Source organism: Ictidomys tridecemlineatus, chromosome 9 (genome assembly GCF_052094955.1).
Source record: "Ictidomys tridecemlineatus isolate mIctTri1 chromosome 9, mIctTri1.hap1, whole genome shotgun sequence".
NCBI lineage: Eukaryota > Metazoa > Chordata > Mammalia > Rodentia > Sciuridae > Ictidomys > Ictidomys tridecemlineatus.
Window position 1 is genome coordinate 93,710,485 of NC_135485.1, and position 139,351 is coordinate 93,849,835.

General features: G+C 37.5%; 2 pseudogenes; one reads left to right on the forward strand and one right to left on the reverse strand.

Moving 5' to 3' along the window:
- Positions 1-3,695: 3,695 nt before the first annotated feature.
- On the forward strand, positions 3,696-77,705 carry LOC101973736 (actin-related protein 2/3 complex subunit 2-like; annotated as a pseudogene).
- Positions 77,706-77,814: 109 nt separating this feature from the next.
- LOC101973448 (large ribosomal subunit protein eL31 pseudogene) lies at positions 77,815-82,173 on the reverse strand (annotated as a pseudogene).
- Between the last annotated feature and the right edge of the window lie 57,178 nt (positions 82,174-139,351).

Genomic DNA, 139,351 nt, shown 5'->3' on the forward strand with positions numbered 1-139,351 from the left:
AGAACTGAGGAGAAGAAAAAAAAAATATGGAACTCACAAGGCACTCACAGAAACTAATTCATGACTCCTAAACCCTAAGCACCAAATTTCATTATGCTACAGGGTAGTTATTTTTCAACACAAGGACCTATGTTGAATTGACTATTGTTGTTCAAAATAGATTTACCCTGCCTGCAGCCATTTGGCTTTCCTCAACAGGATTCTAATCTTGGCACGAAAAGATGTTTCCTATTGAGAAATACTAACATCAAAAGGGAAAAAGCAAGTTCCAATGCCGTTCCTTTATAAGAACAAAATTACCTTGGGCTCAACCTTCCCTGTTACTTCTCCGTATCGTGTCTGGGACTCAAAAGGAAACATTGAACCACAAGGTATTGACTCATAAGCCTCCTTGAAATCTCACGTCCCTTGAGATGCATTTCAACAAGGACTATATGGATGACTTTTTCTTTATTGTTTTTTAAAGACAAATTTGAGAAAGGAATTAGAGACCATCAGGAAAGGACAGCAGCTTAGTAATATGCAGTTTGGGGAGGAACTCTCCAACAGGAACATACTTCAGTGACCCTCACAGCACAGCGCTTGACCTATATACAGGGGCAGTCCCTAGTCACATAAATAATTATAATAACCACTGTGTTTTCTTTCTGCTCCATGATGGAACAAAATTGAACCATGGATAAATCCAGCTAGGATCTGAGAGAACCACAATGGCCTTCTTATTGAGAGTCTGTTCTATCCTCAAAAGTATTCTTGGATGGACGCCAAATGGACAGGTCTTGGGGCCAGAAGAAGAGGAACTGGCAGTGGACCTGGGGGAAGTAGCCACAAAGGAGGCTGGCGCTTAGAATGGTGTCTCTTTCACGAGGTTAAGATGGAAAAATGGAGGATAAAACTAATATGAAACAGGGAAACTGTGACCCAGAAGCCAATGGATGCGTGCATTTTGAGGAAGAAGCTATCAACAGTATAGAATATGCGAAGAAGTCAAATTCAGTGAGACCTAAATAGTCCCGTAGAATTAGAGAAATGGGAAGAAGGAAAACACATGTAGCAAAAATTTGTTTGTTATCTTCCAATAGCCAGCCATTCCCTTCTTTTTTGGTAAAATGATTTTTAGCTGGGCAAATGACACCCAGAATAAATACTCCCTTTCCAAGCCTCCCTTGCAGCTGGGAGTAACCATTGTTCTGATTTAAGGTCACTAAGATGAAAGCTTAAGTGTCCAGTGCCAGCTTCCAAGAACATTCCTTAAGAGCAGCCAGTACACGTTTTGAGCCACCTCTACCCTCTTCCTACATCCTGCTGCCTGAAACGTGGACATAATTATAGGAATTCATGCTTAGCTAATGAGGGCCATACTCCAGAGATGGCAGACCAGAAGACTGGAAATAGCCTAAATCTCTAGTGACTTCATGGGGCAGAGCTTCTTCTCCAGCCTTAGATTGTCAACCTCTGACTTTTGTGATGAATAAAAATAAAATCCCATTTTATTTAAGCTTCTGTACTAGCCACATCTAATCTGAGCTGAAGCCGATATTCAATAGGCGTCTCCTACATGTCATGGCCAAAACATGACTCCTGACTTTCCTCACCTAAAATTCACTCCTTACATACTTGCTGAGAGCCACAGCCGAGTTGGAATGGCCCCTGGCATTTTGCCAGAAGTAATGGTTGAGAGGCGAGCCATTAAGATGATGCTGGATTGATTCAATTGTATATTAGACCTTTACTGTCCGCCTGGGGCACCCTCTACTTTGGAGTTCTCACGATGATTGCCTGGGGAGTTCGTGTTGGTTGGGGAAGTTCTGGGAGAGGGAGTTCCGGTTGGTTGGTGTGTGGTGTGTTCCTGGAGGAGCGGAGTGGGTGGCGTTTGGGAGAGTTCCCGGGGAGTGTGCGTGGAGTGCTGTGGGAGTTAGGAAATAAAATTTGTTCCTGCCTGAGTGGCTCGTGATTTGTGCCCAGCCAGACTGCGGCACATACTTACCCCTTCTCATCTCCTGAAAATCTAGCGGCATCCAATAATAAAGCATCTCCTTGGATTTCCCACTTCCTCTCAGTCCATCAAGAAGTTCTATAATCTCCACCCTCAGTGACTATCCCAAATGCAGCTTCTTCTCCCTCCCAACTTCCCCTTGTATAGAATGGCTGCCACAGCGTGCTCTCCAGTTTTTAGACTTCTGTCTTTCTTCTATAATCATTCTCTATAGAAGTATTGATGTTATTTTTTTTACAATGTAAATCAGGTCATAAAAAGCATTCTACTCAAAGCCTTCCAATGGCTTTCCTTCCTACTACAAATAAAAATTAAAGTCCTTGCCGTGATCCCCATAGATCCATATAACATGCCTCCTGGCTACCTCTCCAAGTTCATCTACCCCTCTTCTCCTTGCTTATACCATTCCCACTGGCCCTTGAATATTTTATAACAATGCATACTTACAGGGCTGGGAATGTGGCTCAAGCGGTAGCGTGCTCGCCTGGCATGCGTGCGGCCCAGGTGTTTGGGTGTTTGAAGAGCTGTCTCTATACATCAGTCATTGTCATTGTTTGTGTCCTTACCTGTCAGCAGAAGTCTCCCACACACCTAGGGCTTCTGTCTCTGTTCACGTTGCCAACAAGCTCCTAGAACTGAGTGTGGAATAATAATTGCAAGACATAATTGAAGGGCTATTACATGCTGCTTATTTTGTGTCAGAGGTCTTTATATGTGTTATCTCCTTTCTTAAGTAGAGAATGAAATTATTTCCAATCATCACAGCAAAAAATTACAACAATTTAAAGGTCATAATTGACTTTATGTTCAGTTCTAGAATCAGCAATATGTTATTTCATACAATAGAATAAAAGAGTTCAAATTTAGAGAGGAGGAAACAGAGGCCTTATTTTCTGGAGCAATTAATGTTTTATTTCCTGGAGAGCACAGTGAAAGAGGCAAGACTGCAGAGAAGGCTTTGGCGAAAACCAAGAAAAGTTAATTCTCTCTCCAAGTCTGAGTTTTTACCAGCTCAAACTGCTTGTTTAATCTACGTTATTTATTAAGCTCTAAGAGGACTAACCCACTCCAATTTGGCAATATGATCAGATAAAGTGCCTTTTAAATGCATTAAAATACTCTGGGCACTAAACTATTTGACTAAGACTTAAATTCAAACCAAACATTGATATAGGAAAATTATGTTCTGAAAAACTAAATAGCTGTTTCAACATTATACAACCAAGTTAAAAAATACTGGTAAGAATTTTATCTATTAAAGAAATTAGTTTCAAGTAATTCTTCTCATCAGAGAGTATTTTTGAAGACTTGTTTTGAATACATGTATTATAGTTCTGCCTATTCTTAGGAGCACTTTCAAAACATATACATGCCAATTATTCAGGTATTTGTCAACTCCAAACCCACCCTTCTATTCTTGCTTTCTCATTGGTTTCTTACTGCTGTTTTTTTCCCCACACCTGGGGACCAAACCTAGGACCTCAAGCATGTCATAGACCATTGTATGATCCTTCAGGAAATTGGGGAAGGGGGTTTCACTCAGGTGAAATTCACCCGCCATCTGCACCCAAAGACAGAGTTTGCGGTGAAAGTCTGGGCAAAAGTAGCCTCAAACTATCCATTCCTCTCTGATGGCAGCCTTGGACCACAGAATGTGATCTAGCTCTTCACTGAGACCACCGAATACATCTATGTCATCATGGAGCATGCAGGTGGGGGACAGCGATGGGATCTCATCCCAGAAACTGATGGCATGCAGGAGGAGGAGGCCCGCAGACTGTTCAGGAAGATCATGTGGGCTGTCCAGTCCTACCAGCAGAAGGGCATCGTGCACCTGGACCTGAAGTCGGAAAAGGTCATAGTGGATGTCAGCAGCAACGTGAAACTCATTGGCTTTGGCACTCTCCTCTACAGTGCCAAATACTCTGTAGAGGAGAGTATTTGGCACTGAAATCATCCGTGGGAAGGAATACGAGGGCCCCCTGGCAGACGTCTGGAGCCTGGGTATGGTTCTCTATTCTGTGCTCACAGGGAGAGGCCCATTTGTGGCAAGCACCAGTAGGCTTCTGAAGAAGCTGATTGAGCAGGGAACGTACAACATCCCCACATGTCTCCAAGGGAGCCTGGAGCCTCATCCATGAGATGCTCCCGGTAGACCCCTCACAGAGGCCCACCATAGATCAAGTAATGGAGCCCCATGGCTCAGCCAAGGTGAGGAAGTTTCACTGAGTCCTCCTAGTGAGATGCTCCCCAAACTCCCAGATCCCACAATTATCAAAACCATAACCAATATGGGTTACCACCCCTATAATACCCGGTGTCTGTGGCAAGTAGAAAATTCAACAATGCAACGGCCTCATGTCTCATCCTCAAACACCAGAGAATACAGGGTGCGGGCTGCACAGTCCAGGTGAATCCTGAGCATCGCCCGAGGAAGAGTTGGAGTGAGCCTGCCCTTCCCTTGCCCTGTGAGCAGCAGCAGCCTGAGGGGGCCAAGCAGCCCCAGCAGAAGGGTGCTGGAAGTGTCAATGTGCCTGCTATCGGCTCCAATTCCTCCAGGTGGACACACCCCCTCCATGCTTAGCCTGCCAGCATGACCCTGTGCCTAGCCACTCACCCTCCCAAGGTACCTCCACTGGGCAACCCTGAATCAGCAGCTGGGGTTGGAAGAGGCTGAGGAGAAGGATCACCAAATGCATCCAGCAACTCTGCTGCATACCATGCTTCCATCAGTCAGCCCCCAGAAAATAGTGGCTGCAATGGAAAGACCCTGAGCACTGGAGATGCTGATATCATGGTATGGGAGTGAAGTGTGCCGACTGGCTCTGGCTTCTCCATGCAGATTCCAGGCAGGAGCACATCTGCATCCACCAGGGGTCTCCTTTGCCCCCATCTGCAAGGACACATCACAGAGACTTTTCCCGGGACACTGTCCCCTGCCCTGCTCTTTGTCCTTTCTCCCATGCTTTGGGAGAAATTTGTTTTGTTCTGTATAATAAAATTGATGTCTCAAAGATATAAGAAAGGCAATTGTTACTTGTTGTTGTTGTTGTTTAGAGAGAGGCAGTAAAGGAGCTAAGAGGCTGCCTCAAGTCCCTAAGTGTGACTCCCAAGGATACTCAGTTGATTCTTAATGATGGGAGCAAAGTCAACTGTGCAGCTTGATGTTAAACACCTCGCAAAACAAGTTTTCACCAAAGTATAGTCATACCTGGACATTTAAAAGGAGAATAATTCTTTCAATGTAACTTTAGCTGTGCACTTGTGTTAGCCCCACCAAGACTAAATAAGACTGGACACTACAAAAGAAGGATTCTTAAACAGGAGTGCCTAATAACTACCAAAAGAGACTATCAGAGTCAGAAGTCTATTTAGTCAACAGGCAATTTAAGACCTACAAATCTTCCTAAAGTTGTAGGCTTGATCTGTGTTTGCTAGTTTCTCTGCTAAACACAGTGGTTATGCCAATAAAAAGGTATTTTTTAATATTAAAATCAGATAACATTAGATAGCTTCACTACATGGTTGGGAGGGCAAAGGAGAGACTTTGTGTCTGGAAGCTCCCATGACCAGCTGCAGCAATCAGGGAATCAGGGTGGGCAGGAGAGAATGCACTCAGGAAACTTCCTGGGAAGGCCGACCTCCTGGGCAAATATGAGTACAGGTTACACCCTCCTGCCCCAGGATGGGATTTGGGGGGAGGCACCTAGAACCAAACCCATGGAAGTGATTGGCTAAAGTCTAGCCCTCGGAGCAGGTCAACCTCGTCTCTCCAAAGAAGGCACTTTTCAACCCAGCCTTATTAGACCTGGGGCTCAAGTAGACCTCAGGACTACCTGTTTTGGATCACCCCTCACAGAACGTGCTGCAGAGGTCGTACCCTGGGAGTGCATGGACCTGGTACAGATGGTTAAACTGTAAACTAACCATACATTTTTATCCATTCCACCTCATACTGGTGAAAGGGAAACTGAGTTTTATATCAAAGAGCTTCACTCTTAGGCCACTCTGGTTGGTAACTCAAAGAGTAAGACAATAGGAAGGGGTTAACATCACCTAGCCCTTGTTTTCTCTGTTAGTACTTGACACAAGAAAAAATTGACAAGAAAGACTATTGAACACAGACATTGAACACCCATTCCTGCCAAATATTTTGACCATTTCAAGCTACATCAAGGTATTGGATTTTTTCTTTTCTCGTTTTTTTAAATGCATATATTTTTAAATTTTTTTTCTTATTTCTTCTGTGTTCTGTTGCGGGGAGGAAGTGCATGTGAATTCTTATTGTCCTGATTGTTTCAGGGACATATAGACATATATTTATTTGTCTTGTTTTCTCTCTAGAAGGTCTTTGTTTAACATCTGGATGGCCATCTTAAGTGACAGCTGCCATTTTAAGAAAACAGTTTTGCTTTCCCACCTAAGGGCGTTTCTAAGAAAGGCTCACCACTCCCTCACACCAACCCAACCCTTAACCACTGCTTTGGGACCCGCCCAGCTCTGATTCTGAGCCTCCCCCATAAAAGTCCTAGAACTCAAGCCCGATTTGTCTCTCTCTCCTATAGAGAGATGGCCCTTATTTGTCAGCTCTGACAAATAAACTGTGTGTCTCTGCCTGGTCTGTGTCTTTTATTTCTCACTTACCTGTCTCTTGTTCCTAGGTTTCCCTTCACTCTCATGTTCAGAATTTTTTAGAAATCTTTTTTTTAGCTTTGTCTTCTGAAGGTTCTGGTTCATTGGATTGTATATGTTAGTTGAATTTTTAATTATTTTATGTGTTTATTTCTTATTTCTCTTTCAATCATATCTTTTCCTGTGATTGGCCAAATTCTCTTGTTTTTTTTCCTCCCTCTCTCCCGATACTGTGCTTCTTCTATTTTTCCCCTTCCCTTTGTGCTACTGTTCTTCTGCATTCTCTCTGTTCACTTTCTGAAATTGTAAAGTTTATTCTAATGTCATAACACATTTCTTTTTCCCCTAATTAAGTGTATTTTTACCATCATCAGAACTAAATGATTATATAAATCTCGCCCCTACCATTAATGCTAAGACAATCATTATTACTGCGTGTGATAAAGTTGACAACTGCTATTTGCTTTAAAGCCAGAGCTAGTTCATGGTTATTGTTTTCAGTGCTGACAATTGCTGAACCCATCGTTCCTGTTTATTGGTGGCAATTAATGTAAAAAATGTCATAGTAGGATCTGGGGTATTTACTTTAACACTGTTTATTGTTTGTTGGTTGCAATATCAATTATTATTATTCATTTTGCTCCCATTCTGTAAAGTATGGGTAATTAACCTTCAGGGACACTAAAAGTTCACAGGTTAGAGATTCTGCAGCATCTGATCATTCTGCTCTGATGCTGAGGTCTCGGTCCCTGAGCTAGCACAGCGGCCATGATTCCTGCAGAGACTCCAAAGCAAATAAGAGAAAATACCAAAGGCCCCAAACCGTCAAAAAGGGCCCAAGAAGGAACAACTAGAGAGGAACAACTTAGGTTCCATCCCTTTGGGAGGGACCTTTCTCTCAAAAACAGACAGAAGTCCCAGAATAAGACAACTACACACAAAAGGAGACACACACACATACACACACACACACACACACACACACACGAGGTAGAGGAATCCACTTCAATTGATGTACAAGCTCAAAACATCTGAAAACATGAGAAAACAGGCAAACAAATTCCCCCCTAAAATCCACAATCTGCCAACAAAGGAACCCACTAATAGTGAGGTAGACAAAAACCCAAATGAGGTAATAAAAGTCTGATTTTCCAAATGTTCAATCAACCAAAAGAAGATCTAAGGAAGAAATTAAAAGAGTAATTACAGGAAATGAATGACCATTTTAATAAAGGAATAGAAATAATAAAGGGTAGCCAAGAAGATATCCTAGAAAAACAAGATGAACAAATTATAAACTCATTTGAGGGTATCAATAGTAGACTACATGTTGTAGAAAATAAAACCTCGGCCCTTGAAGACAGAACTTTAGGCATTAAATATAGGCTAGATGATCTTGAATACACAGAAGGTAATAATGGGGAAAAATAATAGAACATGACTAGAATATAGAAGAACTCCAAGACAACTTTAAAGAATCAAGTTTGTCTGGGAATCATTGAGATAGAAGAGAATATGAAGATGCAAACAAAAGGCATAAATAATATTTTCAAGGAAATAGTTATAGAAAATATCTCTCATATCAGAAATGAGGTAGACATCCAAATACATGAGGCTTACAGGACCCCAACTAGACCCAGCCAAATGAGAAGCCCACTGAGACAGTTCATGACCAAAATGCCTAACATAGAAAAAAAGGTACAAGAGAGAAATATTAGGTCACACTTAGAGGCAAAACAATAAGGCTTACTTCATATTCCTCTGCTCAGACCCCAAAGTCAAGGGGGGCTGGATTGAGCTATTCCAAGCCCTAAAATAAAGCAGCTGTCATCCAAGGTTACTATATCCAGCAAAACTTAGTTTCAAATTCAAGGGGGAAATAAAAACAATTCATGACAAGAATAAACAAATAATTCATGAGCACTACAAATACTCAAAGATAAACTTCACAGAGAGGAATGAAAACAATTCTCAAAACCCCAAAGTAGAGGAAGTTCAATAGGAGAATAATTCACTAAATGAAAATCAAGACAGGATAAAATATAGCAAAAAACCCAAATGGCAATCCAAGATGGCAGGCAATAGGGAGCAGCATTCCATGTGTTACTCTCTGATATGGGACTCAAGTAGTGGGAATACTGCTTCTCTGTGAGAGAGAGGAGTCCCTCACCATAGCTGTTCCTCTGCAGGGATCATGGCCGCTGTGTTAGCTCAGGGACCAAGACCTCAGCATCAGAGCAGGACTCCTGACTACTCACCCATGCAGAACTACCAGGTTTCCCAAGTGGGACCACAAACATCAGCACCTGGGCAAGGCTCCTGGCCACCCACCCATGTAGAAATCCCAGAATGTCTCTACACCCAGCCACTACCCATGTGCAGGAACACCAACCCCCACTCCCATGTGGACCTCCAACTACCAAGGTGGGGCTCCTCAAGTTGCTTCCATCTTGGGACTCTGAAGCCATTACAATAGTCTCCTACATGCAGTAGCCTACCTGCACCTCATGGCATTGCACAGGCTCTGAAGACAGCCAACAGCCACAAGACTGCAAGCCACAGAGCTCATCTCTGAACCCATCACCTAAAGTGATTGCCTGGCTCCCCCACCTGGCCTGACACCTCATCACTGACAGCAGCCACCTGCATCTTGGGTCACCTTTGTTGCCATCTTTAGTTGGGGCAACTCCCAATTTGGAACACCAGCTGGACAGGTACCATAATTCCCAACTTTTCCTCCGGCCCGGCAAAGTGACTGCCCAATACAAAACAGCTCTCCAAGACAGGTGCACAATCCTCAAAGCACAACCCTCAAGCCATCCAGAGAGAACGTTCTCCAATTAGGAAATAGAAAGGAGAGAGTGAGATACAGTTTAGAGACTAATTTAGGGACCATGAACTGTGAGATCTACAGATGACATAAGGAGATAACAATAGGTGCCCACATCACACTAGTGGGCCTCAAAGGAGATCCCTGTGGTACAATCTCCCTCTTCGAGGTGCCCTGAATACAAGACCAACCCTCTGATCCTGGTAAACTTCACCATCCTGAGGGTGGAGATACCAGCTAACAACAGACAACCCCACCTATTGGATGAGAATAGAAACAGGAAAGATACTGATCTCCAACCAAAATAATCTTTATTGCCTCCTTTGAGATTTTTTTTCTTGTCCCACTCTATTCTCTCGCCCTCACAACCCCAACATATGTATACTTTGCATGAATTAGGATATCAAGGATTGAGATGTCTGAACAGTATATTACTGTTGTGTTGTATATTCTTTTTTCTCCCATTTTTGCATTTTTTCTTAATATTTATGTGTTATTGTTTATGTACTCTACTATCTTCCCACTTACTTGTCTCCCCAAAATTACTTCTTTTTTCTCCTGCTATTAACCTTCTTCTTTAGATTTCTCTTTCACACTTCCTAAGGCTAATAACTCTATATACTCACCTCCTACCCCATCAACATCTCATCCTACACCTCACCCCTGGTTCTTTGTCCACCATCAGAGAAAATAAACCCTTTTACAAATCTACTATTTATATTGTAGTTAATAATTGCACTCACTATTTCTGTATTGTGACCAAACTGTAATACATCTTAATACTGTAAAACATCTTAATACTGTAAAACATCTTAATAGCAACTAATTGGTTTAAGATTATTGTATGTATTGGGATCTGTGAACATTGTTCTTCCCCTCGAAGGAGAGGTATAATAACCCTGCAGGGGCACTATAAGCCTATAGGGTAAAAATGATAATGCCTCAGATCTACAGTACTAGAAGGGAAAACACACAAGCAACATTAAAAGACAAGGGAAAAAGTGGGCCCAAACAAATCAAGATACCACATTATTAGAATCCATGGCATCCACAGCAGAAGAAATTACAAAGAAGAAGTTCAGGATGAACATAATTAAAATATTATGTGAAATAAAGGATGATAGAAGAGAGCAAATATAGGCACCAAAGATCATTTTAAAAAAGAGCTACATAAGCAAATACAGGAAGCAAAATATTACTTCAATAGGGAGATAGAGATTCTAAAACAAACAAACAAACAATCAGAAATCCTTGAAATCAAAGAAACAATAAACCAAATTAAAAGTTCAATTAAAAGCATCACCAAGAGATTAGAACACTTGGAAGACAGGATCTCAGACAATGAGGACAAAACATATAATCTTGAAAAGAATGTAGACCACACAGTGAAGATGGTAAGAAACTATGAGCAGGCCATTTGAAAGCTGAACAAAGAAACTATAGAACTCAATAATACAATCAATAGCTTTGACTTAACTGACATATATAGAATATTTTATCTGCCAACGAGAGAATACACTTTCTTCTCAGCAGCACATGAATCCTTTTCTAAAATAGACCATATATTATACCACAAAGCAACTTTTAGCAAATACAAAAAAGTAGAGATACCACCCTGCATTCTATCAGATCATAATGGAATAAAATTAGAAATCAATGATAAAATAAGAAATAAAAGCTACTCCAACACCTGGAGACTAAACAATATGCTACTGAATAAACAGACATCAAGAAGAGATTTAAAACGTCTTAGAGGTAAATGAGAACACTTATACAACATATCAATATTTCTGAGATAGTATGAAGGCAGTACTAAGAGGAAAGTTCATTGTATGAAGTTCATTCCTTAAAAGAAGAAAAAGTCAACAAGTAAATGACCTAACATTACACATCAAAGCCCTAGAAAAAGAACAAATCAATACCAAAAGCAGTAGAAGAAAGGAAATAATTAAAATTAGAGATTAAATTCAAACAAAAGAAACAACTGAAAAAATTGACAGAACAAAAAGTTGGTTCTTTGAAAAAATAAATAAAATTGACAGACCCTTAGCCATGCTAACGAAGAGAAGGAGAGAGAAAACTCAAATCACTAACACATATGATAAAAAAAGACATATCACAACACCACACTGCATAAATATAGAAGATAATTAGAAATTATTTGGAAAATTTGTACTCCAATAACATATAGAATATCAAAGCATTGACAAATTTTCAGAGTCATATGATTTGTCCAAATTGAATCAGGATGATATAATTTACACAGACAATTTCAAGCAATGATATAGAAGATGCCATCAGAAGCCTACCATCTAAGAAAAGCCCAGGACTAGATGGATACACAACTGAGTTCTACAAGACCTTTAAAGAAGAACTAAATCAAATACTCAGATTATTTCAGGAAATAGAAAAAGAGGCAGCATTTCCAAACTCATTCTGTGAGGCCAATATTACCCTGATTCCAAAACCAGGCAAAGACACACCAAAGGAAAAAAAAAACTTCAGACCAATATCTCTAATCAACATAGATTAAAAAATTCTCAATAAAATTCTGACAATTTGAATACAAAAACTTACCAAGAAGATAGTGCACCTCGATCAAATGGGGTTCATCCCAGGGATACAAGGTTGTTTCAACATAAGGAAACAATAAATGTAATTCATCAAACCAATAGACTTAAAGATAAGAACCATATGATCATCCAAATAGTTACATAAAAGCATTCAACAAACTACAGCACCCCTTCATGTTCAAAACACTAGAAAAACTAAGGATAACAGGAACATACCTCAACATCGTAATAGCTGTCTATGCTAAGCCCCATATCAACATTATTTTAAATGGAGAAAATTGAAGGCATTTCTAAAAACTGGAACAAGACAGGGATGCCCTCTTTCACCACTTCTATTTAACATAGTTCTTGAAACACTAGCCAGAGCAACTAGACAGATAATACAAAAGAAAGGGATACGAATAGGAAAAGAATTCAAATTAGCACTATTTGCCAATGATATGACTATATACATAGAATACCCAAAGAATTCTACCAGATAACTTCTAATACTAATAAATAAATTCAGCAAAGGAGGAGGATATAAATAAAATCAACAACCATAAATCAAAGGCATTTCTGTATATCAGTGACAAACCCTCTGAAAGGCAAATGAGGAAAAATAGCCCATTTGTAATAGTCTCAAAAAATAAAATACTTGGAAATCAACTTAATGCAAATCAAAACTACTTTAAGATTTCATCTCACTCCAGTCAGAATGGCAGCTATTAAGAATGCAAACAACAGGGGCTGAGGTTGTGGTTCAGTAGTAGAGCACTCACTTAGCATGTGTGAGACACCTCGTCTGATCCTCAGCACCATATAAAAATAAACAAATAAAAATAAAGGTATTGTGTCCAATTATAACTAAAAAAATATTTTAAAGAATGCAAATAATAATAATTGTTGGCAAGGATGTGGGGGAAAAGGTACACTCTTACATTGTTGGTGGGACTGCAAATTGGTGCATCCAGTACGGAAAGCAGTATGGAGATTCCTTGGATAACTGGGAATAGAACCACCATTTGACCCAGCTATCCCACTCCTTGGTCTATACCCAAAGGACTTAAAAACAGCATACTACAGGGACACAGCCACATCAATGTTTATAGCAGCACAATTCACAATAGTTAAACTGTGGAACCAACCTAGATGCCCTTCAGTAGATGAATGGATAATGAAAATGTAGTATATATACACAACGTGATACTATTCAGCATTAAAAGAGAATTAAATCATGGCATTTACAGGTAAATGGATAGAGTTGTAGAATATAATGCTAAGTGAAGTGAGCCCATCCCAAAAAACAAATGCCAAATGTTTTCTCTGATATAAGGATGGTGATTCATAATGGGGTTGTGGGAAAGCATGGGAGGAATAGACAAACTCTAGATAAGGTAAAGGGGAGGGAAAGGAAAGGAGGGGGTATGGGTGTAGGAAAGACAGTGGAATGAGATGAACATCATTACCCTAAGTACATGTATGAAGACATGAATGGTGTGAATATACTTTATATACAACCAAAGATATGAAAAATTGTGCTCTGTATGTGTAATATGAGTTGCAATGCATTCTGCTGTCATATATAACCAATTAGAATAAAAAATAAGGTCCCAGACATAATAAAGACCAGAATATGATACAAAAAAGTGGCAGAAAATCACAAAAACATATCCGTTCTAATGCTGAATATTAATGGTCTCAACTTTCCAATGAAAAGACAGATTAGCAGAATGGATCAAACAACAAAATTCAACTACATGCTGTTTGCAAGAGACCCATCCTATAAGCAAAGACATACATAGGCTGAATGTAAAAGATGACAAAAAAATATTCTGGACATATGGTCCAAGGAAACAAGCAGGAGTAGCTATTCTCATACCTGATAAAGTGTATTTCAAGCAAAAATTAATCCAAAGAGACAAAGAAGGCCCTTACAATCTAGTAAAGAGAATATTTCAACAAGATGATATAACCATAGTAAACACTTATGCCCCAAATGTCAATGTACCAAATTACATGAGAAAAATACTCAGTGACATTAAATTCTACATAGATCCCAACACAATAATATTAGGGGATTTCTAAACCTAGATAGATCATCAAAACAAAACAAAAAAATCAACAAAGATATATCTGACCTAAACAGCACTTTAAATCAAATGGACCTAATGGATAGCTATATTCCAACCCAAAACAGTGAATTTACCCTCTCCTCAGTTGCACATGGAACTTTTTCTAAAATGAATCATGTTGTACGTCACAAAGCAAATCTTAGTAAATTTTTTAAAAAATGAATATAACCCCATGTATTCTATGAAATCATAAAGAATAAAGCCAGAAACCAATAGCAAGAAAAATAACAGAGACAACATAAACACATGGAGATTAAACATCACTCTTGTAAGTGAAAAATGAATCAAAGAAGAAATGAGAACAAAAATCAAGAAATTTTTAGAAAAATGAAAACAAAGACACAACATAACAAAATCTCTGGACAGTATGAAAGTAGTTCTAAGAGGCAAATTTATAGCACAGAGAGCCTACATAAAAAAAAAAAAAGAAAAATTCCAAACAAATAAATTTATGCTCCATCTCAAGGCCTTAAAAAATTAACAAACTAGGGCTGAGGTTGTAGCTCAGTGGTAGAGCACTTGCCTCGCACACATGAGACCCTGGGTTTGATCCCCAGCACCACATAAAAATAAATAAATAAAAATAAAGATATTGTGTTTATAACTAAAAAAAATTTTTTTAAAAATTTAACAAACTAGCCTCCAAACCAGTAGAAGGCAGAAAATAATTAAGATCAGAGCCAAAAATCAATGAAATTGAGAATAAGAAAACAATACACAGGAATATTGGTCTGTAGCTTTCTTTCTTTGATGCAACTTTTTCTGATTTTGGTGTCAGGATTATACTAGCTTCATAAAAAGTGTTCGGGAATATTCCTTCAATGTAATAAAAAGTTGATTCTTTGAAAAGATAAATAAAATTGGCAAACCCTTAGCCAAAATAACCAAAAGAAAGTGAGAAGAAGCAAATCAATAAAATCAGAGGTGAAAAGGACATATCACCTCTGAAGTCCAAAGGATTATCAGATCCCGTTTTGAAAATTTATACACCAATAAACTGGAAAACCTTGAAGACATAGACAAATTTCTAGACATATATGACCTGCCCAAATTGAACCAGGAAGATATAAAAATACTAAGCAGACCAATATCTAGTAAAAAAATAAAATGGCAATTAAAATCCTTTCAAAAAAGACAAGCCCCAAACCTGATGGATTCTCAGCTGAATTCTGCCAGTCCTTTACAGGAGAACTAATGCCAGTTTTTCCCAAATTGTTTTATGAGATTGAAAGATAGGGAATACTCCTGAACATGCTTTACGAAGCTTGTATAACCCTGACACCAAAACCAGAAAAAGATGCTTTAAAGAAAGAAAGCCACAGATCAATATCCCTGATAAAACAGATGCAAAAATCCTAAATAAAATATTATCAAACTGTATTCAAAAACACTTCAAGAAGATAATACACAAAGAACAAATGGGTTTCATTCCAGGGATGCAAGTTTGGTTCAACACATTCAAATCAAGAAATGTGATTCATCACTTCAACAGAATTGAAAACAAAAAATCACAATGATCATCTCAACAGATACATAAAAGGCCTTTGCTAAAATCAAACACCATTCATGTCAAAAACACTGGAGAAGCTAGGGATTAAAGGAACTTACTTCAGATGATAAATGCCATTTATGATAAATCCAAAGCAAACATTGTACTAAATGGAGAAAAACTAAAAGTATTTACACTGAATTCAGGAACAAGACATTTTCACCACTCTGTTCAATATAGTGCTTGAAACATTAGCCAGAGCAATCAGATAAGAAAATGAAATCAAACAAATAGGAAAAGAAATCAAACTATTTCTGTTTGTCAAAAACACTGGAGAAGCTAGGGATTAAAGGAACTTACTTCAAATGATAAATGCCATTTATGATAAATCCAAAGCCAACATTGTACTAAATGGAGAAAAACTAAAAAGCATTTACACTGAATTCAGGAACAAGACATTCTCACCACTCTATTCAATACAGTGCTTGAAACATTAGCCAGAGCAATCAGATAAGAAAATGAAATCAAACAAATAGAAAAAGAAGTCAAACTATTTCTATTTGCCAATGATATGATCCTATAGCTAGAAGATCCAAAAAAACCCCACTAGAAGACTTCTAGAGCTTATAAATAAATTTAGCAAAGTAGTAGGATATAAGATCAACATTTAAATCAATAGCTTTCCTATACTCATATAGTAATTCAGTCAAGGAAGAAATCAGGAAAACCATCCCATTCACAATAACCTTTAATAAATGTTGGAAATTAACCTAACCAAGGAGGTAAAAGAGCCCTGCAATGAAAATTATAGAACACTGAAGAAAGAAATCAAAGAGCTGAGAAGATGGAAAGACATCCCATGTTCTTGGATAGGCATACTTAATACGGTTAAAATGACCATACTATCAAAAACACTATACAGATTCAATGTAATTCCCATCAAAATACCAATGACATTCTTCAAAGAATTAGAAAAACACAATTCTTAAATTCATTTGGAAGAATAAGAGACCCAGAATAGCCAAAGCAATACTAAGTAAGAAAAGTGAAGCAGGAGGCATTACAGTACCTGATCTGGAATTATACTACAGAGCTGTGGTAATCAAAATAGACATGTCTATTTCTTCATGTCTATTTTGTGGCATCAAAATAGACATGAAGACCAACTGAACAGAATTGAAGACACAGAGACAAACCCACAAACCTATATCTGTCTGATGTTTGACAAAGGTGCCAAAAATATATCTTGGAGAAAAAAAAAACATCCCTTTTAACAAATGGTGCTGGGAAAACTGGATAGCTATGTGTATAAAAATAAAATTAGACCCCTATCTCTCACCCTGTACAAAACTCAAATTGAAATGGATCAAAAGCTTAGGAATTAGACCAGAAAACTTACAACTGCTAGAATACAGGGTCAACACTTCATCATATAAATGCAGGCACAGACTTCTTTAACAATATCCCCAAAGCACAAGAGATAAAATCAATAATCAATAAGTGGGATGCTATTAAACTAAAACTTTTCTGCACAGCTAAAGAAATTATTAAAAGCCTTTGTGCTTTTAGAGAGCCTATAGAATGGGAAATAGTCTTGGCCAGCACTACTCCTCCAATAATGGATTAATATCCACAATATACAAAGAACTCAAGAAACTTAACACCAAAAAGCCAAATAACCCAATCAATAAATGGACAAAAGAACTATACAAAAGCTTTTCAATAGAAGAAACACAAAAGGCCAATAAATACATGAAAAAATGTTCAACATTTCTAGCAATGGGGAATTGCAAATCAAACATTAAGATTTCATCTCACTCCAGTCAGAATGATAATGATCAACAATACAAATGCTGGCAAGGTTGTGGGAAGAAAGAGTCACTTGTACATTGTTGGTGGAACTTCAGACTAGTAACCACTCTGGAAACTAGTTTGAATATTCCTCAAAAAACTAAGAATGGAACTGCCATATGATTCAGCTATTCCACTCCTGGGTATTTTTCCAAATGATCTAAAATCAGCATCCTACAGTAACACAGCCATATCAATGTTTATCGTAGAACAATTCACAAAAGTTAAATTATGAAATCAACCCAGATACCCATTAATAGATGAATGGATTAAAAAATTGTGTGGGGCTGGGACTGTGGCTCAGCGGTAGAGTGCTCACCTCACACGTGTGAGACCCTGGGTTTGATCCTCAGCACCACATAAAAATAAATAAACAAAATAAAGATATTGTGCCCATGTATAACTAAACAAATATTTTTTAAAAATAAATTGTAAGATATATATGTATATATACACACACACATATATATATATATATATATATACATACACACACACACACACACACACACACACACACACACACACTAGAATTCTACTCAGCAATTTAAAAGAATAAAATTATGGCAATTGCCAATAAATGGATGGAAATGGAGAGTATACATCCATTTATGGGCAAATGCCATAAATGGAGAATATCATGCTAAATGAAATTAGCCAAATGTAGAAACACAAAAGTTGAATGTTTTCTCTCATATGCAGAAGCTTGAGTAAAATAAAGGAAAGAAGGAGGAGAGAGTAAGATTATATAAAGAACCAATCAAGGGGCTGGGTTGTGGCTCAGTGGTAGAGCGCTCGCCTATCATGCACAAGACACTGGGTTCGATCCTCAGCACCGCATAAATGTAAAATAAAGATATTGTGTCCACCTAAAACTTAAGAATAAATATTTTTTAAAAAAGAACCAATCAAATACAAATTAATAAATGAGCAAAAAAGAAGTTGTGTAGAGGAAGGAGAAGGGGAGAGGGGATGGAGGACAGGAGGGAAGAGGGAAGGGAAAAGTAGAGATCATGAATTGAAATCAGTTTTCATGCATGTGTGAGTTTGTTGGGATGAACCTAACTACTATGTATAACCATAAAGCTCTAATAAAAAATAAAATAAAATAAAACACACACAACACAATTCAAAGAAAGAATGTAATTTTCCTTTGTGAAAGTAGTTTTGGGAACTGTGGTGAATATGTGAGAGGAGGCCAGATTGATGTTTCTTTCATATGTTAAGTTCACTGACAAGAAATATTTAATAAGTAGAACTACCAGCATGTTCTCTGAGCAGAGAAGGGTGGTAGGCAGGAAATCCCTTTGCTTGGATGGAGAAATCCTAGAAGTAAAAACTAAAGATAGATTCTATGCATTTTTTTTTCTTAACCAGGCAATATAGGCAATATGATCATGAACATAACTGACTGGTCCTGTCACCCCCTCACTATGTGACCATGGGCAAGTTATCAATCTCTCTGAACGTCCATGTATTAATCATCTCTGTACTTCTCTCTGTGTGAGTGACTATCATGCTAATAAATGCTATATGGTGTCTGCCATCATTTTATATAAAATATGATACCTGTGAAGGTGAATTTTGTCAGTTTGGCTGACACACAGTGCCCAGATACTTGATCAAACATTATTCTGCATGCTTCTATGAGAGTGTTTTTTGGGAGAGAGGGGGGTGAAATTTACTTTCAAATTGGTAGACTTTGAGAAAAGCAGTTTGTCCTCCATAATGTGGACGAATCTTATCCAATCAGGAGAATGCCTGAACAGTGATTGTTCCCAGGTCAGAGGGAACTCTGCCAGCAGACAACCTCTGGACTTGAACTACAGCATCAGGTCTTCCCTGGATCCCCAGACCATTCTGCAGACTTGGACTCGCCATCTTCATTACTGTGTGAGCCAATTCCTTATTTATATATACATGCAATATTTTGTATTAACTTTATTTTATTTTTTTTTTTAAAGAAAGAGTGAGTGAGTGAGAGAGAGAGAGAGAGAGAGAGAGAATTTTTAATATTTATTTTTTAGTTCTTGGTGGACACAACATCTTTGTTTGTATGTGGTGCTGAGGATCGAACCCGGGCCGCAGGCATGCCAGGCGAGTGCGCTACCGCTTGAGCCACATCCCCAGCCCTTAACTTTCTTTTATATGCTTTTCAGAACTTCAATGTCTGCTTAGCTCATCCCCTACATTGAATCATATATATATATATATATATATATATATAAAATTTGTAGACAGATAGATCCTATTGGTTCTATTTCTTGGGAGAACCCTGACTAATACGGTGCCTTAGCCAGCATTGGAAACAATCTAATTGGAGCTCGGTGAGGTCCATGTTGCTCTAGATCATCTCCAGTCAAAATCAGCTTCATTTAAACTTAAATTTTTCCACGTTAGGATTGTATAGAAAATCACTTGCTTCTAAAAGAAATGATTTGCTTTCAATTGGTAAAAAAAAAAAAAAAAAATTCACACAGGGAGCTGGGGATGTGGCTCAAGCGGTAGTGCGCTCACCTGGCATGCATGTGGCCCAGGTTCCATCCTCAGCAGCACCTACAAACAAAGATGTTGTGTCTGCCAAAAACTAAAAAATAAATATTAAAATTCTCTCTCTCTCTCTCTCTCTCTCTCTCTCTCTCTCTCTTTCTCTCAAAAAAACAAATTCACACAGACAACCTCTGTATGACATGCAATAAATATTTTTTTAAATATTTATTAGACAACATAATTTCATGCATCCATTGTTATCTATGGACAGCACATCATAACTGCTAAGAAAAAGAAATGACTCCCTAAGAGCTTAACTTGAAAAAATCTAAAGTTAAAGTCAAGGCCAAAATGCTATGTGGTAGAGAGAAGTAGTGGAATCATGGAAATTGGAGATCCAGATTATAGCCATAGTTTTTTTTCTTCCTGGAAAATAGTTTTCATCTGGAAAATTTATGTTTTCCAAATGTAATGCAATGCAATGCAAAGAGATTTATTTAGAGCAACACTAATCTTTATGGCATATCTAATTATAGTTTATATGTAGCCATGATATATTTGCTGCCATAAACTAATAAACACTAGTGCAAGGATACAGAACTGCTGAACCCATGCAGACTGGTTGATTTAAAGGTTAAGCATTCTCTAATGAGAATCATCTAGGTCATTATCTCTAGAAGGGGTAGAGATGAATGGGCAGGAATTAATTGTAGAATCCAAATAAATTATAGGATAAAAGTTATTGAAGCAGAGACTAATGCCTTTGTAGAGACCAAAGTCTCACATTAAAAAAAAAATGAAAGAAAGGAAGAGAAAGTCCTCTCAAAGAAAAAGAAAATACTAGGGACAGGACACTTGATACCTACTTCTAAGTCAAAGGCAAATAAACACTCTGCTGCCATTGCCAAGCTGTATGGTTTCCCAGTTAGAAGCCATGCATGATAAAACTAACTTTCATATATTTAAAATGTTTTCACAGTATCCCTCTTTCCAAAAACGACTCTCAGAATGTCACAAAACTAACCCATCAGGAGAGCTACTATCCTAAATGAAGTTACTGGATTAGGAAACTTGAAAATATACACTGGTAGCTTTTCATTCAACCATAATGAACAGTTATTGGATTTAACCTTCTCTAATTGAAAAAAAAATTAATTTGGGGAAAATATATAAAATGACGGTTTTTAGACAGCGGTAACATAAAACCAGGCTTCCTAGTAGAATGTGAGCTTAATAATAAATTCTCAGCAAACTGTCTGGAGGGAATTTCCAAACTGAGGCACAAGGAGATGCCCGAGCAGAGTGGTTGTCCAGGGCATCCAGACCCAAGGAGCAGGAGGCGGACCTCTCCCACCACCCCACTACATTTCAAATCCTACCACCCAAGGCTCTCACCTCTTCTAACCTGTTGTTGTTGCTCTTTCCTCTCAGCTGGTCTTCTTTCTTTTAGTTTAACTTTTAAAATCCATCCTTGAAATTTTATGCCTGGTTGATTTTTCTGAAATGTAAATCTGGTTGCAATTCTTTCAGTTACAATTATTCAGTGGCTTTCTCTGCCTTTAGGCTAGATTGAAAGAAATTAGCACAGAACATAAAATCTTACTAGTCTGGTTTCTATTCATTATTACCCCCACCCATCCACTCAGTCTCTCTTTCTACCTCCACAACATCGGACACTCCTGCTTTACATGTAGTTGCACGAACAGGGCTTTCTTTCACATGTTCACTGTCCATTTCATGAGCAACCTGTGCCGTCCAAGAGGACGCTAAGCTTACAAGGTCCTGTATTGGTTCAAGGTTCTGCTGTCACCATCTTGAAATTCTATTCATCTATCTATTTATTTATTTATTTTGCATTACAATTCTTAATACACCATTATATCACAATTTATCATATCTCTGATTGTATATAAGGTATGTTGACACCAAATTCACATCTTCATACATGTATTTTGTATAATGATGAGGGTCTCCTTTCACCATCCATGCTATTCCCCTTCTCCCTCCCTTTCCCTCTCACCCCTATTCCCTATCTAGAGTTAGTCTTCCTCCCTTGCTCTCCCTCCCAACCCCATTTTGAGTCACCCCCTTATATCAGAGAAGACATTCGGCATTTGGTTTTTTGGGGCTTTGGCTAACTTCATTTAGCATAATCTTCTCTAATGTCATCCATTTCCCTGCAAATGTCATGATCTTATTCTTTTTTAGTGCTGAGTAATATTATGTTGTGTATAAATGTCACATTTTTTTATCCACTCATCCACTGAAGGACATCTAGTTTGGCTCCACAGTTTAGCTATTGTGAATTGTGCTGCTAGAAACATTGATGTGGCTGTGTCCCTGTAGTATGCTGTTTTTAGGTTGAAATTCATAACAATATTTTTTTCTGCAGTTCTGAGGATTTCCTCGTGAATGTAGAAAACAGTTCTTTCACTGACTTACATCCCCAGCCTGAAATTCTTAATAATTTTTTTTAACAAGATGCCCCACAGTTTCACTTGGCTCTGGACCCCACAAATGATGTAGATAGTCTCCTCTAGTTTGGGATATACTATTCTCTTTTATTGACATTAACACACAGAGAGAGACACAAACTCACGCGCTGGAGAGGACATGGGGATTGGAGGGATGTTGTGGAAGACACGGTATTAATGAGACAGTGGAGTTTGGGTGAAATATGAAGAGCCAGCACCAGGTCACTTGAACTTGAGCTTCAGGTCTGTTGGATTTCAGCTCTTAACCTCTCTTAATCTGTTTCCTTTCCTATAATGGAGAGTATAATATTTTTCATCTTACAGCAGCCCAACTGTTGAAAGAATTGACTGATTATAATAAAGTTTGTAAACAGTAAAATACAGTTAATAGTTCTAATCACATCTTCATCATTTTAATCGGTTTACTTCTTTTAGCTAATAACAACTAATCCTCATTTCCAGAAGGAAGTATTAAGCCTGTCAAAGCCTCATAATTCAGGATCTTTTATACTCTAAAAAAAATCTAGGAGTACTTCAATTATGGGCTAATAAGGTTCTTATTCAAGAATTCCATGGACTTAGAAAAAAAATGTTTATGATACAGTTCCCATATGTGGGTGAGAATATCTTGATTATTGCATAAGAGTAAAATCATAGGTCATCTAAAAGAGAAATTATGAAAGCATTTCACAATTAAATCATCTACTAGTTTAGCCTGAAGAGTATCCCAGTTTCTGGGACATGAACACACTCATGGATAAACAAAATGTTGATTCCTGTGATAGAATACTATTCAGCATAGATAAGATGCAACTCCCGGCACATGCTATCACACTGAACACGAACCACAGGGCAAGGAAAGAAGCTAGATAGGAAAGGTGACATGCTTTATGATACCAGTTGTATGAAATATATTTTTTAAAAAACAAATATATATGGTGCTGGAGTTGTGGCTCAGTGGTAGAGTGCTTGCCTAGCACGCATGAGGCGCTGGCTTTGATCCTCAGCAACACATTAAAATAAAGATATTGTGTCCATCTACAACTAAAAAATTTTTAAAAAGCAAATATATACTGATAAAAAGCTGCTCTGTGGCAGTCTGCATGTGAATGCAGAATGACAAGAATGACCTAGAACCAGATTGCAATGATAGTTGAACAGCTATATGAGTTGGCTAAAAATCATCTAACTGTACAGTGAGTGACTTTATGAGAGCGTTAATTGTACCTCAGTGAAGAAACTGAAAAGCAAAAAGGAAAGAAAAGAAAAAAAAAAGAACAAGAGTAAAACCTCACTGGTGTGTAACTCTCACACCCAGCCTTAGCTTCACACTTAGCTCCAGCTCTAACACATACCAGTTTTGTAATCCATGCCAATCACATAATAAATGAAAGCTCAGAATCCCTTCTATCCATCTCCAAGGAAAGTGAAACAGATTTTAAACCATTAACAACTGTTGAGGTGACCTTCCCTCTTTTTCATGAGAACTTCTTAGCTTCTTATCATTTCTATTCAGAAGAAAAAAATCATTCCAAAGTAAACAGCTCAGCTTGCAACCTAAAACCACCTTTGCATATTCTCCTCCTCCTTGTTGAGAAAGTTTCTTTTTCTGTACTCTTGATTCTATAATCTTTTCTAGCATCATCATCATTCTCCTCTCTGAAGGTCCTCTCTCTTTTTACTCAAACATCTTAAATTTAAAAAAAAAAAATCTGTAATCTCAGCTACTTAGGAAGATGAGGCAGGAGGACCACAAGTTTAATGCCAGCCTTAGCAACTTAGCAAGACACGGCCTCAAAAGGGTTGGGAATGTAGCACAGTGGTAGAACATCCTGGTTCAATCCCTTGAACTGTCAAAAAAAAATCCAAATTAAATATATATATATATATATATATATATATATATATATATATATATATATATATATATCTTAAGCATGCAACCCACTTCTATTTACAATCCACTGGCCAAATTCCTTAGGGAAAACCAAGCTTATAATCACTAACTCATATCTTAAATCTTTCTCCCTTAAGAATCAATAATAATCTTGTAAATGCTAGATTCAATGGTTGTTTCTAAAACCTTCTCATCAGCCTTGCTATTGTTCACATCTCTTTAATGCAATACATTCTGAAACCCCTAAATCTGCTGATGATTGCAATTCTTCTTCTGTTTCTACCTCTTCAAGGGCTAGATTTCATACTTCCCATCCTCTAGCTATCCTGATTTGGAACTTTTCTTTTAGTGTCTTGCATGGATTTTCTGTTCTTCTTGGATGTTCTATACCCTATTGCCACCAAAATCTCTGCCTTTCAAATTTTCAATCCTAACTTCTTCAAGTTTTTTGATTTGTTCTAATTAGTTATACATGACAGTAGGATGCATTTTGACACATTAGACATAAATAGAGCATAACTTCTCATTCTTCTGGTTATACATGATGTAGAATCACACTGGTCATGTAGTCACAAACGCACATAGGGTAATAATGTCTGATTCATTCTACTATCCTTCCTACCCCCATACCCTCTCACTTCTCTTCACTCCCTTCTGCCTAATCCAAAGTACCTCTATTTTTTCTCTAGCTACCCCACTTATCGTGAATTAGCATCCACATATCAGAGAAAACATTCAGTCTTTGGTTTGGGGGATTGGCTTATTTCACTCAGCATGATATTCTCTGACAAATGTCACAATTTCATTCTTCTTTAAGGCTCAGTAATATTCCATTGTGTATATATTTTCTTTATCCATTCATCTGTTGAAGGACACCTAAGTTTATTCCATAGTTCAGATATTGTGAGCTGAGCTGCTATAACCATTGATGTGGCTGCATCACTGTGATATGCTGTTCAATCCTAACTGCACCTCTCATTCCATCTTTTTAACTTTTTTCTGTATAACTTCATCTATATGTTCAACTTCCAACATAAATTTAACATATCAAACCAAACCAAATGCTTATCCAATCTCACTCTACCATAATAACACTTCTAAAAATATATAAAATTAGCCGGTGTAGTGGCACATGCCTATAATCCCAGTGACTCTGGAGGCTGAGGCAGGAGGATTGAGAGTTCCACGTCAGCCTCAGAAACTCAGCAAGAACCTATCATAGCAGTAATACTATTACAGTATCTAATCAAGTTTAAAATGTATTATAATCAATAATAATATAAGTATTTAGTGTCTAGTCCATATATAAAGTGATCTAATGTCCCCCAAATACATTTTACATTTGATTTGTTCAAATAAGTATTCAAAGTCCATCTATTAATTTAGTTTTTTACCTCTTCTATTTTAATTCATACTCATACTCTTCAATGTATACATTTTTCTACCTGAAGAAAGCAATTTTTATTACCATGTCTATAATTTCTTATAAGATCATTGGATGTCAAGCCCTTTTCTTATGGAAATCATAATAACACTGAATTATTGTCTAAAAAATGACAATAGGACCCACTCATCTATAAATAAATTTATGTCACACACCACAGTATATGAAATCTAATGTGATATTGAGAGTACAGTAAAATAAAGGATCAGAAGCAATTATGTGAAGAATTTTCCTTAATCACAGGGTATCAGAGACGTTTAAAATAAGCGGTAATGTAGAAAAAAAATTTAAAAAATTGATTAAGGAAAGTTAAGGCTTTGGAGAAAGTTTTTTTCATTCAAAATAAATAGGTTTTTGGAATTTGTCTTAAAGCGTCTTAGAGAGATTAGTGTTAAAGAGCCAGTTAGAATTTCAAAAGTGAGCAATGTACATAAAGTATTTACAATTCTCACTAGCAGCAGATATGTTTATTTACCTGAAAATTTGCTTTCTTCTCAAAATTAAGCCAGGAAATGTCAGAGAGAAAAAAAGAGGGACAAAGAGAGGGTCTAAGAGACAAGCAGAAGTAACCTCATAATACAAATGAACACTATAAAATTATTTGTTTGTTTGTTTATGTGGTAATGGGGACTGAACCCAAGAGTATTTTACCACTGAGCTATATCCCCAGCCCTTATTATTATTTTTGTTTTGTTTTGTTTTGTTTTGAGACAGGGTCTTGCTGAGTTGCCCAAGCTCACCTTGACGTGGATTTCTATCAATAGCATTTTGGTGAGAGAAGGAAAAAGGGAGAAGACAATGCTTTTGGAATGTCTCGTGTGTGCCAGGATGGGAGCTTTCAAGTGTATTTTCACTAATCTCATAAGGTCTTAAAATCTGAGATGGAAACCATAAAGGAAGTAAATTTGGAAAACAGGATGTGAAGAATAGTGTTGTTCTATTTTACTGGAGAAAGAAGAATATATTCTCAACAAAAATACTAGCAATTTAACCCAGTAACATGTTATGAGTATTATACATCATGACCAAATAGGGTTTATCGCAGAAATGCAGTATCATGGCCCCAAATAATCAAATGGATAGAAATAACATGTATCATTTCAGTTCAAACAGAAAAAGAATTTGATACAATCCAATACCATATCATGACTCTAAGAAACAGTGAAGTAGAATCATAGGAAAGTTTCTTAACGCTAGAAAGGGCATTGGTGAAAAACTCATATGTAATATTATATGCATTAGTTAAAGACTGAAAATATGCTCCCTAAAATCAAGAATGAAACAACAATGCTACTGTTGCTACTTTTATTCAATATTACTGAGAAAGACAACATGTAGAATGAGAGGGAAAATTTCCCAAGCATATGTCTGATAAGGGTCTAATATCCAGAACATATAAAGAACATGGCTCAACAACAACAAAAAAACCAACTTTTTAAAAAGCAGTAAAACTGAATAGACATTTATCTAAGAAATAGCCAAAAAGCATATGTAAAGATAGTCAATATCATTAGTTATTAAGGTTGCAAAGGAAAGAATATATTTTACTCTCTCTCTCTCTCTCTCTCTCTCTCTCTCTCTCTCTCTCTCTCTCTCTCTCTCTCTGTTTTCTTTTGTCCCCTGAGGTAACTATGTTTAATAAGACAGATATTCAGCTTCACTCACAAAAACTTAAGATGCTTTACTGTTCTATTTTACATATTAATTATAGAATTTTGACTCCCATCAATGCTTTAGGAGATGACTGTAATTTGTTGGAAAAAGGAAAGTAACAAGTGTTATCAAAGATATGTAGAAATTGGAACCTTTGTGCATTGATGGTGCAAACGTAAAAATTCTTTGGGGAAAAGTTTGACAGTTCTTCATAAAGTTCAATATAGTATCAGCATATTATCCAACAATTCTACTCCTTAGTCTACATGCACAAGAACTGAAAATGTGAATGTGAATTTTCATTATAGCACCATTCATAATAGACAAAAATAAGTCTATTGTCCATCAACATATGCATAGATAACAAAGTACAGTAGAATATACTTATGCAATGAGATACTTTTCAGCCATGAGGGGAATGAAGAACTGATATGTGCTACAATATAAGTCTCAAAATCATCTGCTAAGTGGAAGAAGCCTCACGTAAAATATTATATGAGTCTTTCTTATGAAATATACAGAATATATGAAAGACTCATATATATATATATATATATATATATATATATATATATATATATATATATATATATAGAGAGAGAGAGAGAGAGAGAGAGAGAGAAAATTATGGTGTTTGCCCCAACCCAGGGTGAATGAGAATTGGAGTGATTGCTTTATAAGTTTTCTTTTGGGGAAATGAAAACATTTTGGAACTAGATAGGGTTAATAACCATTATTGTACAACATTATGAATGTACTAAATTACACACTTTAAATTAGTTAATATAGTTTGTGAATTTTACTTCAATTAAAAACACAAAGAGGGAATGAGATTCTACAATGGTAAGACAGTGGAGAATAACTTAAACATTTTTGAGATGGGAAGTGATAATACTTGACACTTAAGAAGACATTTCCGCCAGAGGATAAAAAGTTCATTGGCAGAAAGAACAATAAAGGGAAGGGAACAGGGGGTGAGGGGAGAGTAGGGGAAGAAAAGGTACTAGGGAAAGTAGAACAAGATATATGCTATGTTTTTATAATTATGTCAAAATGTATTCTACTGTCATGTATAACTGAAAAGAACAAATTTTTTAAAAGTTCATTAGGGAGAGAAAATATTTCATCCACAGGCAGTGACCAGACTTTCATGATTTAGTTTAGGATAATGAAAGTGGTGTTTAGTGTATGGAATTGGAAGAATAGAATTAAAAGTAGGAGTGAAACTTCCCAATGTGTATAAATTTGGCCTTTAAAAATCATTCATTTAAAGAAATATTTGGGTTTAAACTTGTCCATAAGCCAGATACTGTGTGGATATGCTTATATTCTTGATGGAGAATCAGGGTAGCACATAAAGAACAGGTAATAATAAAGAGGTAGCCTAGCACAGCTACACATACCAGTAATCCCAGCGACTCAGGAGGCCGAAGCAGGAGGATCACAAGTTCAAAGCCAGCCTCAGCAACTTAAGGAGGCCCTAAGCAACTTAATGAGACCATGTTTCAAAATTTTTTAAATTTTTTTAAAGGACTGGGGATGTGGTTCAGTGGTTAAGTGCCTCTGGGCTTAATCCCTGATAACAAAATAATAATAAGGTAAAGACAATGACCAAAGGGAAAATGAGAGTCAAGTGACAGTGAATCAATGCTTTGCTTATTACAAACATAAAATAAAATTAGAGTCCATAAATTTAGTTTTATGAAAATATCTAATATTTTATGAAAATATTTTAAAATAATTGCCCTTCCTTTTCAATTGTGCTTCTTGGAAACTTTTTCCCTAGATTAATTTTAAACTCCTATTCTCTCATCTCATCTCTTAATACATCCTTCCATCTTTTATTTAGATTGATTCTAATTTCTTGCTATTACAATATGTACTTGAATTATTTCACAGATGCACAAATCACAGTTATACAACAAATTTCCCAAGGACAACTTGCATAACTTTGAAAGCTATTACCCTTTTGGCTTTTTTATCCAAACACAGTGTTTGACTTCTCAAAGGTTCAAATCTTTCATTTCCTTCAGGAATATTTGGAAGTTTTCCTTTCATGTTTTTCTCATTTCTAATTAAATTTTTTCTATGTATTTCATCTCTCTTTTTTTGTAGCTACTATAAATGAAGGCTTCTCCATCTCTTATGGTCTAATGTTGCTGATGAATATAAGAAAATTACTGATAACCAAATTATGCTGTTACATGCAGTAATTCTTTACCCCTGGCCCCCATTTAGGTGGGGGCTTTATTAAAGCTCAGACTTGTTTTGAGTAGGAATTAAACTCCCCTCAATTTATCTTTTTGGCACTGTGGACGACTCCTCCACCTTCAAGCCTCTCTGGTTCACCTACTTTTTCTGACCATGCCACATGCTTTTTATGTTAATGTGGCTTTAGTCTTTTGCATTTATCTAGAGATAATAGCTACTTTCTTTCTGCTTTGCTACAGCATGTTACAGAGATCTGGTCCTTATAGACTAGTCTGCTAATAATAGATTATGATCTTCCTGGATTTTAAGTTCCTTAAAGCCTTCAAATGGAATTTTTTCTAATTCCTATATTCCTTTGGTGTTGTGGATGAGTGCCTAGAACATGGTATATATTGACTGAAGTACACATATTGATGTAGGTAGACAAGTAGGCAGGCAAATTGGTGTTTTAGTCAGCTTTTGTATCATCATAATCAAAATACCTTACTTATAGGGAAAAAATTTATTTTGGCTCACAGTTGGCTGACTGCATTGCTCAGGGCCCAAGTGATAACACATCATGGGGAAGGGCCCAGTGGTGGACAGCTGGTCAGCTCGTGGCCACACCCCACCTGCCTACAGTTACCACACAGTCAGTTCACTTGAACTAGAGGTTATAGTTCTCATAATCTAATAATTTCACCTCTGATTATTTCTGCATTAAAACAGGAGCTTTGGCAGGGGGGTTGGAGGAGCACCTTACATCCATACCAGAGCAGTAGGTATAGAGATAGAAAATTAAATACTAGATAGACAAATAGATAGCAGCTTCTGGACTTTAATGTTTTAGACATTGGAAACATTTCAAAAAAAATTTAGGGACAACCACAAAATTCTTAGGTTTAATTTTTCCAATTCAGAGCATTAAAAAACATTATAAAACTTTGGTCTCCCTATCTACTTTCATTTTATATGAGAAAGAATGTATTAATCCCAAATTAATAAGAAGGACATGAATCTTAGACTAAAGCCTAGAACTTTAATTTAGATAAACTGGGTAAGAATGTGACAACAGCCTAGTTTTGATCTTCTCATTTCTTTTTCTGGAAATCTTACAGAGAAATCAGGATAACAACAATACCAACCACAACAGAAAGTACATCCTCAGCAAAAGGACACTGCAAACATGCCTGTTATATTGAGGTGTGATCAAAGGGCTACATTTGAGAAGTGGACCTAAGAAGCCACGTTGGTACAGTCATGGTCTTGGGAGGAGTGGGAAACCGAGAGAGCTGGTTGTGCCAATCTCAGACTGACAGCTGACACTCACTCCTAAAATGTATGGTCCGGCCTTAGTGGGGAAGGCTATGAGCAATACTGAAATGGAAGAGAGCAATAGCAGGAGAAGAGAAGGTGTGGATGGTGGGGGGGGCAGCATAGGAAGGGCTCAGGGGGGATCTGAGGTGACTAGATTAAAAACGATGTTTCTGAAAAGGGAAAGGAAAGAAGGCCACACCTGGGCTCCTCCTTAGTCATAGCTGGGGAAGCTCAAAGCTGTCTGGAATCTCACTCTTGTGAGAGCCAGGGGAGGTGAGAGTCCAGCAAGGCCCTATTATAAAGAAATAACTCATTTCTCATCACCAGAAGAGGTGTCCAGAGAACTATCCTATGTCCTTCCTCACACCACAGAAATCTTTAACGAATGAGTAGTGTGGAGAAAACAATATGTTCTTATACTCATAAACAGAGCATCCGAACCAAGAAACCCTAAGAAAGAGTAAAAATAAAGTTATCATAAAACAAATGAAAATTATAACTTGAAATTCCTACATGCATTGGAAAAAAAAAATGAACACAACTCTTTTGACTTCTATGATGAAGCTGGATGAGAATGAGAACAAGGGGAAGAGACCTGTCGAAAGTAATTCAGTCATAGCTTTTATTTGTGATTCATTAATGGGACAGCCTCCCTTCTATAAAACAGAATGATACTCCCATCTGGCCATAGTAGACAAGGGATTTGTAAGGCAACAAGGAAACAGAAAGACAATAGAAGAAACAACAGATTGGTTAACATCAGGTTACCTCAGGTTACTTCAGTATAAGGGTTAAAGAAGAGGGGACTTCCTTACCATGTAGACCAGATTTAGGTAGACTGGAACCTCCCATTTCAGGAAAAAAAAAATTTTGTCTGTTTTGAGATCTGCTCCTTTAAAATTTTGGTTGGATCATGTGGCTTTTAGCATTTTGGTCTGATCTGGTCGCTTGGGATCAAGTGCCGGCGCTCCATCCAGAACAATGGCCTCCCATAATTTCTGTTTAACATACTTGGTATGATATTGTGTGGTACAGTCAGGAAAAAGAAATGAATTTGTGAGGCTTAACTATATGTTGGGAGAAAAAAAAACTCATGCATGATTCTAGAAACTCTCCTGACAGATGAATTGTGAAGAGTTTATTTGCTATATTTCCTATTCTAAATAAGTCTGGGCTTCACACACACAAAAAAATGAAGGATCATTTAAGGATTTGAAAGAGAGTGAGCTAATTCAATCCATGTTTTTTGAAGATAGCTTTAGTTTCTTAGTTTCTTGAGTGAAAGATAAACTGTACAGGTAAGCAAGTGGTCACACACAACAAAGTCAGTTAAGAAACTATTGTGAAATTTCTGTTGACTTTTTCATCTATCACCTACTTATTGAGTACCTACAATATGCCAGGCCCCATCTAGGGCCTCTGAAAATAGCACTGAACCACAAAGGGTCCCTGGGCAAAGGTAGTTTACATCCTAGCGAGTTGAGACCTCTATCACAACAAATAGACACACACAGTGTCAGGTGACTGTATGTGCTATGAAGACAAGTAAAGCTAGGCAGTAGCACAAAGAATGAATGATGCTGGGGTGAAAAGGTCAGAGAAGACCCCCCCCCCACAGAAGAGGAACCCCCCCTACTCCCGCCATTTGGGCTGAGACTTGAACAAAATGAACATGTAAGCCACGATTTGATCTCAGTGAGAAGATAGTATGTTGACAGAAGTCGGGAGCTAGGGGTAAGTGTTAAACCAAAGTAGTTGGAGACTCTCCATTCATTGAGATAGTATTAAAACAAATCCTGGTGCAAATAGAAGAATCAAAATGACAGAGATGCTGGGTATGGATAGGTTAACTGGGAAAAGAGAGGCTGAGAAAAGAGAGACTAGAACACTGAAAGATTTGGAGGCTTCCAGTTACCTCCAGGCAGATTTAACCAGGGAAATGTCTTTTTTCTTAAGACGATAAATTCACTTTTGTCTGATGAACACAAAGTTAAGAATGTGGCTCGTGGTAGTAATTAGTCAATCTTTTTTCCCACCATTCATTAGGAATAATCCTATTGCACTCGGAGGGAAAAAAGAAAAACAGGAAGGGGGATGATTTGGCCACCAAATGCCTTCGAGAAAAAGGACCCAGTAAGTTGTTCCAGGAATGTAGTGTTACAGCCCCTCCCAGCTTAAAAGGGAATCTTGAGTTGACCCTCTTCAAAATTATTGTTCCTTGTAAAATGGTACAGCTACTCTGAAAAATCATTTGGCAGTTTCTTTAAAAAACTAAACATGCACTTCCCATATGACCTGGCAATTGCACTCTAGGGCATTTATTCTAGATAAATAAAAAACATGCCCACATGAAAACCTGTGTGTGATTGTTCACAGCAGCTTTATTTATAACTCTTAAAAATTAAACACAACCAAGATGTCCCTCAGTAGAGGAATGGTTGAACAATTATGGAACATTCCTACCATGGACTACTACTCAACAAGAAAAATATACAAGCTACTTTTTTTAAAAAAAAAAAGAACTTAACCTTTATTTGTTTTTATGTGGTCCTGAAGATCAAACCCAGTGCCTCACCCCTGCAAGGCAAGTGCTCTACCACTGAGCCACAATCCCAGCCCAAGATAAAAGTGATTAATTGATACATGCAACAACTTGGATAGATCACAAGGGCATTGGGCTGAGTTGAAAACTCCAAGCTTGAAAGATCATACACTGTCTCTACACTCTCAACAAGAACGACGTAGAGGAAAAGTTTATTTTGGTTCATGGTTTCAGAGGTTTAGTCCATTGTTGGCTGAGCCATTGCTCTGGGCCCAAAGTAAGGCAAAACATCATGGTGGAAGGGTATAGTGAAGGAGCACTGCTCCATTCATGGAAGCCAGGAAGCAGAGAGAGGGAAGGAGAAAGGGGTAGCAAGGAAGATGAACCCTTGCACTGCCATGCTCCGGATGACCCACAGCCTCCGGCCATGCCCCACTATTCCATTTGGCCATTCAAACCAGGATGAACTGATTAGGATAGCTCTGTCATAATCTAATCATTTCTCCTCTGACTATTCCTGCATTAATTCAGGAGACTCTTAGGAGATACCTCATATCTAAACCAGAACAGTACCTATGGTTTTGATATTTTACTGATTGCCTAAGATCTAACCATGGGGGAAATTGAAGGAGGAGTATACTAGACCCAGCTATACTGCTTTGATAATTTTTGTGAATCTGTAATTTTTTAATAAAAAAAAAGCTTTGAGATTTTTACTGAGGGTCTCTAGACCTAAAAGGAAAAATTATCGACCACTTATTTCTGATTTAGGAAACTTATACAAATTTAGAGTTAATTTTAATAAAGCATATTTGCATTTCACAGAATGTTATGGACTCTTCAGGGTCGTCTAGAATAGCACACATTTTAATCAGAAATAATCTCTAAAATATCACTTATGGCTTCTGAAAAAAAAATTGGAGTCTGATCTTTATGACAGATTCAGGATAATTCAGAAGTAAATTCAGCTTTTGTTTTTGTTATTATTTGGATCTGGCATGTGTCCCCACTCCCATCCCAAAGTCTTTTTTTTTAAATTTTTTATTTTTTTTATTGGTTGTTCACAACATTACAAAGCTCTTGACATATCATATTTCATACATTAGATTGAAGTGGGTTATGAACTCCCAATTTTACCCCAAATGCAGATTGCAGAATCACGTCGGTTATACATCCACAATTTTACATAATGCCCAATTAGTAATTGTTGTATTCTGCTACCTCCATCCCAAAGTCTTATGGGTTTGTCCCAGTGCAGCAATCCATTGAAGGATTCATGGTTTGAATGAACTTTTGGGAGGTGGTGAAATGTGTGGGAGATGGGACCTAGTAAAAGGCTGTATAGGTCATGGGGACATGCCTTTCAGGACTGTATTAATCCCTGGCTCCTTTCTCTCTCCCTCTCTCTCACTGGCTTCCATGATCTGAATAGCTTTCTTCTTCCCCATACTTCTGCCATGATGCTCTGCCTTATCTCAGGCCAAAGCAATGGAATTGGCCAACCATGAAATGGTAAGCCAAAGTAAACCTTTCCTCCTCTAAGTTGCTCTTGTCAGGTGATTGGTCATGCAATGAAAAGCTAACTAAGGCTGTGTGGTAGTTTAAAAAAATTACCTCTTCTTTTCATTCTTCCAGGTCAAAAAGATTAGTGAGGTATCCACTTGTAATTTAAGTTCAGGCCAGTCCACGCAGGGTGGCAAGAGCAATGTAGCTGTCTATAATGTAGCTTCAGGTTGCTTTTTCTGAATTATTATATTTGTAGAATGCTCCATAGTGGTAATTTCCCAATTTAAGAAAATCCACCTTCTGTCATATATATAACCCTTGCTTTTTGACCATCCGATATTTGGGTGAATTATAAAGGTTTTGTTGTTGTTTTAAGATGGAGTCTCACTATGTTGCCCAGGCCAGCCTTGAATGCCTCAGCTCAGGTGATCCTCCTACATCAATCTCCCTCCTAAGTAGGAGGGATGAGAGGCATGTGCCATGTGCCAAGTTTAAGAGGTATTTAATTGCACTAGTTCTCCCCTTGTGGAGGCCTTGTCATATCAGGATGCCAAGCTCAAGTGCCATTGACTCTTAAGTTTTCCCTGATCTCCCTCCCTCCACCCATTAGGATACAGAAGCCCCTTGATCAACCATAGGGTTATTAGCAATAAATCCATCATAAGTTGCAAAAATCATCACCATAAAATTCACTTAATACACCTAATCTACCAATGAGTATCACAGCTTACCTTTAATGTGCTTAGAACACTTACATTAGCCTGCAGTTGGGCCAAAGCACAGGACATAACACCTATTTTAAAAGAGTATTAAGTATCTTATGTAATTTATTGAAATCCCATATTCAAAAATGCTGGCAGAGGGGGTGTGGGGGTTGAGCAGACCAGTCGGTGAGGTCGGGGGCCAACCACCACCATGATCCTGTGAACAACTGCCTCATCAAGGAGATGCTCATGCTCAAGTTCACGAATGCAGCTTCCAGAAACAAACCAGAAGCAGAAGAAGTAACATTTGCAGATACTCCTATCGTATTTCAAATCCTAATAGAGACAAAATGAAAGTGATGATCTGTATTTCTTTGAATTCTACAAAGAACTTCAAGCACATGGTGCTGATGAGTTATTTAAGAGGGATAATGGGGGTTTCTGGGTAAATCTAGAATCAGGATATAATGTCTCTTTGCTATTGTTATGGTCTGAGTGCATCAATACAAGTTATAGTTTATAGATTAGAAATAAAGATTAATAAAATAGTAAGTATAGTCATAGTGACTCCATCTTTATAGTTCCCATGTGAAAATGTTATATAAGCTGTTTTGAAGAAGCATTTTTTTAAAAAAATGTTTTCCTGTGCTTCATACACCTGCAAATGTACTTGAACTCGGGATGTACAACACAACTGTGCTCGAACCCACGATGTGGTTGTCTAATTCTGCTCTGCTAACTGCTTTTCTCAGCCCTTGTATCCTGCTTGTTTGCAATTTGTAGATTCCATAAGATGAGGTTTTCTTCCCTAAATGTTAGAACCAATGTTAGAATCTAATATTTTCTTCCTTAAATATTAGACCACTTGGGCTCTGGCAGAAGCATCCCTGGCCAGGAAGGGATAGATAAAATAAGATTCTTTAATTTGTTTCAAATCCGGTCTTTGTGTGCCTTCTGAGCAGTCATGCCATAACACTACATGACCTCGAAAATCTGTCTATGTCCAAGGATTTCACTGTGCATCAGGCTGGCATGTTGAAGAAAAGTGTTTTGCCTCCATCTTTGAGAAATACTTCCAACTCAAGAAGAGGGCAAGGAAGTTATAGGGCAGTTATCCATTATAGGGATGATGTGACCTTGTACTTTGAATCTAAAAAGGACAGTCACAGTAGTCTTCCACTCAGCATTTAAGGATGACAATGATGTGGTTATTGGAAAGGTGTTCATGCAGGAATTCAAGGAAGGACCCAGAGCCAGTCACACAGCCCCCACCCCCCCACACACCATCCCACCTCACCCCCCTTTCTCTCTTTGGTTAATGTATTTTTTAAATTGTTTATTTATTTTTATTCTAATTTGTTATATATGACAGCGGAATGCATTGCAATTCATATTACACATGTAGAGCACAAATTTTCATATCTCTGGTTGTATATAAAGTATATTCACACCATTCCTGTCTTCATACATGCACTTAGGGTAAGGATGTCCATCTCATTTCACTATCTTTTTTACACTCCTGCCCCCTCCTTTCTTCTCTCACCCCTTTACCCTATCTAGAGTTTGTCTAAACCTCCCAAGCTCCCCCTCCCTACTCCACTATGAATCAGCCTCCTTATATCAGAGAAAGCATTCAGCATTTGTTTTGGGGGGATTGGCTAACTTCACTTAGCATTATCTTCTTCAGTGCCATTCATTTACCTGCAAATGCCATTATTTTATTCTCTTTTAATTCGAGGTAATATTCCATTGTATATGGAATATTACCACATTTTCTTTATCCATTCATCTACTGAGGAGCATCTAGGTTGGTTCCACAGTTTAGCTATTGTGAATTGTGCTGCTATAAACATTGATGTGGCTGTGTCCCTGTAGTATGCTGTCATTAAGTCTTTGGGGTATAAACTGAGGAGTGGGATAGCTGGGTCAAATGGTGGCTCCATTCCCAGTTTTCCAAGAAATCTCCATACTGCTTTCCAGATTGGTTGCACCAATTTGCAGTCCCACCAGCAATGTATGAATGTGTGTTTTCCCCCACATCCCTGCCAACACTTATTGTTGTTTGTATTCTTAATAGCTGCTATTTGTAATTATTATTTTTAATAGCTGCTAATTGCTAGAGATGTTGAACATTTTTTTCATATCAACTTAACAAAAGAAGATGATTGTATATCATCTTCTGGGAAGTGTCTTTTCAGTTCCTTGGACCATTCATTGATTGAATTATTTTTGTTGTTGTTGTTGTTCGTGGTGGTGGTGGTGGTGTGTGTGTGTGTGTGTGTGTGTGTGTGTGTGTGTGTGTGTGTTGTGAAGAGTTTTGAGTTCTTTATATATCCTAGAGATTAGTGCTCTATTTGATGTGTGTGTGTTGTAAAAATTTGCTTCCATTCTGAAGGCTCTCTATTCACTTTGTTGATTGTTTCTTTTGCTGAGAAGAAATGTTTTAGTTTGAATCCATCCCAATTCTTGATTCTTTATTTTAATTTTTGTCTACAGGAATCTTATTAAGGAAGTTGGAGCTTATCCAACATCATGGAGCTTTGTGCCTACTTTTTCTTCTATTAGGTGCAGGGTCTCTGGTTGAATTTCTAAGTTCTTGATCCACTTTGATTTGAGTTTTTTTTTTTATATCAGTGACAAATCTTCTAAAGGAGAAATGAGAAAAACAACCCCATTTATAATAGCCTCAAAAAACCATAAAATACTTGGGAATCAACTTAATAAAAGAAGTGAAAGTACTATACAGTAAAAACTACAGAACTCTAAAGAAAGAAATTAAAGAAGATCTTAGAAGATGGAAAGATCTCCCTTGTTCTTGGATAGGCAGAATTAATATTGTCAAAATGATCAAAGCATTATACAGATTTGATGCAATTTCAATCAAAATCCCAATGACATTCCTCATAGAATTAGAAAAAGCAGTCATGAAATTCATCTGGAAAAATAAGAGACTCAGAATAGTTAAAGTAATCCTTAGCAGGAAGAGTGAGGCAGGTGGCATCACTATACCAGAACTTAAACTATACTACAGAGCTATAGTAACAAAAATAGCATGGTATTGGCACCAAAACAAACTGATAGACCAATGATACAGAATAGAGGACACAGAGACTAACCCACAAAACTACAATTATCTTATATTAGACAAAGGTGTCAAGAACATGCATTGGAGAAAAGATGGCCTCTTCAGAAAATGGTTCTGCGAAAACTGGAAATCCATATGCAACAAAATGAAATTAAACCCCTATCTCTCATCATGCACCATACTTACATCAATTTTTTATCTTCATTATCAAGTGATTGGGAGCTATGGCTGCCTGCTGCTGCCCAGTATCCAGAGTTATCTACTGCATGTTGCTAGCTAGCTAGGGAAAAGACTAAACTTCAAGTTTCTAAGTAGTATTTCTACTGAATTAATATTGCTTTTTGTAAAATTGTACTTTGAACTGTCATTTTGGGGGCTGTATGTTAATTACTTTTCTTCTACATGCCCACAACATGAAACTTACCTTCAGCCCAAAAGTCATTCGGCCATCTTTTACATATTCTAATAACATACCTGTGATTCCACTGAATTTTAAGATTTTGCTGGCAAAAGCTCAATCTTAAAGTATTTACTATAGTTCTTCTAAAATAAGCAGGAAAGAAATGGTTGAATTGAATTTATACAATCATATAATAAACTTCCCCATATGAAAATTCAGTCCCCAGGATTTAGAGAGTTCTGAATATTAAAGCTAGGAAGAAAACAATCCTTGGATTTCTAAACTACAAGCAGGCAAACTGAACTTAAGTAGGAAATTTAGTTGCAAACTGTAAAGTAAGCATCTCCGTAGGGAAAAGTGTGATTTGGACAAAACCTAATTTGAATGCAGATGTTCTAGACTAAGATTAGTGCATGGTGAGCATTTAGCATAGTGCCTGGCAAAGAGCTAGGACTCGGTAAATGCTACCTACTACACATTTCATCAATTGGGTTTTTTTTTAATTTTTTTATTGATTTTATTATTTTTTTTAAATACACGACAACAGTGGAATGCATTACAATTCTTATTACACATATGGAGCACAGTTTTTCGTATCTCTGTATATAAAGTGTGTTCACACCGATTTATGCCTTTATACATGTTCTTTGGTGGTTGTTTTTTGCATTACAATTCTTAATATACATATATACCACAATTTTTTATATCTCTGTTTGTATATAAAGTATGTTGACACCCAATTCAAGTCTTTATACATGTACTTTGTATGATAATGTCCATCACATTCCACCATCCTTGCTAATCCTCTGCCCCCTCCCTTTCCCTCTTGCCCCTCTTCCCTATCTAGAATTAATCTAATCCTCCCATGCTCTCCCTCCCAACCCCACTAGGAGTCAGTCACCTTATATCAGAGAAAACACTTGTTTTTTGGGGATTGGCTAACTTCACTTAGCATTATCTTCTCCAACGCCATCCATTTCCTGGTAAATGCCATGATTTTGTCTTTTTTAATGCTGAGTAAAATTCCATTGTGTATATATGCCACATTTTTTTTTTATCCATTCATCCACTGAAGGACATCTAGGTTGGTTCCACAGTTTAGCTATTGTGAATTGTGCTGCTATAAACATTGATGTGGCTGTGTCCCTGTAGTATGTTTTAAATTCTTTGGGTCTAGACCTAGGAGAGGGATAGCTGGGTCAAATAGTGATTCCATTCCCAGTTTTCCAAGGAATCTCCATACTGCTTTCCATATTGGCTGCACCAATTTGCAGTTCCACCAGCAATGTATGAGTGTGCCTTTTTCCCCACATCCTTGCCCTTGTTGTTGTCTGTCTTCATAATAGCTGCCATTCTGACTGGAGTGAGATGATATCTTAGAGTAGTTTTGATTTGCATTTCTCTGATTGCTAGAGATGATGAGCATTTTTTTCATATATTTGTTTATTGATTGTATATCCTCTTCTGAGAAGTGTCGTTTAGGTCATATGGGATAGCATAAAAAGACCAAATTTAAGAGTTATTGGGATAGAGGAAGGCATAGAGGCCCAAACCAAAGAAGTTAGCAATCTGTTCAATGAAAAAATATCAGAAAACTTTCCAGACATGAAGAATGAAATGGAAATCCAAATCCAAGAAGCCAACAGAATGCCAAACACGCAAAATCACAACAGATCCACACCAAGAACATTATAATGAAAATGCCCAACAAACAGAATAAAAAGAGAATTTTAAAAGCCACAAGAGAAAGGAATCAGATTACATATAGGGGTAAGCCAATTAGGATAACAGCAGATTTTTCAACACAGACCCTGAAAGCTAGAAGATCCTGGAATAACATATTTCAAACTCTGAAAGATAATGGGTGCCAACCAAGAATCTTGTATCCAGCAAAATTAAGCTTCAGATTTGAAGATGAAATAAAATCCTTTCATCAATTGTTAAGATGTACCATTTTGCACCTTTTATCCTGAAGATTTAGTATGCACTCTGCAACCCATGGCATCTTACAATCTCTGTCAGCCAGATGTAATCTTGATGGGGTTGTTTTAAAACCTTCCCATGACACCATTTAGTAAGATAAAGTAAGTACCAACAATTAAGTATTTGAGGTGCAGCAAAAATATGCGAATTATAATTGTGCCTGGTTACACCCTGATCTAGTGCCTGTCACAGAATTGGTGCAAATATGTGCTGAATAACAACTAATATGATAACCTTTGGTTATAATTTGAATTTTAAAATACCTCATAAATTGGAAATGCGTCTAAAAAACAAGAGCTCCTTTCCATTGGTAATGCCTATAAATGTCAGTAGAATGTCACCCTCATTCTGTCTCCTATTCAGACATTGGCACCAATTACTGCAGGAAAGTTGCACATTAGAAAGGCAGATGGTATTTTACAAATATATGCATTGAAGGGACAAAAGCATAAGTGCCAATGGGGCCTGGGGCCTGTCACCATCCCTTTTCTACACAATTGATCTGGAAATGCTTCCTGTTTTGTTTTGTTTTGTTTTAATTGAAAATGCCTTCCCTGTGTTACTCACTTCCAAAAACTACATGCTAACTTCATTTTTTAAAGTAATATGAATTTCTTGGTTACAATTATAAAATAAATATGATTCAAGTGAGTTTTCAAAAATTCACAATGCTGTACAGACATTATGGAACACATTATGGAGGATGATCAGAAAATTAAATGGAAGTATCATATGACCCATCAATCCCACTACTGGGTTTATATCCAAAGGGAATGAAATCAATATGCCAAAGACATATCTACAGTCTCAAGTTTATTGCAGCATTCTTCCCAATGAACAAGATATGATAATCCTCATGTCCAATAGAGGATAAGTAAAGAAAGTGGGACACACACACACACACACACACACACACACACACACACTCAAACAGAACATAATTCAGCCTTTAAAAGGAAAGAAATGCTGTCATTTGCAAAAACATTGATGGATCTGGAGGACATTATATTAAGTGAAATGAGCCAGGCTTAGAAAGGTAAGTACCACATGATATCACTTACATGCAAAAACTAAAAATGTCAAACTCATAGAAGCAGATCATAGAAAATGGTCACCAGGGGATGGGACAGCGGTTGGGGAGCTGTTGATTAAAGGATGCAAAATTTAAATTGGATAAGAGCAAGTAAGTTCAAGAGATCTGTTGTATAGCATGACAACTATACTAAAAATGAGAATGTATTGTGTTCCTGAAAATGGCTGAATAGATTTGATTAAGTAGGTGAGAATGCATATGCTCAATTTAGCCATTCCACAATGTACACATATTTCAAAATGTTATGTCTACATAATTTTTATTTGCCAACCAAAAATTAATTATTAATTATTTTTTTAAAAGAATCACCATAGAATGGGGAAAGAGAGAGTATCATAGGTCTTCTCTTAAACCTGATGGGTTGTATTTTCCAGTTTTCTCCCTTGATCTTGAAACTTTATAGAAATACTATAAAGAGAATTTTGTTTCATTTTTCCAGAATGAAAGAGTTGAGGAACAAATATACCAATGTATACAAAGATGTGGAAAAAACTCTTCCTCTGCAATTCATCTCTTCTCTTTTACCACTGTCCCTAACCACACTCCCAAGACTCAGACATTTTTATCTTTCTTATCCTACAAATCTAACCAGTCACTAAGCCCTAGACAATTTGCCTCTAAGATAGCACTGTCCTATCCCCATTTCCATATCGACCGTCAATTCAAGTTCAGGCTCTTTTTATGTGGCTCAGGCTATGCTAATTTTCTAGATCACTTCCTTAATCCCAGTCTTTCCTGTCCTGAGAATATTTCACACTGGTGCAAATGGATTATCAATTTTGTATTCAACTATCAGAAGCTCCTTCTTGCCACCTTAGTGGCTAAAAGACACCCCACATCCAGTAGGTCCAAAACTGTGGCCCTGCTCTTCCTTTCAAGCCCTCATTTCTCAAAACCTTTTCCTCTCAATAAATGTTGGACATCTCAAAATGAACATGTTCAATTTACAACTCCCAATTTATGCTTTAAAACTCATTCTTCTGGTAGTCTTTTCCCATCGTTCCAGATAACTAGGACAAAAAGCTTAAGTCTTTTTTGATGCCTCTCTTATCCCCACATTTAACATTAACTGCATCAGGAAAAAAAAATCTACTGGCTCTAATATCAAGATAAACATTCCCAACCCAGCTACTTCTCAACACCTCCTTTGTGACTTCCATTGCTAGCTGGACTAAGCCATGGTCACCTTTTGTCTGGATTGCTGTCACACACACCCTCATGGGTCTCCCACATTATATCTTTGGCACTATAAAATTTACCATTCTCATTATGTATCTATATGACCTTTTAAAAACATAAATAAGATTTACACCACTGTTTGAAGCATGACAAGGCATTCAATTTCCTATAATGCTGATTCCCTTCCATCCTTTACATTTTTGTTGAAATGTCAACTTCACAATTAATAAAATGGCTTAATAAAATCAAACCTGCTCCACCACCCAGCATTCCTGAGCCCCTTTCCCATGTTCTATCTTAATTTTTCATAATATTTCTTATCATCTCCTTATACACTGAACGATTTTCTAATTTATTAGCTTTATTTTCTTTCTCCCCCTCCTATAACAGAAGCTTCACAAGTTCAGAAGTCTTTGTCTATTTTATTCATAGATATCCAATAATACCTATAAATGTGCTGGGCACACTATAAACACTAAATATTTTTTAGTGACCTGAATTAATTAAATGCCAACCAATTTGACATGGACTTTTTTAGGCATGGGAGAAAAACACCCTAACAAGCTCTAACCTCCTTTCCCATCCTCATCACTGACTTCAGTCATGAGTAGAGTGCTCGGGTTTAGTTTTTGTGCAAATAAAGTACTAGGAAAAAGGAATGCTTCCATAAAAAGAATCTTTAACTCTAGGTCACTTTTCCAAATTATGGTGCTAAAAAGGAGACAGTCATTTGCAGTCATTTCCAAGGTGCCTGCTTCACAGTTTCTAAGTCAAGATGGAATAGCACCATCTGCTGCCTGCTGATGTCCGTGAAAGGCCTTACATGGGACTTCTGTAAGCAGTTGGTTCTCTAATGCATTTTAATAGTTAGCTTTTTGAACTTTGCTGTGTCTCTCATGTTATCATACAAAACCTTCATCTGTCAGTATGAATTTTCTCCTCCCCTTCTCCCCAAAGAGGCCAAGCACAAATGGCTTCTTCTTCTTCTTCTTTTTTTTTTTTTCCTGGAAATGTCCTTTTGAATACAGAAAAGACCTTGTCTGTAGAGTATATTATCCTTCAAATGAACTAAGATACTTTACCTGAATTTATTCTAGTTTTTTAAAGTTTATTTTGCAATTAGCATCAAAAAGAGTCTGTTTACCTGTTATTCTATAGCTTACATAAATATAGTATATGCACAGAAATGATTCATCCATGGAAATGTAGAAAATTTTATTTAATTTTTTTTGGGGGGGCAGGCAGGTACTGGGGATTGAACTCAGGGGTTCTCGACAACCAAGGCACATCCCCAGCCCTATTTTTTTGTATTTTATTTAGAGACAGAGTCTCACTGAATTTTTTAGCACCTTGCTTTTTATTGAGGCTGGCTCTAAACTCATGATCCTCCTGTCTCAGCCTCTGAAGCTGATGGGATTAAAGGTATAGGGTCTTGATTTAACATTTGAGCAGTCATCTTAAATGTTAACAGCCATCTTATGAGATAAATTTTGCTTTCCAGCACTTCCTCTTACTGGAACTCTCCCCACCCTCATTAGTGACCTACCCCATGGTACCATAAGCCTAAACTAATCCCAGAAGGACACCACCCCTTTGCTCTGGAAAGCCCCATGGTACCATCAACCTAAGCCAATCCCATGCTATTCCCCCCCCCCAGCTCTGACACAAGCACCCAAGCCTATCCCACAGCACCACAGCTACAACTCCAAACCCCTACCCCACAAAAGCCCAACACCCAAACATCTCGGGGCCTCTCTCCTCTCTATAGAGAGGTGGGCTTTATTTGTCAGCTTAGAAAAATACATTTTTGTGTGAATCTCTGCCTGGTCTCTGTCTTTCATTTCTCGCTTGTCTGTCTCTTGCTTTCTCACTTTCCTTTCAAAAAGAGTCCTTTCAACAGGAATGTACCATTTCTAGTGTTCTGGCATATTAGCCATTGAACATTATAATTAACAGTCATAAATAAAGACAGTAAGATATTTCTTTCCAGTAAAAATACACTTCTTAGACTTGATTTTCAGAAATGCTAATGTCCCTCTTTTTCTCCATAAAGGATTACTGCATTCATTGTTTATCATAGGATCTATTAAACAGAACCAAGTTTGTTCCATCTTAGAACCACTGGTGTTGTAGGGACAGATGAGACAAAGCACCAAAGATAGCAGGAAACAGTTTTATTTGGCTGTAGCCAGTTTTAGAGGACACAGCTTTTGCTGTAATCAATCAATCCCCTGAATCCCACCCAAGTTCAGGGAGTTTCAGAACTTTATACCCAGCATGTAAGGGGAGGGGCTCAGAAGTTCACAGTCTGCAGAAGTTCACATAAAAGCAGCTTTTTCTTTCACTGTTTTGGGCAAGTTAACTCTTCAAGAACAACATCTGAGAAGGGGAGAGCTTATTCTCCCCTTTCTTTCCTCCCCCTGCCAGCTGTTACCATGGAGCCCAAATGGTAACTTCTCTTATTTTAGAAATGTAGACATCTCTGTGAAGCCCAAGCTCAAGGCCAGAGGACTTGTCTACACATTTCTACAAACTACTATACTGGATACATTTGTGAAAAAATGAGTAAGGGGCTGTGCAGCACCTAAAGTGCTGGTATCTTCCGGGCCAGTGGCCTCGTAAAACAGGGCAACACAAAAACAGGAAGTTTCTCTACATTGAACTCTTTTGCAGAGACTCTTTTGCTGACCGTCCTAAAATCAGCCATGATGAAGATTTCTGGAGAAGCCCAGTTAAAACTTTTCTGTGGAGAAAGGGGGTACCACTACACTGGTTCATCCTACAAATATTTATTGAATGCCTACTGTGTGTACTATTATAGGTGATTGTGATTCAATAGAATCCCAAACTGACAGATTCCTTGTCTTCAAAGTTTTATTCCAGTTGTTGGATATTGTTTATGTAGTGTTAGAAGATAGACAGTCTCTGTCCTCCTGGCAACTGGTATAGGGAGAAACAATCAATAAGCAATATGAATAAAATATGTAATGTATCGAGTGGTGTCAGATTGGATTGTTCGCCCACCCCGATTCTTTTGTTGAAGTCCTAGCCCCCAGTACCTAAAAAAGTGACCAATTAGGGTCATTATACATACAATTAAATAGGGCAAAGCAAGGTCATAGTTGGGTACAGTAGGCTTCTAATCCAATATGTTTGGTGTCCTTTTTGAAAAGGAGACACACACATGCACATACATCATCTAAACATGAAGACGGAGTTCTGTGTGTTAGATGCACAAGCCAAGGGATTCCAAAAATTACCAACAAACTGCCAGAACTGGGAGAGAGGTATGGAAGAGATCATCTCTTAACAAACCTCAGACCAACCTGCTGCCACCTTGATGTCAGACTTCCTGCGTCTGCAACTGAGATACTACATTTCTGTTGTTCTAATTCACCTACTTTGAGGTACTTAGATGTGGCACATGTAGGAAACTAATAAAATGGTGGCAAATTCTACAGAAAAATAAATTAAAGCAGGGGAATAGGAGAAGATACATGGATGCTGCCATTTAAGTTAGAGTTACTGTCTGAGTGTCTGCCTAATGGGGATAGTGGGTTTCCTTTTGGGATGATAAAAATGTTTTAAAATCAGCTAAAGGTCATAGTTGCATAATATTTCGAGTACCCTGCATGTACACTGAAAGAGAGATAATGTATGTTATGTGAATTTCATTTCAATTTTAGAAAACAGAGTGGCCAAAGAATTCCTCTCTGGCAAGGTGAAATTTTAGTGAAGACTTGAAGATATAAACTCCACAAAGACAAGGAATAAGGATTGGTTCATTTTCTCCCTACAGCAGGTATTCAGTATATATGTATCGTACTGTTAAATCAGCAAACATGAGGAGGGACTGCACCTTTTAGTCTGAAGAGTCTGAGCTGGAGAGTGACTTACATTTGAAAAAAAAAAACTTTTTACTGTGGACATGTTTTGTACCAAGTAAAGAAAAATGAACTAATAAGCCTCCATCCACATATCACCTGGCTTCAATAATTATCAAAATTTTTCCCATGTTATTTCATCTCCCTTTAAGGAAACTGAGAATCCAAGACAGCCAATTTATATGAAATATCTAGTGTGCATAGCTGTACTCTATACATATTTGTTGTTCTCCTAAGTTTTAGCTTTCTATGCTAGCCTACACATAAAATTTCTCCTCAATATAGACTTTACAGGAAAAAAACATTAGTAACAGGTGGTTGTTTCTAATAGGTCAGAAATCAGCTCTTCCCAAATCCTCCCCTTTGTTTACCACCTTCTAGCCTAGGAAGGAAGAAGATCCCACATATATAATGCCAGAAGATAATAACCAATGTAAAGACTAATACAACTAGGGTGAAGACTAATAATAATATCACAGAGCAAATTAATAATAATAATAGCTACCATTTACTAAACATGTCCTAAGTCCCAAATTCTAAGAGTTTACTAGAATTATCTCATTTAATCCTTTATACAATTGTATAAAGCATTATTAACACCCTTTATTTTTCATATGAGGAAACTCCAGTTTCAAGAAATTGACTGACTTTCCCAAATGTGCACAATTGGTGAATTGCCGATCGACAAAAGTATTTCCATTCTATGGATCCACAGTGTTTTAGTCAGCTTTTTCGCTGCTGTGACCAGAACAACTGTAAGGAGTAAAAGTTTATTTGGGGGCTCACGGTTTCAGAGATCTTAATCTATAGAAGGCCAGTTCCATTCCTTGGGGATCAAAGGCTGAACATCCTGGCAGGAGAGTGTGGCAAAGGAAAGCAGCTCACATCAGGAAGCAGAGAGAGAGACTGCACTGGCCAGATACAAATATATTCCCATAGCCACGCCTCTAATTAGTCACTTCCTCCAGCCACACCTCACCTGCCTCTAGCTATCACTCAGCTAATCCCATCAGGGATTAATCAACTGATTGGGTTAAGACTCTCACAATCTGATCATTTCTCCTCTGAACCTTCTTGCATTGTCTCACAGGTGAGTTTTGGGGGGGACACCACCTCTAAACCATAACACACAGTGAAGACACAAGCTAATTTACCATGCTCTGGATGCCCTCTACCCGTTGCCAAAGGCATTCCATGTGCAAGCCTTGACCATGTGCAAGCATCTCACAAACACTCAGCCCAAGACAGCACACATTACCGTTCTCCTGCCAAAGTTCTAATTGGACTAATTTCAGTGTAAATGTTGGGCCCATCTTATCCCTTCATTTTGGCTAACTGCACAAAGAAAGTTACAAAGAGGGAAAAGAAACGATTGAAATAATTCAGTTCAGTGTTGACAGCCTATTTCAATCTGCCAGTTGTTCAAATGTTCACCCACATAAACCAGTTTAATAATGTTCACCCACATAAAGCCTGTTAATACTGACCAAAATCGTGCCTCCACTGCTAGAAATTTGAATAGAAATACACAGAAGAGGGCTTTTTCCCCCTTTCTCTTTTAAAAGCTATACCTTCAGTGGAAGAAAATAATACCACTCCCTACTGTGTAAGATAGACTCACATTAAATATAATTTTAAATTTTAAGTAATTCTCATTTCACTGCATGTTTTCCTTTATTTCTTTTCTTTTTTTTGAGAGAGAGAGAGAGAATTTTTTAATATTTATTTTTTAGTTTTCAGTGGACACAACATCTTTATTTTATTTTTATGTGGTGCTGAGGATGGAACCCAGCACCCCGTGCATGCCTGGCAAGCGCACTACAGCTTGAGGCACATCCCCAGCCCCATGTTTCCCTTTTCTTTTTTCTGTTTTTCTTGTACTTTTTGCTGTTTTAATTTTGTTTTGTTTTAAAACAAGCTCTTTATTAGAAAGAAGAGATAAATAATTACACAGATTTCATCACAAGTAAACCTTCACATACTTAATTTAGAAAATGATTCAAAGAAAGGAAAGAATATGTGTAAATTTATTATCCAGTAATTAGGTTAAACATGAAAATATAGTTAAAACTAATTGACAAAGGAAATACCCATTAGTTTACAAATGCTCAACATGTGCCCCTCATTGTGGCACACATTAAGCCTCTAGTCAATTAAACTCAAACCCTTTATAGCATATCACAGATAAGTGTTTGGAATGCAGCTCCAACCAATCTTTTAATTCCTCAAGACAGTAAGGAAGAGGATTGTCTGATAGGACCAATGAATTGTATTTGGCTATTTCTATGGTTGGTTGCTTTAGTCTATACATATCCCTTACTTACAAATACAAATCACTCGAATCATAGTCTTTCCATGTGAGCTGTCCTTTCATAACACCCAGTGTTTAGAACTATCAAAGCAGCCTTTCAAACATCATCATATATCTCAAAATAATATAAAAATTATTGATAAATGAAGAAAGAGCAGTATAAACATACTTAAAGGCTTGGAAATAACTCTCTAGGACTCCACTGAAGCTAAAAGACATTGCCTCCGGGGAGCAGAATTGGGTGTGAAGAGTGGAGCTCGAATTGAGTTATTTCATAAAAACTGCTCAGAAAGCACTCAGTAAAAATTTGACACTGTTACAGTCACTACTGTTAGTATTACTATCATTATAGGCTTGTCTATATTATTTGATATTTTACTTCCTATAGAGTTAATTTGGCTTAATTTCCTTTATTTTAAATGAAATGACACAGAAACAAAGATGCTGACTTACTGAGGGATAGTAGGACTTAGAAGTTTATGAAACTATTCAGATTGTTTTTCCAGTGGTCCCATTTCATAAATGAGAAAATTAAGGTGTGGACCACCTCAAGCTCTCGTTCTCCACTTCAAACCCTCCGCCAACAGCTCCATCTCATCTGTAGAGGACATGCAAATGTGCCTGTTGGTACCCTGACTACAGAGAGCTAACAGATGGATGACTCCAAAAATGCTGTGCTCCAGACCCACCGTGGAGTTGGAGCTGTGGCCATGATTCCCGCATAGCACTGCCGCAGGAGTCTCTTCTTTCCTTCACAGAGGTCATACTCCAAAGTTCTCACAGCCTCTTCTAGTTTCCTCCCCATTTTTTGAAATTTTTTCCCCAATAAGAAACACTGACCTCAAAAAATTACTCTTTTAAAAGAAGCCAAGTTGATAGGATCTATATATAGAATAATTCTTTCTAGATGTTCACCTGTGAGTGGCATCATGCAGGATTTGCCTTTCTAGGCCTGGATTATTTCAACTTCACTTAATGTTCTCCAGCTCCCTGCATGTTGAACAGGATTGCATCCTTTTTGTGGTGGATTCCATGGTGTATAGAGACCTCACTTTATCCATTCATCAGTTGATGGCCACATAGATTGCTTCCCTTTCTTGGCTCCTGTAAATAGTGCTGGAATAACCACAGGAGTGCACATGTCTCTTCAACATACTGGTTTCATTTTCTTTGAATATATACCACATTCAGCAGTGGGAATGCCGGATCATAGCTCTGTTTTCTATTTTTCTAAGCACTTCCAAACTATTTTCCATAAAGTCTACTCATTTACATTTCCACTAACAGTGTACAAGTGTTCCCTTTCCTTCACATCCTCACCAGTGCTAGTAATTTTAGTCTTCTTGGAAATACCTATTCCAGGAGGAGTGAAGTGATATCTCATTGTGATTTTGATTTTTATTTCCCTGATGATTAGTGATGTCAAGCATTTTTTTTTCACATACCCATTTTCCATTTGTATATCTTCTTTTGAAAATGTCTTTTCAGGTCTTTTGCACGTTTTTTTATTGGATTACTTGTTTCTTTGCTATGGAGTTGTTTGAGTTCCTTCGTACTCCGGATATCAACCCCTTGTCACATGTATGATTTGCAAATATTTTCTCTCTTGATGTAACTTACCTCCTCACTCTGTTGATTGTTTCCTTTGCTATTTCAAAGCTTATGAGTTTGATGTAATCCCATTTGTCTACTTTTGCTTTTTCTTCCTATGAAATTGGGGTCTTATTAAAAATATTTGTATATTCCAATATCCTGAAGTGTTTCCCATATATATTACCCTAGTAGTTTCATAAATATGTCTTTAATCTTCTTTGATTTAGTTTTGTAACTAGAGATAGAAGTCTAGTTTGAGTCTTTTGCAAGTGGATATCCAATTTTCCCAGGACTGTTTGTTGAATAGACTGTCCTTTCACCAATGTGTGTTCTTAGCAACTAACTTTATTGAAGAGCCATTAGCTCTAGGTGCATGTATTTATTTCTGGACTTTCTATTATGTTCCATTCATCTTTATGCCTATTTTTATGCCAACACCATACTGTTTTGATTACTATAGCCTTGGTGTACATTTTGAAGTCAGGCATTATACTGCCTCTATTCTTTTTGCTCAAGAATATTTAGGCTATTGGGAGCTTTTTGAGGTTTCATAAAAATTTCAGGATTTTTTTTTATTTTTATGAAGAATGTCAATGGTATTTTGATAAAGATTGTACTGAATCTGTAGATGATTTGGGGTAGTATGGACATTTTACCAGTACTGATTCTTCCAATCCATGAACACCAGATGTCTTTACATTTTTTTTTGTGTGTGACTCTTTAATTTATTTGACCAGTGTTTTACATTTTGCATTGTAGAGATTTGAAACTTTTTGGTTAGATTTATAGTTTTGTAGCTACTAAATGAGATTGCTTTCTTGATTTCTTTTTCAGACAACTGGCTCTTGGCATATAAAAATGTTATTGATTTGTACAGGTTAGTTTTGTATCTTGCAAATTTGATTAATTGATTTAGTAGTTCTAATAGTTGGGGAGGGTTGATGGAGTCTTTAGGGTTTTCTACATATAAGATCATATCTTCTGCAAAAAGTGACAGTTTGACACCCTCCTTTTCAATCCAGAAGCCCTTTAGTTCTGTCTCTTATCTGATGGTTCTAGCTCAGACTTCCAATACTATGTTGATTGAAAGTAGTAGAAATGAGCATCTCTATCTTGTCCAGATTCTAGACAGAGCTAGCTTTTCCAAATTTACTATGATATTAGTTGTGGGTTTATTACATATTATCTTTTTTTACATTTTTAATTTTGTTTAATGTAGCTTTCAACCTCAGTATTTGGTTTGGTTTTGTTGTTTGTTTTTCAATCTATTACATTTCTCTGCAAAGCATTCAATTGTTTCTCTGTGTTTTCTTAAAACAGCTATTTAAAATGACCTGTTGAAGAACATGTACTTATTGATTGCTTTTTGGTCATGTTGTGATTTTTGTCTATTAGGTAAGATCACAGTTCCCTAAAATTCTTGGCCCCTAGGTTTACAATGAGTGTTATATCTGTGATGAAAGATTATGTATTTATTTTAGTCTTCATATGAAATCTGCCTTTGTGACTCCAGAAATTCTGAGGCTGATTATTTTCTCAGTCTAGGGTCACTGTCACTATTTCAACACTAGATGGAGCACTAAATTCACATTTGCTGCAAGTCCACAGTTGGTGTGTTGTCACTGTCTCAGCACCAAGAGACACCCCAAGTAAAGTTTGTCACAAATTCATACCTGGTGATTTGTTCAGGATGGACCCGAGGAGTACCTAAATAGGATAGTCCACTTCTACCAGCCTCCATTTGGGGGTTGGAGTGAACCCAGACGCCTCATCTTCTGTTGTGGAACCGCAGTCAAGTGCCTGCAGATTCTGCCCAACACTGGACCTTACCATGGAGGGTCCTGCCCCAGTGTGCTAACCAATGACTTGTGCTTATCTCCTTCTTTCTCAAGAAGACGGTGACTCCGTGTTATGCTGTCTGAGCTTGGAGGAGGGATGTGACCCATATCTTCATTCTGGGTTGCACCTGGAGCCCAAAGTGCTCTGAGACCAGAACAATACAAGGGCAAGACCATGGTCCCAACTGATTGTGGCCTCCCTTCTGCTATGATGTATTCCTGGCCTGAGACTGCTGCAACCAGCCAGAGGTGACACTGGCCAGAGCACAAGTTCATCCCACCTGAGGCCCTGGGTTTCCTCTTCCATCAGAAGAGGCCCAAAGGCTCCATCCACTGGCACAGGCCTGGGGGCAGGGATCACTGGGATTTGCCTGGGGTTGTGTTTTACTGGCTATGCACCAAGTTCCAAGGTAAAATTCTGTGTTTGCTTCTCTATTCTATTTCTTAGCAGATGGAGTCTGTCTCCACACTGTGATGAGGTTGGAGATGGAGTCTAGAGGCAGTTCCAGTATCTCAGTCCTTGGATACTGGCCTCGGGGAAGGGAACACTGGGCTCTTCCTTGTACCAGGTTTTACCATTGAAGACCAGGAACCAAGTTCCAAGCCTAGGACTTGAACTTAACTCCGCCTTCCCTCCCAGCAAGATCTACACTGTGCTGCTTGGAATTAAGGGGAAGGTGACATAGTGACATAGGCAGCTCTTTCCTCCCTGCCTTCTTCAATGCATCTTTTTATATTATTAGACTAATGCCTGGTACTTTGTTAAGTATTTCTACTGAACTATGGAATATGTAAAAGTCAACAAACTCCAAACTGAATTTATCATCTCTACCCATTCCTGTCACTGCCGTCCCACCTCTTCATCCTGGTGACAATAAGCTCTTATCTGGGAAAAATGGCAACTCCTTCTACCCCCAAAGATGGGATCATTTTAAACAAGTCTCCATTCTTTATTAATTGGTATTATAACTATCTTATGATCAATTCCCTATGGAAAATGTCTGTACATTTACATCCTGATTTGTTCTACTGTTCTCTCCTTTTGTAGACCTACTACTGTATCTCACCTCAGGGGTGATTCTCATCTGGACTACCCACCAACCCCCCCAGTGGAAGTTAATCCCCACTCCATCCCCATTAGTTCTGTATTATATTGTGAGAATACATCTATTACATCAGAATATTTTGAAAGAGAGAAATGGTAAAAATCCATTAGGAACAACCTATTCTTTATTCATAACCTTGAGTTCAAATCATATTCTTCACCCACAAATAATTCCATGGAGGAGACTGGTGGCTCCATGATGTCTACTCTGTTATCCACTTGGTGACCTAAAACAACAGGAACTTATTCTCACAAAGATCTGAAGGACAGGAATCTCAGGTGAAGGTGTGGACAGGGGCACGCTCCCCACACAGGTTCTAAGGGGAGAATCCTTCCTGATCATCCTCCAGGTCCTGGTGGCTCTTGACTGACACTGCTTGGTTTGTGGCAGCACAACTGCACCTTCTGCCTCTATCTTTACACGCCTTCTTTCCATTGGTCTCCATGTCCTCTCCTCTTTATTAGGAATACCAGCTGCTGGACATACAGCCTGCCCAAAATCTGGGATGATTTCATCTTGAGATAGTCTCTCATATCAAGACATGTGTGCAAATCTATGTAGAATGTAGTTAGAAATTGACAAAGAGAAGACGACATGTCATGGGGGTTCAAAGAAAGGAGGAGTAATTTTCATCAGCACTTACAAAGGCCCTGTTTCCAAATAAGATTGTATCCTGAGGTGGATATAAACCTGGGGGTACACTACTCAACCCATTATAGATGGAAAGAAGTTGAAAGAAGTTCAGAGGATGAAGTTTAGAACATCACAGAGGAGCCTACAAGGAGGGAGAATGATCACAGGGGGTAGAATGGTAGGGCAGGTTTCAGACAATGTGTTTAGGGAGCATGAGGGAGGAAGGGGTAAGAAGAAGGATGAGGGATTGTGAAGATAAAACCTTAACTTTATGAAACTTGCATTTTGCAAAGCAAGGAGTTTTCTATCATTTGACATTCAAGTTCAAATACTACCCTCTCTCCTATAATAGCTAACAAAGTTGTTGCTTAGATTATCCTAATATTTTGTTTGATTATAAAAATATTTTTCCTTTTTAAAATTTATTTTGTTTTTAATTGACACAATAACTGTACATATTTATGGGGGACAATGTGATATTTTGATACATTATGTAATAATAAAATCAAGGTGTTTAGCGTATAGATCACTTCTTGTATTTACCATTGCTTTGTGGTGAGAATATTCAAAATCCTCTATTTTGAAATATTCAATTCTTTATTATAAACTCTAGCCACCATAATGTGCAATAGAACACCAGAATTATTTTTGTTAACTATAAGTTTATATTCACGGAATAACACCTCCCCCTCCCCTTCCCCATCCACTCCAGCCTATGGTAACCATTCATGTATTCTCTACTTCTGTAATATCAGCTTCTTTACATTGTACATACGAGTGAGGTCAAGTAGTATTTGTTTTTCTGTGGCTGGCTTAATTCACTTAACATACTGTTCTCGAGGTTCCTCCCTATTGTTGCAAATGACAGGATTTCATTCTTTTAGATGGTTCAATACTCTTCCATGGTGTGTATAGACCACCTTTTCCTTATCCACTAATCTGTCATTCTTCAGAGACAGACACTATTGTGACTGTACATGAGCATATACCTTATTTTAAAATGCAATAGCTGAGGCTTAGCCAGGTAGGTGACTAACTAGTAAATAAATGTTGGAGCCAGACACCCATTCTAAAGCCAGCTTTGCTAAAACACTGCCACATCACACGCTCCACCCCACCCCCACCAGAAAAAGTCCTCCTCCTTTCTTTGAACCCCCATAGCATATAGTCCTTTCTTTGTTAATTTCTAGCTATTTTTATAGATATATTTGCATACATGTCTTTTTTTCATATCACAGTATATTTTCTTTTTTTATTTGTTCTTTTTAGTTATACATGACAGTACTTTGACATATCCATAACTTCCCATTCTTCTGGTTGTATAAGATATGGAGTTACACTGGTTGCCTATTCATATATGAACTTAACAAAGTTGCGTACAGTTCATTCTATTACCTTTCCCATTCCTATTACCCCTCCCTTCCCCCCATTCCCTCCTGTCCAAACTGCTGAACCGCCCCTCCTCTCTCCCGATTAACTATTGTGAATCAGCATCCGCATATCAGAGAGAACATTTGGCCTTTAGTGTCACCCAAGTCCCACATGGGCGATGGAATCAGGGTCACTCTGTGTGAATTGGGCTGTCAACCAAAAGACCACACAAACACAAGATACCTTTTTCGGGAGTCAGGGACAGCTCTGCAACCTCAGGGGTCAGCTCCGGTGTTGGAGGGCTAGAGGAGCAAGGGAGGCATGAGGTAGGGTTTTGAAGGGTGTAGTCCTTGCTTGGTGATGTCTTGTGGTCAGCAGATTGATTGACATCTTGGCAAGTCGTACCCATCTCAGGTGTTGTGTGGGGTCACAGGCAGAGTGAGAGGAAAGGCACTTTTGCGTGGAACAGCCCAATCAGGGCACAGCACAATGCCAGACCAGTCCCCTCATATGCTCAAATGCGCATAGCTCACACACACAGCCCATGGATGGCTCACAACACTTTAGTTTTTTGGGAATTGGCTTATTTCACTTAGAGTGATAGCTTCCAGTTCCATCCATTTACCAGCAAATGCCATCATTTCATTCTTCTTTATGGCTGAGTAATATTCCATTATGTATGTGTACCACATTTTCTTTATCCATTCATCTATTGAAGGGCACCTAGGTTGGTTCCATAGCTTAGCTATTGTGAATTTAGCTGCTAAGAACACTGATGTAGCCACAGCATTATAGTATGCCGATTTTAAGTCCTCTGGATATATGCCTAAGTGTGGGAGAGCTGGGTCAAATGGTTCCACATTTTCTGAGGCATCTCCATACTGCTTTCCAGTGTGGCTGTACCAATTTGTAGTCTCATCAACAATGTATGAGTGTACCTTTTTCCCTACATCCTCACCAACATTTATTATTCCTTGTTTTCTTGATAATTGCCATTCTGACTAGAGTGAAATGAAATCTCAGTATAGTTTTAATTTGCATTTCTCTAATTTCTAATGATGTTGAACATTAGCAATTCATTTTTTGTTGACTGTTCATAGTTCCTCTTCTGTGAAGTGTCTGTTCAGTTTTCTTTGCCCATTGATTGATTGGGTTATTTGTTTTTATGGTGTTAAGGTGTTTTTGTTGTTGTTGTTGTTTTGTTTTTGTTTTTGTTTTTAGTTCTTTCTATATCCTGGAGATTAAAGCCCTATCTGAAGTGCAGGTGACAAAGATTTCTACTATTTTGTAGGCTCTCTACACATTCTTAATTATTTCCTTTCCTGTGAAGAAGTTTTTAGTTTGTTATCAACCCATTTGTTGGTTCTTGATTTTACTTCTGGTGCTTTAGGAATCTTGCTAAGGAATTTGGTTCCTAAGCTGACATGATGGAGACTTGGGCCTACTTTTTCTTGTATTAAGTGCAGAGTCTCTAGTCTAATACCTAGGCTCTTGATTCACTTTCAGTTTTGTGCAAGAGAATGAGAGAAAGGGGTGTGATTTCATTTTGCTACATATGGATTTCAAGTTTTCCCAGCACCATTTGTTGAAGAGGCTGTCTTTTCTCCATTGCATGTTTATGGCTTCTTTGTCTAGTATGATGTAACTGTATTTATGTGGGTTTGTCTGTGTCTTTTATTCTGTACCTCTGGTCTTCGTGTCTGTTTTGGTGCCAGTTCCATGCTGTTTTTGCTACTATAGTTCTGTAGTATAATTTAAGGTCTAGTATGGTGATGCCCCCCACTTCACTTTTCTCACTAAAGGTTGCTTGCAACGTTCTGGGTCTCTTATTTTTCCAAATGAATTTCATGACTGCCTTTTCTATTTCTATGAAGAATTTCATTGGAATCCTAATAGGAATTACACTGAATCTGTATAGTATTTGTAGTAGTATGGCCATTTTGACAATATTACTTCTGCCTATCCAAGAACATGGGAGGTCTTTCCATCTTCTAAGGTCTTCTTCAATTTCTTTCTTTAGTGTTCTCTAGTTTTCATTATAAAGGTCTTTTACCTCTTTTGTTAGATTAATTCCCAAGGGTAGAGTTTTCTTTCTTTCTTTCTTTCTTTTTTTTTTTTTGAGGCTATTTTGAACAGGGTATTTTTCCTAATTTCTTTTTCAGTGAATTCATCACTGATGTCTAGGAATGCCTTTGATTTATGGGTATGGATTTTATATCCTGTTACTTTGCTGAATTCATTTATTAGTTCTAGAAGTTTTATGGTGGAATTTTTTGGATCCTCTAAATATAGAATCATGTCAATGGCAAATAGTGATAGTTTGAGTTCTGCTTTTTCTACTTGTATTCCTTTAATTTCTTTCATCTGTCTAATTGCTGTGGCTAGAGTTTCAAGGACTATGCTGAATAGAAGTGGCAAAAGAGGGCATCCCTGTCTTATTCCAGTTTTTAGAGGGAATGCTTTCAATTTTTCTCCATTGAGAATGATGGTGGCCTTGGGTTTAGCATAGATAGTTTTTACAACGTTGAGGTATGTTCCTATTATCCCTAGTTTTTCCAGTGTTTTGAAAATGAGTGGCTGCTATATTTTGTCAAATGCTTTTTCTGCATCTATTGAGATGATCATGTGATTCTTGCCTTTAAGTCTATTGATGTGATAAACTACGTTTATTGATTTCCAAATGTTGAACCAACCTTGCATCCCTGAGATGAACCCCACTTGATCATGGTGCACCATCTTTTTGATGTGTTTTTATTTGCCAGAATTTTATTGAGAATTTTTGCATCTACATTCATTAGAGATATTGGTCTAAAGTTTTCTTTCCTTGATGTGCTTTGTCAGCTCATTGAATCTTAATATCCAAGGATTGGGAATGATAGAGAATTCTTCTATTGCTCAGGTCCACATATTGTTACTATATTTCTCAGAGTGTTGATAAAGATCTCTTAGAAAATGATCAAATCAAAACTAGACAAGAATCTCCATTTCAATGCACTTGAATTAAAAATACCTAAGTTAGGGGCTGGGGATGTGGCTCAAGCAGTAGCGTGCTCGCCTGGCATGCGTGCGGCCCGGGTTCGATCCTCAGCACCACATACAAACAAAGATGTTGTGTCCGCCGATAACTGAAAAATAAATATTGAAATTCTCTCTCTCTCCCTCTCTCACTCTCTCTTTAAAAAAAAATACCCAAGTTAAAAGCTCTTTGAGGAGGGAGGTAGCAATTTAATAAACATAAATATTTAAAAGCTAAAAGGGAGGCTATAACTCATTTAGCTCAACTTTATATCACAAAAGGAAAAAAGTCAAAGAGATTATTTGTCTGGGCTCATACATTAAGATAGTTATTATTAAATCATTTAGTTCAATACAAAAAAATGTTTCTCATGAATATTTTCTAGCATGAGTGGATTAGCTCACTTTTATCTTACCTTAGACTTAGAGCTACATACACTCTAAACAAGCACTCTACCACTGAGCTACACCTTCAGCTATTGCTTCTGTTTTGCTGTGGGGAGGGATACGCAGGGGCACTCGACCCCCAAACCACATCCCCAGCCCTACTTTTATTTAGAGACAGGGTCTCACTGAGTTGCTTAGCACCTCCCTTTTGCTGAAGCTGGCTTTGAACTTGTGATCCTCCTGCTTCAGCCTCCGGAGCCACTGGGATTATAGGCGTGCACCACCATGACCAGCTATTGCTTCTTTTTTGTTACTCTTCATCTAGAAAAAAAGAGAGACGAGTACCTGATTCTTTGAGAATCTATTAAATTTAGTTTCTGTGTGTTTCATTGATTGCTTCCTTTTAGCTAAGCCTTATCTTACTTAGTTTTATCCAGAAGGAGGCCAACTGTGACTGGCCTTGTTACAACTGTGACTGTGCACTTTCACATTGAGATAAACTCAGAGCACTTTATCCCAACCAAAAGAACACAAACCTACTCCAAAAAACATTGCCAATTAATAGAGTTTTCCAAAACATTTCTTTAATTTGGTCTGCTCTCTGACTTCCAGCTTTCCCCACAACTTTTTTTTTCTCCTTTTTTAATCCTTATGTAGCATCTCTGTGTCAATAACCAAGCTATTATCTCAGCTTTGACCCTCGCTCTGTAGTTCTGTGATACTGGAACTGGGGATTCTGCACTTTTCTCCTTTTGTATTTGGTTTCCTGTGAGATTCTGCTAGTGGGAGGAACTAGAGGGAAACTAGAAGGAAAGGGGCGGAATTAGAATTACAGGAAGAGACAGAATTCACTATCTGCTGTTTGCCTTTTAGTAGTTTCTGGGTCACTCTGGTAACACATATTTACCCCAGTAGTACACAACAGCCTCATAATAATGTTCCCCACCCCGAGAGACACCGGCACCAGCAGGGACCCTCAAAAGCTCTTAGGCTTTTTTTTTTTTTTTTTTTTTTTTTTTTTAAGAGAGAGTGAGAAGAGAGAGAGAGAGAGAATTTTTTAATATTCATTTTTTAGTTCTCGGCGGACACAACATCTTTGTTGGTATGTGGTGCTGAGGATCGAACCCGGGTCGCAGGCATGCCAGGCGAGCGCGCTACCGCTTGAGCCACATCCCCAGCCCAGCTCTTAGGCTTTTGAGAACCATAGTCTTTTCTCTTGGCTCTACAGTATGAGGAACAGAAGCTACTTCCTATAGTTACCATCTCAGTGCTACCTGAATTCCCTCTAGTGCTATTTAACCAATTCCCCTTATCAATTTTTCTTAGTTAAAATAATTGGTCTTCTTTACCTGACTTACCCATGCTCCATATCCATTCTATTGATTCAGATCTTCCCTTAACCTCTTGTGGCTTCCAAATCCCAATGAACAAGATGTTAAAGGAAGCACACCCACCCATAATTCTTCAAGCCTGTCCCTGTGAGCTGTCGTTCACTGTGTACCATCCCTTTTGTCTTTCGACGTTCACTGGGAAATAGAAAAATCTTGCTCAAAGAGAATGAGTACATGATGGTCTTGATTCCATGGGAGAAGCTGAAAACCTGCTATCTTTTGACTGACTATCAGAAACTCTTCATCAAAGCAGATGTCCTAGAACAGTTTTCAATGAGTCTTCATCTTAAATGCAAGACCTTAAAAGACTGACAGACTTGTAAGAAAGTCTTTCATCTGGATAACTCAGAGGATCACAGACTGAGCTTCCACAACAGGGAAAAATGAGATATAAGCCCCAAATGCAGCCCAGAATGTGACATAATTTGAGGTCAATTCTGTATGATTTAAAAGCTGTGGCCTGAAAATTATATGACCATCTTGTATAGGCCAGATCCTTAGTGCTGAGTGGCCTGAGAAATGATTTGGAAAAGAAGCAGGTGACCTACACACTTTAGGTCTAGGAAATCGCCTAACAATTTCAAACTCTCCTCTCCCACCTCCTGCTCCCCCCCCCAAAAAAAAAAGAGTTTTGGAACAGAAATAAAACAAAGAACTTTGAAATAATTAGAAGTCATTTACTATCAGTGTAGAAAATAATTATGATTGGTTTAAGTGTCTAACTTATCACTTACTGTATTGGCAGTTTTTTAATTATTTTTCTAAGATTTATTTTTTTCACTCTATTTATTTTATATTTGATGACTGAAAACAAATCCTCTACATGGTTTAAATTTTGAATATCCCCAGAGACCATGTGCTAAAAGGTTTGGTTAGTAACCTGAGGCACTAACCAAATGATTCTGGGAGTTGGCAGAATCATAGGAGGTGGAGCCTAATGGGAGGAAGTTAGGTCATTGGGGGCATGCCCTTAAATAGGATATTGGACCCTTCTCTCTCTGTTTCCTGGCCACTATAAGGAGAAAAGACCTTCTTTGCCACTTACTTCCCACCATGATGTAATGTCTTGCCACAGGCTCAAAGGCAACAGGATCAAGTGACCATGGATGAAACCATGAGCCAAAATAAATTCTTTTTCCTTTTAAGTTATCTTAGGGGTTTGTCACAATGACCGAAAGCTTATGAACACAGCCTCTCAGGTGAAACTCAATGCTTTGTGAATCTTGATAACCTGAACTCCTGAATATTTTATCAACACCAGCTTCATTTAGTAAAATTAATAATAGAAAAGAATCAATTAGTTAGCTGCAGTGGATGCATTTCGTTTATATAACTCAAGTAAAGTATTCTGTATGGTTTTTTAAAAGACACCAATCATCTTGTGCACTTCTACATTTCATAACTGGCATCTGAGGTGATTCTTTTGGTTTGTAGAAGAAAAGGGTAGAGTGACTAGAAAAGATATAATCAAAATGTCGTCTTGAACAGCTCTTATGTTAAATATGTATTTATTAAGTTATACCTACACTTACACACACACAAAAAAAATATGAGGTCACTGAGAAGAGTACATGCAACTCTGTAGCATAAAGTAAACAAAAGGGTCAATGTGAAAAAAACTGGGCGAGAAGAGAAAAATAAAGCCATGGTTAAGCTAGTGCACAGAAATGTTTACAAGAAGGTCCTTTATGCTTGCCAAAGGGAAGCAGCAAATTGGGCTCCAAATTTCCTAGCAATCAGAGCATAGAAGGGAGCTAACAAAATTGATGAATAGAATATATACAGGAGAATTTTTTCCTGGTATTTTGGCAATTTTTCCCATAGTTCCTTATGAAGAGTTGCTACTGGAATATTTGGTAGAGGTTATCCCTACAATAAATACAACAGAGAATTCTCCGTGGCTGTTATCAGGTCTTACTGAATAAAACTGTAAGCCTTCCATCAAAGATGCTTTTCAATAAAATAAGCCAGGGGTGCAGAGGATATTCAAAGCATAAAACTTCTGATGATCTGACTTTACCCAAAAGTAAAATTAAGAATATATAGAAGGATGACAAAATAGCATACCTTTTTGACACGGATGTTGCTTCTCATAAGAGATTTTGCTGGCAATCAGCAACTTCTTAGAGTCAAAAGAACATCAGGCACGTGAACAATCACCTGATCAGAGAGTTTAATTATAATTCTCCAATTGAAAACAATTAGACTAACAAAAGGCCAACCTGGAAGGATGTGGAGATGGACTGAGGGAGTATTTGCATATGTATTGGAGAAAATGGTTATAAGATTTTACAACCCCTTGGTTGACAGGTGGACTGATGAGGAATCCAAGTTCTTTGTGATTATGTGAGCCTAGAAAACTCCCATAGCATGATTTTTCAGTAATCCACAAAGTTATAAAAATAAGACCAAAATCCTTCATAAAAGAACCACATAATAGTTTCCACACAGACTCCTTGACCTTTGTCAGTGGGAGGAAAGTTTGGTGGGACTTAAGTCAAAAAAGTGTTTGATGATATCTGCCCAAAATGCTTCCTGTGAAATTAAGGTAGTCATGTTCACAGTAATTAGATAATATTCAGTTTATTCAACAATTATTATTACTCATATACTAGATGACAACAACTAACTGTTCTAGGCTTTGAGACAGAATGTCCCTGCCTCTATGAGACTTTAATTGTTACGATGGAATACCACAATAAGCACATAAATAAAAGAAATGTTAAGTGCTATAAAAATATTTAAAAGCCCAGCACAGTAGCATGTACCTATAATCCTAGTTACTCAGAAGTCTGAGGCAAGGGGATCACAAATTTGAGGCCAGCCTGAGAAACATAATAGCAAAGGGGAGTGGGGGAAGGGAGGAGGCATGGGGAAAGGGAGGAGGCACGGGGTTAGGAAAGATGGTGGAATGAGATGGACCCTAAGTACATGTAGGAAGACACGAATGTGTGACTCTACACTGTGTACAACCAGAGATATGAAAAATTGTGCTGTATATGTATAATATGAATTGTAATGCATTCTGCTGTCATATATAACAAATTAGAATTTTTAAAAATGGGAAAAAAGTATCTTTATGAATGTAATTACTTAAAACTATATTAATGTTCTCTTCTTGTGACCTTAAAAAGTTTTTAAAAATATTGAAGCAGCAAAGGGGGATAGGAAATACCAGAACTGAAGGTGAAGTTGCAGTATTAAAAAAGAATGTTCCAAGAACATTCCTGATGCTAAATGCTAGCTCCCTAAAATATTACTAAGCAAACCCATTGGTAAGACAAAACTGAGCTTATACTGACCTTGGTAAAAGAGAGCTCCATCTCATTCCAGCCAGAATGGCAATTATCAAGAATATAAATAACAATAAATATTGGTAAGGATATCAGGAAAGGGTACACTCATACATTGTTGGTAGGACTGCAAATTAGTACAACCACTCTGAAAAGCAGTGTAGAGATTCCTCAAAAACCTAGAAATGGAACCACCATTTGACCCAGCTATCCCATATATATATATATAAAAGATTTAAAATCAGCATATTACAGTGATGCAGCCATATCAATGTTTATAGCAGCACAATTCACAAGAGCTAAACTATGAAGCCAATCTAGGTGCCCTTCAACAGATAAATGAATAAAGAAATTGTGGCATACATACACTATTCAGAAGAATGATTTTATGAAGTTCACCAGTAAACCAATGGAGACTATCATGCTAAGTGAAAGAAACCAACCTCAACTAAAGCAAAGGCTTTTTTTTTCTCTGATATGTGGAAGCTTATCCACAATAAGGGGTGGGGAGATAAAAGTTCAGTGGATTAGACAAAGGGGAATGAAGGAAAGGGAGAGGGATAGGAAAAAGAAAGTGAAATGGATCTGTGTACATATGTGAGCACACCATAGTGAATCTGGGGTCCTAATTAGGATAAGATATATTCCATGCTTGTATAATTTTATCAAAATGGATTCTACTGTCATGAATAACTAAAAAGAACCAATTTTTTAAAAAGAGAGAGAAAGACAACTCCATCTACACAGAGCCCTAGTTGCACCTCAAGAAAAAGAGGGTAAAATCAGGACATTTATTGGACTCTGGGTTTATTTTAGGCAGGACTTCACCAATGCTAGTGCTTGGTTAAGATTATGTAAGAATCATGATTTAGTTTTGCTTTTGTGGTCACAGCGAATTGAAGGTCTTCAAAGTGACTTGGGTTCAAGGAGCCTTGGAACTTCAACTGTAGTTTCATGTTTTCCAGAAAAAGTTGATGGCTTTTTGAGAAATTCATGGAATGAACAATAATATTATTTATAACTTTTATGCTCCTCAGTAAGACTTTCCTAGAATAGTGGAGCTATATTGATAAAACCTAGAAATAATAAATACCTGTTAATATATTCAGTTACTATGTGAATGTATATAGTTTCAGTTCTCAGAGAAAGGAAATTTGAGCCCATACCCACAGGAGTGAAGCCAACATTTGATAGTAGACAATTCAAAGCCAGGCTCAAGATCAACATATTCAGGGCCTGAGGGATGAATGTAAGTGGAGGCCTACATACCATAGTCTAAATATTTATGAAATACAAATCAAGTTAATAAAAGGTTTTAGTTTCCTACCTTGATAAGTATAACTTCATAATGACAAAGTTTAAAAATGTGTAAAGCTATGGTATGTATATGCCTGAAAAACATCTAGGATAACCAACATATTCATAGTTGGCTATATCCGGGTATTCTGTTGATGTTTGGAAAAAAATAATTAGTATATATACATATATATATATATATATATATATATATATATATATATATATATCTTGAATGCATCTTCCAAATTTCATATATATATCCTTAGCTCATAAAGTTTCATCTCCTTCCATTCATAAAAATTTTTATGTATTTTATTTTTCTATTGCCCACAATGATCTAAAGATGTGCTGTCCTATACAGTAGCCAGTAGTGGTTGTGGTCACTAAATACTTAAATGGGGCCTGTCCCAATTGAGATGTGGCTTCTGAGGACATAGGCTAGTGCTCCTGAGGACACAGGCTGTAGGGAGCCTTCATGGTGTCCTTGGGGTAGTAATTCTATAGGCCGGTCAACTGCAGGAGTCACATGTGCTCAATTCCATGCCATAAGAACATCTACATGGGTTGCAATCAGCAAAACTGTGAGTACAGGGCTCCCAGAGACTGGGGGCTCACCAGTGTGAATCCAGCAGGACATGTAGTCAAGGAATGGCATCCTGAAGCTTTGAGATTTAACATTCTCTTGATGGGTTTTGGATTTACTTAGAGCCTGTTACTCCTTTCATTTTGCTCGGGTCTCCCTTCTGGAATGGGAATGTCTATTTTGGAATGGGAATATATTTTGGAAATAGATCATTTGCTTGATTCCACAGGCTCAAAGCTGGGGTTAATTTGCCTCAGGTGTGCTTTTAGTCTCGTCCATATCTGATTCAGATGTGACTCTGGACTTGGAAATTTTGATTTGGTGCTACTGGGATGGATTGAATGTATTTTCTGTATGAGAAGGACATGAATTTAGGAGGACAGAAAATACTAAGTTTTGAATGCATCTTCCAAATTTCATGCATTGAAAACTGAATCCTCAAATTCATATGTTAATGACATGTGGAGGTAGGACCTCTGGGACATAACTGGGTCATGAGCTCTAGTCATGAATGGGTTAGTGCCAAGGTCTCGGCTTGGCACCAGAATCACGAGGCACTCACAGCTTTGTAGGTTCAAACAGCAATTCTTTATTCCAGCTCTCACACTGCCTCCACACAGGTCCAGGGGCAAACGCCTTCTGCCGTCTGCCCGCACAATTCACCTACCCCCCGAGGCTCTCTCCAAATCCCATTTTAATCTCACGAGAACTCAACGGGAACAAGCAACAGGAACACCCTAATCCCAGCAATAATCTTCAATCTCCAACTTCCCTAAAACCCATTATCTTAAACTGGCAACGCCTTAAACTCAAGGAGCCGGTTACTTCCTCAAACCTGATCAGCTCTAAACCCGGATCCGCCTTGGTCCTTGAGCAAGGTCACCTTATTAAAGCATGCATGCAATGTCCCATCGAATGTCCTCTAAGCAGCATGGGGTACGCTTGGCAAGGAAATTTCGATGCGTCATTCCTACTTGGTAATGGCCCTCAGCAGGTTAGCCCATCCACTAATTAATGGATTTATTGGTCATTGAGAGAGTTTTCTCTGGCATGCTTTCTCTTCCACCACGTGGTGCTATCTGCCATGTTCTAATGCATCAAGACAGGCCCTCGCCAGATGCTGTGCCATTACTGTTGCCAGGCTGTTAGACTTCTCAATCACCAGAACTATGAGCCAAGTAAATTTTTACTTATAGTCACCATGATATGCATCTAATTTCCTGAACTTATGAATATTATAAACTGAAAGTTTGTAACCTTTTATGAGCTTCTCCCCATTACCATCCCTCTGCCTAACTGCTGGCAATTGCAGTCTTACTCTCTGTTTCCATGAGATCAACTTTTATAGATTCCGTCTATAAGTGATGTCATATAGTATTTGTCTGCATGTGACTTATTTCATTTAGTATAATTTCTTCCAAGTTCATCCATGTTTTTGAAAATGACAGAATTTCCTTTTTATTTTAGGCCTGATTAACATAACATTGTTTGTATATATGTATATTTGTGTGTGTGTGTGTGTGTATACACATTTTATTTATCCATTTGTCTGTCAATAGATGCTTAGGTTATTTCCATATCTTAGCTCTCATGAATTATGTTGAAATAAAACAGGGGGTGCAATCTGAGGGCGGTGGCATACACCTGTAATCCCAGCAGCTGGGGAGGCTGAGGCAGGTAGATGATGCATTCAAAGCCAGCCTCAGCAAAAACCAGGTACTAAGCAACCCAGTGAGGACCCTGTCTCTAAGTAAAATACAAAATGGGGCTGGGGATGTGGCTTAGTGGACCAGTACCCCTGAGTTCAATCCCCGGTACACCCCCAAAATGGAGTGCAGATATAGCTATGTCTGTCCTATCAATCATCTATCTATATCCAGGAGCTTTGAAGTCCATAAGTCAGGAATTTAGGAATGGAAGATGAAAGTAGGTTGGGAAGATGAAGGAAAAGGACAAGGTACAACCAATAAGCATGGGCTGGAGCCCATGAGAGCAGAACAGAACCATGTTGAATCTGAGCAGAAACGAGGGCCCCTTGACCTGGAACAAAACATACACACACAGACCCCAGAGTCGCGGTAGCTTAAGAGAATCCCGAGAAGGGAAGCAATTATTACATTTTTTTCATCCTTTTTTTTTCATATTATCTTTGAAATCTGATACTTATTTTATATTTGTAGCATAGTCAATTTGGTCTATTCATATTTCAATTAATTGCTCAATGGCCACATCTGTCAAGTTGCTACTATTTTAAACAACATAGGTGAAAAGTCACCTCAAAATTGTTAGCTTTAGGGAAGGTTAAATAAACACTTATCCACTCACTCCTGTGTCCACTTGTTAAAGGTTTCCCTACAGGGATTAACTCCCTGCATTGCAGTTTGCAAATGTGTGGTGGTCCCCAAATTAATAAGGTATTTCTCATTACAACACTAGAGAAGTTCCAGAGCAGGTGAGGCAAGCTGTTCCCTCAAGGATGGGGTGTAGCAAAAGCAGTTCTAAAAGGGAAGTTTATAGCAAACTAAAAAAAAAAAAAAAAAAAGTCTACATTAAAAAAAATCTCAAAAAAAAAAAGTCATCCAGTTTAAAAAAAAAATCTCAAACAACCTAACATAATCTCAAGGAATTTTTAAAAGGTCCAAAATCAACATAGGAAATAATAAGAGAATATTAGTTTATGTTGGCATTGAACTGTGCCCCTCAAAACTTCCACAAGTGGAAGCCTTAACTCCCAGTTTCTTAAGATGTGACCTTATTTGGAATTTGTGTCATTACAGATACAATTAGTTAACGTAAAATGAGATCATATTGGACTAGGGTGAGTTCCTAATCTGAACTGTCTTCATAAAAAGAGAGAATTTGGACACGAATTGCACACAGTAAAAATGCCATGTGAAAGTGAAAGCTAAACTCAGGGTAATGAAACTGAGGGGGTTACCAAGATAAACCTTCTAGCATCATTGACTTTTAGCTGACTTTAAAAATTACTCATTTTGTGCTCACCATCTCTAGCAGTCAGAGAAATGCAAATCAAAACCACCCTAAGATACCAACTCACTCCAGTAAGATTGGCAGCCACTATGAAGTCAAACAACAACAAGTGCTGGCGAGGATGTGGGGAAAAGGGTACTCTTGTACATTGCTGGTGGGACTGCAAATTGGTGAGGCCAATTTGGAAAGCAGTATGGAGATTCCTGGGAAAGCTGGGAATGGAACCACCATTTGACCCTGCTATTGCCCTTCTCGGACTATTCCCTGAAGACCTTAAAAGAGCATGCTACAGGGATACTGCCACATTGATGTTCATAGCAGCACAATTCACAATAGCTAGACTGTGGAACCAACCCAGATGCCCTTCAATAGATGAATGGATAAAAAAAATGGGGCATTTATATACCATGGAATATTACGCAGCATTAAAAAATGACAAAATCATGGAATTTGCAGGGAAATGGATGGCACTAGAGCAGATTATGCTTAGTGAAGCTAGCCAATCCCTAAAAAATAAATACCAAATGTCTTCTTTGATATAATGAGAGCAACTAAGAACAGAGCAGGGAGGAAGAGCAGGAAGAAAAGATTAACATTAAACAGAGACATGAGATGGGAGGGAAAGGGAGAGAAAAGGGAAATTGCATGGAAATGAAGGGAGACCCTCATTGCTATACAAAATTACATATAAGAGGTTGTGAGGGGAATGGGAAAATAAACAAGGAGAGAAATGAATTACAGTAGATGGGGTAGAGAGAGAAGATGTGAGGGAAGGGGAGGGGGGATAGTAGGGGATAGGAAAGGTAGCAGAATACAACAGTTACTAATAGGGCATTATGTAAAATTGTGGATGTGTAACCGACGTGATTCTGCAATCTGCATTTGGGGTAAAAATTGGGAGTTCATAACCCACTTCAATCTAATGTATGAAATATGATATGTCAAGAGCTTTGTAATGTTGTGAACAACCAATTAAAAATAAATAAATAAATAAAAATTACTCATTTTGGAGGATACATAGCTGAGCAATCTGTGATTAGCCTCCCTCCCACTAGCCTTGCTGTAAGTAATACCTCTGCCCTGTGAATTTTTATAACAGTTGCCTAGATTACATTTCATGGTCTTGCAGACTGCTTTTGTCAAAACCTCTTGGGTCCACACAAGTATCTGAGGGTGATCTCTTGAGTTACGAAACCAAAAACTCCATCCAGAGAGCATGCTTATGCCACCATCTCCTGAACACGAGCCCCATGCAGAGTCATGAAGTTTGATGATGCTTCTCAAACCACTGATTACTTCACCATTACTTATTGCTAAAGTCATCCTTCCTCTAAATAAATAGCACCAAAATCTATCTTTGGGGAGGTGAATTTGAAACTTGGGACTCCCCTCTATGCTTGGTTGCTTTATTATTAAACTTTGTCTTTTGCAAAACTCAGTGTCTCTATGATTGGCACGCTATGGAGCAGGTAAAATGGGCCTGGTTAGGTGACAGTGGTGAAGCAACAAATAACATCAAAACCCAGACAACACCAAACCAACAGACAACACCAAAGATTGACAGTAAATGACAAAAGCTGGGAAAGAGACATGGAACACATTCTCTCTCACCACTCTCAGAAAAAAAAGCAACTCCACCAACACCTTGATCTCAGAGTTCCAGCTTCCAGACTGCAAGACAATAATTTTCACTGTGTGAACCACCCAACTTGTGTTTTGTTTTGGAAGCACCAGCAAATTCACACAATTTTCATCTGGGAAGAAAAATCCAAAATGTTTACATTGTTGTGAAATAAGCAGAAATATAATTTATGTTTTTCAATGGCATATTTTGTATAATGTTGAGTCAGGAGACAAGGGTCTGATGCTCTACCACAAAGTAAATTTTAATTTTTCTTTCTTCCATCTTTGACAGCCTAGCTACCCCACATTCATTGTTTGCCTGGCCACAGCTACACCAGATGCCCCACGGCAGCTCAGAGATTTTTGCTTTTGCTTTTGCTGCAGCAAGCTCAGGTTACAGGTCCATCCTAGAAGGCTCCACCTTGCAGCCTCTCTGGATGACTCCATCCCTCTATAGCCAGATATCCCCAGTCTGGTCCACAAAGAGCCCCTCCCCTAACCATGACTAAGCAGAAAGTCTGGTTAGCCATTAGGGCATTGCAGTGTATGAGGGAGCCCACCATATTCTCTATGTAAGCAGTGTACTGCTTCCCCTTAGGAGACAACATATGTCTTCATAAAACCTCTTTCAGTTATATCTTGGCTATTCTTGATTTCTATCTTGAGTGGAGTAAGCTGAGGTGGTTGCACTAAGAGTTGGTAACATTAAAGGCTCCTGCCACTGAAAATGGCCATGGGCCAGAGCTAAGGACAGCTAGCAGCCAAAGAACAGCAGGGAGAAATGGAGAGCTTCCAGGAGTCATTAGCTCTTGCTGCTGGAAGAGTGAGTTCCAGAGAGCTCTCAGGATCTGTTAGCTCCACCAGGAGAGAAGTGAGGAGTGTCTCTAACACTAAGAGCTGAGAGTTGCTGACAACCAAAGTTCAGAGATGTTAATAGTAAGGAAGCTGCACTTTGCCCATCCATGATTTCTGTCCAAATTGAGCAAAAGAACCCTCAGTCAATTAGTAACACTGTCAAGTTTTGTTTTCATAGTCTACTTGCTTGGTACAGTTACAAAACTTCCTTCCAGGACAGAAGATATTCAGATGGAATTTTGTAAGACTTGTGACCTCTAGTTCCCCCTTCTCCCCAGAGCTCTGCTTTTGCCCTTTTTCTGAACCTATGCACCTCTTGTGACACAAGTATTCCTCAGATACAAACACAGATGTAAGCCAACAGATCTGGTGAGACTGACACCACTGCTACTCTACCCCAATGGTGCAACCTCATGTAGCACTCCTCTCTCCACAAGCCCCATGTTGTACTGCAAAGTACACCCCTCAAGACAGGCCATCCTGAAAAACTCACCAACGTGGCACTCAAAATGTTACATTCTGACTGCATTTATACGTATCATTTAGAATTTGTTCTCCTGGATGGTATGCAACTGTCTCTCAATGGAAGTTTTAAGGGCTTTTATGAGCTGTGTATTATGGTCACTTGTATATGTCAACTTATCTGGACCAAGGGGTGCCCAGACATTTGGTCAAACATTATTCTCATTGTGTCTGTGATGATTTTTCTGAATGAGATTGATATTTGAGCCAGGAAGTTGAAAAAAGAAGACTGCCTTATCTAATGTGAGTGGGCCTCATCCAATCAGCTGAAGACCTGAATACAACAAAAAGACTAAGAGGGAACCCCTCTGCTTGATTGTCTTTACCTGTCATGTTGATCCTTTCCTGCCTCCACGTTGTCAGAGAAATAAACCATTAACACAGACCAAACATGTTTGTGTCTTTCCACAATGTCAGAATTTATTGAATAACAATAAATTCATAAGCTGCAGCACTGTCAACGATTGCAATTTACTGAATACTTACAGGCCACCTATTGTCATAAGGCAGGCAATCGCAAGTTCTTTTATTCCCATTTTAATTATTAATTATTAATACTTATAACACTCAAGGCACACACTATAATTCACACAATGAATTAAGAATTAATGTCACAGAGTTGTTAGAGGGTCAAGATAGAAAGAGGACAGTTTCAGAGTGTTAGTTTGATGTGTCAGCTTGAGATGTTAGCTTGAAACATCAGCTTGGCAAGCAACAAATATATGAAAAAAAAAAATGTTCAACATATCCAGTAATTAGAGAAATGTAAATCAAAACTAAGATTTCATCTCACTCCAGTCAGAATGGCAGTTATTAAGAATACAAGCAATAATAAGTGTTGGCAGGGATGTAGGAGAAAAGTGACACTCATATGTCTTGGGTAGGACTGCTAATTGGGGCAACCACTGTGGAAAGCAGTATGGAGATTCCTCAGAAAATTTAAACTGGAACCACAATTTGACCCAGCTATCCCACTCCTTGATTTATACCCAAAGGACTTAAAATCAGCATACTATAGTGATGCAGCCATATCAATGTTTATAGCAGCTCAATTCACAATAGCTAAACTGTGGAAACAACCTAGATGCCCTTCAATAGATGATGGATAAAGAAACTGTGAGATAGATAGATATATATACAAAAAAATGGAATATTACTCAGCATTAAAAGAGAACAAAATATGGCATTAGCAGGTAAATGGATCCAAATGTTTTCTCTGATTTGTAGATGCTGATCCATAATGGGGGAGTACATGGGAAGAAAGGAGGAATTTGGATTGGGCAAAGGTGAGGGTGGGAGCAGGAAAGATGGTGAAATGAGATGGATATCATTACCCTAGGTACATAGATGATTTCACAAATGGTGCAACTCTACATTGTGTACAACCAAGGTATTGAAATGTTGTGCTCTATTTGTGTACAATGAATTGAAATACATTCTGCTATCATGCATAACTAAGTAGAACAGATTTAAAAAAAAAAAAAAGAACTATCAGCTTGGAATAGGTCATGCATTGTCGTCACATATTGAGCTGAAGCCCACAGTCATAATCAGAGGTGGCAATTTTCGTGGGCAAAGTTCATGATGAGTAGCCAGGTGATGGGGTCAGGGTGCAGCCATGTCCAATCTTGTGGGGCTCTTCCTTTTATGAGTTTTAGATGAGGTGATTATATCTGGTGAGGTTGGAAAACTCCCGTGTCTCATGTTTCTGATGTGATTTGGGATGCCTACTTATCCAAGTGCTTCTGATTTATTTTGGTAAGTTTGTGCAATAGGTTATTTATTAATTTGTGCCTTAGAGTTGTGCTGGGCAGATGTCTGGGGAATTTGTGCAAACAAGGTGTAGAGCCATTCTACCTTGACAGTTGGGCTTAAAATGAAAACTCACAGAAAAAAATACTGCTTTCCAAAATAAAGTAATTGAGGGTTAGGTACAGTCTGAAAACTACTGTTATACGCATCATGGAATAATTCAGAGCAGGGCACAGCTGCTGTCCACACGCCATCATCAAACGAAAACACTGCCTCTTCCTCAGGGAACAAGGCTGCAGTCTTTGAACAAGAATCACACCATTGGCTCTCCTGGGTCTCAAGCTTGCTTACTGCGATTCTGGAACTTGCTTCCATAATCATGTAAACAATTTGCTTATAATAAATCTGTGTGTGTGTGTGTGTGTGTGTGTGTGTGTGTGTGTGTAATTCCGTATATATCTCCTACTGGTAGATTTCTTGAGGGAACACTGACTAATACACCATCTAACTAGTTAGATGGGCTAAAAATACAGTATGATCAGTAATAGCATGGACACTTGGGATTGAGGAAGCCAGGGGTTGAACTGGGAAGATTTGAAATGTACAAAGAAAACATAAAACAATACATATTCCATGATCATTATAAAATGTGTTGTGTAAAATAAATTAAATTAAGATTTTGAGTTAAAATTAAATAAGTTAAATGAGTAAGCGCTCAAAATTGTTAGCATAATAATCATCATAATGAAGGTAGAATATTCCAGAGAGTTATATACCCACTTCTGTAGTGACCACATAAGCATTAAAGCCTTCCCTTAGTGAACTTGCTACCTCAACATGTATGTGCATTTTTAATGACTTAAAAGTCCTTAGTTCATGTTAGAGTTCACTGTTGGTGTTCTGGATTCTATGGATTTTAAGAAATGTATACAGTGACTTTTACGACCCTTATGATATTATATAGAATAGTTTCATTTCCCTGAAAATACTTTGATCTCCATCTGTTCAACCCTCCTTTACCCCTTGCCTCTGATAACCACTGATCTTTCTATCTTCATAGTTTTAACATTTCCAGAGTGTCACATAGTTGGAATCACGCAATATGTAGCCTTTTCAGATTGGCTTCTTTTACTTAGTAATATGAGTAATGTATTTTTGCTCCCTGTATTTTCAGGGCTTTGTAGCTCATTTCTGCTTAGTGTTGAATAAGAATCCATTTTCTGGACATACCACAGTTTGTTCATCCATTCACCATCTGAAGAATATTTTGATTGATTGCTACCAAGGTTTGCTAATTATAAATAAAACTACTATAAATATCTATGTGCTGGTGTTTGTGAAGACATAGATTTTCAACTAAATTATTTGGATAAATATGTTAGGACTATGTTCACTGTTGTAAGAAGCTAGCAAAATGTTTTTCCAGAGTGACCATATTACTTTGCGTTCCCTCTGGCACTGAATGAGAGATCCTGTTTCTTCACATCCTTACTACTGATGTTGTTAGCTGTCTAGATTTTTGCCATTCTGGTAGATGTAATGGTGATCCAGCATGTATTTTAAATAACATGTCTTATTTCCTACCTCTTAAAGAAGGTTTTAAATATGGATCAGCCAAAATAACAACAAAAAGATAAAAACCCAAATGAGCAATTATGCTCTATCATCTAATTACTTTTAATAATTGGGTAGGGCTGGGGTTGTGGCTCAGCTGTAGAGTGCTCACCTAGCACGTGTGAGGCCCTGTGTTAGATCCTCAGCACCATATAAAAATAAAATAAAGATATTGTGTCTAACTATAACTAAAAAATAAAAGAATAATTTGGTATATATCCATCTAATCATTCTTATGTGCATGTATACGTGTATTTTTCCTTTTCTAAAGATCTATCTGGGAGCAAATTCAATGTGTCCATTTTAAACATAAGTATGTACTCTATAATTGATAGGCAGGCCTGTGACCATAGTTGATGTAATAATCATGCCAAATGTCACCTGATCTTTTTCAGAGAATAAATGTGCTGATGGAAATATCTCAGGAGTTATTAATTCTGATATTTGATGTGTCCTGGGGTTATCTTAACTAATTTTTTCAATTAATTTTCATTAATGGCATCTCATTCTTTGATCTAAGATGTCATTTATCATATTATGTTCAATTTTAGCCCTATCTATGAACTCCCAGAGACCGGTAAACTTGTTGACCTCAAGATTGGCCTTTGATCTGCAACTTGGAATTTGCCACACCTGTCCCCTGTGCTAAGAACAACTTCCCATATTAAGGTTGCTGAAAGTTAACTAAATCTTATCCTTCTTCAGTAGGTCACAATGAAAGATTCACTTATATAAGTAAAGAGGTGAATGTAAGTGTGAATGCAGAAAGTGAGTCTGGCCCAGGTCAGTGAAACCATACGTTCCTAGTATATAAGTCTCAAAAGCAGCACAATTCACAATAGCTAAACTGTGGAACCAACCTAGATGCCCTTCAATAGATGAATGAATAAAAAAAAATGTGGCATATATATACACAACGGAATATTACTCAGCAATAAAAGAGAATAAAATCATGGTATTTGCAGGTAAATGGATGGAGTTAGAGAAGATAATGCTAAGTAAAGTTAGCCAGTCCCCAAAAACCAAATGCTGAATGTTTTCTCTGATACAAGGAGGCTGATTCATAGTGGGATAGGGAGAGGGAGCATGGGATGAATAGATGAACTGTAGATAGGGCAGAGGGGTTGGATGGGAAGGGAGGGAGCAGGGAGTTAGCAAGGATGGTGGAATGTGATGGTCATTATTATCCAAAGTACATGTATGAAGACATGAATATACTTTGTATACAACCAGAGATATGAAAAATTATGCTGTATACGTGTAATAAAGTTGTAATGCATTCCATTGTCATACATAAATTTAAAAAATAATATTTTTTTTAAAAAAATCTCAACCTGATAATTCTTCCATGTATCCTAGGAAGCTCTCACCCCACATTTCTTCGTGACTATTTCAAATCTATTCTATAGTTTCTTCTCCTCCATTCTCATTCCCAGCCAATAATCTCATTTCCTATTTTAACAGAAAATATAACCTCAGCTTTCTGCCACTAATCTGCATTCTGCTTGGATCCACCCATCCTCTTTGGCTCATCTTTCTATTGGAGTCTAAGAGGTGACATTTCTCATTTCAAAGTCTAACACTTCCACTTGCACTTGGCATCTTGCCTCCCCACCCCCTGTCTCCTTAGAGTCTAATTTCTATGAGATTCCCATTATTCTTGCTCATCTCAACTACTCTTTCTTTCCTGACTTCATTTGAACATGATTTCCACTTCTGGTAAGATTCACCCACTCTTAGTACTTTAACCTATTAAATTTATAGGTGTATATTTCCCTTCAGACACAAACTTTAGTTAGCCATTTATTCAGAAAATATTCTCTAAGTGTCAACTACATATCATGCATTACTTTAGATAGTAGAGGTCCAAAAAAGAACATAGTAAGTCATTTTGTGGATATGGAAAATGCCAGGCATCTGTGGGGACTGGGATAGAGGAGAACAGAAAGACCTATCAGAGCATTTGGACTTAAGCCCCAACATTTATAAACAAAGATCTCAATAACACATTGTGGTTCCTATCCATTGCACTATAGGTTTTATGTAGGTGATGTAGGAAACAATTCAACAAGAATGAACTGCAAAGGACTTTTGTCTATTTCGAACCACTCCTATGAGTGTGGATTACCAGGAGAACTTCCAGCTTTGCTTTCGTTGAATTTGAAGATTCCCAAGCTGCAGTTGATACTGTCCAAGAGCTAGATGGAATGATAATAAGTGGCTGTAATGTAAGAGTAGAATAGTCAAATGGTGAAAAACAAAGTCCAAATTGTGACCAATCTCCTCTTGGGAGTCATTGCCCTTATGATGACTATACAGAAAGAGTCCTCCACTTGATGCAGATCTCCAAAAAGTAGCAACTTTCTTTCACAACTGGAGCAGTACCTTTCCTGAAGATGGAAGAAGAAAGAGATCACTGCCTGTAGAGAGGAATCACTAGCCCTCGTGATCCTTCCTGAGGTTGAATGAAAGGAAAGAAATGACCGGAGACAAAGATGGCGGACTAGAGGAAGTCTACAACTTTTCAGTTGTTTCACAGCTCAGAATTGAAGCAGTAGGAATACTGTTTCTCAGCAAGGTGGGTGACTGAGATAATTCACTAAAATTCAATATTGAGCAGTTATGAGACTCAGAAAGACCCAGAAATTCAGGTATTTCAAACAGAGGGCAAGAAAGAGTACATTAGAGCCAACTTGATGGCAGCAATGGTGCCAGGTCACAACAGAAAGAGAGGAGGCGGGTGCAAACAGAAAGCAAGAGAAACATATCAGATCCTACATGAGAACACCTATAGAACTAACAAGCAGTCTGAACTTAGCTGAAGCAGAGGCTGCACAGCAAACTCGTGTTTGGAAGTATTCCATGTTTCTCAACTCATAAGTGGAGAGCCAAAGCAGGGATCCAACCTGAGCAGGTCACACCACAGCTTTCTGCTGCAGTAACCTGGAACATTATAGAAGTTATTGCCATACCATCCTGGCCAGGAATCACCATGTGGCCTAATCCGTTCTTGGCAAAATGCAATTAAAACAGATGCAGAGAAGATTGCATCCCGGAGGATTCAAGACAGAGATATGGAAGGGAATACAACACACTCTCCCTTTACATCACATTGGCTCCCATGAACAGCTAAAGAGGGTGGGGTAACTGAACAGGTAGGCAGGTTTGCATTCAGAAAATTAGCTTTAGAAGAACATATTCATGGGCTGAAGAGTATGTGAGACCCATCATGCCTCCTTCACCTAGGCTTATTAGTTACTCTACCCTATGAGTAGAATTTTCAGGAAACACCAAAGGCCCAAGCAAGATCAATATCTCCCAGCCCTAGACATTGTGTTGATTTAATCTCTCCAGAATAGATACACCTGATAAAGAACCAGATTTCTATGAGAGCTATACCCCAACCACTGGAACATCTTATTTAAAACTCAGCATGAGTCCTGCCCTGGGAATGCATTTATCTTGTCTGTCCCACAAAACTCCAGTGAATGGTATTTCCCATTATCTACTCTACCTTGTATGGTTGAGTAGGGACACTAAGAGCCATTTCAACCAGGTTCAGTTCCAAACCACTCCAGCTGGTAGCTTGATACACAGTACAAAAGGAGGAAAGACACTTGCTCTGTCTAGGGATGCATAACTCAAAAAGAAACAGAAAGAAGGCCAGTCTGGCCATGAAGTTACATCCTCATCCACAGTTTCAAACACCTCAGCAGAGACAAATATATATATTATACATATGTGTGTACATATATAAATAAATATATATGCCTTGTACTGTGAGAACACAGAAAAATAACTAAGTGAACAAAAAAAGTCAGTGAAGGAGATCATTTAAAGTCAGTATTATTATGAGATAGTTATTAATTCCTACATTTTGGATAAATTCTAATGTTTAATTCGATCCAATTTTTAAGTTGAGTAATGTTTTAAATAATTATGTGCAATGATGTTTGAGGCATAAAGGCTTACCATTATTTTACCTTGTTGGAATTTTCCCTACATGAAGTGAACTTCTTTGCCTCTTCTGATTAATTTTGGCTTTACAAATCAAATTGCCTGACAGACACCTAATTGAATATTTCATCCAAAATGAGAAAATCAATAAGGAGATAAAGATACTAAAAAAATTAAACACATATCTTGGAAATGAAAAGCATAATAAATAAAATTAAAAATTTCACTTAAAGTCTCTTCAATAGAGTAGATTATGTAGAAAATAAAATCTCAGAACTGAAAGACCAAGTGGCTGGCCTTGAATATTCAGACAGCATTAAAGTACAGAAAACAAGCAATTATGATCAGATTATACAAATATTCTAGGACAATATTAATAGGCCAAATTTAAGAATCAATGGAATCAAAGAGAGATTTGAGATACAGGCCAATGGTATGGATAAACTTTTTCAGGAAAATAATAACAAAAATGTTCCAAAACTGGGAACAAGATAGGCAGATAGATATGGGAAGCACTGAAAAGATAAAAAAAAAAACAGAAAAGAGAAGAAAAGAAACTTTCCAAGATATATTATAATTAATATGCCTAACATAAGCAGGAATAAAATTTTAAAAACTGAAGAATTAAGCCAATCAGAATTACTTTAGACTTCTCAGCACAAACTTTAAAATCCAAACTCTAAAAGGAAATAACACATGGTCAATATAGCAATACTCAGCAAAAATATCCTTCAAAATTAAAGAAGAAATAAAAACCTTCCACGATAAGCAGAAACTCAAATATTTCAAGACTATTAAGGTCACACTGCAGAAAATATTTAATGAAATATTATCCATGGAAGAAACTAAAAACAAACTTCAAAGCTTGCAAATGAGTGAAATTTCATTGAAAGTGTAGGTAAGTGAATGAAAAATTGGATTGAATTAAACATTAGAAATTATCCAAAATGCAGGAATTAATAATTATCTCATAAATAATGCTAACTTTAAATGATCTCAATTCTCCAATTAAAAGATGTAGACTGGCAGAATGGACTTTTTTTAAAAAAATTCAACTATATATTGTTCACAAGAGACTCATCTTACATGCAAAGACAGCCACAAGCTGAGATTGTAAAGATGGAAAATGATATTTCAAGCAAATGGAGCCAGAAAACAAGCAGGAACAAAGTGTATTTCAAATTAATCAGAAGAGGCAATGAAGTTCACTTCACATAGGGAAAAATCCAACAAGATAAAAATAATGGTAAGCATTTATGCCCCCAAACATCATTGCACATAATTATTTAAAATACTACTCAACTTAAAAGCCCATATAGACCCCAATACAATATTACTGGGTGATATCAGCACACCTCTCTCACTAAACTATACAATATTCAGATATAAACTCAGTAAAGATTCTTCAGACCTAAAACATGACAAATCAAATGTGCCCAACAGATATTGAATATTTCATCCAAAACCAGTCAAATTCACTTTCTTCACAGCTTCTCATGGAAACTTCCCCTCAAGATAAATCATATTTTAGGCCATAAAGCAAGTCTTAGAAAATACCAAAACAAATGTTTATGTAATTACTTACATCTTATCAGATCATAATGGAATAAAATTAGAAACCAACAGTAAGAAAAACTACAGGAACTACATAACTATAACTATATAATCGAATGGACTTTGGACAATAAAGAAGTGACAGAAAAAATAGGGGAGAGATTTAAAAATTATTAGAATCAAATGAGAATAGAGATACAATGTATCTGAGTCTTTGGGACACTATGAAGGCAAATCTATGAGAAAAGTTTATAGCTATTATTGTCTTCCAAAAAATCCCAAGTAAATAACCTAATGATGCATCTTCATATAAACAAGACCAAATAAATCCCAAACTACTAGAAGAAAGAAAGTAATTAAGAGCTAAAATTGATGAAATAGAAAATTTTAAAATGCAAAGAATCAATGGAATGAAAATTGATTCTTTGACAAGATAAAAAAGATCAATAAACCTTTGGCCAAATTAACCATAATAAAGAGGAAGAAGACCTAATTAAGAAAATTAGAGATGGAAAAGGAGATATCACTACAGACATCACAGAAATCTAGAGGATCCCTTAGAGACTGTTTTAAAGACTTGTACTGAAATAAATTAGAAAATCTAGAATAAATCAATTTCCAGACACATATGACCAATCAAAATTGAGCCAAGAGGAAATAAAAACCCTAAGGAGACCAATAACAAGCAATGATACTGAAGCAGGAGGGAAAAAAAAAAAACAGCTTTCCAGCAAAGAAATGGATCAGCTGAATTCTACCAGAACTTTCTTTTATTATTTTTTTTTTACAGTTTTATGACTTTATTTAACTATCAGCAGTTAGTTCTCATCCACTTTTGTGGTAACGGGGACATAAGTTACCAAAGTATAGAGCTTGTTTCATGAATCTTCATCCTCCTTACGTTTTCTGGATTATCACACACAAAAACAATATGAGACATTCCTTAGTCCTTTGTTGAGCCTGGTGTCAATGCGCACATCTGGAGTTCCATCTCCTTCATGGCAAATTTCTGGATCTCTCTGAGTGCCAGAGGAGCACACTTCTTGAAGCCCACTCTCTGGATGCGCTAGTGAATGTGGATGGTCTATTCCCAGGTCATGACCTGGTTGAAGGCAGAACGGCCCTTCTTCTTCTCGCCACCTTTCTTTGCAGGAGCCATTCTGCCAGGCCCAAGTTGAAAAGCTCTACCAGAACTTTAAAGAGAAACTAATACCAATGCTCCTCAAATTATCCCATGAAATAGAAAGGGATGGAACACTTTCAAATTCATTCTATGAAGCTAATATAACACTGATATACCAAAGTCAGAAAAGGACACATTAAGGAATTAAATTACAGACCAATATCCCTGATAAACATAGATACAAACATGTTTCACAAAATATTAGCAAACTGTACCCAACAACAGTTAAGAAAATTGTAACACAACATGATCAAGTTGACTTCATTCTAGGGATGCAATGGTGGTTCAACATAGGCAAATCAATAAATGTAACACCACTCATAATCTTCTCAATAGATGCAGAGAAAGCCTTTGGCAAAATTTAGCACCTATTCATAATTTAAAAAAAAAAAAGGAAGAAAAGGAACTCACTTCAATATAACAAAGGCCATGTATAAGAAGCCCAAAACTAACATTATAGTGAGTGAAGAAAAAAATGGAAGCATTTCCTCTAAAATTAGAAACAAGACAAGGATATTCACTCTCACAATTCCTGCTCATTATCATACTTGGAACTTTTGTCACAGAGAAATTAGACAAGAGAAATAAAAGGGATACAATGAAGAAAATGAAGAAGCCAAATTGGCTCTGTTCACAGATGATATGATCCTATAAAAAGAAGATCCACAAAGCTCTACAAGAAAACTTCTAGAGCTAATTTTTAAAATCAGCAAAAAAAAAAAGTACAAAGTCAAACAAAGACAACCCTGCACAGTCACCTGATCCTTGACAGAGTTGCCAAAACTATGTTGGAGAAGACAGCCTTTTAAACAAATGGTGCCAGGAAAACTATGCAACTATATGTAGATGAATGAAGCTTAGATCCCTATTTCTCATCCTGAACAAAAGCCAACTCAAAGTGGATCAAAGACCTAGGAATTATTCCAGAAACTTTGCAAGGGCTAGAAGAAAACATAGGGTCAGCAATCCAACATATAGTGCTCTCTACAACTTCCGTGACTGGGTTCCTCAAGCTCAGGAATTAATATCAGGAATTAATGAATGGGGTGTCATCAAATTAAAAACCTTTTCCATAGAAAAGAATGCATAGAAAAGAATGGGAGAATATCTTTGCCAGCTACTCTTCTGACAGAGGATTAGTATACAGAATATATAAAGAACTAAAAGAATTTAACTTCTAAAACACAAATAACCCAGTCAATAGATGGACAAATGAAATAAACAGGTACTTCTCAAAAAAATGGCCAACAAATATATGGGAAAATGCTCAGCATCTTTAGTAATCAAGGAAATGCAAATCAAACTACACTGAGATTTTTTTCTCACTCTAGTTAGAAAGGCAGTTAATAATAATAATAATAGTTATTAGTATTATTATTAATGTTGGTAAAGATGTAGCAGAAAGGAAAACCTACACTACTTGTGGGACTGTAAATCAGTACATCCACTATGCAACTCAGTATGGAGGTTCCTCAAAAGACTAATCATATAACCAACATATGATCCAACTATTCCACTCCTTGGTATTTGTCCAAAAGAATTGAAGTCATCGTACTATAGTGATACATGCATGCCCATGTTTATAGAAGCACAATTGACAATAGCCAAATTGTGAAACAGTCTAAGTGCCCATGTACAAATGAATAAATAAGAAAATGTGACAAAATTGTCATTTACCAGAAAATAATGGAACTTGAGAACAATATGTCAAGCAAAGTAATCCCAACTTGGAAAATCAAGGGTCCTATTTTCTCTCATATGTGGAAGTCAGAGAGGGAAAAAAGGTTTAAAAAAAAGGCAGGGGGAGAATCTCATGAAAGTAGAAGGGAACCAGTGGAGTACAGGAAGGGAAATGGGTAAGGGAAGAGGGGAGAGATAGAGAAGGGATTGGGGAATGAAATTGAGCAAACTACATTGTGTGCATGTATGAGTATGTTACAAGGAATCACACTAATATGTATAATTATAATGTACTAAAAATATATTTGTAAAGAAAAAGGAAATGGATCAGTTTGCAAAAGAAGTGATACATAGAAAATACTTAGATTTGAAATGAGTAAGTACAGAAAACTCAAGTTTTGTTTGAGACTTCATAAACTTAGTGCATTTTTAAGATGTTTTAGCTATTTGAATGTATCTACTAGAACAGTGAGACATATAAATATGTAATACTTTGTGGTTTGATCTGGATTATCCGAGGCAGGTAACAACAGCAATTGTCAGTTTACAATGTTCCTGTAAGCAAAATTGAGTTTGCTTTGAACTTTAGTCTTTCTTATACTCTAAATCCTGTATAGCCTGTGTGATATTTTAACATTATAGAAATGAGGCTGGTGAAAATTGAATGAAGATTTACTTTTTTCTATCTGGGATTTAGTATGCTGCAACAGTTGAAACAAGCTGTCTTAAAAACTTGCTGTTAACACAAACCAACAGGTAAAAATAAAAGCTGCACCATTAAACTGGCTCAGAAGTTTTTAAAAAATCTAACTAGTCTTCACCCTAGGCAGAGGCTGCCTAGTTGGCATAGGATCTGGTAAATTTCAAGGAAGTTTATCTTTAGATTGTAAGTTCCCTATGTGAATGCTACATGTGAATACATAGTTGTTTGTAGCATACTTTATTTAGAAATTTGGGATTTCAAAATACCAATGCCAGTTGGTTGTAGTGGTGCACATATGTAATCCACGTGGCTCAGAAGGCTGAAGCAGGAGGATTCCAAGTTCAAAGCCAGCCTTAGCAATTTTGTGAGGCTCCAAGCAACTTAGTGAGACCCTCCCTCAAAATAAAAAATAAAAAGGGCTTGGGATGTGGCTTAGTGATTAAGCACCTCTGGGTTCAATCCCCAGTCCCAAATAAATAAATAAACAAACAAACAAATACCAAAAAAAACAACATAGTCCTGCCAATTTAAGAGTTTACTGTAAGACTTAACTTTAAGAACTATGCCAGACTTTTTGTTTCATACTATTATTTGTAATATATCTGTGAAAATCTTTAGGATGGTTGTTTTTGTTATAGATGAGTTCAATTCTCAGCACTGCATACAAATAGATAAATAAAATAAAGTTCCATCAACAACTAAAAAATTTATATATACACATCTATATGTATGTGTGTGTGTGTGTGTGTGTGTATATATATATATATATATACACAATTATATATATAATCATATATATAATTGTTGTTTAATTTGAAAGATTGTTTCCCCTTGCAAAATGAAATCTGTGAGCATGGAACCAAGTCCAGGTATAACATCCTGTGGGCAGCCATATTTTATTTTTTAAAAAAGTGTTGATGAAGGCTGGGGTTGTGGCTCAGTGGTAGAGCACTTGCCTCACATGTGTGAGGTACTGGGTTCAATCCTGAGCACTGAATATAAATAAATGAACAAAATAAAATATAAAGATATGTCAACAAATGAAAATTATTTTTAAAAAGTGTTGATGAATTTATAATTTATAATTGTGTAATAGTGGACTTTGTTATCCCATGAAAGTAGTTGTTACACAGTTCTTATTTTATAAGCAGCACAACCAACAACACTATGGATAGACTCTTGAAGTGAAGGAAATTGGGATTGTCACTTACGTGATTGTTAGTAGTTACATTTTTTAGTAGAAGCCAGTTCATGGTCAATGATATATAGTTAACATTTTAAGGTATAGCAGCAAGTTGGAACATTGTAACCCAAAGTACATTGTCCATAAAAGATGAGGTTTTTTTCTGTAGCATGAAAAATTTCCATGAAGTTTTTAAAATTGCTTCATTTTATAATTTGAAGTGTTAACCCACCATTGTGCCTACCCACAAGTATAGGGTCTTAATTAGAATAAGATATGTCCTATACTTGTATAATTTTACCAAAATGGATTCTATTGTCATGTATAAATAAGAAGAACCAATAAAATAAAATTGAAAATATATATATGTGTGTATATATATATATATATGTGTGTGTATATATATACACACACATATATATATGATTACTTAGTATATCTGCACAAATACCTTTGAGCCATGATTCTAGTTGAGCCCTTTGTTAGCCCAAAAATGAGTAGTCTCTCCCAGATGGAAAGTTTTAAAAAAAATTTCAAAAACTATAGTATATTACCATCATGCCATATAATAACATTTTGACTAAAAACTGACTTTCTAGGGCTGGGATTGTGGCTCAGTGGTAGTGCGCTTGCCTGGCATGCATGATTCACTGGGTTCGATTCTCAGCACCACATACAAATAAATAAAATAAAGATCTATCAACAACTTAAAAAAAAAACTGACTTTCTGGGGCTGGGGATGTGACTCAAGTGGTAGCGCACTCCCCTGGCATGTGTGCCCGGGTTCGATCCTCAGCATCACATACAAACAAAGATGCTGTGTCCGCCAAAAAAAACTAAAAAATAAATATTAAAAATTCTCTCTGTCCCTCTCTCTCTCTCTCTCTCTCTCTCTCTCTCTCTCTCTCTCTCTTTAAAAAACAACTGACTTTCTATATGACGGTGGTCTGATATGATTATAAGGGATCTAAAAAATTACTATTGCCTAGTGTTGTGCTTTGGATAGGAGGTGTCCTCCAAGAGCTCCCATTAATGCAAGAATATTCAGAGGAGAAATGACTAGATTATGAGCTCTGTATCCTGTACAATTTCAACAAGAAGAAATACCAGCTGAACTTCAGGACATGAGTTCCTCCTAGTTTGAATGGACTGATTGGGTGGTAACTATGGGTTACCACCCTACCATTGTGCCCACCCACAAATATAGAGTCTTAATTAGAATATGTCCTATACTTGTATAATTTTACCAAAATGGATTCTATTGTCATGTATAAATAAGAGGAACCAATAAAATAAAATTTAAAATATATATGTGCATAAAACCACCTTTTATGGGCAACTGGAAATACAAAAGCTTTGTTTACACCAGCATCATTTGAAATATATTTATATTTTTAATATATATTTCATATTTTTAAATTTAAAATATTTTAAAATTTTATTTTATTGGTTCTTCTTAGTTTTACATGAAAAATAGACTCCATTTTGATAAAATTATACATATATAATTTAAAGTGTTTCATGAGAATTTTAAACAGATCCATCATGATGCACAATATGGTTGAAAGGTAAATGTAGAATTAAACATGGAGTTTTGACTGTCCTTCCTCTTAAAAGATCAGGAGCAATTTCAAATTATTCTACAATTAGATTAAATCCTAATGCAACATTTAAAAAAAAATCACAGTAGATAAATCTCCCTTCTCATGTGGGACATCTATTTTGCAGATAAGCTGTAACCATTTTCTCATTTCCTATTCATAGCACTACCCAAGGTTATTTGGCCTCTGTCCCCTCTCTCCTCTGAAAACAGCTCTCATGACAGTCACCGATGATGTGCCTGTTGTAAATCACACAGGAACTTTCAAGTTCTAGGTTATTTGGCCTGGATTTGGAGCATTTGACAAAACTTTGGACCCTTCAGATGATGTCCATCTGCTGGTCGTAAACCTTTGACAGCTGTCTATCCCTTTTAGGATTAAGTTTTAAATCCCTGCCACCTGGTAAGTCACTTACTAATGGATCTCCTACTTTCCTCTCCATCTTTATCTCTCATTCTTAGCCTTGTTCTTGGTTCCAACTGTCCAGATCTCTGTAATCCCCTGGAAGTGCCAGGTACCACCTCCTTCTTCTTCGCCTGGTTCATCCCTACTCACTCCGCAGACCACAGCTTTGGCATCCTTTACTCTGGGAGCCGTGGGCTTCTAACTTTGAGTTTGGAGCCCTTCCCGTATGTTTCCATGGAGCTTCTAATTACTTGTTTATCACAGTGTGTTACCCTCATCATTCAGGCACTGTGATACCTGCCTGAATCCCCTAAGTATATAAGACCCATTAGAGTGGAAACTAATTCTATTCAAGAGATATTTCTAGTAGAGTACCTGGCACAGAGAGTTCTTTAATAACTACATGAATTAAGGTTATTCTTTTTGAAGACCTACTTAGTCCAGGTGCTGGGTTACATGCTTGACAAATAGTCGTCTCAACCATCATGAAAACCTTTCAAGAGAATAATTTCTATGATCAGGAAATTGGGCCACCAAAAAGCAAAATAATTTGCTCTTAGCTGGTTAGATCTGGAGTTGCCCCGCAGCCAGTGATGTACAACCTCAACAAGAAGAAACACCAACTGAAATTCAGGACATTATACCTGGTCAACAGAATTCCAAGATAAGCTTCTGCGGCTCAAGGGCTTGACTTGGAAGCTGCTCAATAGGAATTGACTCAGTCCCAAACCAGGAATGTATTATATATACATTATGCATCCCTTAACAATGAGGAAATGTTCTGAGAAATAAGTTGTTCAATGATTTTATCATTGTGCAAACATCATTAGAGTATTTCACAAATCTACATGACATAGGTCAGCCACTCAACATGACTTCTTGATGCAATCAAGAAAAGTGTTCAACAAGAGACGCGTGATGGGTAATAATGAGTGTAATACATTCCACTACTGTCAGGTATGTAAAAAATAAATTTAAAAAAGAAAACTTACATGTGAAAATCTAAAGTGAATACCATTCTCTATTAAAGAAAACTAATCTAAAAAAAAGAAAAGAGAGAGAGAGAGAGACGCATGAGATGGCTGCTGACATAACCAGGCATATTGCTTTGCTGTAAACTTTTTTTTCTAAGTAGAAAGAGTACATTCTGAAATAATGATAAAAATATAGTATAGTCAATACATAAACTAGTAACAGTTCATTATCATTATCAAATATTAAATACTGCACTGAACGTGCTCTGATTTATACTACTGGCGACACAACAGCTTTGCTTACACCAGCATCACCTCAAATGTGAGGAACATGTTATGCTGTGACATTAGGGTGTTCTTCTTAAATCACTAGATGTTTTAGTTAGTTTTTTCATCACTGTGACCAAAATACCTGACAAGAACAACTTAATGGAAGAAAAGTTTATTTGTGGATCACCAATTTCAGAGGTCTCAGTTTATATATGGCCAACTCCATTGCTCTGGACCAAGGTGAGGCACAAACATCATGGTGGAAGGGCCCAGAGGCGGAAAGCTGCTCCTTTCATGACAGCAAGGCAGTGGTGGGGTGGTGGATGGCACTATAGAAAAGCACCCCTCCAAGGCATGCCCCCAATGACCCACCTCCTCCAACCCACCTACCCACAGTTACCACTCAGTCAGTCCATTCAAACTGAGAGGGACTCATGAGGTTACAGCGCTCATAATCTAGTCAATTCTCCTCTGAATATTCCTGCATTAATGGGAGCCTTCAGGGGACACTTCCTATTCAAAGCACAACCCTAGGCAACAGTAATTTTTTAGCTCCCTAATAATCATATGGGGCCACCATCATGTATAAATTCTGTTTTTAGCCAAAATGTCATTATATAGCATGATGGTAATATGTTTTCGACATTTTTTTTAAAAGGGGAGGTGCTTTGCAGCTGGAAGAGACTACCCATTTCTGGGCTCACAAAGGACTCAACCAGGATCATGGTTCAAAGGTAACTGTGTAGATAGACCTACTCATCAAGAACAATATCTCCTCCATGTGGTTCTGACATCCCAGGGACTAGTTTTTCTGTACCTGGATTATCTCAGAGTCAGTTGCTAGTCAAACTAGGGATTCCTCCTAGAGCTTAGAGCACACAGAAATTATTTAAACTAGCCAATTCTACACTGTTTTCCAGGACCTTCTTTCACTTTTCTGCAGAAATCATGATTTAGACTCCTGCCTAAACCTCTACTAGCTCCTATCTTCTACCTCCTTACAACCTGGTGTCTTTCTCATGTGGCCCTGGATGGCATGACTGTCTCTACTACCTGTGAATATAAAAAAATTTGTCCCTCCTGTATCTCCTTTTAGGGCCACACTTGGCTGACCATTTCATAAAAGATACAAACCAGAGTGAGCTTGGACATGGTCCTGAGGTCAAAGGGAAGATTCTACCAAATGCCAAAAGCAAGAGAAGAGCAATCACTGGTTTAAAGGAAAACCATCAATGCTATTCTCATGTTGGAAATTTGACTGTTAAATGTTTCTCAACAGTTTTACAGTTTTCTTCCCCCAAAGGCCACAAAGCTAGTAATTGGTAAGAAAGGATTTGGTGGGCTGGGGATGTGGCTCAAGCGGTAGTGCGCTCGTCTGGCATGCGTGCGGCCCGGGTTCGATCCTCAGCACCACGTACCAACAAAGATGTTGTGTCCGCCGAGAACTAAAAACAAATAAATATTAAAAAATTCTCTCTCTCTCTCTCCTCTCTCTCCTCTCTCATTCTCTCTTTAAAAAAAAAAAAAAAGAAAGAAAGGATTTGGTGAGCTTGGTTCTATAGCAAAAAGGATATTCCCTATTTCTCTAATCTTCAGAATGACCTAAAAAGAATCATACGGATGCAAAACAGAGTTGCTAGAAAAACCTTCATCATGAGTCCAGGACAAGGTGAATTCATGTCTGTCTTAAAATCCCCTTCTCTTCATAAGAACTTTTCAAACACTGCTGAGAAGAGTATTTGACCCATCTGCATTTCCTGCCACAACCTTTCCTGACTAATTTTATGAAGGTATTGAAGTTGGGATGTTAAGACAGTGTTGAAGTGGGAATAAACTCAAGGATGGTTGTCCTAACACCAGACTCAAAATCTATACTTCCTACCCACAAGCACACGCCTTTTTCAGAAATTCTCTGAATGAAATGTAGGCAGCTAATCATTTCTTGGGAGAATACCTTTTGACGAATTCCCAAACGTGATTGATAGTATTTCTCTCTCAATATGACATTTTTCACCAATATTTATGTAAGAAAAATGTTCTCCTCTACATTTGTCTTTAAAGCTCAGTACTACATGTTAAACAAAACAATGCACATTTTAAAAATCTCAGTTACAATCCTCTTGATAGAATATAAGAATCACAAGAAAAGAGCTCTAGTGCTAAGCAAGTGGTCATGCAAATTGTGTGTTACTAACACTAAAAGATCACATTAACTGCCTACAAAGCAAGGACATTAATATCCATATCAAGTTTTTGGTGACCAAGGAATGATGTGTTAAATATTTCCACATCCTCACATGACAGATAATTTGTTATATGTAGTACTCTTCTGTGTTCGACCACATTTTAGGAAATTGACTCAGAGTTTGGGGTTAATTTGCAGCATGATACCATTTCTATAATCTAAAATAATGTAAAATCTTTTTCCTACTAATAATCTTTTACCATAAAATCTGGTTTTTATAAATGAATTATCGAAATTAAGCAGGAAATATATACTTGTGCAGAGAATATCAAATCAGGAATTGGACTAAATTAGCACCCTTACCCAGACTAAGGGATTGTCCCTCTTCTGCCCTCCTCTGGCTTTACCCTTGCACAGGAGTGAGGAGACTGCAGGGAACTATTTGCCTAGAGCTCCTTCTAGACCACACTCTAAGTACCTGAAACTTTGGAACTCCCTTCAAACCAGAAGAAAAGCAGAGGGCAACAGGGTTTTGTCACCAGAATCATCCCCTTTTTAATCAATCTTTCCAAGAAAATCTGTATCCAATGACTTCTGCTGACATTCTAGAACGGTATCAGATGATATCCTAACTATATGGGCGGCTAGAAATATACCCAAGAGCATTGCCACAAGCAAATAAATAAATAAAGGAGGGGGAACTATATTTAAAACAGGAAGGGAAACTGAGTCTACTTAGGTAAATGGAAGCTTCTGCTACAGGTACAGTATTGGTGAATAACTGTAAGTCACCAAATAAACTTAAACTTCCCTCAAGCCAGCATTGCTGTGTTTTGGTTTTCACCTCCAAGTAAGTTCAAAACCATGTCCAATGGTCAATTAGTAGGCATGGATAGCAGAAGAATATCCGATTATCTTGATTTGGGGGAAATTGCCAGTGATCCCAGTTCTGAGCATCGACCTGAGATCAGGATTGTCTGCCACTCAACACCATGTGAATGTTTCTTCCTTCTGAGTCTAAAAGCACCTGAAATAACCAGGAATGGGCTACTAACTCAGTCTTGAAAATCACACTAGATTAAAAACCTGTCTACATAGTCCCCTGCCATCCTGAATTATTCTTCACAGCTTTTGACCCAGAGTGACAGACAATCAAAGAGAGTGGGTGGAGCGGGGTTTTCCGCAAGTGCAAGTACTTAACACATTTCCAGAAGCTGGAAAGAATACAGACATGGCAGGGATGGCAATGAGAAAGCATGGGATTTCAGCAAGACAGAACCCCTGAGAGTTTTCAGGCTGTTCATAAGCACATATCCAGAGGCCCAGAACCAAAAAATAAAAATCAAAAAGGCAAAAGCAAAAGGTATAAGTACAATTTTGATCATGGAAAAGCTGCGTTAGTCAATGTCTGTTACCTGACCTTTCCATTTTCTCATATCCCTAACTCTACTCATATGACCACCAGCATTTTACCTACATGGGGCTTTAAAAGCATTCAAACCCTTAGAGATGTTTTTAAAAATAATCATATGGATTTCCTAGAATAGCACTTGTAGAAAGGAAGAGGACTGCAAAGTAAAGTTTATTCTGCTATTTAAACCTTCCTTAAACCCAGACTAAAGGAGTCTTCCTCTTTGTCTGTAGACAAGAGTCCACAAGGAAGCCAACTTACTTACAATGCAACAGAGGAAACCCAGGCTTACCAATTAGAAAACTCAAATGAAGTCAGGCGCAGTGGCACACGCCTATAATACGAGTGATTTGGAGGCTGAGGCAGGAGGATCTTGAGTTCAAAGCCAGGCTCAGCAACTTAGCAAGGCCCTAGAAACTTAGTGAGACTCTGTCTCTAAATAAAAAGGAAGGACTGGGAGTCTGGCTTAGTGGTTAAAGCCCCTGGGTTCAATCCTCTGTACAAAAAAGAAAACAAAAATCAAATGAAGTTATGCTAAACTATCCAACAAAATTCACCAGAAACATTTAAAAACATGGATCACATGAGAATAGAACTCAAAAATGCCAATATGGAAAACAGTGGGAAATTTCTAAACTTGGCTTCCATCCTGTAAATTTAAGAGGATGAATATTTCTGTTCTGGAAACAAATTAAGGGCCACTTCACTATATTCCTCCTTCCATTTTACACAAGGAACTTGAGATCCCAAAATAGATTTTTTAAAAAAATGTTTCCCTTCTTAAAATTTCTATTTTTCTCCACCCAACCACAGCGGGTTATACTCAGGTGCTTGCATTGAGTCTTGTTCTTTCTTCAAAAGCTTGTACCACCTTCCCAAAATATTGCTTCAACGTCAACATCTGCTGAGCTAAATTGCTTCCAACCCAGGGTCTCACCTGTCCCACTTTTACAAATGGCCAGAAGACACTGTAAAAGGATTAACCCATCACTCACTGACTTAGTCTGTTTTCTGTTGCTCAGTCTCAGGTGAGACTCGATAATTTACAAAGAGGAGGGGCTTTGTGGCTCACATTTCTGGAAGGTGAGACATCCGAGAGCATGGCACCACTGTCTACCAAGATCTGGTGAGGGCCTTCCTACTGGGACATGACATTGTGGAAGCTTCCATCCCATGGCCGAACAGAGCAGGCCAGCCGGCCAAAGAGCTCTCAGAGTAGATCACAAAGCCACTCCTATAGTAGGCCATTAATGATTAAAGCCTTCACAACCCAATCACCTTCCAAGGGTCCCACTCTTGAACACTGCTGCTTTGGGGGCCAAGATTTCACCACATGAATTTTGGTGAACATTTTGAGATAATACCACCCCTCCCCCCAGAGTTTCAAAAACTTTGAGTAAATCTCCAGAACAAAATGTTAACAGTATAGTCTTAAAATCTCAGCACCTACACATCCCCAACAGCATTCTTCAAGCTAAAGCATAGATGACAACTGCTTTTTTTTTTTTTCAGTCTGCTTTTTCGCTGCTGTGACTGAAAGACCTGATCAGAACAACTGTAGAAGAGGAAAGGTTTATTTAGGGGCTCATGGTTTCAGAGGTCTCAGTCTGTAAGTGGCTGGCTCCATTCCTCAGGGCTCAGGGTGAGGCAGGACATCATGGTGGAAGAGTGTGGCAGAGGGAAGCAGCTCACAGGCTGATCAGGAAGCAGAGAGAAAGAGACGACACTTTCCTGACTCAAATCTATACTCCACATCCACGCCCCCAATGAACCACTTCCTCCCATCACACACCACCTGCCTCCAGTTACCACTCAGTTAATCCCAATAGGGATTAATTCACTGATTAGGTTAAGGGTATCACTCAATCATTTCTCCTCTAAACCTTCTTGCATTGCCTGACACGTGAGCTTTTGGGGGACACCACATCTGAAATATAACAATAACCTTAATCCAGATCATTTTTTGCCAGCCATAGAATATAGCTGAGATATTAAGTAGAAGGTTGTAGATGATGGAATGCAGAATTTTAAAAATCCTTGTTATTGATAAATCAGGATGGGCTATTTGGAGAAATCAATCATTAGCCACAGCCTTGTGCAGACTAGGACCTGGAACCAAAACAGCCCAAATGACCAACTTTGGCCCTTTTTGCCTAAACATTTGAGTCTCAGACTGTTCCAAACCCAGGGGAAATTTGTCCTACAGAAAGCGGCAGCAACTGTAAGTTCATCCAATAAAAAGTTCTGTTCTGACTCTCGGACCAGGAGAACTGGAATTTTCTCCTCGAACACTCAGACTTGCTCCTTCTCCCTCAGGCCAAGAGAATGGGGAGGGGGAGCAATTTCCATGACCAGTTGTCAAAGAGAAGGAGTCCACAAAATGTCACAGTGATAAGTGTCAAAGTGTTGGTTCCCTGAAGGATTTGCATTGACTAGGAAGAGGTACGAGGAAACTTTCCAGAATTTTGAAAATATTTTCTATGTTGACCTGGGTAGTGAGTACACATGGGATGGCATAGGCAATAATTCACCAAACTGTTCACTTAAATGTGGATATGTCACTGCATGTAAATCATACCTCAAGAAAGGCAGGAAAAAATAATTCATGTGCACACAATAAATGTTTTCCAAAATAAAAACAGCCCCAACCCTTCCTTAATTCTCTAGATTTATTCCAGAGAATAAAGCATCAGTCAAAAAGAGGAAGATAATGCTGTCAAGCTCTCTTGACTCCACCTCCCTGAAACCTCATGGAAGGAGAAGCCATTCAAAAATAGAAAGGCAGAGAAGTAACCAAGATGCTCCTGAGAGGAAACAGTCCCTACATCCTCACCCCCTGCATCACCACATGGGTCTCCTGAAAGAGCACGCATCTAAAAAATCAACACCCTGGGTGCACTGTGACTTTAAAGTCCTTAGTTGGAAAGAAAGAGCACCTAGCTCAGGAGACCCAAGTCCAACAGGTGATCCAGCCCTTGAGTAATTTTTTCTGAAAGCAGTTTCACAACCTCAGTTCAATGATCTGTTCCCTAGATTTATTCTCAGGTATGTGTTATGTTCTTCTTCTTTTTTTTTTTTTTTAAGTTCTAGGTTTACAGAAGCCTTTATTTTATTTCTTTATTTTTATGTGGTGCTAAGGATCAAACCCAGTGCCTCACACATGCTAAGCAAGCGCTCTGCCACTGAGCTACAGCCACAGCCCCCATTGTTTTCTTTTTAATAGGGTCCCTTCGAATTGGGAAAATAATGCCATTGAGGACATCATTTAAGACTGACCAAAAGAGCACAATGAAAACTTACTAGATATTTCCAAACTCTAAAGCATTGCCACACTGACATTCCCCCATGTATTTTTGCTCAGCTGTCCCTTTTTTAAAAAAATTTTTTTTAGTTATAGGTGGATACAATATCTTTATTTATTTTTATGTGGTGCTGAGGCTTGAACCCAGGACCTCACGAGTACAAGGCAAGCACTCTACCACTGAGCTACAATCTCAGCCCTCAACTGTCCCTTTTTCTCCCCACATATAACCACCACCACTTGGTTGTTTTCTGCTCCTTGACTAGGAAAACGGGTGTGTCAGCAGATAACAAAATTTAGAGTTCATTCCTGGATTTGGGATTTAAAATTATACAACTTGGATGTCAAAATAAGTCATGAGACATACAATATAATGAGGGAAACACACAGATGACAGAGATCCCAGCCTCAGCCCTTCCCCTGCCTAAGAAAGAGCACTCAGGCTAGGGAAAGACTCCACTGCACAGCAACGGGAGCTGAGAAAGTGTAACAGGGAGGCTAACAGGTTCCAGAAGAGGAACCTTGTTCTTAGTTCTTGGGCTGAGTTCGAGAAGGATTCAAAATCCCCTAGACAGGGTGGTGGTCTCTGAGAGAGAAGGAAATCTAGCCTTCTTGCTCAGGCAGAGCCCAGGTAAATGGTAAGGCTTCCAAGGAGAAAGGGCTGCTGCTTGGTGTGCCTGCACAGGTGACATAGACTTCCCTGTGCTGTCCCCAGAACAGCATAAGAGCGGGAAAATTTCCACGCCTCCCCCAGAGAAGCACAGTGCAGTACGGTGACAAAAGGAAGGGTCTCTGCAGACAGTGACGGACATCTAAGCTGCATGGATGGTCAGCTGTGGAGCAGGTAGGATGATGGCGAATCCAGTATCACAGATGACATGAAGGGCAACATTGACCTTGAGTCTTCCCTTCAACAACCTATCCATGGTCACTGGTCCATAATACACTGATCGCCTAGCCCAGAGTACACTTTCGTGCAAATTAGGAAAAGCATGTACTGCTTAGAAAGTGGAGTGCAAACTAGATTTCAGTCCCCATGGCTCTCTGCCTCACTTACTCCCAAAGCCATGGCATCAAAGAACAAGATCTCAAGGGGTGTAACATTTAAGCCTGTTCCATGCCACCTCCAAACCTGGCCAAACAGTTAAGACAAGCTCATCTAGGGAATTTATTCATCTTGGGGAATTTAGCTGAAAACCTCAAGTAAAATGAAGCTGTGCCAAAATGGAATAAAGATGTTCAAAAAACAAAGTTATAATTAAGAAAATACCACCATGTCCATAATATGCACAAAATTTTGCTACATTAAAACATTTGGATGTTCAGTTTTAAAATTCTATCTCACACCATAATTCTTAACCATTCAAACATAAAGAAGAAAGGGGGCTTGAGAGGAAAAACAATGTGGCCAGTAGTGACAGACGCAGACGCAGGGCCAGAACCATGAGGAAGAGTTTGGTCCAAGTTTTTAATTTCATAATTAAGAGAACTGACAGCAAGAGAAATTTATGTTTGCATAAGATTTAGGAGCCTTTAAATCAGTTTCGCATGCCTTTATTGATTCCTGGAATGCTCCTGTTTCATGGAAATGGAATTATTACCCTCTGCCTACAAGAATAGGAGAAAGAGATGAATAAAATGGAAGCATGAGATAGAAAAATATTATTTTCAAACCCAGACACCCATTGATATGGGGAACTATGTGATGGGGTGTTGAGTGATCTTTATTCTCGTCTTCATACTTGTCTTCAGAGTTTTAATATGTGAAGAATCCCTTTATGGTAAGGGTAGGAACAAGACTTAAACTTAGCAAGAACTTAATGATTAATTATGGCTAAAATCTAGTTATTAATTATTACAACATAAACCCACAGCAAAGCAAATAAGACTGAGAGAAAATGCACTAAAGTAATTTCAAAGGGGTGAATGGAAAGTCTTTTTCTTTCTTCTACTTGTCTACAGTTTCTAAGTTTTCTATAATAAATTATTGATATTTTAACGAAAGAAGAGTTTTATTTTGAAAAGAGAAATGCTGTGTTGAATCTTTCCAAAGTGCAACAATGTCTATGCACCTGAGCAAAATTATCAAACCATGCTGGGTGGAGTTTCATGATTTTTTTGTTTGTTTGTTTGCTTGCTACAAATACACCAAACACACACACACACACTTGTTTTGTTTTTGTTTTTGTTTTTAAGAAAATCAAAAGCAAACGACCTAAACCATGCTCTGTTGACTCTGATGTGGCCAGCACCATCAGCACCAAGTGAGAATCTCAGAGTTGGGAGGTAACCTGATTCTAACCAGCCTCTCACTCCATGAAGATCACTTTTTTCTCAGAATCTTTGTTTCCTGATCTGTAAAACCCTTTCTTGATGAAAAAACTGAGGCTTAGGGAAATTTGGTGAGGTGACCTCCCCAAAATCATTACAGCAAGTAAGAGGGTACTTAAAAACAAACTGATATATCTATTAGAAATATGGATCTCTGGAGATTATAAGAAAGCAACTTCCCAGGGCTCATGACACAAATAAGCATACCCCTTCAAGTATAGAATACAGGTATAGAATACCATTTGCTTTAATAGCAAATGATTGAAAAATAATTTGAGGGGATAACATCCACTTCTTTCTTTCTTGAAAGAGGAGGAGGAAGAAAGAAAGAAAGGGAGAAAGAAAGAGAGAAAGAAAAATAAAGGGACAGAGAAAGAAAGAGAGGGAGAAAGAAAGAAAGAAAGAAAGAAAGAAAGAAAGAAAGAAAGAAAGAGAGAAAGAGAGAGAAAGAAAGAAGTTTAGTTAGTTAAGCTACTTTTAAACGCAAGAGTTAAGCCACTATACTGATTTATTTGTGCAAAATAAGAAATTCTGGATGCAATTTGTCAAATGTTTATGAAATAGTGGCCCTTTTAATCTTCTCAAGCTAACCTCAAGCTTTTCCTGTGCCAAAGGCTATTTCTTTCAACTGAAGTATTCAGTTGTGAAACCCATTCAACCACATAGAAAAATGAATTGGTGTTAGGGACTTTCAAATCTAATGTTAAAAACAGCATAGTAAACATGTAAACATGCTATCATTAATGTTGATATTCTTTCATGATCCCCTATTCCATCTTCTGTTTTAAGCATGATTATATAACTTATAAAATAATACCACATTCTATAGTATGGGAATTCTGGAAACAGCGGGGAAGACACAGATGACATCAATACCATAACACAAAAATCAGAATGTCTGCATAATACCAGGCTGTGATATTCCTAGATTGTTTAAAACTTTTGAGGATGAGATCTTCACTCTTTCATGAGACTTTATAGAATGAATCATGATAAAACTCAATATTTCCTTAAATGTATTAACCTAACTCTAATATGGATAAAAATATAAAACAGAGGGAAATGGTTTTTGAAAAATTGGTCTCAGTAGGAAGAGAGAGAACAAGTTCTACTAGTGAGGTTTTGGGGCAACCAAAGAGGAGGCCCTACATCAAGGTGCCCAGTCTCAGGGGACTAGGTCTGTCCTATCATAGTTTTCTTCCATAAAAACAAATAGGTATTTAAAAAAAAAAACACCAACAGTAGACACAACATCATCTCTAATTTATAGATAGAAAGGAGCAAAGTGGAGATTAAATGGATGAGCTCAGGATTGAAACCAAGTACTCTGTTCGTGTTTCTTTCTTGAATTAGAGTGCACCTATTGCTTGCTCTGCTTTGAACCACTTAGTACCTATGTTAATGCTGACTGCAACTGGCCAAAAACCGTTTGTTCATGTTTCACTTGAATTTGAGGAAAAAGTTAACTTTGAGCACTTAAATATATAACCTTATAAATTGTAAATTATACCTCCAGATACCTCCATATCTGAAATCTCCAAGACTGCCTTAGTCATCTATATGGATATATTTGGGTAATACTCCATTGTTTCAAGTATCACTGTTTTAGTCAGTAGACCTGACAGGGACAATTAGAAGAGAAAAATTTTATCTGGCGCTCACAGTTTCAGAGGTCTCAGTCCATAAGCAGCCTGCTCCATTGCTTTGGTCCCAAGATGAGGCAGGTAGAAAAATATGGTAAAGGAACGATGCTCAGGACTTGGCAACAAGGAAACAGGGAGAAGTTCTGCTCTTCAGGATTGAAATATATACCTCAAGGGCTTGCCCCAGTGATTCACCTCCTCCAGTCACACTCCATTGCCTACAGTTACCACCCAGTTAATCCTTAAAGTGGATCAATGCATTGACTAGCTTAAGGCTCTTCATAACTCAATCATTGCACCTCTAAACTTTCTTGCATTATTTAATACATGAACTTTTGGGGGATACCTCATATCTAAACCATACCATAACAAACATAAATATTTTCCTCTGTTGAACAGAGGTTTATATTTAATGAAAATCTTTGTAAACATGAAATGCCAACAACAGCTTATGATAACCCACATTTCTAGAGCCTGAGGATTTCCAAAGGGGGTTATTGGCATAAATGTGAGCTCTACACTGTTATCAAATTTTCTACCTAAAACCAGTGTTAGCCTCTCTTTGGAGGCTATGCATCCCCCACCCACTTCCCCATCTCAGAAATGAATGTTCAAGACTGTATTTGTTTCGGCAAGATTTGAAAACTCATTTTGCAATATTATCGCCTTCCATGACCCACTGGAAAGGACTGCTGTGGCCACACTGTCATTGGCAGCAGCATCAATACCAATCTTCAAGCTTTGCAGTTTTGTGGCTTTTAGTCTTATTAAACCATTCCCAACTTGCTTTACAACTTGCTTGTTCCACCTCCCTTGTGGTAGATGGCTTTAGTGACCTCAGTTTTTCATCCCTTCCTTGTGACTTCACAGTTCCTCCCCCCACTGAGACCATGTCTATTTCCCCACTCAACTTTGGAGTCAGCATGTGACTTGTTTCTGCCAATGAAATGTTAGTGGATAGATGTGTCCATTCATATGAAAGTCACATGAATGACTGGTCTTGCCCTCCTGCATCTTGGGAAAGAGCAAGCTGGGAATAGCTTGCTGATGCAGGAAGAAAATGAAGAAGATACAAGGAAGAATTCCAATTACTCCAAATGCAAAAGCAAGAACCGCTTATTTGAACTCAACCTAGATGAGCTAAATCACCTCTAACCATAATAAATGCTTATTGTATATCACTGAGATTTTATAATTGTATATTACACAGCATTATTATGACCATAATTAACTGATATGTCATCTCATAGCATTGTATTAATTATGTATTGCTGTGTAACAAATGATCACCAGAGTTAGTGATTTAAAACGGCAAACATTTATTATCTTTTATTTTTGTCGGTCAAGAATTGTGTAGAGGCTTAGCTGGGCGTTTCTGGCTCTGAATTTTTCATGTGTTGCAATTAAGATGTTGGCAGAGGCTGCTGGCAACAGAAGGCTTGACTAGGGTTAGAAGACTGGCGTTCAAGATGGCTCACTCAGGGCTATGGGCAGGGGAACTCAGTTCCTCACATCCTATGGGTAGGATACCTCAGTTCCTTACCATCTTGACCTCTCCATAGGCTGCCTGAGTGTCCTGATAGTATGGTAGTTAACTTTCCTATGTGAGAAGGACACAGGAAGTCAAAATGTCTTTGTGACCTAGTCTCCAGAACTGCACACTATCTATCACTTCTGCTTTATCATATTCATTAGAAAAGATCCAGTAAGTCTAGCCCATATTTAAGGAGAGGGAAATTAAATACAACTTCTTGAAGGGACAAGTAGTAAAGATTTTGTGGACATATTTTTAAGCCATAGCAGAATGCCATCTAACCATATATTATATACATTCCTCCTATAGAAAGCATATACTCATTTGCTTCCAAGGCTTCTAAAAGTTTCACCCCTTTATGTCCTCATCTCAGATTCAGATTCCTGGATCTCATCATCTATATTAGGTCCAGGTGCAGAAGAGGCACTTTGTTTTTAGTTGGTTTTTTTTTTGGGGGGGGGGATGGGGAAGAGGAGTCACATTCCCAGTCCTTTTTATTTTTTATTTTGAGACAGGCTCTCACTAAATAGCTTAAGGTGTTCCTAAGTTGCTGATGCTGACTTTGAACTTGCAATCTTCCTGCCCTGACCTCCTGAGCTGCTGGGATTACAAGCATTTGCCACTGCATCTGGCTGGTTTTAGTATTATTAAGTACAGCTCTTGAGTCCAGTTCTTCTCCTGAAAACCTGTATATTAAAAGGACCTCTTCCCAATCCACCCCTACATACAATGGTAAGACAAGAATAGGAGATGGTATAATAATTTTAATATTTCTGATTATGTTCAGTGACATAACTTTTACAGATTTTTTTCTCATCAAACATCTAGGAGAGATATAATTTCTATTGTACAAAAGAGTTCATAGTTTTACAACTTCATATTTATTGATCAAAATCTCAATCCTGGTGAAAGGACAAAATGATCATAAATAAAAATAAATAATGATGTCACTATAAAATCTGGATAAAGTTATTAGTCAATAGTTTTGATATGAAACTCTGAATGCTTAGATTATACAATAATTAATTTGTCTTATTATTAAAAATATTTTTACAAATAAGCAATTGTGAGCCGTAAGTATTACTTACTAGAACAAGGTTTTTGTTGTGTAGAATTTCTACTTGAAATTCTGCTGAACTCGAGACTTTCAACAGACCAGGTGTGAAAGTATCATATTTGTGAATTGTTTACTAAGGTACATACATTTATAGTACAAATGGCATTCAGATAGAAAGAAATTAGGGAAGCATCTTTGAGCATGGGATTTTATTAAATGAGTGCTTTATTTACACTGAGAGACAAAAAAGAGAATAGTAAACTTTTTGTGTTTTTTCCATTTATTTCTAAATTCTGCATATAATTTATTCTGACTTGATAAAAGTCTTACCAAACCAAGTATATTCATAAGAATGAATCTTTTATGTAAGCCCCAAATATAAGACAGTCTTTGTTTTCCTTTACTTGCAAGTTTCTTTTCTCCTCATTATGGATGGCAAGTTTTTTAGTTGAATTTAAATAACCAGTGAAACTAAAATCAGCTTACTACTTAAGATAATGATAAGTAGAAAAGATGTTTGTAGTATATGTCAAAAAGAGTGGTTAATACTGAAGACATAAGGATCTCTTTTGTAAATAAGAAAAAATAATCAGCTTGAAGCCTGCAGTATAGTTTCCAGTTCGATTCTCTTTCAACTTTATTATAGCACATGAGCATCCCTTTTCATCCATCCAGCCACCCAGCCATAACAACATACCTGTAGAATCTTCATCTGGGCTTCCATATAGTTGAGTATTGCCTTTTCAATCCATTCTGATAATCTCTGCTTTTTAATTGCAGTGTTTAGTAACATCTAATGCCATCAACCTTTATTGTTTTCTGTTTGTCCTGTCTGTTTTTTTGTTTGTTTTCTGTTTCATGTTTCTTGCCTTCTCCTGGACTTTTTGGAATTTCATTTTACTCTGTGGACTTAAAAATTGTATATCTTCTTACATTAATTTTGGGCAATTATGATAAAGATTATAATATAATATCTTTAACTTTTACATATCCGCTGGAGTTAATATTTTACCACTTATTGTAAAATGTAAAAACCTCACAAGCATATAGAAACATTTACTTCTCCCATCCTTCAACCTGCACGTGTATTACATCTGCATGCATTATCAACCTCACATGATAATGTTATGTATTTATTACTGCTTTAGAAATATGAATTTATTTGTAATAAATACATTGGTAATAAATATTTGTTAAGATATTTATAATATATTGATTTTTTTCACAAAAAGGATAGAAAGAGTGGAAGAAAGCAGTCCCAGGGTTGGTGCAGTGGCTCAACAAGGACATCAAAGACCAGTCCTTTTATCTTCCTAGTCTGCCATCTATATTGAGCTGGTTTGGACTGGTTCCAGAGAGTGGCTCTTTCTCAGGCACAAGGCTGTCACATTTCAGGGAGCATCACATGTCAATATACCAATGTCCAGGTGTTTTCTGAGAAGTATCCAGGAGGGACCCATAACTATGCCTTTAACTACGAAGGCCAGGAAAGTCTCTGGCATTGGAAATCTTTTCACCCTCTATCCTGGGAGGTAGCCTCTTAAAGTAAGGAGGAAAGGAAGAATGGTTGTTGTGCAGGAATTTAACAGCCCTTGTCATACCCTCTTACTTCTATCTTTCGGTAGAGACTACCAAAAGTCTATATGCAAATGAAGCCTTCATCTTAGAAGAATTAGAAACTGGAAAAAATGCTATGTCTGCTATGCATTTGGGAAAGAATGGTAGGATGTTTTTCATCCATTGGCATAAAATGTCTCACATAATTCTGGAATTACTGCCTTCAACACTAAAGGAAATCTACTGCCTGAATTTATACTTTAGTTTTAAAACACACTACTACTGAAAGTGCTTACCTATCCCTAGAACACCTGTTCTGTATTGATAGTTTTTACCTTCAATTCTAGATTCAACCAGATACCAATTCTATACTAATTATTAATTTTGAGCCCCATTGTGCCTGCACTGCACTATTGCTAGCATCAGAATATAAAATTGCCCACCACCATCAGCAAAAAATTGCCCACCACCACCCCACCTGGCTCACTCTCCAGCATAACACCTAAAGCACACAACTTAGCAAAAAGTACCTAATTATTACTGGTGATGCTTTGATCAGTTTTAATAAAGATCATTTGTAGTAGAGGATTCTTTCTAGAGTCTCTCAAATTATTTTGTATATTCCAACGCCAGTGCAGATTAAGGACAATTTGAAAATCTGCTATAGAATATTTTCAATATTTAGCCTACTGCTCAGCTGTACCCCAGAGCAAACAGAATATTGCAATATTTTAATGACCAAATGCATCTAATTTAAGGCAACAATTGCTATTTCAAGCAATGCTTGACACAGATTTAAAATAAATTCATAAACCATCTAAACTTTAATAAACCTAACATTGACCTAGCTTTAGATAATATATAATACTACAGATAATATATAGTAAATATAATACACATTTTTCTCCTTTATTATTTATTTCCAGTATTCTGGAGAATTCTTTAACCATATGAGAGGAAAATAAAAGATTTAGGTGGGAATTAGAAATCATACAGGTTAAGGTAAATTAAAGTTAGAGAGCGGCCCTGAAGAATCCACAAGACAAAATTAGTTAGGCCTCATGAGTGATGCAACCTTGCTTGACAACAAATGTACGTAACTAGGGAATTGCAACAGGATAGCCCAAATAAAGCAACTGCATGATCATAACCAATCAAATGCTTTCCTTTTTTCTGCTCTGCAAAAGCCTCCTCCTGGCATTCCCTAGGTGGAGCTCCTGAACCATTTCTTGTTCAGAGCTGTCTGATTCATGAATTATGGCTTGCTCAAATAAACTCTTTAAAAGTGTATTGTGCTCCAGCTTACCCACATCATATCCTGGTGTCTTATATTTTAATTAAAGCTCTGTGAGTGACAAGAAAATAGGGAAGATATTATGAAAGAGAATGAAGTGAGTTTCCTAAAAAAGTTCTTTTGAATGCTGAAATAGAGTTGTCTTCTGTCCATCTTCATATCTCTTGACACTGGATCAGACAGTATTCAGTGTAACACTCACTCAAACCACTGCAGGCTTTGTTTGTTTGTTTGTTTGTTGTTCATTTGTCTGTTTTGCAGTGCTAGAGATTGAACTGAGGGGGTTGCACATGCTAAGCAAGTTCTCTAGCATTGAACTACATCGCCAGTCCCCACTGTAAGCATTTTAAGCAGAAAGAAATTGAATACAGGGAATTGAGTACTGACAAAATTTGGGGGGGGGGGGTTTATTTTGTTTTTGTTTGTTTGTTTGGTACTGGGGATTGAACTCAGGGGCACTCAACAACTGAACCACATCCCCAGCCTATTTTGTATTTTTTTTTTATAGACAGAGTCTCACTGTGTTGCTTAGCATCTCGCCATTGCTGAGGCTGGCTTTGAACCCTCGATCCTCCTGCCTCAGCCTCCTGAGCCACTGGGATCACAGGCATGTGCCACCACGCACAGCTGACAAAATGTTTTAAATGGTTTATACAGAGGGCTTCAAGCTGATTCCTAGGGCATTACAGAATAGATCTGCTGGAGGAGTTACGTCTGTGGCCATCACTGGAACGATGAGTCAAAAGCTCACCACTACATCTATGATGCTAGTGTCAAATGACTGCTACTGGTGGGAATGCTGGTGTCAAATCACTACTACTACTGTTGCTGCCTCTAATGCAACTGTATTTTGACATCCAGGAAACAGAAGAATGACAAAAAAAAAGAAAAGAAAAAGAAAGAAAGAAAGAAACCACTGAATCCAGAAAACCTGCTGGCTATGAGGGCCAAAAGCTCAGTATGAACTTCTATTACCTTCTTCCTACAAAATGCTTCATGACTGTATTTAGTAGACAGAACCTAATTTGCATCCAGGTTCTAGATATGAAGGAGAGTGGTCAGCACATTTTTCAGTTTTTCCAATCTCTCACATTTACATAAAGGCAATCTAGAAAGAGACTGGAATGAATGGACGAGATCTTCAGTATCCATCAGACACTGTCATGATCTTAATAGATTGTATTCCTACATCCCCAAATTACACAGTGCCAGAAAAACATAACTTCCTTTGGGAAATAAACTATTTAAAGCAAATCTATTCTATTGAAAGCAGAAGAAATACAAGCAGTGTTACCTGGCAACTTTGAATATCAATGAAATGATTAAGCACACAGTTTCCATTTATTCATGAGATATGGCTATGCAATGCCAAATTTTCAACTGTTTGACATTACAGGGAAGGAAGAAAAGGAATCTGATATGGGTGAGGCTCATTTGATCTCAAAGGATATTATTTCAATACCTGTGCTTCCCATAAGCTTATTCATTCTCTCTCATGCAAAAAAAGAAAAAAGAAAGAAAGAAGAAGAAGAAATAAAAACCAGGAAGAGGTGCCTGTGGCTTGCATTATGTAAAATCTGAAATCTCTACAAATACTAAAGTACTGCAGTAGGCTGAATATGGCTGTTCAAAGATATCAGGTCCTAATTGATGGAACATGTAAACCTTATCTTATGTGGTTTTTAAAAAATCTTCACAGATATAATGAAGTCAAGAATCTTGAGATAAAGAGATGATCCTAGTTTTCCTGACTGGGACCTAAAAGCAATCATATGTATCTTTGTAACACAAGGCCGAGGGAGATTTAACACAGAAACACAGGGGAGAAAGTAATGAGAAAACACAGAAGAGACAATTGAAGATGCTGGTGGAAGTTGAAGCGATGTGGCTAGAAGCCAAGGAGTGCAGGTAGGCAACAGAACCTGGAGAAATCAAGGAATAGATTCCCTGCTTTAGCCTCCAAAGAACATATAGATCTGTGTGTTAGTCAACTTTTTTGTTTCTGTGACCAAAAGACTTGAAAAGAACAACATAGAAGAGGAAAAGTTTCTCTGGGGCTCACAATTTCAGAGATCTCAGTCCATAGATGGCCAACTTCATTTCTCTGGGCGCAAGGTGAGGCAGGACATCATGGTGGAAGGACATGGTATAGGAAAGCAGCTCAGGACATGGAAACAGGAAGCAGAGAGGGAACTCCACTTACCAGGAACACAATGTAAACCCCAAAGTCATACCCCCTGCTCACAGTTACCACCCAGTTAGTCCATATCAGTGGGTTAATTCACTGATTGCTACACCTCTCACAATCTAATCATTTCACCTCTGAAAATTTATTGTATTGTCTCACATATGAAATTTGGGGTGATGCTTCATATATGAGCCATAACTCCTGGCAACACCTTAATTTGAGCCTAGTGCTACAAATTTTGGACTTCTAGCCTCTATATTTAGGAGAGCATGCATTTCTATTGTTTTAAATCACTGAGTTTGTGGTAATTTGATACAGCAGGCATAGAAAAGTAATACAAATACTGAAATATCAGGGCCTGCAAGCTCAGTGGCTTAAGGCAGTTTTATTTCATTCATATGTTGCCACGGAACACAAGGCGGAATCATTCCCCTATCATTGGCCCTGCAGTTTCACAAATCAACTAGTATGGGGCAGAATTTTAAAAAGTCAGTTTAAAATCTAGTAAGGGTGGTGACAAATGTGAGGATTTGATAACTCTGATCCATGTGATCAATAGCCAGATGATCCCAGATCTGAAAATAAACAAACTATAGTAATTAAGATTAAGGACAGAGAAAAGGTGGTCCTTCAAGCTCAAGAGGGGATTGCCCAGACCAGTTTAATAGGAGGGAGATTAGTGGTTAATGACAGCTCTAGAAATCTCTGGAATTTCTCATACTAAGTATTATGGATGGAGGAAAGCCAAAAAATAGAGAAAGTGAAAGTTCCTTTAAAGATGAGTTAAAACCAGGTGTAGTGACACATGCTTGTAATCCCAGGTGCTCTGGATGCTGGGACAAGGATCACAAATTTGAGGCCAGCCTGGGAAACTCAGAGAGACCCTAGCACAAAATAGAAAATAAAAAGTGCCGGAGTTGTAGCTCAACGATAGAGTGCCCCTGGGTTCAGTCCCCAGTACAACAATGAAAATGATAAAATAATGGGCCGAGGTTGTGGCTCAGTGGTGGAGCGCTTGCCTAGCATGTGTGAGGCACTGGGTTCGATTCTCAGCACCACATATAAATAAATAAAAAATAAATAAAGGGGCTGAGGATGTGGCTCAAGCGGTAATGTGCTCACCTGGCGTGCACAAGGCGCTGGGTTCGATCCTCAGCACCACATAAAATGAAATAAAGATGTTGTATCCACCGAAAACTGAAAAATAAATATATTTTTTTAAACAGAGAGAGAGAGAATTCTTTAATATTTATTTTTCAGTTTTCGGCAGACACAACATCTTTGTTGGTATGTGGTGCTGAGGATCGAACCTGGGCCGCACGCTTTGCTTGAGCCACATCCCCAGCCCTGAAAAATAAATATTAAAAAATTCTCTCTCTCTCTCTCTCTCTCTCTCTCTCTCTCTCTCTCCTCTCTCTCTCTCTCTTTTAATAAATAAATAAAGGTCCAGTGACAACTAAAAAATATTTTTTAAAAAAAGAAAGAAAATGATAAAATAAAAGCAGGAGGGACTGAGAAATCAGGCAACCATTCCTCGCCTATGCCCACAAAAGATCCACCATGTTTTCTTTAAAAAATTGGGTCACTAAATTGTTTTCAACAGTGTCTATTATATTATTAAAGTCTTTTTATTTCATCTCTTGTGTTTTCCCCACCCGGTGTTTCCTATCTTCCTTTGTAACTGATGGTTACTGTTTCATGTTTCTAATGTTCTCCTTTATCTCTTTGATATTATTATGTTCATTTTAATTTCTCATTCTATTTGGCAAATTAATTCTGTTTTCTAGCATATAAATTATTCAGCTTATTGTCTCTCTCTCTCTCTCATAGTACTTGGAATTTTCATGCTTCTCCTATTTCTTCTATTCCCTTGGGGCTCATTATGGACCTCAATCATAGCCTGTGTCTCTCCAATTAAGCCTTCAATGTACATAGGGGAGTGACTCAAAGGGAACAGAGAGTCTCTGATGTTATAATCTGGTTCCTTCCAGTCCCGGTGTATAAACCCCCAATCTTCACCCTTAACATTTCCCCTGCAAAACCCTTAATGCCTCATTTCCCAAGTTCTAACTTTTTGATGATTATCTATCATCATTAAATGACTTCACCCATTGGGCTGTGAGACTGGAGCAGGAGATCATCAGCATTTTTCCTTATTATCTGTTCCCCTCTCCTCTTGTTTTAGTCTATCTATGGCTTTCTCCCAGTGGCGGCTGAGGTTTTAAGTTCAAAATAAATATGGAAACACTGTAATGATCTGCTAATTTTAGTATAATTTCTTCTAAAGTATCATTGACTCTCTCAGTCACTCCATTGCCCCAGGTAGGTAGCATCTGATACAAGTGGGAGATGACTAGATCACACAAATTAAAAAAAAAAAAATCTCATTTGATCTTTTCAACCCTACAGAATCAGTATAATTGGCCCAATTGCACAGATGAGAAAAGTCGTCAGAGAGAAAGCACATGCTTAAAACCACACTTGCAGATAGTGCTACAGCAAGGATTCAAACCTTGGTCATTCTGGTTCCAGAGGTTGTGCTTTCTCCAAGCTACTACATTGCTCCTCAAAACCTGGTTCTCCCACGGAATCCCTGACTCAGCCACTAGGGTCACTCTGCGCTGCACTCCTTAGGTAGAATCCTCAGTTTCTCCCGCTTCCTCATCCCATACCTGTGCAGTCTTTATATCTGAACTCTCAGCTACAGTTCTTGAGTTCATTTCCTCTTCTCATCCCTTGCTACTGCAAGAGTCCACACCTTTATTATCTGTCCCCTAGTTTGTGGCAACAGCTTCCCAACGCTCCCCACTTACTTTCAGCAGTTCCCTGTTATCTACAGACTAAAGTCCAAGATCCTGTCTTAACTCAGACAACCTCATCAGCTGTATTTCCACACATACCCAGTGTTCTGGTCATGCGTTAAATATTTGATCATTCTCTCCCACACCCAAGGCCTTCACAACTCCATAATTTTGGGTCTGCTATTCTTTCTGCATGAAATGAGCTTCCTTTTTTTCAACTTGTTAATACTCTTACTCATTCCACATTGTTTCATAAAGCCTTTCCTGATTCCCCCAGGCAACTCTATTTGTTTCCAATTATTATGTGCCAACCAGAGAATGTACACCAACGGAAGTGTTACTCCTCAAGAGTAGTGAAGAAATAATATGGGCCTCACATTTGGAATCAATAATCCCTAGTGTGGGGTATGCAATACCTGTGTCATAAATGTAAAATTAACATTAAATTTTTAATTTAAAAAGTATAATTTATATTCATATTTTTTCTCATTGTTTTTAATTTTTATTTTTATATATTTATAAAGTACACACAGTATATATGAGTAACAAAAGTATATAGTTTTCAAAAAAAAGGTATATATGGTGGAGAGGGCTAATAAAAATTTAACTGACAGCAATGCATGATAAAATGTTAGGCAACCACTGGTCTTGATCTATTTAATAATCAACCATCCAGATACAGCAGAAGCTGATTATCTCTGAATAATCAGCATCTAGAATAATTTCCACACTTAGAAGATAATCAATATTAAATGAATGCACAAGTAAAGGAGGAATACAGACATAGCGTGCATATTGTCATGAAAGAAACAAAAGTCTTTTGATTGTAATGGGCTCATGTTAGAATACTGAATTTCGGGTCAGCCGTGCCAACTCACACAGAGCCTCACACTGGTTTCCAAGACAGCCGACAGCCACTACAGGCCATCCAACACCATGCCTGCCCCCACCCGGCCCAACACTCCATCACTGAAAGCAACCATCTCCATCTTGGGACACCTTCATCACCATCTTTTAGTTGGGGCAACTCCCAGCTTGGAACACTGGCTGGGCAGGTACCAATAGTCCCCATCTCCCTCCTCTCCCTGGCAGCAGCTATCCTGGCTCAGTGACTGCCCAATACAAAACAGCTCTCCAAGACAGGTGCACAGCCCCTAGAGCACAACCCACAAGACCTCCAGAGAGAAAGTCCCCAATTAGGAAGTACAAAGGGAGAGGGTGAGAGAGATACTAGAGACTAAATTAGAGACAAGGAACTATGAGGGCTACAGGTAATATAAAGAGATAAGACCAGGCGAGACCAGGCGCCCACATCACATTAGTAGGCCCCAAAGGAGATGCTTGGGGTGCAGTCTCCCATTGTAGACCAGCTAGAGCCATATCCCACTTCTAGGTGCCCAGCACCCAAGACCAACCCTCCCACCCTGGTAACTTTTACCATCCTGAGGGTGGAGATACCAGCAAACAACAGACAACCTCACCTATTGGATGAGAAGGGAAGCAAGAAAGATACTGCTCTCCAACCAAAATAATCCTAATTTCTTCCTCCAAGATTTTTTTTTCTTTTTTCTCCCTTTCCATTCTCCTACCATCACATCCCCAACATTTGTAAAACCAAGCACTTTGCATGAATTAGGATACTGAAGACTAAAATGTCTCTTAATTTACATTTTTTTATTTTTCTTAATATTTATGTGTGTTTGTTTATGTACTCTATTGTCTTCCCACTTACTTGTCTCCACAAAATCACTTCCTCTCTCTTCTCCTGCTACTAACCATCTTCTTTAGATTCCTCTTCCACACTTCCTAATATCTAATAACTCTATATCCTCACTTCCTATCCCCTCAACATCTCATTCTACACCTCACCCACCCAGTTCTTTGTCCACCATCAGAAACTGTAAATCCTTTTGCAAATCTACTCATTATATTGTAGATAATAATTGAACTCATCATTTCTGTATATTGTGACCAAACTGTAAACGTCTTAATAGCAACTATTTGGGTTAAGGTTGTATATTGTTTGTATTGGGATCTGTGAACATTGTTCTTCCCCTCAAAGGAGAGGTAATGGAACCCTGCAGGAGCACTATAAGTCTATAAGGTAAAAATGGTAATGCCTTGGATCCACAGCGTTAGAAGGGAAGACATATAAACAACATGAAAAAAACAAGGGGAAAAGTGCCCCAAACTAATCAAGATACTACATTATTAGAATCCATGGCTAGCACAACAGAAGAAATTACAGAGAAGGAGTTCAGGATGTACATAATTAAAATGTCCTGTGAATTAAAGAATGATATGTGGGAATAAATACAGGCAGCAAAATATCATTTTGATAAAGAGTTACATAAGCAAATACAGGAAGCAAAAGATTACTTCAATAAGGAGGTAGACATTCTGAAAAGAAACCAAACAGAAATCCCTGAAATGAAAGAAACAATAAACCAAATTAAAAGCTCCCTAGAAAGTATAACCAACATATCAGATCACTTGAAAAACAGGACCTCAGACAATGAAGACAAAATATATAATCTTGAAAATAATGTAGATCACACAGTGAAGATGGTAAGAAACCATGAGCAGACCATTCAAGAAATATGGGATAACATAAAAAGACCAAATTTAAGAGTTATTGGAATAGAGTTTCAAACCAAAGGAATGAACAAACTATTCAATGAAATAATATCAGAAAATTTTCCAAACATGAAGAATGAGTTGAAAAACAAATACAAGAGGCTTCCAGGATGCCAAATGTATAAAATCACAACAGATCCACACCAAGGCACATTGTAATGAAAATGCTTAGTATAGAGAATAATGTGAGGATTTTAAAAGCCACAAGAGAAAAAATTAGATTACATATAGCAGGAAAACAGTTAGGATAGCTACAGATTTTTTAACCCAGACTCTGAAAGCTAGAAGATCCTGGAACAACATATACCAAGCTCTGAAAGAAAATGGATATCAACCAAGAATCTTATATCCAGCAAAATTAAGCTTCAGATTTGATGATGAAATAAGAACCTTCCATGATAAATAAAAGTTAAAAGATTTACAGCTAGAAACCCTGCATTACAGAACATCCTCTGCAAAATATTCCAAGAGGAGGAAATGAAACACAACATTGAAAATCAGCAGAGGAAAGTATTACACTAAAGGAAAAACTAATCAAAGGAAAAACCAAGTCAAGTTAAATACCCAAAATAAACAGAAATGACTGGGAATACAAATCCTGTCTCAATAATAACCCTGATATTAATGGCCTAAACTCACCAATCAAAAGATATAAACTAGCAGATTGGATTTAAAAAAAAAAAAAAAAAAAAAAGACCCAACAATATGCTGCCTCCAAGAGACCCATCTCATATGAAAAATCATCCACAGACTGAAGGTGACAGTTTGGGAAAAAATCACACCACTCACATGGACTGCAGAAACAAGCAGGGGTCTCCATCCTCATCTCAAATAAAAGATTTCAAGCCAAAATTAATCAAAAGGGATAAAGAAGGACATTTCACACTACTCAAGGAAACCATATATCAACAAGACATAATAATTATAAATATATATGCCCCAAACAATGGAGCCTCTATTTTCATCAAACTAATTCTTCTCAAGTTCAGTAGTCAAATAGACCACAACACAATAATTCTGAGTGACTTAACACACCTCTTTCATCACTGGATAGATCTTCCAAACAAAAGCTGAACAAAGAAACTATAAAACTCAATAATATAATCAATAACTTAAACTTAATAGACATATAGAGAATATTTCATCCATCAACAAATAAATATACTTTCTTCTCAGTAGCACATGGATCCTTCTCTAAAATAAACTATATTATGCCACAAAGCAACTCTTAGCAAATACAAAAAAGTAGAGATATTACATTGCATTCTATCAAATCATAATGGAGTGAAATTAGAAATCAATGATAAAATTAAAAATAAAAGCTACTCCAACACATGGAGACTAAATAATATGCTATTAAATGAGCAATGGGTTGCAAAAGATATCAAAGAAGAGATTAAAAAATTCTTAGAGGTAAATGAGAACACTTTCACAACATATCAATATTTCTGAGATAGTATGAAGGCAGTACTAAGAGGAAAATTCATTGCATGAAGTTCATTCCTTAAAAGAAGAAAAAGTAACAAGTAAATGACCTAACATTGCACATCAAAGCCCTAGAAAAAGAAGAACAAATCAACCACCAAAAGCAGTAGAAGAAAGGAAATAATTAAAATTAGAGATGAAATTCAAACAAAAGAAGCAATTGAAAAAAATTGACAGAATAAAAAGTTGGTTCCTTGAAAAACTAAATAAAATTGATAAACTCTTAGCCATGCTCATGAAGAGAAGGAGAGAGAAAACTCAAATTACCAACATCTGTGATGAAAAAGGAAATATCATGATAGATACTACAGAAATATGGAAGATAATTAGAAATTATTTTGAAAATTTGAACTCTAATAAATAGAAAATATCAAAGGAATTGACAAATTTTGAGTCATATGATTTGCCCAAACTGAATCAGGATGATATACATGATTTAAAAGATCAATTTCAAGCAATGAAATAGAAGATGCCATCAGAAGCCTACCAACCAAGAAAAGCCCGGGACCGGATGGATACATAGCTGAGTTCTACCAAGACCTTTAAAGAAGAACTACTACTAATACTCCTCAAATTATTACATAAAATAAAAAAAGAAGGAACACTTTCAAACTCATTCTATGAGTCCAATATCACCCTGATTCCAAAAATAGACAAAGACATATCAAAGAAAAAAAAAATACTTCAGCCAATATCTCTAATTAACATAGATTCAAAAATTCTCAGTAAAATTCTAGGAAATCGAATACAAAAACATATCAAAAAGATAGTGCACCACAATCAAATAGGATTCATCCCAGGGATACAAGGTTGGTTCAGTACACAGAAATCAACAAATGTAATTCATCACACCAATAGACTTAAAGATAAGAATCATATGATCATCTCAATGGATTCAGAAAAAGCATTCAACAACATGAACAGCACCCGTTCATGTTCAAAACACTAGAAAAACACAGAACAGGAACATATCTCAACATTGTAAAAGCAATCTATGTTAAGCCCCAGGCCAACATCATTCTAAATGGAGAAAAATTTAAAACATTTCCTTTAAAAACTGGAGCAAGACAGGGATGCCCTCTTTCACCATTTCTATTTAACATAGTTCTTTAAACTCTAGCCAGAGCAATTAGACAGATGAAATTAATTAAAAGGATTCAGATAGGAAAAGAAGAACTCCAAGTAGCACTATTTGCCAACAATATGATTCTAAACATAGAATACTCAAAAAATTCCACCAGAAAATTTCTGGAACTAATAAATGAATTCAGCAAAGGAGCAGGCTATAAAATCAACAACTATAAATCAAAGAATTTCTGTATATCAGTTGCAAATCCTCTGAAAGAGAAATTAAGGAAACCACCACATTTACAATAGCCTCAAAAAAAATATACTTGGGAATCAACCTTATGAAAGAGATGAAAGACCCCTACAACAAAACTACAGAATGCTAAAAAAAAAAAAAAAAAAAGAAAAGAAATTAAAGAAGACTTTAGAAGATGGAAAGATCTCCCTTGTTCTTGGATAGGCAGAATTAATATTGTCAAAATAACCATACTACCAAAAGCACTATACAGATTTAATACAATTTCAATCAAAATCCCAATGACAGGGCTGGGGATGTGGCTCAAGTGGTAGCGCGCTCGCCTGGCATGCGTGCGGCCCGGGTTCGATCCTCAGCACCACATACAAACAATACAAACAAAGATGTTGTGTCCTCCGAAAACTAAAAAATAAATATTAAAAAAAAATCCCAATGACATTCCTTATAGAAATAGTAAAGCAGTCATGAAATTCATCTGGAAAAATAAGAGACCCTTAGCAAGAAGAGTGAAGCAGGTGGCATCACTGTGCCAGACCTTAAACTATACTACAGAGTAGTAACAAAAACAGCATGGCATTGACACCAAAACAGACTTGTAGACTAATGGTACAGAATAGAGGACACAGAGACAAACTCACATAGATACAGTTATCTTGTATTAGACAAAGGTGCCAAAAACATATATTGGAGAAAATATAGCCCTTCCAACAATGGTCCTGGGAAAACTGGGAAATCCATATGCAACAAAATGAAATTAAGACCCTATCTCTCACTATGCACAAAACTCAACTCAAAGTAGATCAAAGACTTTGGCACTAGAACAGAGACCCTGCACCTAATAGAAGAAAAAGTAGGCCCAAATCTTCATCATGTCGGATTAGGTCCCAACTTCCTTAATAAGACTCCTATAGTGCTAGAATTAAAATCAAGAATCAATTATTGGGATGGATTCAAACTAAAATGCTTCCTCTCAGCAAAAGAAACAATCAGTGAAGTAAATACAGAACCTACTGAATGGGAGTAAATTTTTATCACATGCACATCAGACAGCGCACTAATCTCTAGGGTATATAAAGAACTCAAAAATCTTAACACCAAAAAACCAAATAACCCAATCAATAAATGGGCCAAGGAACGAACAGACACTTCTCAAAAGATGATATATAATTAATCAACAAATATATGAAAAAATGTTCAACATCTCTAGCAACATCTCTAATGTGCAATTAGAGAAATGCAAATCAAAACTACACTGAGATTTAATCTCACTCCAGTCAAAATGGCAGCTACTAAGAATACAAACAACAATAAGTGTTGGCGAGGATGTTGGGGAAAAGGTACACTCATACGTTGCTGATGGGACTGCAAATTGGTGCAACCAATCTGGAAAGCAGTATGGAGATTCCTTGGAAATCTGGAAATGGAACCACCATTTGACGCAGCTATCCCACTCCTTGGTCTATACACAAAGGATTTAAAAACAGCATACTACAGGGACATAGCCACATCAATGTTTATAGCACACAATTCAAATAGTTAAACTGTGGAACCAACCTAGATGCCCTTCAGTAGATAAATGGATAAAGAAAATGTGGCATATATACACATGGAATATTAGGAATATTACTCAGCAATAAGAGAGAATAAAATCATGGCATTTACAGGTAAATGGATGGAGTTGGAGAATGTAATGCTAAGTAAGCCAATCCCAAAAAACCAAATCTGAATGTTTCCTCTGATATAAGAATGCTGATTCATAATGAGGTTGTAGGGGGAGTATGGGAGGAATAGATGAATTTTATGTAGGGCAAAGGGGAGGGAGGGAAAAGGGAGGGGGGATAGGGGTAGAAAAGATGGTGGAATGAGAGGGACATCGTTACCCTAAGTATATGTATAAAAACATGAATGGTATGACTCTACTTTGTGTACAACCAGAGACAAGAAAAATTGTGCTCTGTATGTGTTAATATGAATTGAACTGCATTCTGCTGTCATATATAACAAATTAAAATAAATAAAATAAAATTTGAAAAAAAAGAATACTGTGTTTCATACTTTATGAAGTTGTGTCTTTGGGTAAATTGATCTCTTCTTTTAACATCAATATCCTCACCTATAAAATAAAGACAATACATCAAAGTTGTGAAAATTAAAAGGCTTAGCAAATGTAAGCAGTTTAACATAATGCCCTCACCAATTAATCATTCAGCAAATTGCAGCTGTGTTTGCAGTTCTGTGTGTCAGTTAGCCCCAACAAGAGGACCCTCACACTTGATAAGTACACCCTTATTTCTGCCAAGATCATTTCACAGTACAGTCATCCAAAAAAAGGGACCTGCATCCTTAGACAGAGATGAATTACATGGATGAAATACAGGAGAAACCTGGCATGGTGGTGCACGCCTGTAATCCAGCTACTAGGGAGGCTGAGGCAGGAGGATCACAAGGTCCAGGCCAGCCTGGGCAATTCAGCAAGAACCTGTCTCAAATTTAAAAAGAAAGAAGTATGGGTGATTTTAAGGCCAGAGAAATTTAGAAAGCTACAGTCCTTCATGTGCTTCATCATTCGACCACATTGAGATAGGTAGTGATTGGCAGAATCATTTCAAAACACCTCAGAATAGCAACAAAATGAAGTCACTTGTCTTTGAGTCTAGACCTTTGTGCCTCCCTTGCTGTGACAGGCTGAGCTCATCTAGCTGAAGGGCAGCATTGCTCCTGAGTGAGGAACAGGCAGGAGGAGGGGCCACTCTTCCCATGCAGCCATTAGGGGAGGGGAAGGCTCCAGGAGCAGTGAGCAATGGATCTTTTGGGGGGGAATTGAACTCAAGGGCACTCAACCACTGAGCCCCATCCCCACCCCTGTGTTGTATTTTATTTAGAGACAGAGTCTCACTGAGTTGCTTAGCATCTTGCTTTTGCTGTGGCTGGCTCTGAACTTGCGATCCTCCTGTCTAAGCCTCTAAAGCCACTGGGATTACAAGCATGTGCCACCACACTTGGCTGAGCAGTAGATCTTGATGTTCTTCCATCTGTGAAAGTAAGAGTAGGTTGAAAGGAGTGTCGAAATATCAGAGAGCATAGGCTTGATTAGAAAATGTTTCTGGGCTGGAAAATCCAGAAGTAAGAACAGAATAACTTGGGGATTTGTTTGTGTAAGTGTTACCCTATGAAATTTCTATTATGAAACATCATAACAGAAGTTTCTGTTATGATCAGTGTGCCCCTAAAATTCATGTTTGTGTCCTAACCCCCATTGCTTCAGAATGTGACTATATTTGGAAATATGGCCTACAAAGAGGTATTTAGGGTAAAATATATATATATATTACATGGGTAAACTGTATCCCAATCTGAGTAGTGTCCTTATATGAAGAGGACATAAAGACACAAACCTCTTTGGGCCAAGAATGACAATTACATACAGTGGGAGAAGATGTCCACCTACAAGTCAACAAGAGAGGCCTCAGAAGATATCAATCTTGATACAAGTTTATCTTGTACTTCTAGCCTCCAGAATTGTGAGAAAATAAATTTCTGTGGTTTAAGTTACCAGTCTCTGGTACTTTGTTACAGCACTTAACAAACTAACACAGTTCCCATAGGATTAAATCTTCCCAGGCCCTTGCCAGATTTAATGGAAGGTTGTCCATAATACCTTGAAACTGTTCCTGAGTGCAACTTTTCTCAGGAAGATCAGGGTCAGCCTAGAGTCCCAATAGAGCAAGAAAGAAAAGACAAGCAAGACTGAAAAGCAAGAGAATCCAGCACTGCAAGGCGAGGGAATAGTCTTGTACTGGGTGAACGCTGGGCCTCCGACTTTGAGTTTAGGCAGCTCCTCTACTGTGAAGTCCTTCTAGATTCCCCCAATGCAGAGAATCTTGAGTTTGGACCTTGACCATCTCCATGGAGGCAACATTTGGTGTCTGTTCCCCCAAATTGCCTTTTCCAAGGACTGCTTTTGGACCCTACTCTGGCAGTAGTTAAAAGCTTCTTAGGCTATTTATAAATGTACTTGTATAGTGTGGTTTAGTGGTAGGGCGCTTGCCTAGCAGGTGCAAGGTCCTGGGTTCCATTCCCAGCATCACAAAAACAATAAATAAGTAAACATGCTTCTCTTGTTTTCTTTTAGTTCATAGAACCACTCAGAACAGAAACCTGTGGGTCACCCTTGATTCCTCATTCTTGTTCTTTCCAAAGATTTTTTCTTAAACATTTCACCTCAGATATTTTTCTGCAATTCATGCTCTCTTCTTCAGGTTGCCATGATCTTAACCAGTCTTCAACATATCTCTCCTTACTAGAGAAATCCTCTTTCCAAAGGAAATATACACATGGACAACAGATACAGGAACCAGTGCTAAAATCACTAATCATCAGGGAAATGAAAATCAAAACCATAATAAGATGTCGCCTCACACCTGTTGCAATGGCTAGCACCAAAGAGACAGGAGACCACAAGAGCTGCTGAGAATGTGGAGAAAAGAGAACCCTTGTCATCCATCAATGGAACAATAAGTTTATAGAGTCATTATGGAAAACAATATGGAGGTTCTCAAGAAATTAAAAATAGAACTGCTATGTGATAGAGCAATCTCTTTTCTGGGTATACATTCATAGGATGAGAAATCATTATCTTGAAAAGGTCTTTACACTTCCATATTCTTTACAGCATTATTCACAGTGGCCAAGAAATATAAACAACCTATCTATCCATTGACAGATTAATAGATAAAGATGTTGTGATGAGTGTGTGTGTGTGTGTGTGTGTGTGAGAGAGAGAGAGAGAGAGAGAGAGAGAGAGAGAGAGAGAGAGGGAGGGGGGGAGAGAGAGAGAGAGAGAGGGAGAGAGAGAGCATAGTTTGCCTTTTTTTGGACAAGTATTATATGGAATTGAATATTATTGAGCCTTAAAATAGGAAAGGAAATCTTGTCGCATAAGAACCTGGAGGACATTTGGCTAAGAGAAATAGACCTGCACAGAAGGAAAAATACATATGAGCTCACTTATGTGTGGAATATAAAAAAGTCAAATCCAAAGAAATAGAAAGTGGATTACAAGGGATGGGTGGGTAGGGATAGGGGAGCAGGAGTGGGCAGATGTTGGCCAAAGGTCAAGACATTTCTATTATATAGGATGAATATGTTCTAGAGTTCTAAAGGGCAGCAAGATGCCTATATAATAATACTATCTTGTATATTTGAAGTTTCCTAAGAGTGTGGATGTTAGGTGTTCTTCCAAAAAAGAAAAAGGAAAGGTAATAATGTAAGAAGATGAATATATTAATTAGCTTGATTGTAATAATAATTTCACTATGTACATCAAAACATCACATTGTACATCTTTAATATATACAGTTTTTGTTTAAAATGAAAACAAACTTTGCTTTGTCTCAACAATGATTTCTTTTAAAAGAAAGTTAATTCCTGACCAACATTTAAGATTTTAAGCAAATCAAATTTACATTTTTCTTATAAGTTAATAATCTAACAACACTGAGCCTGCATTCTCCCAAGGTCAAAGCTAACCAGAGTTGTCCTTTTTACCTGGGACCTACTTCTCCTCATCAGGAAAATCCCCACTAAGTTCTATTTTCTCTCCACAACCAAGTCTGGGTGTCCATTGACACTGATCATTACTTTTGAGGAGTTGTTTTCTTAGAGTTAAAAGGAAATGGTAATATTCTTATACCTATGTTTCTATTAAAATTGAGAAAGAAGAGACTTGAAATGATAATGTATTTCAGGGGAAAAATGGGGAAAATGAATTTAAGAAGTGAGAATCACTTCTTGGCCTTTTCCCCCAGATTTTCTACTGGTGCATGATAATTATACATAATGATGGGAATCATGGTGCCATATTCATATATGCATACAATATAACAATGTAACTTAGCCAATGTTATTCCACAGTATTCCCCCTTTCCATCCCCTTCTCATTCCCCTTACTGTATTCTACTGGTCTCCCTTTGATTTTTCATGAGATTCCCCACATATCTTCCAAAGCTTTTTCTTCTATAGTTTCTTATATAAGAGAAAACATATGACTCCTGACCTTCTGAGTTTGGCTTAACATAAAGTTCTCAAATCCCATCCATTTTCCTGCAAATGACATAATTGCATTAATCTTTAAGGCTGAATAAAACTCATTTTCTTTATTCATTCATCCATTGATGAATACCTATTTATTCTATTTTGACTTGTGCTCTTATAAACATGGGTATGCTTTATAGTGTGGTCATTTTAATTCTTTAGGATAAATACTAAGGAGTGGTATAGCTGGGTCATAACATGCATACAAAATGTTTCCAGATCAACCTAATTCTGATAACTTGCTTGCTTTACTCATTTGTTATTTAATCCTTGCTGCCAGAAGGCATCTAATTTTTAATATTGACCTAAAGGATTAAGTCACAATCCTTTAGCATGATTCAAAGGACCCTTCACCTAACCAGTATTGTTTAGTCTTGTTTTTTCTCTACCTCATCACCAATACCTTTCATCCATTCTTACCATATAATTACTGTGTATTGCAGTAATAATGGCTACCACTATTAAATGCTTTCTATCTAAAAACTACCCACCAAAGGGTCTCATCAGCCAGAAAATAGGTCTAGAAATCTAATCTGGGATTTAGGGTGAAAGCTTAATGTGAACTTTGTGCCTGACAGTATCCTAGGTTCTTTATATCATGTCCCTAAAAGGCAATTGATGTCCATCTCATTGTACATTGAGACCCAGAGGAGTTAAGGAATTCCAGAAGTAACTTGATTAGGGAGAGTCTCGACCAGAAGCTGAGTTCAGATTTATCTAATATCAATGACTTTCACTTTAGTTCCTCTCCTAAATAACTCCTCAGGCTAATTGCGCTCCTCTGCCATTATCTACACGAAACTTACCAATTCCCGGTGACTTAGCTCAAACATGTCCTCAGGGTAGTCTTCCCTGATTACCCCCTAAAAAGAACACTCCACTTTTTTTTCTTTTCTTTTGTACTGGGGATTGATCTAAGGGGCACTTGACCACTGAGACATATCCCCAGCTCTATTTTGTATTTTATTTAGAGACAGGGTCTCACTGAGTTGCCTAGCATCTCGCCATTGCTGAGGCTAGCTTTGAACTCATAATCCTCCTGCCTCAGCCTCCCTAGTTGAATAAAACCTTCATTCCACATAGATCTGTTGAGTTGCTATGTGAGATAGGACATGGAAAGAGCTTAGAGCGTAGGAAGTGGAGAGACCATCTATTACAATCCTGATGGCTCCTGTAGTATAACTAATTGTAATTATTTCAGTTCTGATTACACTCATAATCTGGAAGGAAGTATGATCAGAGAATGTTGGACCTATTCATAATATAGGACAACAGAGAGTTGTTATTTCATGAACTCTAAGAAAATGAACAATTCAAAATCCTTTTTACTAGAGTATTAGAAGACTTCATCTAGAAACACTAAAATCTGCACAAATATTGAAATTCTATGAATGGAGTGAGTGACCCCCTAGAAAAGAAGCTGGAGTGAGTATTGAGATCATGCATTAGAACAGGGAAGGGAAAGAACGGTAAATAACCCAAGGGAGAACAAAATAAGTTGTTTTAGGAGGGAGTCAAATGAAAGCAGTGTGTTCTGAAATGTCAAGGGTGGAAGTCACAAGAAGCCTCCTTTTGTTCATTTGTGAATTAAGCATTTTTTAAAAAGCCCTGTAACACGGGGGGAGTGCTATAGGATTTAAGCTAAATGAAATAATTTATACAAAAATACTTAACCCCTGCCTCTCATGTGATAGGCCCATTCAAAATGTTACCTCCCTCTCCTCAACACTTCTCTGTGGATAAAACTTTTCCCTTTGATAATCGTTTTTATTGAGGTATAATTCACATTGTGGCACAATAAAAATTTTAAAGAGGCACAATAAATTTTAAAGAGATCATTTGAGTAATTAAGAAGCAATTCATGAATTGGGAAATACCTAACCAGAAGAGGTTTAGTGCTCCAATGACGAAGCATCAGAGGCAACTACTTACAAGTAAAATGCAAAAGAAAAGTGAAAAAAAAATTATTGATCAGTTACAGTTACAAAATTGCATTTTTTTTACCTTCCATCACATGATAACATTTTAGTTAACCGATTATGATTGGGATTGAATTTTGTTTCTTGCTGCGTAAGCATTTACAGAAATGACCCAAGGCAAGTTTTCCTTTTATTAGCAGTTTAAGCAAGGTTGAGGCTACTTTTTTTTTTTTTAATTGGGGTGGGTACCAAGGATTGAATTCAGGGGCACTCAACCACTGAGCCATATCCCAAGTCCCATTTTGTATTTTATTTAGAGACAGAGTTTCACTGAATTGCTTAGCACCTCGCTTGTGCTGAGGCTGGCTTCCTCCTGTCTCAGCCTCCAGAGCTGCTGGGATTACAGTGTGCACCACTGTGCCCAACTGACTACTTTTAAGGCCTTGATGGTTTTGTTTGCTCAGGAATTTTTCAGAACCAAGCTCAGTTTTGATTTTGCTTTAATAATCCCCCAACCTGCCTTTAAGGTTATCCTTTCAGCAAAGACAGAGTATGACCAAAAGGCATAGGGATATTCTCAGTTACTTCTACTGAACAAAAAGTCTGGTAGATGTTATCACTCTCCATACTGATAGCAATCATTTGACAGGTAAGTGCTGCTGGGAAGCCTTTAAAACCCTGGGGAGAACATGATTCCCAGGAGGATAAATGCAATACCTATAAGGAAAATAACAGTCAGTATTGAGAAATTCCTCTGCCCAAAGATTTTCTGCAGCAAAGATTTAAACAATTGAATATATCAGTGGAGGAGATAGTGCTAACCTCATGAAACACCCATAGTTTTTCTTCTTTAAGTCCTTTTACATTAAGGGAACAATTTCTTTTTGGCTCACATAGCAACAATGTTTTTTGGTTTGGGTTTATATATATAAGAAGAGCATAAACTTCTCTTTGTGAAGATATTAATAGGTATCAAGAACTTCTATGTTGGCGGGTCATTGTGTTTGTTTCCAGGGTATCCTTCCATGAAAACAAAAGAAAAAAATGAGTTAAAATTTGTAATAGATTATTATCTTAATATTTCAGTGAAGAGGGTAACCAATCAAGGTTTCTAAATGTGAGTTTGAAACATCTTTAGATGGTACAATGAAGATAGTAATTGTGATCTGATTGATTTTCCTGGTTTGTGGTTTTGACTATCTCTGGGTTGTCATTGGATGTTCTAAAAATCATCTGAGTAGTTCATGTAGGGTCAAGCATGAAGACTGTCCATACATAATCTGTTGCAGTGATTTTTCTGGTTTGAAGTCATCCAGTTTCAGCCTGCAGGATTTGGGATAAAGAAAGGTTTTAGGGCTGGGGAGGTAGTTCAATGGTAGAGTGCTTGCCCAGGTTCAATCCAGTTTACAGGGAAATAACAAACTGCAAAGAAAATGGACTATGCTAGCATTGTATAATGGGTATGCTATAGTTTTCTACTAAATGCAATAATTTTATAGTCACTCCCATTTTACCAAAAATAATCATACTTATTTGTTTGAAACAAAATGGTTATAGATTCATTCAACTTGACCTGATTGTTTTTATCAGTGTAATAAGAAGAGTAAAGACATGAAAACAGCCACTGTGCAGACTCCACTGGCTCACTCATCTCACTGGCTTCTTCTGCAAAGATACAAAGAGAGCTGATCAAGTTTAAATGACTGTGAAGCTGCTTTCACATCAAAGAATTGAGAACAACTGACAATGGAGGCCACTTCTGCCTCTCTGATCTGTGTGGCTGGCTGGGAAGGAAAAGAATTTACATTTTGGAGAAAGAAGATCTGGTTAAGAGGATAATGAAATCTAGAGTAAAATCCAAGCTGGTCCAATGTGTCCTGCAGGATGTAAATTGCTACTTAATCAGAGTACTAATTTTTTTTATGTTGTTGTTTAAATGATTTTAATTATTGGAATTTACAATTTTTACTATGGAAATAAAAAGGTTTAAAACTTGATTTTAAAAGAGCAGCAATTCTATGAATAATTTAAGATATGATACTTTAGTCAGAGCTTTGGTTAATATCCAAAGGGCTTCATTGACTTTTTAATCAACCAACTTTAGTATTTAAAAATGATCTGTTAATGAGAAATCTCAGATTATATCTTTGAAGACCTCTCTAGGCTGAGACACCAAGCCAAAGACTTGCCCAATTATGTCCTTTTACAGAGAGAACGTATTCTGAATGAACATACATAACTATGCATATTGAAAATAAAAATATTTAGGAAGAATTTCCATATTCTAGCATCATTAGGTAGGAAGAAACAGAAATATAGTCCATTTTTGTTTACAAAAGAAAATTATAGACAAATATCCCAGATGAAAATAGATGCAAAATTTCTCAATGAAATATTAGCAAATTAAATCTAAAGCACATAAAACTATTATACACCATAATCAAGTCATATCTTTGTTGATCTCCAAGTTTTCATCCAGTCGTTTCCTAGTCTCAAGCATTACATTTAAGTTTTTATCTATTCTGAATTAACTTTTATATATTGCAAGAGAGTGGGGTCTAGTTTCTCACTTTTGCATATTGATTTATCCAGTTTTCTTAGCATCATTTATTGAAGAAAATGTTCTTTCTTCAGGGAATGTTTTTGCTACCTTTATTAAAAATCAGTTAGAGGTCAACACTTAGGATATATTTTGGGGTTCTCTAATTCAGTTTCATTAGTCTATTTCTATATTCATGTTACTACTATGCTGTTTTGGTTATGATAGTTTTGTAGTATATTTTGAAATAAGGTATTTCAAAGTTTAGTTCTTTTTACTCAGGATTGTTTCAGCTCTTCAGGGTCAGCTTCCATTCCATTCAGGACTTTTTTTTTTTTCTTTTTTTGCAAAATATTGCAACAAATGTCATAGATATTTTGATAGGAATCACATTAAATATGTAGATCATTTTGGGTAGAGTGAATATTTTAATAATACTAATTCTTCCAATCCATGAATATGAGATGTCTTTCTTTTTGTTTTTGTTTATATGTGTGTGTCCTGTTCAATTCCTTTTAGCAGTGTTGTGCAATTTTCATTTTAGAGATCATCCACTCACTCCTTTGGTTAAATTTATTACTAGGGTTTTTGTTTTGTTTTGTTTTGTTTTTTGTAACTACTGTGAATGGGACTGCTTTGTTGATTTCTTTCTCAGCAATTTTATTATGGGTATATTTAGCTGCCGATTTTTGTGTATTGATTTTATATTCTGCAAACTTATTGGATTTGTATATCAGCTCTGAGAATTTTGTGGAGTTTTTTTATATATATAAATAAGATCATGTCATCTGCAAACAGATAATTTGATCTCCTATTTCCTATTTAGATGTCCTTTATTCATCTCTCTTGCCTTAATACTCTGGCAAGACTTCCTATAGTATATTAAATAACAGTGGTGACAGTGTATATCCTTGTTTTGTTGCTGGTTTTAGGGGAAATGATTGCAGCAATTCTCTATTCAGTATAATGTAGGTTCTGGGTTTATCATATATATTCTTTATTGTGTTGAGGTAAGTTCTTTCTATAACCAATTTTTTAAGGGTATCATTTTAAATTTTTTAGATGAAGTCTCACTATGTTGTGCAGATTGGTTTCTAACTTTTGGGCTCAAGTGATTTTCCTGTTTCAGGTTCCTGAATAGCTGGGATTATAGGGATGGTGTTTTTTGTTGTTGCTATTGTCCTTTTGAATTTTTATCAAGAAACCATGCAGAACTTCAAATGCCTTTTCTACAGCTTCTGAAATGGCCATAAGGTTTTTGTCCTTCATTCTGTTGTGTTGATGTGATATTTATTACACTTATGAATTTGCCTATGTTGAACTATCCTCACATCCTTGAGATAAATCCCACTTGATTATGGTATATAATCTTTTTGATGCCTCTTGATGTGCTTTGAATTCAATTTGTAAGTATTTTGCTAAGAATTTTTTTTTAAGAATTTTAATATTTTAATTTTTAGTTATCAGCGGACACAACATCTTGTGTATGGTGCTGAGGATCGAACCCGGGCCGCACGCATGCCAGGCGAGCGCGCTACCGCTTGAGCCACATCCCCAGCCCTTTGCTAAGAATTTTTATTTTTATGTTCATTGTAGATATTGGTCTGCAGTTTTCTTGATATATATATATATATATATATATATATATATATATATATATATATATATATATATATCTCAAGTAATTTTTTGTCTTGTTTTGTGGCTTGTCTTGAATCCTGTGAATAGTTGAAGAGGATCAAGAAACCAAACAGATGGATATGATGACATTCAAGGACTGAGCATTAGAAAGCCATATTGGTGAGAAGTGGAATGCCAAGAGCTGCCCAGCCACTTCCAAGCAGGCAGTTGGTTATCTGAACCCAGAAATAGAATTCTTGAGATGTCCCTGAGATCCAGCTGTCTAGCAGAGATAACACGCTGCCAAGCCCCAAGGGTGTGTTGATCTAATTTCTGAAGTAGCTGCTTCCTAATGAAGTTCCAAAGTTTTGATCAGAGCTAGACCTCAGCTGTCAGAACTTCCAATTTAGAAGTCAACCTTGCCCAGGGAATGTCCTGATCTGATATCTGAACAAAACACAAATAGATGGGATGTCACATTCCATTCTGCTTTCTAATGGTCATCAGAGAAGCTGAGAGCCATTTCAGTGAATTTGGTTCTAGGTCACTCCACCCAGCAGCTTGGTGAGCAACCCAAAAAGGGTGAAGGGTTTAGTAGCTACCCACCCTTTCTCTTTGTCTCTCCCTCCCTACTCCTACCCCTCCTCCTGCCCTCCCACCTCTTCCCTTACCCCTCCCTCTTCCCCTCCCCCCTCCCCTCTTCCCTCTCTCCTCTCCTCCCCCTCCCCCCTCTCATAGCCTAAGAAGAAATGGAAAGGACGGCAATATGGTGTAGACAGTGAATACACATCCTTGTCCACAGTTTCAATCCTCTCAGCAGAGACAATTCTTTCATTTAGAATTTTTTTGTTTGGTTTTCTTATTGTATTTGTTGATTGGTTCATTTATATACATATGTACACATATTTGTTTTTTTTTTCTTTATCCTTTTGTTATTATGCTTTGTTTTGCTTTTTGAGGGTTAGTGGATTTTTGTTCTGTTCTTTTTGTTTATCTTGTTACTCTTTATCTCCTTTCTTCTTCTCTAAGGGTCAAATTATCTTGTTCTCTTTCTCTTTGTCTCTTTGTTTCTTTTGTATATTTTTTTTATCCTCCATCTTTAAGAACTTCACTGGCTGCCTCTCTTCTGCTTTCTGTCTCTTAATCTTTTAATATTCTAAATGTTCTTTTGTCTTCCTAACCCACTTTTTTTAAATTTAATGAACTATATTTTTACCATCTTTTAGACCTATAGTTTATATAATTTCTGCCCCCTTGGTTCATGTTATTGAGATTATAAGGTAATGAAGGTGTTGTAGTTGTGATTTTGTGTTTAATGTTGTATATAGTTCACAGTTGTTTGTTGTTGCTGTTGTTAATTGATGACCATACTTTTCCTGGTTTCGGTTATTAGTATTGTAGATGTTACAGTAGGCACCTGACCTTTATTTTAATGCTGCATATCATTTGCTGCTATTGTTTGCTGTTGTTTATTTCCCTCTTTACTGTGAGCTGCTGGGATTCTAGTATAGCTCTATAAGTTCACAGGATAGAACTGAGCTACAGACCCAGCTAAGAAAAAGTGGTATACCTTGCTGCATACAACAATGAGCCTCATTCGATCTTCATCAATATATTAACACCAAGAATAATGGAAGCAAAACCTCAGACCAATAACGAGGCCCCAAATAGAAAACACAAGTGAAGTCCTAGGGTTCTACTCAGGACCATCTCTCACATCAATAACAAATAACACAAAGACTGTGAACACCACATCTACAAGGTTCTCTACCTAGATAGCTCCCATATCTTTATAGACCATGTAGAGTTTCAAGTCTAATAGATCAATCACAGAGAGTGTAACCTATATACCTTGTTATATACAACACAAATGTCTGACCTGTTAGAATGAACCCACTCTTGTGTAATCTACAGAGAAAGTGGGGTCCTCGAACTTCAACAAAATACATAGTTGACCAATGTACCCTAAACATTACCAAAGAATTATTTATCAGATAAAGTATTCTCCAAAACCCAATTCGAAATATATTCAACAATTCAAAAATACCTGATATCCCAGAAATCTTTACCAAGAGAATCCTGCACCCTAAAAGGGCTCTCACATAAAAGTGGAGGAGAAATTCATCCCAAAAGATATACAAATCTCAACAGAAGAATACAAAAAATATGATAAAACAAGGCAACATTATACCCCCTAATGTTCATGATTTATCAACAACTTATTCCAAAGAAATCAAAGTGGATGAACTACCAGATAAAGATTTAAAAAGAACAAGTATAGAAAATAGCTATGAATTCCAACAGAACACAGAAATACAATAGAATGAATTAAGGAAGTCAGGAAAGGATATGAATGAGAAAAGAGATATTGAAAAAGAACCAAAGATTTTTTTTCTCTTTTGTTGGCAGTGTTAGGGATCAAACCTAGGATCTTTCACATGCTAGATCTCTCCTAGTTCAGTGTCCTACCACTGAACTCCATTCCCAGACCCGAACAAATTTTGGTCTAAAATAAAAGGCACAATAAATCAAATGAAAAATTTAGTTGAAATTCTTTCCAATAGAGTAGATCAAATAAAAGGCAGAATCTCAGAGTTGAGAGACTAATTTTCTGGCCTTGAATATTCAGATAGTGTTAAAGAAAAGAAAATAAGGAACCAGGAATGATCTGAATATACAGAACTTTGGGTCATTAAGAGAACAAAATTAAGATTCCTTGGAATTGAAGAGGGATCTGAGATGGAAGCTAAATGGTCTGAATAAACATCTCAGGGAACTAATAACGAAAAAAAAATTCAAACCGTGGGAAAGAGATGGACATCTAGATAGAGCAAGTATTCCAAAACCCCAATAGAAGAGATTTTATAATTGGCTCCCTGTGAGGGTTCGGCATGTGGCTCAATGTTCAAGTTCTTACGGGGCATGCTTAAGGCCCTGGGTTCAGTTCCCAGTATTGCAAAAAAGAAAAAGAAAACAAAGGGAAAAAAAAAACTCCCCATGATACATTTTAGTTAAAATGCCCAACATACAGAACAATGACAGAATTTTTAAAGCCTAAGAGAAAAACAGCAAGTTAGATGTAGAGGTAAGCTAGTCAGAATTACTTCAGATTTCATAGCACAAACTCTAATGCAGAGCTCAATAACTGTTGAGGGAAGTTTCAGTGTTTTTATATGAATGGGTGCTAAATTTTGTCCAAGCCTTTTGTGTGAGTCTATTGAGCTGCTTATTAATTCTTGTCCTTAATTCTATTTATGGGGTGAATTACATTTATTGATTTGATTCTGTGGAACCACTCTGGAATGAACCCAACTCGATCATGATGTACAAATTGTAATGTGTTGTTGAATATGATTTGGTAATTTTTTCTCAAGGATTTCTTTTTGTTTGTTTTGTTGGTAACAAGGACCCAGGGGCATTTTATCACTAAACTTCTTCTCCAGTCACTTTTTTTTTGTATTTTTAAATTGGTATATTGTAATTATTCATGACGGTAGGATTCATTATGTCATATTTGTTCATGAACATAATATATACTGGATCATGGGAGAAAATGAGAAGGAAATGGAAACTGGGGAATGAGATTGATCAAGTGATCATGTGAGGCAAGTGCTCTACCTCTGAACTACATTGGACAATGTGGTCAGTAAGGTCTTCTCCAGCTTGAATTTTGTATGGTTCTAAGTAAGTAAAGGAGGAAGAGGAACTTGGCAAAACAGCCACCCTAAAATAACCAGAGCACCCCTGGCTTAGTCATTCCATTTCATATGCTCTGAACTGGGTGGCTCACAAGGGTAAGAGTCCTCCCTGCCAACTTGACTTTCTCAATTAGACTCTGTGAAGAACTCGATTACTTAGTTACCTTCAGAGCTTTGGAAGAGGGAACTGCTGTAAAGTCCAACAACATATGAAGTGCCAGGCACTCGAGAGCACTTACCAACTGAGTTTTCAAACTGGAGTTTGAATCAGCATGTGGAGGAAGAAAATCTGGATTCCTGGAGATAAGATAGTAGGCTGGAGATAAATACAGACTTAAAATGACAATGAAAAAGTCTCCAAAGCATTTAAGGAGATAAGTAAATTAATGACATAAAGAATTTTGTTTGCAATATCACTAGGAAAAAAAAATAGAAAAACATGACCTTTACTCATTTTTTACTATATCAAAGTGGGCTTTGCCTTCCATTTTCTAGTAACTATTTCCCACTGCTCCATTTAGGGAAATTTGGGGAGTTCCTGTATTGACTGTGGACTCTGATAATCTCAGAGCAGCCTTCTCTCCCTCTCACCCCTTCTCCAACCACCAGGATGGAGTGGGTATTTGGCCCAAGTTGGGGCAATTTTAGTACCCCACTCCCTGGGAACAGTTATTTTTCTATGGATGGACACATGACATGAGAGAGCCAGTTTTCCAGGTTTTTAAACCAGATTCAACGGATTTTTAGTTTTCAAGACTTTTCTTTAGAGAGAGCACAAGATGACCTGACCTTTCTGACCTGTACAGGAAGGACAGCTTATTTCAGTTTAAACAGATGGCCATGTACTTAGTATTGATTTCTGAATCACCTGTGTAGGTCTCTGAAGTATTACAATCTAAGTTAATGGTCCCTCCATTTTCAAGTCAGAATAAAGGCATTCCAACAGGTCTCTCCGAAATCACTCAGAGTTTCTTAGATTTGGGCAAGTTTTGGCAATAGAAGAGAGATAAGGTGGAAGGACTAGAGAAAACACAAAGGTCAAAGAATTATCTGCAAGACACAGTGGAAGAGTAATGTTGGAAAAGCAAGTGAACTTCTTTCAAATACTGATAACCAAACCAGGCATGTTGACATGGCCCTATGGACCCAGTTACTCAGGAAGCTGAGGAAGGAGGTTCACTTGAGCCCAAGAGTTTGAGGATGGGCTGGACAACGCAGCAAGTAATTATAATTATTAGACACATAATTATGTTACATAAATTATAATTATTACAAGCGTAATTATATTTATTATAATTATATTTATTACATAAATTTCCCTTGCATTATTATTTTCTTTTTAAAATGTTTAGTCTGAGGAAAAAATGTGACCTCATTTCTTAAATGAAGCCTCACCACCGGTATACTTATAGTTATCCACAGCTCCTAGGTTTAGGAATTTCATGGTTCTCCTTTGGATCATTCTCTTGGTTTTATGCTGTTGTAACAGAATACCACCGACTGGGTATAAAAAAACAGATTTATTTCTTACATTTCTGGAGGCTGGGAAGTCCAAGGTCAAGGGGGAAAAGGGAAAGGAGCCAAACTCATCCTCCTACAGAAACCCACTTGCACCATAACTGACCCACCCCTTCTGGAATGGCGTTACTCCACGCATGACCTAATGACCTCTTATAGGTTCCACTTCTCAACGTTGCTGCAATGAGGATAAAGTTTTCAACACATAATTTTGAGGAACACATTCAAAACAGAGCTATTAACCCAGTTATTAAAACAGTAAGGCAAGGACTTTGGGAGGTGTAATCTGGAGGTGACTTGAGGGTCAAGAAGGAGTGCATCACAGCCTGAGTTTTTGGTAAGGCTCCCAGAACAAGTTGCATGAGTTGGAGATTTGATGGACCATTAGGGCCTCTAATGCTGATATCCCTTGTCAGGAGGCACATGGGATAAATTAGATTTTTGGCTTCAGACTTTATTCTGCGGGCTCCCCTTTCTGATAGAGTTTCCTAAGACAACCATGAAAACAATCGCTTACTATTTTTCAGAGTTACATTTAGTGCCTTATCCACAATGTATTTTTCAATCCTTAAAACAGCTTGTGGTCTAGGTTCTGTTAGTATTCCCAGGTTATTTCCCTTTATAAGGAGCAGGAAGAGGGTTAGATATTTCCCCATGCTTACAGACTTAGTAAGGGGAGGATTTGAGATGGGGAAACACAGTCTGCTTCAAGAAATGATGCTCTTAACCAATGTACACTTTTATCTGTTTCCTTCTCTGAAAATAAGAGTAAATGGGCAATCTATGTTAAATGGTTAGCATAGTGCCTGGCCACATGGTTAATATGACCTTTCTCTCAGTTCAGTAGGAAGGAAGAAGGCCTATGGCATAATCCAGGCCAGCCACCTCCATCTAGAAATGAGGAAATATTGAGGCCTGAGAAGGTTAAGTGGCTTTTGTGAAGGGATTTCTTCTCAGAATTTGTTCATCTAGAAAGATGCAAAGCCTTAGAATGGAGGTTGTTGATGCTGGTGACTCAGAGACTTTGCAACCTAAAATTTTCACTGAGAGAACAATAAGGCTATGGTTCTGGAGAGCTACCTCTACCCTGTCAAACTTCATGACCTTGGAGGCCATTTGGGGTAATCAGACCTATTAATTCCAGAAACATGAAGCTCCTGAAAAAACAAAAAAGCATAAATCCCAGTTTGTTTGTTTGTTTTTTGTCAAATAATATAACATTATTAAAGTAAATGTTTTCCATAAAATAAAAAGAGGTAGGAAAGGATACTTCTCATAAAGTTGTTGGCATCTTCCACTGACCAGCTGGCTGATTCAGATGTGACAATGTGCCAGACCCCTTACCCATAGTCATGTGCTGCATAATGTTGCTGGTCCATCCCAGCAACAATGGGCCTTATAAACAATGGTGGTCTCATAAGATTAGAATGGAGCTTGTGTTAGCCATCCTTCTATCACTATAACAAATACCTGAGATAATCAATTTATGCAGAGAGAAGGATTATTTTGGCTCTCGGGTTTCTTTTGAAGGTTATAGTCCATGATTGATTGGCCCCGTTGCTTTGTGCCTATGGTGAGACAGCTGGAGCGCCTGGCAGAGCAAAGTTGTTCACGTGATCACAGGGAGGTAAAACAGAGTCAGGAGGTAAGACAGAGTCAATCTCCTCTGAGGGCAGTGCCCCAGTGACTTGAAGACCTACCAATAGGTGCTACCTCTTAAGGGTTCCACCACCTTCCAATATTGCCGGTCTTGGGACCAAGTTTCTTTGGGGGTATAGTCAAAATGTACACTATAGCAAAACTGAAAAATTCCTATCATTCAGTGACATCCTAATCATCTTATCATTGTAACACAATGCATTACTCATGAGTTTGTGTTGGTACTGGTGGAAATAAACCAACTGCACCATCAGACATTTAAAAGTATAGCACACACAATTAAGTACAGTACATGATACTTGATAATGAAAGCAGACAATGATGTTGCTGGTTAATGTATTTACTATATTTTTATTGCTACTTGAGAATACTACTACTTCTATTTATAATGAAAATTTACTGTATATCCGTATGCCATGTTAGGCCCACAACTGCCTCAGACACCTTCTGTTCATCATGTAGCTCAATGGCATGATTTTCTTTTGGGTTTGATTTACTCTCATGTTGTTTTGTTCATCATGGCCCTAGGAACCATAACCCGTACCTGTTGACAGTTTGGGTATGAAGTGTCTTAATCAGTAACTTGTTTTTGATTTTTACAGCAGCTCATAGACAAGAGTTCACCTTGAGCCTCAGAAGAGGCTTTGGACTAAGGCAATTCTAGAACTGTTAAGACTATGGATTCTTGGAGATGAACTAAGTATATTTTGCATTGTGAGATGGACATGAGCTTTTGGAGACCAGGGGTAGAACATTATGGTTGGATATGAGGGCCCACCAAAATCTCTTGTTAATGAAAGAATATTCAAAGGTAAAATGATTAGATTGTGATAGTTATAACCTAATCAATCCATCCCAGTTTGAATGGACTGATTGGATGGTGATGGTGGGCAGATAGGGTATTGTTGAGTCCCCGGGGGGCATGCTCTGGAGGAGTTCTTCCCTTCAGCCTCTCCCCTACCCTCTGCTTCCTGATCCTAGCAGGAGCTGAGCAGCTTTCCTCTGCTGGGCCCTTCCTCTATGATGTGCTGCTTCATCTTGGGCCTCCAAAATGGAGACAGCCCTCTATGAACGGAGACCTCTGAAACTGTGATCCTCAAATGAACTTTTCCTCCTCTAAGTTGTTCTTGAAAGGTGTTTGGTCACAGCAATGAAAAAGCTAAAACATATGAACCATATACATATATACTATATAGCCTAGGTGAGTAGAAGTCTATACCATGAAGGTCTATGTAAGTACTACTTTCTGAGATTAGCATTTCCTTTTTATTTGCACCCCTTATCTAGACCTCAGCTTGGTCACATCAAAAACGATATAAAAAGAAAGTATGACTTAGATCAATGCATTTTTTTTTCACAGAGTAAAACAGATCATATGAATTAGAATGCAAGAAAAAGTGGATATACCCACTTAAATTTGTTTTGTTTTTTTTTTTTTGGTTTAGAAATCTCAAAAACTTTGGAAATAAGAGTTAGAAAACCCGTTGGGAATTTTAATAGTTTAGGTCAGAACTTCCAGCTGAAAACTAACAAATGTATTAATTCTAGTCTCATAAGAATTCTTTGTGTACCTGGACCAACAGTGCCTGCAGGTTCATAAGAATGACTCTGTGTTAGTTATATTGACCTAGGATTGCTGAACTGAGATCAGGAATTTACAACCTGATGCAAGGACCTACAGATTCTGAGCGTAAATCTATGTGCTTGTCAAATACTGAAAGAGTAATATGTGTCAGGAATACATGCAATGGTATTTTCTACATGAAAGAAAATGATGCTATAATAATGAGATTATGGAAGTGCCATAATATTACTACATTCACAGTGGCTGTTTGTATGGTGTTATGAGGTGGGAATCAGCCTTTGGAGTCAACAGACTAGGATTAGCCATCTAAACTGACAAGTTAATAATTTGAAAAGCATTCTTAAAATTTTCAAGCTCCTAGAAGTAATAGGGCTTATCTCATGGAGGTGTTATTAGGATAAAATGCCTGTAAAGTCTTCACATAATACTTGACCTATAGCAGATTCTCAATAAATGATACGTATTATTATTATTTCTGTCAACCTGTGTTCTCTTTACTAACCAGTACCCTGTGGGAATCTATCTGTAGCATTCTCTCATTCATCTTTGGGATGAAGTTCTTATTTGCAGATGCTCTCCATTTATTGAAGATATCAATACTCTGTCATGGGTGTTGTAAATATCTTATTCTGTAGAAATTTTTGTAGCCTCCAGTAAGCCTACTTTGTAGCTGTTTCAGAGTTACAGTCAGATGAAGAAATTATTTCAGGGTAAAAGAGACACACTCTCCATCCCCATGTAAATTAACAAAGAAAATCTCATTAAAAAGCTCCTTTGGGTCAGCGTTCCCTGAGAGGAAAATAGGTGGACTATGTTAATGGGATTCATCCCGTCCAATGGTCTGGAGTTAAGAAAACGGTCTCTTTTGACCATTATGTTATGCAAAATAAGTCAAACTCAGATGGTTAAAGAGTCCTCTGTTTTCTCTTATGAGGAAACTTTAGGAAAAAGGGAAAGAAAGAGGGGGGCAGATCTCATGAAAATCAAAAGGAGATCAGTAAAGGAAAGAGTTAAAGGGGTGAGAGATGGGGAGTGGGGGGAAGTGCTAGGGCGCAATGTTGGCCAAATTATTTTGTTATATGTGTGCATGTATGAATACACAACAACAAATCCCATCAGTGTGTACAACTATAATGCACCAATAAAAACTGTGGGAATAAAAATAAAGGAAATGATCTCTTTGGGGCTTAAAATGGACACTTTTTTTTTTTTTTTTTTTTGGTACTGGGGATTGAATGCAGGGACCCTTAACCACCAGGGCACATCCCCAGCCCTATTTTGTGTTTTATTTAGAGATAGGGTTTCATTGAATTGTTTAGAACCTAGCAGTTGCTGAGGCTGGCTTTGAATTCACAATCTTCCTGCCTCGGCCTCCCGAGCCACTGGGATTACAGCAAGCGCCACTGTGCAAGGCAAATGGACACTTTCTTCATTAGAAAGAGGAAGAGGAGGAGAGTCAACTATGGTAGTTACAAAAAAAAAAAAAAAAAAGTCTAAAATATCTGGGTTCAAATTCTGACTTTTCAATTAGAGAATTGAGAGTCTTTGAGCAGACTGCTTAATATTGGTGGGCGTCAAGGCTTGGGTTGTGGCTCAGTAGTAGAGCACTTGCCTAGCATGTGCAAGGTCCTGGGTTCAATCCTCAGCACCACATAAGAATAAACAAATAAAACCAAGGCATTGTGTCCAACTACAATTAAAAAAAATTTTAAAAATATTTAAAAAATATATTGGTGGGCATCAGCTTTTTGCTTACAATTTGAAGTGATAATTGACTAAAATTTGAGCAGGTGTTGAAGGCTGCTGGGGAACCATGATTAGTGAAGTGGGGTGAACAGTGTCTCCTCTGGGGCTGGGGATGTGGCTCAAGCGGTAGTGCGCTCGCCTGGCATGCGTGCGGCCTGGGTTCGAACCTCAGCACCACATACCAACAAAGATGTTGTGTCCGCCGAGAACTAAAAAATAAATATTAAAAAAAAAAAACCTCTCTCTTTCTCACACTCTCTTCTTAAAAAAAAAAAAAAAGGAGTGTCTCCCCAACCCCTAAGGAAAATCATAGCCACCTGGAACTTCAGAATGTGGCCTTATTTGGAATAAGGGTCTTTGCAGATATTGCTAAAGTAAGTACTGAGATAAGACAATTAGGGTAGGCCCTACATCCAGTGAGAATGAAATTATAAGAGTTAAAGGAAACAATCAATAACATGAAGAGAGAGCCTGCAGAATGCTAGAAAATCTTTTCCACAGGCTCCTCAGAGCATTAATCTCCAGGATATATAAAAACTCAAATAACCCAATCAATAAATGGGCAAAGGAACTGAACAGACACTCCACAGAAAAAGAAACACAATCGATCAACAAACATATGAAAAAAATGTTCATCATCTCTAGCAATTAGAGAAATGCAAATCAAAATCATCCCACTCCAGTCAGAATGGTAGTTATCAAGAGTACAAGTAATCTAGGTTGGTTCCACGGTTTAGCTATTGTGAATTGTGCTGCTATAAACATTGATGTGGCTGTGTCCCTGTAGTAGATGAATAGATAAAGAAAATACACAATGGAATATTACTCAGCAGTAAAAGAGAATAAAATCCTGGCATTTGCAGGTAAACGGATGGAGTTAGAGAAGACAATGCTAAGTGAAGTTAGCCAATCCCAAAAAAACAAATGCCAAATGTTTTCTCTAATATAAGGAGGCTGGTTCATAGTGGGGTTGGGAAGGGAGAGAATGGGAGGATTAGATGAACTATAGATAGGGCAAAGGGGTGGGAGGGGAAGGTAGAAGAGATGGGGTAAAAAAGATGGTGGAATGAGATGGATATCACTACCCTGAACACATGTATGAAGACACGAATGGTGTGAATATACTTTATATACAACCAGAGATATGAAAAAAAAAAAAAGAGTACAAGCAAAAGTAAGTGTTGGCAAAGCTGTGGGGGCAAAGGTACACTCA